General features: G+C 46.4%; 3 protein-coding genes across 11 annotated transcripts; 2 read left to right on the forward strand and 1 right to left on the reverse strand.

Moving 5' to 3' along the window:
* Nucleotides 1–33267: 33267 nt before the first annotated feature.
* CRYAA (crystallin alpha A) lies at nucleotides 33268–35855 on the reverse strand. The gene is made up of 3 exons (XM_050911676.1): nucleotides 35649–35855; nucleotides 34567–34689; nucleotides 33268–33477 (listed from the first exon to the last, which is right to left on the reverse strand). The coding sequence occupies exons 1-3, from the start codon at nucleotides 35835–35837 to the stop codon at nucleotides 33268–33270; spliced, it is 522 nt and encodes a 173-aa protein (XP_050767633.1). The 5' UTR covers nucleotides 35838–35855.
* Nucleotides 35856–60116: 24261 nt separating this feature from the next.
* Nucleotides 60117–75062, forward strand: U2AF1 (U2 small nuclear RNA auxiliary factor 1). Of its 5 annotated transcripts, XM_050892272.1 has the most exons (10): nucleotides 60125–60168; nucleotides 62682–62769; nucleotides 62981–63037; nucleotides 64959–64989; nucleotides 65575–65641; nucleotides 69881–69930; nucleotides 70534–70632; nucleotides 71744–71877; nucleotides 72218–72310; nucleotides 74814–75062. In XM_050892272.1, exons 2-10 carry the CDS (start codon nucleotides 62723–62725, stop codon nucleotides 74950–74952), a joined length of 717 nt encoding a protein of 238 aa, XP_050748229.1. In that variant the 5' UTR covers nucleotides 60125–60168; nucleotides 62682–62722; the 3' UTR covers nucleotides 74953–75062. The 5 variants fall into 5 exon arrangements, with proteins under 5 accessions (XP_050748220.1, XP_050748212.1, XP_050748237.1 ...); XM_050892263.1 differs by lacking the exons at nucleotides 62981–63037; nucleotides 64959–64989 and having other exon boundaries at nucleotides 60117–60168; XM_050892255.1 differs by lacking the exons at nucleotides 62981–63037; nucleotides 64959–64989; nucleotides 65575–65641 and adding an exon at nucleotides 66455–66521 and having other exon boundaries at nucleotides 60117–60168.
* A 12001-nt stretch (nucleotides 75063–87063) lies between these two features.
* Nucleotides 87064–115084, forward strand: LOC127014702 (cystathionine beta-synthase-like protein). Of its 5 annotated transcripts, none has more exons than XR_007766213.1 (18): nucleotides 87064–87099; nucleotides 93547–93677; nucleotides 94755–94966; nucleotides 95894–96000; nucleotides 96954–97088; nucleotides 99709–99788; nucleotides 101102–101236; nucleotides 101789–101858; nucleotides 104258–104349; nucleotides 105225–105350; nucleotides 106066–106150; nucleotides 106350–106455; nucleotides 107305–107379; nucleotides 108093–108227; nucleotides 109187–109295; nucleotides 109861–109944; nucleotides 110067–110096; nucleotides 112709–112731. XR_007766213.1 is itself a non-coding variant. In XM_050894217.1 (18 exons), the coding sequence occupies exons 2-18, from the start codon at nucleotides 93636–93638 to the stop codon at nucleotides 114583–114585; spliced, it is 1734 nt and encodes a 577-aa protein (XP_050750174.1). In that variant the 5' UTR covers nucleotides 87064–87099; nucleotides 93547–93635; the 3' UTR covers nucleotides 114586–115084. The 5 variants fall into 5 exon arrangements, 4 of the variants coding, with proteins under 4 accessions (XP_050750174.1, XP_050750189.1, XP_050750199.1 ...); XM_050894217.1 differs by lacking the exon at nucleotides 109861–109944 and adding an exon at nucleotides 114476–115084 and having other exon boundaries at nucleotides 112709–112793; XM_050894232.1 differs by lacking the exon at nucleotides 109861–109944 and adding an exon at nucleotides 114476–115084 and having other exon boundaries at nucleotides 94782–94966; nucleotides 112709–112793.
* Nucleotides 115085–121896: the final 6812 nt, after the last annotated feature.

Genomic DNA, 121896 nt, shown 5'->3' on the forward strand with positions numbered 1-121896 from the left:
CTTCTGCCAAACAAAAGAAAATCAAACCCCTTGATCCTCGCTCAGGAAATGAGAGCGGTTCTGAATAAACTCTACATGTTAACAGGCTCTGGCCCCGCTAAACCCGGCTAGAGGAAGCAATAACTTCCTCAGTAGCCAGCTCCTCTCTTCCCATGGCAGAAGGACTTGCACAGCATGGGGTAGGCGGGCTTGGGGAATGGGTCAGGGTCACCTCCGGCTGAGCTGGAGAGGGGTAAAGCAAGGTACTCTGCTTTCCCAGAGGCGGCTGGGTTGCGGATCTCGGAGCTGGCCTCTTGCTCACGCCAGGGGAAGCTGGAAATTGTAAGATCGCATGCAGCAAATGCCAGCTAGCCAGATCTGCAGCTTTCTGGTGAAGGGTAATTACTGATTTTGACTATACTGGATTTTTTAGTGCAGATAGGCTTTGGCCATCTCTCAGAAAGGCTCATGGTCCCCTGCTGAGATCCTCTGCCTGGCGTGTGAGACAATGAAATCTGGGCCTGCATCTGAGCAGGGACACAAAGTTTGTTCACCCACGTTCTGAGCAAGGGAAAGCTGCCAAGGGAGAGAGGCTGACCCAGGGTCCGGCTCTTCCCAGCCCAGCACACTCCGTTTTGTTCATCCCAAGCTCTGGTCAGCGAGGTGGGGAGGAGCTGGGTGGCAGTAACGGGGTGGTCCAAAAACTCAGGCAGTGCATTGTGCCCCGGGGGAGCTGCGGGGGGGGGGCAGGCGGGAGGCAAGATATGTGGGAGATCCAGCCCCCCGCCAGCCAAAACACAGACTACGCAGATGCTCCTGCAAAGCTGTCAGGTGTCAGCACATGAAACAGCTCCCCAGGATGATGAGATGATGTGCCTGAGTCCATCCAGACTTGCCAGGGACAGGGGAGTGTGCCGTGCCCCAGCCTGTGTTGCCTGGAGGAGGCCTTGGGTTTCACTGATAATCTGCACAGAGCGGGGGTCAGACCCTCCCCAGGCTGCGAGCCCCCGCCTCCGGGGCAGGACCCCCATCCCTTCGGCAAGGGTGGGAGTCACTTAACTCATGCAGTCATCAGAGAGGCTTTAACCTCTTTCATGTGTTTTATTTGGGAAAGAGCGACCTGCCAGAGGGTCTCTTTTCCTTTGCATGTTCACTCTCTGTCCTCCCAGCTGTGATTTTCAGAAACACTGCTCTCTGCTCTTCCTGCTTGGACCAGAAATTTAACCAGAGGGGATGTTTCTCTTCCGTCCGTGGGGAGGGCCTTCAACCCGCAGGTAATTGGAGGTGGGCTTGGGCACCCACCTGAGAGCACGGGTGCTGGTGCAAGGTGACTGGCAAAGCTCTCGATCCCTCTTCCACTTTACATGTGACGTCCTGATGCAAGAGACACACTGCATGGAAAAAAAATCCATGTAGCTGCATTACGCCTCTCAGAAGTGAGCTGATCAATCAGTCCAAAGAAATTCAATTTGTTCAGCTTGCCGGAGGGAAAGTCGGGAGGTGACTTGACCACAGCTGACAACCCCCTCGGGAAGAGCTGTGTGCCCGGTGGATCCGCCGCTCTGGCGAGAAGAGGCACGACGCAATGCCGCAGCCGAGTGTGTGCCCCAGCACCCAGGCAGGCCAGCTCGGATCACGCCACGAGGATAATTAACCACTTCAACAGCTTACCCAGGGACACAGCGCAATGGCTTGCAGCCTTTAAATCAGGAGTGACTGCCTTTCCCAAAGATTTATTAGATCTCCAAAGAAAGTCCTGGGCTTGACGCACAAATCATGCTCTGTGTTATATCAGGGGTCACGCTAGCCGACCGTAATGGCTCCTTCTGGCCTTGAAATTTATGGCTGGTGACAGAGGGACAAATAACTCCTCCAGCAGGCCCTGCTAGAGGAGAGAGAGCTCCCGGGGCATGGCCATCTTCAAGGAGAGCGTGGCAGAAACGCTGCCCAGGTGGCCCCATCCGTCCTGCGTGGCTGTGTGGCAGAGGCACGGCAGCCGCCAACGCTGTGCTGGGGAGCAGCGTGGGGACACGGCCCCCATCCTTCTCCGGGCTTACCACAGAGGGGGAGAGTCCTACACGACCTAAAGCCCTCACTGAAACCTGGAGCGTGAGTTGTCAGAAGGAAAGGGATGATAAATGTTCTGCTTATCTTTTAGGCATATTTTGGTTTGCAAATGAGGTTTTTAAAAAAAAAAAAGTCTTCTGCCAATCCTGTTTTAATACTTTCGCAGCACAAGGATCTGCGGTGTCTCAGCAAACATCATATGCCTTGGGATGGCACAGTGACACTGGAGGGGGAAAGTCAGGCTTCTCCCTCCCCACGCTGCCTGTCCCTCCATAACACTTGCCTAATGCAAATTTCCATTTCCTAAGTGAGTTGCTCGTTCCTCTTGTGCAGAGACTTCCAATTTTCTCTCCACGCAACGATTGCGGCAAAGGCTCTGCGAGGGGGAGGGGGAAATCTCTGTAAAATGATGACCCCAGGGGTAAATCTTCAACAGGATCTGCATAGTTTTAGCTGTGCAACTGTCATTTACATTGATGGGAGTCACGCAGCTAAATAAGCATACTGGAAATACCCTGGTCCCCAGCTGCCCAGTCTAAATAATAATAATACAAAAAAATCAAACCAGAGAGGAAGGAACAAAAAGGTTCTGTTCTCCCACCGCAGGAGGTCAAGAGAAGACCTGTGGCAGAAGCAGAGATGTCACTCACTCCTCACCCGTCACAGTGCAGGGCAGCAGGGAATAAGCATTCGTGATGCTGGGAGAAGGCCGGCAGCTCTCTGCGCATATGTTACTGTAAATTTGAAATTAGAGCCACCGAGGGGATGCAAAATGACAAACCCAGCTGCTGGTGGGGGTGCTGGCTGCCAGCAGAGTAAAGTGTCAATTATTTACCATTTGCTAAAGGACACTGCTTTCTGCAGTCACGCTGAAATATGTGTGAAGCGCATCTTAATCCCTGCAGCATGTGGGCCGGCGGAGGCAGCCCCAGCCCTTCCCTCCGCTGGAGCAGGGCTTGGGGCTGGGGCATCCCAGTGTGACTCCTGGCCGTGCCGGGATCCAGCACTGCAGGAACAGCCAGAGCCGCCTGGAAGCATTGCCTGCCTGTGCTGGCTCCCCCCGGGTCAACCCCGATGGCCGGGGCAGAGAGCAGGGCTGCGAACCCCCTCAGAGGTCAGGGCAGGGATGGAGGGCGTGCAGCCGGCACCGCCTCGCACCCTGGCTCATGAAACTGTGGTTTCCCCAGCGAGAGCAGAGAGCAGGCGGCACCCCAGCACCCGCCACAGCACGGGCACGGCACACCTGCGGTCGGATCTGGGCCGGGACCCGTGCTTGGGACAGCCTTGGCTCCGGTTGCTCTGCTTCTCTCATTGCGGTGGGATGTGCAGCTTGCAAAAGCAACAGGGGAGAATTGGCATTTTATAAACTGAGAGTGTGTGTGTGTGTGTGTGCAAATAAAACAGATGGTGAGGGTGTTTACATTAGCACTCATGCTGGAAGTGCTTAGATTATCTTCCTTCTTAGCTAGATTAGGGCCCAATTTGGGCTGGGAGCATCACTTTAAAAAATCACTGTTCTTCCTGCTGTTGGCGAGCGTGGGCTTCCATGGAAATCTTTATTCATCAAAACTTTCCCCCAGTCGGACCAAAACCTTCTATATTTGGGGCCCTGACAAGTCAGGGCACTTCACAGGCGCTGGTGGCTGCTTAATCACAGGGTCCTCATGAGGTTCAGTCATCCTAAATAAGTCATCAAGGCCATGAGTCATGTCACAGGTGGGCTCCACAGTGATTCAAGGATGAGATGCTCCATCCTGATTTATTTCATGATATCATTACCCAGAAGAAAACTCATTTAAAAGAAGTATTTCCAAGCCTCGCATCCCACCTCTTCCACTTGAGCTAGCAGTCTCTCCTTGCTGGCTCCTTGGACAGCCGGCTGGAGAAACGAGAGACGCTACTCCACCACCCGGGCTTGAAGGGAACGGTTTTAGTGGCGGTCTCACTTGACCTCCACTCACTTGCTGCCTACCCAGGCTTTCCTCCAAGGGCTGGGCATGTGGCAAGGCTTTTCCCTGGCTGGCTGGGACAGCATTATCCTCTAGGGACTTGCAGCAGTCAGGCACAAAACGAGTGCTGCTTCTTTGATGATAAGCCAAGGGGGAGGTATGAAGCCCATATAAAACTATCATCTGTTGAAACGCCTTGGCTGCAGCGTTAATACCCCCGGTCCTGTGTCACCGCAAGGACAGCCACACATGATTGATGCTTGGCTGTTGGAATTGGTGGATCGTTACTGCTGGCTGCAAGCAGCTGTTTGAGAGCTGTTTGCGCGCTCTCGGTATGCTCTGTGCACAGTGGCCGAGGGTCGGGAGGAGTTTTATGGCCAAACTTTCCATACTTGTGAGTACTCAGGCAAGGGACTGGGTGCCTTGTGCCCGTCTGCAGTGCTGGGGTCTCACAGGCAGGAGCCCAGAAATGCGGGCAAGCCGTGGCCACTGACACCCTGCTCACCATGTGCACACCTCCAATTTTTTGAGAGCCATGTCCAAGGTGAACTAAGTGAAGACATGAGCTTTCTGCATGCCCCAGTGAAGCAAAAATGCCCAGCTGTTCATTTTCTGGTCATGGGCACGCAGTTTCTCCCTCCTTATTTATCAGACTGAGAGTAAAGGAAACGTTTCAGCCTGTAATCTGTTATCAGAAATATTAGTGATAACTACTGTGTCAGCATTTCTGGTGAAAGGTAAGGAATGCCACACTCCAGCAAAACTAGCTGAGAACTTGAAAATAAAGGATTCTTGATCTGGAGTCAGCCTCTTTTGTTATAAAATAAACAGGCATTAAAATAACTCTATTTTATGCTGTGTGTGTCCATATCTGGATGTGTGCATATGCATATGCAAAAGGACGAGACCCATAAGATAAACAATAGGGATAAATGAAACTCCTGGGTATAATCTAGGTCTGCACCACGATCTGTGAGAATTTTATCACTGACTTCAGCATGGCTTTACCCCATGTTGTAGCAGCAGTTGTGACCTGGGAAATTTGTACTGCTGGAAAGGGAAAAATCTCAGCATAAGGACCTGGCACTCACTTCTGGCCTCGGGAGGACCAAAGATGTCAGAGGCTGCTGTAGAGTATAATTCATTTTATAGCACTTGTACGACAACTGTCATCTCCCAGTGAGCCCTGCACATTTGGAGCCCAGGATGACTAAGTCAGCTGGCTTTGCAGGAGGTGGGACAGGAAAAATTGTTCCATTAAAAAAAAATTAAAACAGTAAAACTTCCCTGCAGATAGTTTTCACTGCACTGCAGGTGGCCTCCAGAGAATCATGGGGAGCTGCTCTCAAAAGCAGGGGCAAGGAGCTCTCATGCTCCTCATGAGCAGGGCAGAGAGGAGCTGCACAACGCCACATGAGAGCCGGGTGACCTGGGTGAGGGGCGTGGGGGGCACCTGCGTCCTCACGGTGCCCCGAAATACAGTTTTGCAGTAGCCTGGCAGCGATGGAGCCCATAGCCCAATGTTTAGGGCCTTGGGGGTAGCATGGCAGGAAGGACAAAATGCCATGCTGAGGAAATCCAATCCATGCATGACATCTCCCCACCCGACTGGCTCTAGCCTTTCTCTCCAGAGCAGTGTCCTGCCCCTGGAGGGCTGCTGTCAGGGACCCCAGCAGGACAAGCACCAGGTCCTGGAGGAGAGCAGGAACCAAAGCACTTCTCCCCCTGCTCCCCTACGTACTGTTTGTTTCTGTCAGGGTAGCCACATACTGTGCTTTGAACTACATCGATTTTATTTGTAGAGACTTCCAACCAGTGGAGGTTGGAAAACACAGAAAATTTCCTCCAAAAATTGGTATTTTGACAGCAACCTGAAGCAAGACAACTCAAGAGCTAAGGCAGTTCCCAGAGAACAAATGAACATCAGCACCACCAGAATAAGAAGTTTAATGGATCAGGTGCAGCTGAGGCCTCTCAGGGTTTATACCTGTTCCTTACACACCTCCAACATGATATCCCATGTGGGCTGTGCCCACTTGCCAGTGACACTACCACAGTCTTGTTCGTTCCCCTTGTTCCCTTGCCAGCTAGGAAGATCACTGAGTCTGTGAAGTAAGGAACAGGTCTCCTGTTTGAGACTTGTTTGTGCAAAAAGGTGGATGAAAACACCCATGTTTTGATAAACCAACTTGGCCAGTGCAACACGGGAACCATGCAGAAGAGGGTGATCAGTGGGAATAACCAGCACCTAATGTACCCCAGGCGTGCTGGTGAAAGCTGCTGCTACCCTCACTGCCGGTCTGGCTTCCCAGATAGAGCAGGGACACTCCTGAAGGGTTGATTCAGATGAGGCCAAGGTCCTTCTGGGCTTTCACAAGAGGCTCTTTGCTCATGGAAACTCTTCGGGAGCTGGGGAGGAGGCCATGGGGTGGCCCTTGGCAACGTCTCTGCAAGAAGGGAGATGATCACCTGATCACCCCCATGAAAGCTCCAGGTACTGCTTTTGGGGCTTATGGCACCATTGGCAGAAGGGTGGAGAGGGCTGTGCCACGTACCACAAAGTTTAAGGGAGCTCTAGCCTCTTTGCTGCTCCCCTCCACACTTTAACCAGCCAAGGGCAGCAAGTTAGCCACAAGTTAGCAAGTCAGGCTAGTTAGCCACAATTTTCTGGACCATCCCATGAATTTTCTTGGGGTTTGATTCATCTTATTTCAGTAGCAGACTCTTTCTCGCATAATCTCCTTATTTTGTAGATGACAATGTTCCTTTTATATAATAATTCATGGGAGTGGTGGGCTCAGTAGAGTGTGAGGTGGCTCCCTCCCCTGCCTCCTTGCTCCCCTCCTGCCCCCTTGCCAAACCCAAGTCTTGGCACCCATCAGATCTGACTCACGCCTGGGCTCAGAGCGGGCAGGCAGGCAGCATCCAAACAGCTACTGCCTCAGGTGAAATATCAAAGGTGAAAGGTTTGGCTATTGACTGAGAAACACACAGGCAATCTCGCAACATTTGACTTTCCCCTGCTTTGTATTGACTTTCGTTTTCTCGTTATGATAACAGGTAAGAAATCACTGCCTGTGTTTTCACTGAGACAGCTCTTCTGTCAATAGACCCCAGTTCTCCTGGTCTCCTCCTCCCTCCCTTTTCACAGATTAGCTTCTCACCGAAATGGAAAATTATCTTCAGGCGATGTTGGCAGAGGCAAGGCTGACAGGAAGACAAATCAGACAGTGGGCATGAACCATAAATATTGTTAAACACTTATTTCAACTTGTGTTGCCTGACTTCTGGGAAATTATATATAGCCTTAAAAAACCACAGCTGCTGGTGAGTGTGTGTGTTAACGATGGCATGTCAAAAGCACAGTGTCGTGTTTGCCTCTTTATATCGAAGTAACACATAGGCACCCCGGCAAAGAAGAACTGAAACCCACCAGGCAAGGGGTGCTCTTCATCAAAGACCAGCATCATATGGTTGGAGAATAGCTTGTATAGTAAAGACAGGGACAAGAACGGGGAAATTACAGGTGCATTAAACTGGTCTCAGTCACACATGGGCTCAGAGTAATTGTTTCAGGAAAAAATAATTACAAATGTGGAAGTAAAGGAGGAAGATACATGGGTCAGCTGAAAGTCATCCACAGGATCAAGCTAACCTGTATCTTTCACCGAATTAACTGATCTTAAAATATTTTTAGGCCTATCCTAAAATGACGTTTCCGTTAGAGGAAGGTGAAACAGTCAATGTTGTTGTACCAGTCACTTCTGAGAGTTCAACAGGAACATACAGGGCACGCTGCCAGTCTTCCAGTGAAGTGACTTGACTCTGGCACCGGCACACAAGAGAGTTTTACAGCGACCTCCTTACAACAGAAGACTGAAAGACCTGAGCTTGTGCCTTTTTCTACATCTTCACACTGAATACAAGGGAAGAAGAGATCTTCTCCCTGTGTCGGCCTTATTTTCTGAAGTGAATGAGTTAAGATAATCAGAAAAACATATAGGCTACAAGTTAGTTTTGAAGACTGGGGAGGTCCTAGAACATTTTCCAAAGTGCAAGAGAGGCAGCAAGACCCACCCCGCACCCCAGCATCCGTAGGCTGCAATCTGGTAAGTTTATGTATAGGCTTGTGCAACTTGGCTGTCTGCCACAGCAGGGACCCGAATTCAGTGACCCAGGAGTTCCTTTCACCTCTGTGCTTTGTATTTGCCTCTGACACGCAAAATCGTGATGGCCCTCAAAGCTTGTAACAATACTTCGGTTAATCCATTAATAAATTCTGCTTAGTGCCCACAATGCGGGGTCTTAAAAGCTCTGCACTGCTGAGGTTTTCAGGAGGATGTTGTGTGCTGGGCTCAGTCAACAGAAGGCAGCGAAACCTGTAGGAGTCAAAGGTCATTCATTTTTGCAGGAACTCAGCATTTCTGGATTGACTATCATCAGGGAAGAGCTTCCTTGATTCATAGATATTTTTACGAACTGAAACAACCCTGCTGAGTGGTCGTATTTTGTCTAAGAACTGGGTTTGCTCTCTTTGTAAGAGATAACCAGACTCTAGCAAGTGCCATAAAGGTGTAGAGGGGAAAGAGGTACCAGGAAAACTACATTTTTTTAAAGAGAGCATGTAAATGGGAAAGATGGAAATCAGACACCTTGTCATTGCTTAAAATGCCTGCCTTTGAAACAAGAGAGCAACAAGAAAACTAGAGGTCAGTACTACCAAGCCAAGAATAGCCTCTTAGGAAAGACACTCAAACTCAAACCCATTGCTGTCATAAGCAAAGCAAGGTAATGAATCATATTTTGCTAGGGAGACTCTGTATTAGAGAACTTTATTTTTCTAGGAAAGCCATGTAGGAATTAAAAACCAGACAAATAAACAATGCTTTCAAGTGCACATTTTGATATGAAAGACAACAAACTCCAAACATAAGTCTTTCACCTTTACTTAAAGGTAGAGCCTTTTTTGTCTTTGTAGTGGCCTTTACATGTATGCTCTTCTCTACCAACCTTCATTCACGCCTGGCAGACTAATCCGTCTGCTGCCTTTGTTTCTTTCTGCAAAGATAATACATATTCTTGATCCCTATTTTTGAAGAGCCCTTAGGAAAACATGACTTGAAGGAGGAATAAAAAGCTATAGCAAAGGACTCCATTTCTAGGTAATTTCTTCTAAATCCTGCTTTCAGTTTATTACCCTGACAAAGAGTCTCTCAGTTGCAGAGCAGAGCCCTACCTCCCGCAGGGGATATACTAAGGATTATCTACCCTGAAATGAAAGTCTGTTGACCTAGGGAAAACATTTCACTAAATAACAGCAGTTGTGAATTGAAGGGACCTGTGGGGTATTAGACACGGCGTAAAAGCAATTTGAACAGAGTAAGGAAAATTTGTGGAAATAGTCTTGGGCAGGAAAGCTAGATAAAGTATGTAAATGAATACGTTTGTGGGATGGGTAGAAGTTATGCGAAAGGAAAACACGCTCGTTTTTCCACTGCTGCCCTCTGAAATGGCAACTGCAGAGGTACTCCAACCTGCACAGAGTCCCACAGCCCCCGAAGGGAGCCGTCACCCAGCGAGAGGTGACCTGGCCCAGTGAGAGGTGACCTGGCCCCGCCACACTTCCCGCCCTCCGGCAGGGCTCACCGATTCCCCACGGATCCCAGGATGCTCCCTGCACCACCACAGGCATCTCCCTGCCTGCAGTGTCCTGCAGGCATCACTCTGCATTTCCGACTCTCCATGGTTGTGCCTACAGTCCCTGTCACATACCCCCAGATAACCTTGCCTTGGCCAGGAGACTCTGTGTTTTCAAGGAAATTATGAAGCCACCAATGCTTGAGCTATACCAAATTAAAATTAGAGGAAGGGAAAAAACATGAAAACTACTAGTCTTGAGCCTGTCTTCCCAGCCCGGGAGAAATTCGGACCCGCTGGCAACCTTGGCTAAAGCGACTTTAATGTTAGCGAACCAAAGAGAGAGCGTCACGGCACTGGGACGGTGCCGTGACGCTCTCTCTTTTGGTTCGCTAACATTAAGCGCAGAGGCACGTAATTGCTGGCATCCCCCATGGCCCCTGGACCACAGGAATGAAAGCATTTTTGCTGTTCTGAGGAGAGTTATGTAGATCCTGTTGCTGTTTTGCCCCGCGCTACAGTGATAATCTGGCAGTTTTTATTAAACTCCCCCCCCAGGATAAAGTGGTTACTCTCAGGGTAAAGGAGAGTTTCTGAAGGGTGGCATCACAGAGAGAAAAATGGCAGGGGACCTGTTAGGCTCGGTCTCCATGCTCATAAAGCTTTTTTTTTTTTTTTTTTAATCCTGCATGAAACAAAAGGTGATGTGAAATATGTTATTGGATTGGGAAATATCTCTGGCAGGGAAATTTTTCAGTTGTTGAATAACCGTATGAGGCAGAGATGGAATTGCTACAGCCTAAGTCATACAAAATGAGGGTGGAGAAAAAGACCTTGACTCTATTTTTATAGAGTTTCTACGAATCCAGATCTCACCAGGGACTCCACTGTACCAGGCAATGTAAGTTACAATAGTGGCAAAAGCTTTCGAAAGTGACCAGGGATGTTCACACCCCTCAGATTTTGGGGAGCTTCCTTCCAAGAGCCCTTTTTTTTTTGAAGCCTGATTTGATTTTCCCAAACAATACTGAGAAGCACCTGTGCGAAACAACCCCCTCTGTGCACTAGATGTTGGTTGAACCAAAGGTTCAACAACTAATTGCCGAGCCTTGACCAGAGCTTTTGTTAAAAAAAAATAGATATATATTTTTAAAAAAGCCATTTGAGAAAAGGATGAGGCTGCAGTGCTGGTTACACCACCTCCCTGGCAAGGCTGGTGTAAGAGATACCGTTGTGCCCCACTTGTCCAGACCAAGGACATATTATTGACCTCTCAGCTGCCCCAGTGCAACAGTTTGCATGCCCATTGAATGCCCTCGGTTAAAAGGAACATATATAAATGTCCCTTGGAGAATTTTGTATTTTGGGTTTCGGTGATGCAGCGTGACGCCTGCCCCACGAGTCCCTGCTGTGGCCAAGCCCCGGGGTGCTCAGCGGTGGGGCAGGAAGGGCTTGGGAGGCGCAGGGCTCTGCCCAGGGGGGGCGGCCACCCAAGGAGGGTGCAGATCCCTGGGTGCTCCTCCAGCCCTGCCTTCGCTGAGCTGCTTGTTGCTGTCCTTGCTGCACGTCCTCCCATTTGGGATGATTTGCATGACTCAGCCAGGGATGAGTAGGAAAATGAATGCCATCATTTTGATCCAGTTAAAAATATTCTTTCTGGTGCTTTCTCTCTATCCTGCCCGCCACCCCCCACCCCCCACCCCCCACCCCGCTTTTTTTTTCTTTTTTTCTTGAAGAGAACTATTAGCGCATATTTAGGAAGGTAAATTGTCCCCTGAGTTAAATTAGCACCTGATCAAATGTGCACAAAGTGCTAATTGCACTTTGCAAGCAAAAACAACTGAAAACAAGCTTTTAAGGCTGCAGCAAGCAGGCACGAAAATTGAGGCCATCCCAAAGAAAGGGGAGCCTTTTCAGACATCTGATTGCAATATTACTCCGTGATAAAAGTCAGACCATTTCATCCTGAACAAAGGGAGCAGAGGGGTAGTCATTTCTAAATAAGTGTATCAGGCAGCTCTTTTGGCCCCCGGTCTCCACTTCCAGATAGGACAAAATCCTGCTTGAAGGGAGAAGGAGGTCCATATGTTTGGCCCCAGGCATTAGGCACGTGTATTTCTCACGGCCCACATAATCTCAGGGAGGACTTCCTCAAGGAACGACTCCGGTTGCTTCTTGCATGCTCACTCTCCCGTTTCTGGTGGTCTCGCTGGGTTTCGCTGAGACGTCAACTGCTCAAAAGTTACTGTTTCTTTTCTCCCCCTCATGCTCCTTGTAACAAACTGTAACTCCACCTTAAGGAAAAAAAGAGCAACAGAAACCTTGGGAATTTTCAATCAAATAACAATGAAAAAAATGTTGTTTAGACTGCAAAGCCAAACACTCTGAAGGTAGGCAGGGTGAAGGCTGCCTGCACAGCCGCCTCCTATGTACACTTTATGAAACAGACTTATTTCTATGAATACCTACGATTTTTTTCCCATCTTTAAATGTTTAGGATACACTCTCAAAGGGCTAATTTTTGTGGTCAATCAGGCAAGCGTAGATGTGGCATGTCCCGCTATTAGCATTCCTGATGCTGCCATCTTTCTCTTAACATCATTTTTGTGCATATCACTGGAGTCTCACACCTCCCTTTCCACCAGGAACAGCCAAAGCTTCCCTTTTGTTTATTAAAGCAGAATACTAAAATGGTCTTGTTAGCCAGCTGGGACATAAGCAGCCTCCTCACTGATACCAGTGGCCATACAGAAGAGCTGCTCTTTGTGCCATCCTTACGGCAGTTAGTCCATACAACTGCATTGATACTTATGCTTTTTTTTTTAGTCATCCTTTCCCCTAATTTGCTTGCTTCAATAATTAGCCAAACGACTTTAGTACTTCTCCCCCTCCAAGTAATCTTCCCCTTTGTGCAGGAAGCATGCTAATTTACCAGAAAGCTACATGGCATTTGCATGTTTTTCCATCTAATTTGGCAGCATTGGCGCTTAAAGCAGGTGCGATGCTAATAAGGCAACTTGAGCAATCAGCCCAGGTAGAGATTTGTGGATTGCACACGAATTTGTCTGCAGTATCTTTCCGTGTCTGTGCTCAGCGCTAATTATAGTTGGGAGAGGGGGAAAGGAGGGAACCTGAGCGAGTAAAATGGGCTAGTGGAAGGCCATGGCATGGTTTTTCTGAAAGCCTTTGAACAGAGGGTAGCTGCGCCTCAACTCAGCCTGGACATCTCCTCCAGGGCCGTGCTCAGGAGCAGAGATGTTTCCAGGGGGAATGGAGGGTGCGTGGGTCCTTGCTGCCTCCTGCTTTGGTGCTGGGCAGAGCACGCAGATAAAGAGGGCCGGTGACAGAAAAGCAGGGAAAGCTACCGCTGGGAGTTCTGGCATCCGCAGTCCTGTAGACCCGTGTTTTTTCTGGCCCCCACAGACACCGCTATTTACCTCGTTAAAACCCTAAACTGCTCCACGTTTCTGGCACGTGAAGGCGGTGAAGCCAGCAGCAGGTCCTGCTCTGCTCTGGCGGTTGGTGTGATGAGGTTGAACCAGGCTCAGCCCTCACAGGTCACCTTGGCACCGTGCTGTTCCTCAGTTTCCTCCAGCCTGGGAGCACCCGGTCCCTCCTTGCCCACCCCCCACTGTTCACCCCGCTGAGCTGTTCGGCCCTGCAGACGCGTGACCCACACGCTGGGGTGGACGTGGGGTTTCTCCCAGGGGAGGGACGTGTGCGGCTTCCCTGGGCTGAGAGCCCGGGTTCAGGACCTGCTGCAGCATGCCACCCAACCCACTAGTAACAGCGTTCTTTGGGCTGGGAGGGATGTCAGGGCTGTCTAGGTAAATTAAAATCCGTTCAGTTTTTGCTGTCACATCTGCTCCTGCTCTGCCTTGCTCGCCTGCTTGCTTTTCTCACTCGGTCCCTGTTGGCATTGGAGCACTTTTAAACTAACAGATACCTTGCAGAAGGTTTCCATAAGCAAGACTTCAGATTGCTCTAGGCAGAAACTGCATTTCTTAAGTTAGACACTGATTTTCCCCCTGAACTCTATTATTATTGTTGTTATTGTTGTTGTTGCCATTTATATCATTACTTATACTATTACTATAACTATTACTATTATTACTATTATTTTCTTCCATCTGTGCTGGGCCATGAGTTGAGGAAGCATTTGAGGATAACTCCTGCCTGCGTTTTGTCACCCCAGGCACTACAGAGCTAGTATTCTGGGTTTTGTGACAGAGCAATCTGTCTCAGGACATGGAAACGAGTTTTGAAGATGGTCCCGTTGCGTGGACCTGAATATCCCTAACTATTGACGATGGTGGTGGCATCTGACTCAGGCCTGAGTTACTCAAACGACCTCTGTCATTATAATACTGATGAGGTGGATCAAAACCCCAGACTCCGATCCTACCTCGCACAGCAGTATTTGCCGTCTGGATCTACGAGCACCATATATCAGATATTAGTAGAGAAAATCTGAGGAATCAGTTGCTTTCAGACACCCACTGGGGAAACACAGCTCATGTCAAAACCCTTTTGCAAATCAGAAAATGCTCCCACCCTGTAAAAAAGTGTGGAGCAGAGGGACGCTCTCACTCTTGTCTCCCTGTTCTCTTTTGGACCGGAGCAATGACCCCAAATCAGCTAGAAAGGGACCTTTTCCATGGGATTTCTGACTTGATGGTGAGCAGGGATAACTGGGTATTTCACAGACAGCTCCCTCCCCTCCTGCCGCCTCCTGGGGCATGCTGGACCTGGGTGAAGCTCACCCCAGAGGCAGGGGAAGGTGTCACAGCCATTGTGTTCCGCACCGCCAGCCCTGCAGATGCTCCCACTGCTCCCAGCACTACTCCAAGATTAAATCTTACTTGACTTAAATTTCCTTCCACTGCAAAAATTTCCTCCAATTAATAGTTTCTCAGCAATAGATAATCAAAACACTTGCCTGTATTTTATTTTTAAATAAACCAGGTGAGGGTCAAAAGCATAGAGAAAACAGACTGATTAATGAAAAGGGGTGCTGGGGTTTTTTTAATTTTCAACAGATGGAAAAGCAATTAATTTTCAGTCCGATTCTGTTGTTTTGATTTATTCTTCATGGGAATCCTTATAAAGGCTTCCAGCGAGTTGTGGCCCCAGTTAAAAGCACGGCTGGGAAGGAGGCCACAACCCAGCTCACTGCAGGAGGGCCAGCATGGTTCCCTGGGGAGGATGAGAGAGGATGAGATTTGTCAGCTATTTGAAGCAAAGCAGGAACCCTCATTTGTTTCAAATATCTTCTTTAAACGAGTAAGAGGATCCTGGGTAGGAACACAATTAAAAGGATTCTCTCTCAAGGAAGCCAAATTCTGAGGACTTTTACCTCTATCTGGGCAAAACCTCTTCCCCATGTTACCTTGAAAGGTTTGCCTTAGCAAAGGGTAGGCAGAAGCCGTGGCAGAGTGCTGGGGCTTGGGGCTCTGGCCCCATTCCAGCAGCGTGCCAGCACCCAGCCTGCACAGCGACTCCGGAGCCACGTGGCAGATGCCCGCAGCAGAGGGTGGCCCGTCCTTGGCTTTATACTGGGAGCTGGGTTTTGACTGGGAGGTACCAGCCTCCACTTGCAATTGTACACATGCTTAGGGTGGGGCGAGGTTCCCAACATTTCACTTGGGAAGCCCCAAATGCATATATTTTGCCTGCTTTGATTTTGGTGGGGAATAAGGAGCCTGAATATTTCTGAGCACAGGTGTTTTTAAACTGGAAATATTTTTCCCAGCTGCTTCAGTCAGATGTACTGTGACCCAGCTCAACAGGAGCAACAGAGCATGGCGAGCAGGGTCTGCCTCACTTCTCTGAAAATTGTCTTGCTGTGACTTCTGCCCTTCTTCAGAGAAAAGACAAGCCCTGCTTTTAGTGTACTTAAACTCACTGACCTTAACTGAGCTGACCTTGCCCATGACCTTGAGCCAGAGGAATCTCCGGGCTCTCCCACGTGATATTTGTGCCCATAAACACCTGGATTAAGTGACTCGTGTCGAACACGAAATGACAGCAATGTGGTTTGCTCAGCACTCACCCGTGGCCACGTACTGCAGCCCTTCCTGAGCAAGAAGGAGGTGGTATTCAACAGGCAACCATCCGTGGCCACGCTGTCAGAGCTCAGCAGTGCCAAGCCTGGATCACTAGGGGCAGAAACAGCTGGTTGGGGGGGTCCCCGGGGACCCAGGTCCTCCCTGCATGGGCGGCTCAAGAAGCATTAGCTGCTCCCAGCTTTCAACGGCTGGTGACAGGAGCTGGGCTCATGCTCCCGAGCCAGGGTCAGTGCTGTTTTTCTTTACCAAAGAGCACGCACTCGCTGGTGAGTTGTCACAAATTTGCAGTACCAGGAATTAGGGGCATTTTTTTAATGCGAACACAATGTTATCTCATTACGTGTGCTCTCAGGGCACTGCAGCGTGAGGAAAGCAATGAAAACATCTCTCCCCTTAGGGCAAGGCGATTTTCTAACTGGGACAAGAAAAGAGTTGTCCTGGGCCAAAGCCAGGCAGAAGGGATTTCTGGCCAAGGGAGAAGCTTTAGTCCTCTAAAGTCTCTCCAAAATCCCATTGGCAAATCTGAGTTACACCATTGAGAAGTAAACATCCTTATTTTAAGATGAACTGCAGTGACCAAAGCTGTACAAAACACAGGCAATGGGCATTGTGACTTGGCACGCATCCCTCACATTTCACTTTGTCTCAGTCAGAAACAGTTATGGACCTTTTGCCTGGCTTGACCCAAGGTAATATTGCTTTCCTGAGAACCAGAGAGTTTTCTTAAACTTGGCCCAGACTCATGTGATTCTCACCTCAGGCTTACTTAACCTTTATGTGCCAACCCTTTGGTAAGGCTAAGGGATTCCAAGGTTAGTAACTAGACTTGAAACCTGGGGGCTCTTGCAGAGCATGGCTCAAAACCGAAACGAAAGCTTCAGCCTGTCCCCTGGAAGACTCCCATAAAGACCTAAGGCTGCGCTGTGGAAACACACTAAATAAAATCTTGCCTATGCTAAAGCCATAATGCAGATAAATGACCTGTGCTGCTTTGAAAAATGAATATATTTTATCCCTTTAGATTACAACACAGGAATATATCTTTTCCTATCAGTGAAAAGCATCCTACTGTTTATTTTAGTTGGCAGACTTGCTGCCAGAAAGGAAATGAGAATATTATCTCTAATGAGTCTTCTCATAATGGCAATTTTCTAAAAGAGGTACCAATTCTAGGTTTGTGTCAATAGTCCCTCATCTGCAAGCCACGGAATAAACCTCCCAAGCCTATTACAGTATGCAGCCTCACTTCTCCAGAGCCAATGTGATAATGTCTTGATAGAGCAGCAATTCCTATTTTAACAGCGATACAGATTATTCCCATGTGTGTGCAAACACATTTAAGTCCAGATTGTGCCTCTGGTCTCCTCTAAAACAGTCTAACCCACATTTCTCTTCCCCACCTATCTGTTGATTCTTTGCCACATTCGGGCTGCCCACCATTTAAAATGCAGCCCTGCAGGGATGGCACCCTGCCTCATTTCTTTGGAGGCGCCTCATTTTAAGTCATTTGACCCATGTCTGCCAAAGCCATTTGAAGGAATTAAGGCAACGTCTCAAGAGGTCTCTCTGGCCTCTGTGGGAGGCACAAAGCCACAATGTTCCTCACCACATCTCCAAGTGGGCCAAAGAGTCCATCTGCCTCTTTCCAGATCTTGGCAGCGGTTGGGTGAATAAAGCCCTGATCAAACAGCCCTCTGGTATTCAGGCTTTACAGAACCAAGATTCATCTCCTTTTAAGCCTGTTTCCAGGTGTGACTGAGATGTGTCAAAAGCCTTTGATCCTTGCACCATGTGGCAGGTGAGGTGAACAAGCAAGAACAAAGTCTGCAAACTAATCCCGCTGCTTTGAGTTCGTGTTTGGTAAGATTTTTGCAAAACCATCTTTGTGCCTGGCCTTTGCACAAAAAGGTTGTGTTGAACTGAATGCCTAATTGGTTCAGCTGCTCTAGGTTTGATCACTCTGGGCCACTTCTCTCCATTTCTCCATACACAAGTGTACGTGTGTTAAAAAATTAAGAAACGCTTGGGGGCTACTCAGAAACTTGGAGGTCCTATATAACCCCATATGGAGAATGCTGTTTAAAATATGGCAACACTGTTAATGATAAAGGTGTGCAGCTGAATAGGGCAGGATTTTAACAGACCACTGAGACAGAAGCTTCAGCCATGGAGTACATACTGAGCATACATTACACTGGCTTGTTTATCCCAGCGTGCAAAGACCCCAGCAATCTATCAGGAAGCTAAGAGCATCTGAAACCTTTGCAGAATGCCCTTCAGCAGGACTTTGCAAATGAGCACTCCTGGTCAAGAACATGCTGGTTAAGTATACCCCCAGGGAGCAATTAATTCCTGTGCCCTGGCATTGACTGCAAACCCAGGAGATACTTTGAGTCATCCTGTGGTGGCAGGATCCAGAGCTCCCTTCAAGCTCACAAATGTTTCCCATCCTACCCTGGACAAAACTCTCCATGGACATGGGGTCCCAGTCGTGTGTTCAGCTGCCTCGCCCTCAGCTTCCAATCTGCTGTTTGCTTCCTTGAAGAGGACAGTGGTCAGTCTAATCCAGTTTCTCACAGTTCCCCCCTCTTCTCTACCTTGGGAAACTGTGGGTTTGTATCCAGGTCGTCACTCAGAAAATGTTGAGCCAGCCTTAGAGCAAAGAAGGAAGGCACCTTTCCCATGGAAATCTGTGCTTTAAACCTTCAAGGAAAAAGAGATTCAAGTAAAAACTGGAAACCCAGAGCCAGGCTCTCCACAGTGATGGGAATCACAGACAAAGGGGCTGCACAATACTTCCACAATGGCCCAAGCGTTCAAGATCCACGCTTGCAAATGTTGCGCTGGCATACATGACCATGCACATCAATGCAGCAGTGAATTTCCTGTACTTCATCAAGAGCCTGTAAAATGAGTGAGCCAAAACTGAAGGTTTGTAGTGTTTCACAGATCTTTCAGTCAAGCCAAGGCCAAGTCTCAAGCAAACCTGAGCCAATGCCTTTCACTTGGAAAGTACGGAGTAACCTTAGACTCTAACAGAGCTAACAGCATAGAGGGCTTATAAGTCCAAATCCACGAGGTTGCTTTGAGACACTTTCAAGACCAGAATAATGTGTCCAACCCTATTTCCAAGTCCCGAGTTGCTTCTCTGCTGTAGGAAATAATGCTGCAATATGAATAAAAATGCAACGAAGTTCAATGCCAGACCTAATAAGAGGAGAAGAGTGATTTATTGTAAAACAAAATGGATGTCACTCCCTCATACTGTCATACCCACATAATCCTAAGCACTGAAAAGTGTGTACCCTCGTGATGTGGCCAGGGTTCCTTGTGCTGGCACACAGGACCAGGAACACTGGCTACCCAGTCCTCACCAAGTCTCCTGAGTGACACTGTCCAGGTTCAGGTATGCTATTTTTTACTCATCGAGAGCTGACAATGATTGAGTCTCTCCATCCTGCCACACCTCTCAGTGAGTCATCAGGATTTTGTCTCCTGAGTCTGTTCTTTCCCGACCTGGGTGTTCTGAGAAGCTGTCCCTAGAGGTACTTCTCAAAGACCTGCTAGCCCAGGTGCCACCAGCAGCTGCCATCCCTCCTGTACCCCTCCTGCCAGTTACTCCTTTTGGAGTTTTGCATACCAATATTCCCACTCATTCTCCTTTCATACCAATCTTCACATTTCTGTCACAACTTTCTCTACCGCCACATGGGCTCCACATGAGACTGTGCTTGGGCACACCTTTCAGCTGAGCTCCAGGACGCTACGAAAAGGGAGACCCCAGCTCTCACTCAATCCACAGGAAAGGTTCAAGGGGCACAGATGAGAAGCAAAGTATGCTCCAGCCCAGTCCTCCAGCAGGTCTTCTGAACCCAGTTCTTCCTGAGCACAAGGTGGGTGCTTTGGATAAGATTCATCTGCTCAGATGTAGACACTTACAATTAAATATCTTCTTCTGAGCTTGCTCCCAAGCCATGGACATAGCCCATTCTGGGAGCAATACCTCTCTTTCTGATGGAGACGGCTACGACGGGTTAGATGGAGTGTGCTATTTCTTTCCATTGTCTACCCAGGGAGAAAAGGACAGTGAGCTCAAACTGAGATGTCTACTCTGTAGAACTCTGAAGTTAGGTGAGCTGAATCCTATCTCTGCAGCCCAGAGAAGAGCAAGCAATGGGGGTGGGAAATGCATGGGTGGTGGGGCTTGCCATTCACAACCTGATCCTAACCCTTTCTCAGCTGCGCATTGCACATGCAGTTTGAGCTTCCTCACACTTCCTACAAACTTCCTAAAAGTGTGAGCTGCCTGAAAGCAGGTTTCCCAGGATTCTTCCTCTGCAGAATTCTCCCTGCATTTTCATCTCACAAGCATCCTTCTCCTGCCAAGCTGCTGGGATGTTGGCAAGGCCCTTGAGCTCACCTGCCGTCTCCCTCTAGTGCAGCAGAGTTTGTGGCTTTTGATCTTTTGCCCTATCAATCTAAGTTGGCTCAAGGACGGTCAGGAAGTGCTTTGTGTTCTAGGGTGCACTGAGGCATGGGAAGAAAATGTTCTGCGAATCGTGCTGGGCAGGACAGGCTTTTATGCGGTTGCTCTTAACAGCAGGGGACTGGATGGGGTGACCCAGGCGGTCACTTCCCCACCGATGTTCCTAAATGTGCTGGTAGGACAGGTCAGCAGCTTGTCAGCCTCCAGTTTACCTGCCCTATTGACGTGCAACTACCTTCTGATTTTTGCCCATGGCTTTGATTCTTAAAGGACAAGCAAGGGAAATCTCACATTACTGCTGGCCTCCTCTAAGCATGGGGGAGTTTTGTTGCCAAACAAGAACCGACTGCAAGCAGAGTAAATGTACAACCAGGGTCCAAGGGGAGCACTGAACGCCAGCCAGGGTGTCGGTGGCAGCCAGTAAGTTTGCGGGCTCAGGAAGAATGTTGCTTGGAAGTGTTACAGAAGACCTTGATGACTCCAGACATCTCTGGTGCGTGTGTGCGCAATGGTTACCTCAGTAACAGGTGTTAAAAAGTCTCAGCTTGCTCAGGAGTAGGCTTTGTTGCCCTCCCTCTCCCCGTAAAATCCTATTCTCGGCATGCTGGCAATAAATAACCCCCTTGTCATGCACCATGGGCACACCAAGTACTCAAACAGGGCCATCCTTTGGAAGGGAGGGTTATTTTCAGCAGCGGATTTTAGCTGAAAAGGGGAAGCTCTGAACAGAGGCTCTGGCATTTTGCAAGGCTTAGCTGAATTGTTCATGCCTGCTGGTTCCCACAGTCCTCCCGGCGTGGTGGTGTCCCTGTGTCCACACAAACGAGGGTAAAGTGATAGTTTGATTAATGTCAGCAGCCCGGCACTTGGTGAAGGTGCAGTCTTTGCTCTTTCCTCAGCTGAAAAACAATACGTCTTTGTCACTCTTCAGCAGTCGGCAGGGATGCATCCTGAGAACCAGCTGAGCCCAGCGACTTGGTGAGGGGAGAGAAACGGGGGGGAACACTGCTTATTGTTTTGACAGAGAGATGCTGTCTCTAAGATGCAAGGAAAAGGAAGAGCCAGATGCCTTGTATGGTTAATGGTCAACAGCAAGTATGATTTCAATCTGACAGGCATATCAAAAAGGCCCTCTAAAACATCACTGGATCAGTCTCTTCTTCCTAGGGGGGACGTGTTTCTTGGTTTCCAGTTGCAACCTGAACATATTTCTTCTATATTAGAGGCTTTAATAAACCACATTGTCTGCAGGGCTATTTTCTTGCCTTGATTCAGTTGGGATTAACATGAGGCCAGTTGCTATTCACCATCCTCCTATTTTCCATGGCTCCCATACACCTCCACCCCATACATTTCCGGAGGGAAGGCTTCCCGCTTTCCAAATGCTGTCCTACAGTCTGGTCTGCATTGCCATGCCTCTGTCCTGGCAGGTACGGTCCCACCACAGGTACAGCCTTAACCCCACGCGCAGACAGCTGGAGCCCTGGCTGCGCTTGCAGGCAGGCTTTTTGTGTGAGCTTCGGTCTGACAGAGGTGCTCTGGGGACCTGCAGAGGCATTGCAAGGAAAGGCCAGAGAAACTGGGGCTGGGCAGGGCTCTGCACAAGGGCAGATACGTGGCTAAAGCTAGCCTTGCCTCCTGAACCTGGCAGCGTTTTATGAGTGATCTGCTGCATAGGCACAAAGCGGTCATGGTTGGGGAGAATCTGAGTCCTTCGCGGGCAAGAGGGCGGCAAGACCGTGGGTTTCCCCTGGAGATGCAGCCCTGGTTGCCGCCAATGCAGAGTGGAAATGCATTGCATATACTTGTAGGTACATTCATGCTCTCTCTATTACTTCTTTGGCATTCCCACTGCATGTGTACAACATACAGATCAGTGCCTTCTATTATGCATGCCAGATGCGTCCGTTCATTGCTTGCCGTCTTTCCTTCCCAGCCCAGAAGGAAAGGCTCTAGTCTTTGGAAAGCACTGCTGCCAAATTCATCCTGCAGATAAGTTGCCCCAGGGGTGCAACATCAGGAATTAATACCACCAGGTGAGCAGGAGCAAGCTGCTGGAGGGCAGCTGGGAGCTGGCTGCAGAAGGGAGGTGATGCGGAGGCAGAGTGAGAGCTGGAGTCAGAAAGGCTGCGCCAGTTTGGATGCGGGACAGTACCAGGGACTGGTGGGTGGATCAAAAGGCAGTGGCCTTTAGGGGGAAGACACTGGCCAAAAGGAAGGTTCAAAGGGAACCCTGTGAAAAAAAAACCCAAGCTTCTCTGGAGCAGGGAAAGTTGGTGCTTTGCTGTGGAGCACATAGCATGTAATAATAAAAAAAGTGGCTGTTGTTCCCTCTCTTCGTGCTCTCTACAGGAGCCCAGCTAATACCCCAGAGATGCCCCAGGTAGCATCACCGTATCCTCACCTACAAACCCAGCCCAAAGTTAGGCCCTGGGCCCTTCCCTTGGGGTGAGTAGCGGGGTTTCCACCTATGCACAACTTTGTCTTCTCCCTTGAGGCCTCTTCTCCACCGCCTCATGCTGACGATATTTTGGGGCTTTCCCAGAGAGTCTCTGAATTACTAGCTACAGGGACTTTCCCCAGGAGCTTTTTCTCCCCACCTGGACATGTCTGAAGTTTTGTCCACCCCGTGTAAGCAGATGCTGCCCAACAGCTGACTATAACGAGAGTAACAGCACCCACACTTTTTCCCAGGGCACCCACCCACCAGGTCTAAAATCCCACGAAAGCCATCCTCCAGGCACAAGATGTGCCTGGCTCATGTGGGCACAGCAAACCCCCGTGAGCATCGCCGGCTGGCGTTGGTGCTGGTGCCCCGTTGGCGCTAATGAAGCTAATGGAAGAACTTCAGCTCAGTTGGTCTTTTTCCTTACTATCCTCTTGGGTGCTGGTAACCAAATAGCTGTTCCCCATCTCTGGTACCTTCCTGGGCACTGGGTGCCCTTAGCAAGAGCTAACTCACAGACTGGTCCTGTAAAAGAAAACGCAGCTGCCAGGAGCCCCCTTCCTGCCCATGCACTTGTTCATGCAACTCCTCTTCTGCCCCTCCACTGGCTTCTTAAATCTTGTCACACTTAAGCTTTGGTCCCTACTGCCAAGGGGTCAATAATTCCCTCTCCCCGGCTCGACCCTGCCCGTGCAGGGCTCCTGCAGCCACCTGAGCTCCTGTGATCTCTCTGCACGGAGCCACCTGAGCAGAAGCGCTTCATGCAATTTCTGTACCCAGAGCATCCAGGCTTAAAGCAACCCCATGTACAAGAAGAGTTTTCTCTCCAGCACCCGTATACTGTACATCCACAGAGCACTTTTTAATATAAAAAATTATGCCTAATTTTCATGCTTATCTTATAATAAGAAGTAATGCAGTTTAACTGTATCATACTGGTCTTTTTCCCCCTCTGTATTCTCCAGACTTTCATCTTCTCTTTCCTTAAGATTTATCAGAGAAGTGAGCTTATCAGAGAAGAGATTAAACCAGATTTTTGCTGCAGTTGCACAGTGTCCTAATTCTGCTCCCATTTACTGGCAGATACCTTGTGTTACCTGAGTGCTGACAGCGCCCGTGAACCCATGGAAGGGCTGCAGCATAGGCATTGCACAGGATTTGGCTGATAGTCTGGCAAATCTTGCTGCCGCCGCTGGCCCCCCGTGTGCCACCCTGCCCTCTGCAGAGGTGAGCGTTGCAGACCGGAGGGTACAGCAGTGGAAGCGGGTAATGTCTAACCCACTGTAACAACCACGGTCAAGGCTCATCTCTCAAAGCCCTCACTGACTTGTAGATTGGCTTTGGTGCCCAAAACCTCCTCTAATTTTCCCAGCTCTGCTAGCAGTTATAATGAAAAATATTCCCTCTGTCTACAACCCTTTGACCTGGCTGTGTCCTGAGACATTGCAGCTACAGCAAAATATGCTGGAGATCTCGGTGTCTGGTTCTCTTCCAAGGTAAAGAGAGCATTTCACCTCAGATGCTTGAGAAACGTGAGTTCACATCTGATTTACTGGGGGACTTTATTCTGTGGTGCAAACATGTGGTGAGTAACTCCTCTGTGCCCCAAGCGCTGTGGGGGTCACAGGGAGAGGGGGTTTTTGCCACAGTAACTGCTCACCTCAGACTGACTCCCTCTTGCCAAAGCATCCCTGCATACAACCCCCTCCTGCAACGGCTGGTGATGAAAGGCCCATGCAACAGAAACCACAAATGCTATGGATATGCGTTTTTCCTTCCATTCATGCTGTCTTACTCCAAAATTTACAGGTAAAATGCTGTCAGGCTCTGCTGTCTTGGTTTTTTGTTTTGGTTTTTTTTAACCTCTCGGTTAAATGAATGCATTTTCAGCTGCTTGTTTAACGACCTAAATATGCAAGTCACACGGTAAGGCTACCTTCTGCAATTTGCCAGGTACAAATTTGAATGAGAGGCTTAAATGACAGTTAAGCCCCCATCAGCAGCAGGCTCCGAGCATCAGCTGCAGGGAGGGACAGCAGTACAGTCCAACTGCACAACGATCACACACTGATTTCTGCTATACTCTGCTAGAGAACATTTACAAGTATTTCAGACGCTAGGGTGGCTCCTGCATTTTATCTTATCAAAGGAGGAACCAGTTGAAAAATGCATATAGCCTCTTTTGTGGTTTTTTTTTAAGTTTGTGTTACTGAACCATAAATGAGTTGATCTATACTTACTACTTTAGCCGGATACTTTGTCTCTGAGTTATCTGTCTGCTCCCCAGGGGAGAAGGTGGAGTGTGGCTGGTCTGCTTTTTCCGAGGAAGAAGGAAATCTTCATTATAGCCAACTTCACCGGTTCACCCATCGGTACCATTTCTTGTTTGGGTCTTCCGTGCATCCCAGTCTATACCTCTCTTACTCCATGCTCCCTTTCTTAATAAGCTAAAATGATAGGGCATTAGTAGTGCCTGGAAGAGAAAAGCCAGCCTGGTAGGCTTACAAGTCACCTCTGGTGTGTACCGCTAGAGAAACTACTGCCTAGCAAAAAATTGTGAACGATCGCTTTTCTTTACAAAATCCTTTCCCAGACTCCACTGAATCACCCTGCCATTGCTAATTAAGTTCATCGTATTCCATTTTCTCTGTGTTGATGTGACAGGGTATTTGTTTGGCATTAAATTCAGGTGAGACTTTGAGCTGACATGTTGAAAATCAATGATGAGAAGCAGAAATCATAAGGGGAAGCCAAAATGCTACAGAGGCTGAGTGAGCCTGTTGGGCTTCCTGGTTTCAGTCCCATGGACAGAGTCATATATTCTGGAGTCGTGAACCTCACAAGGGAAATAATGACATAGCCAGAGACTGAAACAAAGCTATGTATAGCTTTTTTTACCCCTATGGCCTGCTGAAGCACATAAATAAGTCAGGCATTTTGCATTACTGTTTTGTGGACTGTTTGGAAGTAGTTCATAAATTATTGGAGAAGAAAGGTCAGGCTCTTAATGAATGCTTTGGAAAATCAGCATCTTTGGGAAGGATTTGACATGCTTTGTTTACAGCGCAAGAGAGTTCAACATACAAATCCTCTGAAACGCCCAAGGAGCCTTCCAGCAAAACCAGCGGAGACAAGGCTAGACATCCCAAATATTTCTCCTTAAGTAAAAACAAACAACAACAAAAAAAGCAGGAAATTAAACCCCAGACCTTCCTTAGTCAGCACTGAAAACTATGAAGCAGGCTTCTTTCGAAGGTCTTTATAGCTCACCTCTGAGCTCTGGCGACAGATGCCTGGTGAGTTATCTCAATACAAACACCATAGGAGCCAAATGCCGCTCTGGTGTGAGACCTCAGCCGGGTGTCCCAGGCTCATGCAAGGGACGAGGGAGGATGAAAGGGACCCCTTTGACCAGAGCCTCCTGCATGGCAATGGCCTGCATGTGGGCAAAGCAAAACAGTTTGGGGGGCATTTCCCCCCTCAGCTTCCCCTTGTTTCCACCCCGGCGGCTCGGTGGCAGGGTGACCCTGCACGCCCCATCCTGCAGGCACCGGCACAGCTCAGCACGGGGAGGGCTTAATAGGGAGGAAAAGCGCTGTCAAAGATGGGAATGAGGCTTCGGCTCTAAGAGACTTCTCCAGCGGAAAAAACCCCAAAACCCGGCGTTGCAATTAGCAATTTGGAGGGGAGACAGCAGTGCATTAAGTCCTGCGGCGAGGGGCTGACATCAGCCTGAGTGGGTGGAAAACTGAGACAGCGCGGACAATGGTGCTGCTCTGCTTCCTTCTGAGCACATTGTCAAAGAAAAAAGGAAAAAGAAAACTGAAATAATTACTGCTGGGGGGGAGGGGGGAGAAAAAGAAAAAAAAAAAAACAAACCAGTCTCTGGAGGAACATGCAGGAGACGCTCAGCAAAATACCGAGCGTGACCTTTCAGCTGGGTGTTTTCCTTCAGCGCAGGGAGGCCGCTCAGTCCCAAAGACGAGGGGCTGCTGCCACCTCTCGGCGCTCCCGGCCGCAGGGGCTCCCGCAGCCGCCGCGGAGCGGAGCGGAGCCCGGTACCGGCCTCCCCGCCGGGACCTGCCGCGGAGCGGCCCCGTTGGTGCCGGGCGGAGAGGGAAGGGAAGCGTCAGCCCGCCGAGAAAGGACCGAGACGCAAGGCCAGCGCCGGTTTTTCTGGAAGAAAGCAGGAATGATTGGATGAGTCTGTAAAAATCCTTTGGTACGGCATCTCTGAGCACAGCATTTAAGGCATCAAGGAAATAAAACTGTATGCATGCAAATATTATGTTAGATATGCAAAGTTTTGTGTACGCTGAAATACATATGTGTTCAGATCTTTACTACACTGATGTCCTTAAAGGCAGAGCAGAGACTCCAAATTAAGCTGCGTGCCTTTTCCCCTGATCAGAGGCTAATGAAATGATCGACCAACTATGAAATCTTCACAGAGAAAGCACTGCAAGCAAAGCATGGAAATTCCCTTTTTCCCAACAGGGACCCGACTGCCAGCTGGGTTGTTGGTTCCCCTGGGACATACCAGTCCACCCTACGCAATGGCACGCTGTCCGTGAGCCCCTCGAGAGGTCGCGTGCTGAACCTACCCCACGCAGGGCCTCCCTACCTCTGGACCCTTACACAGTCCGAGTGACCATCCCAAAATAGCTCCAGCAAGATACGGCAGTGCACTCTGGAAGCAATGAGTGCTTTAAGGAGGAGAGTCCCTGCACTGGTCCCCAGGGCCTTGCAGATCAGTCTCTGCCTATACCCCAGGGGTAGCTGTGTCTCTCCCATGACCCCAAAGCAGCCAATGATTGACATGTACTGGCCCATGGGTCTTGGACCTCCTCATTACTGTCACTGCAGTTCAGGTAGATCACCTCTTCGCATGCTGTGGTTTGAGAGCGGGGAATGGGCACAGTAGGAAGCACTGCTCCTTTGCATCAGGATCTCAAAGAGCTCCTGTGCTAAAGCCCTCATCATCTTCTGTGCCTGCCCGGCCAAGGAGATACATCTCCTATAGCTGCGTGCTCCGCAGCATGCTGGAGGTGGCAGCCACCCTGCTGGGTGTGCCAGACATCTGTAGGCAGTGGCTGATGGCTCTCCCAGCGGCCCTGAGTTGGTGGGCGGTGTGTCCCCCCACCCTGCTCCCTCCCGCAGTGGCACCCCCCTGATTTACAGCTCCCCCAGCACGGCGGTGGTGGCAGCACCCACTGGTGCCCCATCCCCACAGCGGTCTGGGCAAACGGGGGCTGTGAATGGGCAAGCCGGGCAGAACATCAGGCAGTGCCACCGGGCAATGTGTGGCGGCTGGCAGGGATTTCCCCAGCAGCACCGGGTTTTGCCGAGCCCCTGCCTAGCTGCCAGTGCCTCTGCTGAGGCAGGGCAACTTCTCCAGGCTGGGCTGAGCTCACCCTTCCCAAGCAGAAGGACGATTTTCTGAAGAGTTCAGGGCCCTCATCGTGCGTGGTAGCTCTCTGCAAGACAGCTGGAGGATGGCCTTTGAGGCGGGGACGAGTCTCCTGAGTTTTAGTCAACTTACATCACTCTATCATCTTGCCTCAGCCTCTCTGACGGAGATTTCATTTTTACCCTGCTTGTGCTGCACTCTAAGATATGCCACAAACATCTGTGCCATGTCCCGACCTCACGTTTTTCCTTAAAAGTGCCAGTTAATTGCAAGCTGAGCACCAGCCACGTAACCCGGCTCCAGCCCTGCTGTGTGGGCTGTGTACGGACCCGACTGCGCTTCCCCTGGGAAAATCCCCGCAGCCGGATCAGGAGCTGGGCAACAAGGGACGCGACAGCTACCTGCTCTTCTCACGCGAGCTGGTGGTTTTCCAAGCCAGACCTGACAAGAGGTCACACCGGAGGGACAAAGTCCGGGTTAGGGCAGGCAGAGCCCACGTCATCGCAGTCTCCTCTGGCTGTATCTCCCAAACCTACATGCCCGACGCAGCAGCAATAAACTGCAGAGGTGTGCCCGGTGTGTCAGTGTTACGCACTTTTGAGAGTATACTGGGGTGTTTTGGATGTGTTTGGAGCCCTTTCTGTTGCCAACGGAGGCAGTTACTGCTTTTGTAACCTCAGATGGTAGAGACCTGTCTGGCAGAGCGCAAATCTTGATGATGATGCCAAGGAGATGAGGGGTTATAGTGGTTGCATGCAACAGAATTTGCTTCAAAGAAAAAAAAGGGAAAAATGCTGGTAAACTTTCAGACTACTCCCGATCTTTATGTAATGCTGGCTAACTTGCAAATCAATCAGAAACCAAGAAATGCCAGAGTTGTGCAACCCTCATTTGGTCCATGTGCCTGCTAGCCTTTTGCCCTGGATTTCTGTCTCCCTCAGGAAATGCTGAAACACGGGGGTGGAGTGGGGCAAAGGGAGCCCTTCGGTGTGCCAGAGCGCAGGAAAGGCTGACACCCTGTGGGGACATGGCTTTGCCGGAAAATCCTGCTCTCTCTCGGGCTGTCCTTCTACCAGAAGCCAGGGGACGAAAGTCCAAAACTAATGGATAAGCCGGGGGCAAGATGGGGGGAATGCGGCATCTGCTGATTGCCCGAGCCCTTGCAGAGAGGGCTGTGTGAACTCTGTGTGCCTTCTCGCAAAAAGGATGAGGACCCTCCTGCCAAGAGGGGTGACAAGGGGAGAGCCCTGGCCCAGGATGCTCAGGGACAGCTTCCCAGCTGGTGGCCTGCAGGTCGGATCCTGCCAGCCCTTGCTCCCAGCATTTTTTTGGAGGAAACGGGATCCTGGCAGAGGTGATGTACTCTGCCCCAGCAGTGCAATGCCGAGGAGGGGAGGGGGCAGGTACAGCACCACGAGCTGCTGCTGTGCCTGAGCTGCTGCTGTCCCCAACGTCACTGCCACCACCACCACTGGGTCACTGGGGCCTGTGGGAGGAGGGGGAATTGCTTGGAGGAGGATGCATGCCCCTGGACCGCTGTCTGATGCATCCCCCTAGGGACCCTTTATCAATTTCTCTGGACGGGAAGCTGAAGTCATTTCTGCTTTGCTGTAGGCAAGCGAGGTTAGCAGTCTGAGTGGAAATGGACAGCAGGTAATAAAAACACAGTGCAGTAAGGCTGAATAGTCACCCTGAGCAGAAACCCCTGGTTACAGGCCACCCTACACCAAACTGCCTGGATGCTGGAAGGTGCCGTCAGTGCCCTGTGGGCAGGGTCCTCCGCTGCCTTTCTCTCCATCATAAAATCATGGAATGAGTTTCTAACCAAACAATTTCCAAGAATTTTTGTTAATCCTTGAAGAGTGTTAGCAACACCTTATTAACAGGTGAATTTGTGTAGAAAGCTGTGGTGAAGAGCTCCTTCTTGAAACCATGATCATAGGCTGTGAATGACAAGACTTTCTTTAAAAGAAAATTAATTTCAGCAAAGGGAAACAATAAATTTTGCAGAGCCAAGTGCACAGAAGAGAAGGAAGAGGAGTATTCTGGAGCGATGTGACTAGGAAGACTTTGGGGTGAAAAATGTGAAATATTTTGAGTGACACATAGACACTAGTAAGCAGGGAGGCGTTATTGCCCATGCTCAAGCTCTTCTGCAGGCGGACGAACCCCTCGGGGCCACGGGGGTCTCTGGGCCTGGAGAGCCTTCGGCGACACGTTCCCCCTCCTACACAAAACACCACCAGCCACCCAGCATGTCCTCACACAGAGGCTTTAACAGCTGCTCATGTTTTTAATTAGCTGGTGGATTGCAAAGGGCTTTAAAATCAGCCCTTCTCAGAGCAGCGAGACAGTCAAGGTCTGGTGTCCCCGGGATTTGCCCCAAAAGTGAGGGGCTGCACGGGTCCTTCAGCACCCTCTGCATTGCAGCACCGGAGCCGCTGCAAGAGCCGCTGCCCCCTCTGCACGGCTCCTGGCTTGCCCCAAACCTGATTCCCTATCATCAAAACTTTCACTTTCTGCCATCCAGACAGAAAAAGGGGCCCAAAAAGGGTTCAAATGCCATTTCATGGGACAGACAGGCACACACGCTGCTCAGACACCTGCAGGTAATGTCTGCACACAGATCACGCTCAAAATATGTTTCCCTATTTTCACGTCTCTGAGAGGTTTGAATGGGGGCTAAATGTTTGGGGCTGGGTTTGGGTTTTTTTCCCTCCTGGCTTTGCTGAGTTTGTGCCGGGAAGGAGAAAGATGTCAGCACACAGCGGGGACGTGCCGAGGCTCTGGCGGGGAGATGTCTCTGAGGGGAAAGGAACAGAGGCCAGGGGGCTGTTAGCGCCAGGCAAAGCAGCGAGAGGCAGCTGATATTAAAATGCCCTTTCCTTGCCGGGAGTAACAGCTCTCTCCTGGTACGAAATTGCCCTTTCCCCAAACGCGCACATTCACGCCTTTCCCCTGGAGATGAAAATGCAACAGGCTGCACATTTTTTGGTAGAAAGCTTTGGGATTGCTCAGTAATTAATCTCAGTAAAAAATAGGTTTAAAATAGTGTCAGACGCCGAGGGGATTCCTTGCTTTCTAATTACCAGACAGTAATCTCCCTCCTTTCCCTCTCGCCCCTGCTGCTGCAGCATTTCCCCCCTTCTGCAGCCTTGCCCCTCTCCCTGGCTCTCCCCCAGCCGCCCTGTTCCCGGCGGGCTCTGCCACAGATGCTGTGATGTTGGTCCCAGTAACGCTCCCAGCACCCCTGGCCTCAGGGGGTTCAGGCAGGGGACAGGGCTGAGCCCTGGGGCACACTCACTTTCGACGGAGAAGGGGCAATGTCCTTGCTCCTGACTCCCAGCCCTCCCTGGGTTTTGGCCTAGATGTGGGAGAAGAACGTGCTTTTTAATTTTAAATAAGCCCAGAGCTTCTATGTTTATGGCTCATATTAATATTTAAACCCACTCCATGAGAAAAAACCTGCATATGTTTTCTCTTTTCCACAGCTGATCAGCAGCAATGGGGAGGAGGTTGGCAGGCTCATCTTTGTGGCAGAGCAAACACTCTTTCTCCAGCTGTCCTCACCTCCCAATGACGGCATGGACCTGTGCTCTTTCCTGGGAAGGATGTGCTTGTCTTGTTGTTGCCCTGCCTTGTTTTGTAGGTGTGATCTGGGAGCACCCAGAGACACGTTGATTGAGACAAACTTGTGTCTGCTCCCAGGGAAGCAGTGACCTTCTCTACTCAGGAGCCAAGGTGGACCTCAGAAGCTCCACCTCACATTGCAGGTCTTGGATGTGAAGATCTCTACCAAGAGGAAAAGCACTCACTGTCCAAGTTGATTTTACCTGTGGGGTTAATTATGGGGATGTGGGGTTATCAGTGATGCTATGCTTTTCCTAAACACCCCGGATTTGCATCTGCGTGGAGAGCTATTTGAGTGAAGCATGAGTGCTGAAACCTTTAGTCTTGAGTGCTCACATCTATGCAGGCTTGGGAGCCATGGATTTCATGCGTGGCAATTGCAGGGAGAGCTAGTACCTATGCCTGACCCGCCCTGCCATCAAACAGCTTTAATCATTCATTTCAGATTAAATTCTTCACATCGTATCACACAAATGGGGTCTGCATTGCCGTCTTTACTGACGCAATGAACTTAAGAAATGGCATGGCTGTTGGGCTGTTGAATTTTGTTCTTTTTTTGATCCTTTTGTTTTGCTTGCATGAAGGATAACAGGAACATGAAAGAAAGGGCAAGTCATCATCACAAAATGTACTCCCAGTAGTGGAAAGCGCGTCCTCCAAGAGGTGTTAGGCACCACACTAACCTTTCAACTTCAAAAGCCTTAGAAAGGAACAAATGAAACCCCCAAAGCCAATTGCATGTTTCCTATATCTCTTTATTGACCACCACTGACCGCGTTCTCAGGTTGAGTGCCAGATACCAGTGGAAGAGGTGGAGCTACCCTAGAATTACAGGGAGAGTAAAAGGGAGATGGTGTGTTACGCACAGGCTGGGGAGAGCTGGCTGGGGATGTGAAGCCTCTGCACAGCGGTGAGCCCCCCTCTCTCCCCTGAGGGCCTACTAAGACAGTGGAAAGACGTGCTTGTCCTCGTGTCAGTTGTCCCTAAGGGAAACGACAGGGTAGTGGTGTGAACAGATACACTTAAACACTTTGCTGAAAAAAAATATACGTTGCAACCCCCGAAGGTAAGATGTTATTATTTCTCCTGTGGTTGCAAGGAACTCGTGGCATGTTCATCGCATGTACGCAGGATCTCAGGTGTGGGGCTTGGCTCTGTTGCATTTTTTTTAAGAGTAACCAGTTTAAGTCTGCGTAGGGTAGAGCAAGTCTTCAGGGCTTCTCCCCTGCTCCAAGCCTCGCCTCAAGACTTGGTGCGCCAGGAGCCAGCGTTACTTGTGCACTCCCTCCTACCTGATGGTGGTTATGGACTACAGCACTGGACGAAGACCCTTTCAGCAAGTACAACAGCGTGGCAGCACACGCCATCCATGTCATCCCCACAGCACAGCTCACAGGTTTAAGCTTCAAAGTCCACCAGCCGCTCACCCAGCCCCCCATCCCATCCAAGGGAAAGGGAAAAAAAAAAAGAAACAAAAGGGGGAGGGAGGAACCAATAAAATAAACCCCTCTAGATATTCACTGATATCTATGCAATGGCTCTGGGAATGAGACCTGCAGATGGTGGCAGCCTGCATACTGCAGCGGCAGGCAGGCTTAGGAGGAAGGCGCGGAGGTGGGCTTCTCCTCCCGGGACACGGGGATGGGCCTCTCGCTGTGGCTGGCGTCCATGTTGGAGGGGACCTTGGGGCCCGTGAAGGTCAGCATGCCATCGTTGGACAGGGAGCAGGTGATGGCAGCCTGGTCCACGTTGGCGGGCAGGCGGTACCGGCGGTGAAATTCGCGGGAGATGTAGCCGTGGTCGTCCTGAGAGGCAGTGGGGAAAGGGGGGAAGGCCCGTCAGAAACCCCCCCGGCACCGCGCCGTGCCTCCCTCTGCCTGACCCCACAGCTCCATCAGAGGGGGGCCCACATTCGCCCTGGCTTCTCATGACACTGTACTGCCGGTACCACCGGGCACATCTCTGCTTTTTATGCTATTTTACAGGTTTGTAGGGGCAGGTGTCCCCCCATGATGTCCCTGAAGCTGCAAGAGCTGAGCAGAACAGCAGGGTGTGATTTTGGCCATATTATAGGTTGGGATCTGATTTGGATGGGGGGCCTGCCAAGGCCTCTGATTTCAAAGGATGCTTGGAAAGAAAGTTTGGGGTTCTGCGAAGGTAAAAGCAATGTGCGCTTGTGCGCCCATGTATTTCCTTACTAGGCAGCAACTCTGTGTCAGCCAAAGTACACAATCCTGGCCCCCTTTTTTTTTTGGCTAAAAGAATGAGAAATGCAAATTTTTTTTTGAGTCAGCCGTGAAAACGGCTGCTCTCTTCCTCTGGAAAAAATAACTATATTAAAACATACATACTGTTTCCAGGCTAGAGCTTTGTCTGGCCAAAAAAGTGTATGAGAAGAATTAAACCCCTGCTGGTATAATTCACTTTTCGACCCCCACAGATATTTCCATGACATACGTGTTAAAAGTTTCCAAGCCTGAGGCATTCAGTTATTTTTCTTTTGTTTTGTTTGCTCTTGCTTTTCTCTCCTAGATCAGCACATGAAAACTCTGTTTTCACTAACGATTCTGCCTTATGAAAACTCAGCCATGCTTCGGCAGTGCCAGATGATGTTCTTTGTCTGGCCCAGTGTTATTAGTGAACAATGGACATCGTCATCTGACGGTTATGGAAGATGATGATTGAAAATAAACAAAAGAGGAGTGGATTAGCTCATTATTGTTAGATATCAGGTTGGGGCTCTATGGGAACAGGCAATGCCAATAATGACAATCGATAAATAACTCCTTCTTCTGATATATTCTATTTTTTTCCGTCAGCTGAGGACCGTTGGAAAGAAAGAAAACAGAGCTCGACTCCCCAGTTCCTCCACCATCACCATCACTTCCACTTACCTGTCTTTCACTGTGCTTGCCATGGATTTCCACAAAGTCATCGATAATCTTCACACTCAGGTCTTCAGGAGAGAAGTGTTTTACATCCAGCATGATTGTAAACTTGTCCCGGTCAGACCTCACCTGAAACGAACATTGTTAGACAGTAAGACCCAAGTTCTAAGCGCAGAGGCAGAGCCAGCGTTGCGGCAGCTTAAAAGCCGGAGAAGGGGTGGTCTGGCGGTGGCACAGTTTCTCCTTCTGTGACTACGGGCCTCAGTGGGGGTCTCCTTCCCATCGCAAGGACCAGGGACACTGGGAGGCTGCAGTAGGCATCTGTGCCATTGCTACTGCTCTGGGGAGAGGTGTCATTTCTCGCTGCTATTCTTGTGCCGGGGACCCCTTTGCATTCAGCGATCTGCCAGATGCACCGGGCATTTGTACTCAGCAGTGAGAGGGGACGGAAACCAGCGTAATATTCTCTGGTAGCACGCGTTTCATCCTTTCAGCAATTTATAGTTTCTTTGTGGTCTTAGCTCTGGGAGGAAACCAGTAAGAGAGGGCTAGAGAAAGCACTGGTCCCTGAGCTTCGGACCACAGTCCCCACGGCTACGCGCTCCTCTTACACGCTGCCTTCGGAGAATTGCTCCTGGGTCCTCCAGTGTGGGCTTGCAAAAACCACCAAGCTCCTGAGGTGGAGGAGGGGGCCGGAGGAAGCCCCCGCTCACCGGGGTCCTCTCCCATGCTGAGCTGCCCTCATGCGTGCTTACTCTGGGAGCAGCCTAGCTCTTCCCTTGCCATACGGCCGGTGGGCGCAAGGGCAGCCAAGGCAGCCTTTCACGTGTCGGAAACAACCATCAGGAGGCAAAACAGTTTCCACTTCTCGAAGGGAAGCCTTCTCCCCAGCAAGGGTTTCCCTCCATGCCCAAGAAGGGGCAGGCGGGCTGTGCTTGGTGGTGGGCCAGAGGTCCTCCTTGCCCCCTCGCACCCCGGTGCGGGGCTACAGCCACCGGCCCCTGCCGGCGAGCCACGGGTGGGGAGGAGCAGGCAGACGCGTAAGGAGGGAGAGGAAGGAAAAGGAGAGGAAGCCAAAGGGCCCTTACCTCTGAAATGCCCGACTCCAGCACACTGCGGAAGAGGGACTGCCTGTAGTAGGGGCTGATAGTGGAAGAGAACAAAGGCAGGAGATCATACTCAAGGAGACCCTCTCCGAAAAACTGGTCGAACAAACGGCTTGGAATGAGGGGTCCCAGAGCACGCTTGAACCAGGGGTGCTGGATGGTAATGTCCATGCTTGCTGCTGCTGCGACCTGTGGCTGCAAGGGGAGAGCGGTGGGGGCAGTGCAGCCGCTGGGGAGACAGCGATGCCTTGGCTGGACTGCGCAGTGAAGCCCCAGGGAAGCTCCCCCTATATATACCGGTCTCGCAGAATGAAGGCATTAGCGGGATTTCTCTGGAAAGACATGATCTCATGATGGAGGCAACGTGGTCAGCAGAAATGCAGAGACTGACCTGGAAATGACAGTCTGGTTGGAATCGGCGCCAGATCTCCCAGTGGGACGATGCCAGGCAGCAGGCTGTGAGACACGCGGTGCCCAGGGGTACTGGCAGGTCCTCTATGGGATCAAGCAGGCTAAACAGGACACCCCGATGGGCATCTCAAGGATGCTTGTGAAGGAGGTCTGCTCTGTGGGTCTTTGTAACCCACCCTTGGCTTTTCATTCATTTGCTTCTCTTTCTGCCCCTCCTTGAAACAGAGACACAAAGTCTCTTCCAAATAAATGAAACCGCTTTCTTCCAAGCAAGGAAGAAGGGTTTGATTCAGGTTGAAGAAAGGGAAACTTTTTTTGTGACATGCTATAAAGTGTTTACGCCACTTGAGAGGGGCCTGATACCCCCGGTGCGGGGATCCTGGCAGGACTAACGCATGATGCAGAGCATGAACACGGCTTTGACAAAACAGAAACTTTTAACAAACAAATACTTTGCCAAAAGAAAGAAGGAAAAATAAGTTTGGTCACCGACCGTAACAGCAGTCTCAAAGCTGCTCTTGAGAGTGTCCTTGTTTTGATTTAGGAGTGTTGTGGGAGATTCATTTATCTCCCGGTGTCATGACACAGATCCTGCTTAACATGCGTTTCTGGTTACGGCTGTTTGGCATTTCTGTTTCACTTAAAGCCACCTTTAAGGGGTCATCTGCCATCCTGGACAGACCGGGGAAGGGGCACGTGGACAGCCCACTGTGGGAGCAGCAAGGTCTGCCAGAGAGCTGAGGCGGCTGGGCAGCGACAGGGTGGCAAGGCTGCCCGGCTCCACAGCAAGGCTTGGCATGAGGCCATGGCGACAGCCAAAACCTGATTTCCACTGGAGCCAGTGATGTAAGGACTGCATCCTAGGGGCCTTCTGGACAGCAGAAGCACCTATGTCAGGAGTCTTGTGCATCTCAGCACGTTTTGCAGTCAGCAGAGAGCGAGGGAGAGAGAGGAGAGGGCATCTCCAAAAGGCACTTCAGAGCTGAGGGGCTGAATCATCCTTTCATGGTGCCAGGGACTAAAGAAATCAAGGGTGGCTGAGATCCTGGCATCAATGCTTTGGGAGAAATGGGATCAATCCAGGCCAGAGGAGCTAAATTCAGAAAAGCACTGAGGCAAAGTGACATTCAGCTGGGCATCGCCTGGCATTTGGCACCATGTGGTCTTGGAAAGTCCTTGGCCTTGACTCCCACACATGACCCCTCCCCACACAGTGCACGGAGGCAGGGAAGGAAAAGTGGGAACCAGAAGATCCTGTTACAGAGGCTTTCCTTCATGGAAAGCAAAAAGTTGAGTAGAAAACCACCCAAAAAGGCAGTAGAGACCACTAAGAAGACAGATGAGAGTTTAGGTTCAACCTCACCTAGTTCCAGCAAGAAACGGCCCTCTGGTCTGGCCATGGCTCTCAGGCATGAAGGCTTTTCTAAAATCAGGTGCTAAAATGAGATCAATCCCTCCTCAAGACATGGAGGAAAAAACCACAACAGACAGACCTAATCCCCCATTCGGTCCCATTGTCTCAAATCTGTCATTTTGCTTGAGAAAATGAAGGGAAAGCAAACAAAAGTCATAAAGCACTACCAAGATTTTTCTTCAAGAGCTCTATGAGATTTGGGTCTTTGCCCCAGGAGAGAAGAAAATCTCTCCTCAGCCACCCAGTACCAGAGACCTGCTAACCTGTATTTAACCAAATGGCAGCAGTGACCTGATATACGCAGAATGAAAGGAGAGAGAGAGGAACAGGTTCAAATCCCAAGCCACTCACTGGAGCACACAAAGCAAATTATTTATTTGGCTGGTAGAAGAGCAGGTGGGAACTGTGCCCTGACACAGAAAGTGAGACAGATTTGGGGGTCTGACATACCATCTGGGCCCCAGCCATGCATGAGGGGTGGATGCAATCCCTGCAGTGTGTTGGGAACATCCCCTTTGTGTTTCCCAAACCAGGGGTTATACCAGGAGCACAGGGAGCAACGCACACAATGCCAGGCTCCTCTCTGGGCATCTTTCAGTCCTTAAGAAACTGCCAAACCCTTGAGCTCTCACCTCCAGCGTGTTCCCCATGCAGGAACGGGGTCGGATTATTGCGGCGGGGAGGAAGAAGGGAGCCCAGGCAGGCTGTACCTCTCTCAGCAACACCGACCAGCAGCACATTGGTGCTCTTAGTTAGGCACCAGGAAAGCAGCCGCTTGCCTACACACCACCACTTATCTCACAGGGAAGCCCAACAAAATCCATCACCTACCCACGGCCTGAAGCTTGCTCCAGGAGCGGAGCATGTGTGTGTTCAACATGTGATCGGAGCGCCCCATATGTTCAGCAGGATGATGGGAATGCGCTGTTGACAGGAAAATGACAAATATGTCTTCACCTAAATTTCATCTAAAATTATGTATATTACCACACATTCAAATACTTGAAAAGTGGCAGCCAACTTTATGGTTTTATGTCTCTAGTTTCTTCTGGACCCACGTTTTCATGGCTCTCCCTAGAACTAATCATATCCATTTTGTCTTTGATGGACATTTTTGTCTTTTATGGGCAAAATATTTCACTGAAATGTAAATTTCATTTACAGAAGTTTTTTCTGATACAGACTTCGCACTGCCTGTATGCCTCCAGGCAACAAGCAATCTCCTGAGACTCATCACATCAAACTTCCAATGGTCTAAAACTTAGGTGTCCAGTCCAAATGAGTTCTCCAGGCTCCCTGTCCAGTCAGTGGAGAGAGACAGATGCCTCCAGATGGCTCACATTATAATGTAGGTGGGTAGGAAAGGTGAAATGAGACACCTTTCAGCAGTGCCCACATCTCAACTGACTAAGGAGGGAGCCTGGACAGCTGCCTTCGGGGAGGCAATTCTAATTCTAACCTCCTTCTGGACAAGCAGAGCTGGTGAGATGAATCCCATCCAGTGGGAATTTGGTATGAGAGGAGAAAGCAATCATTTTGCACCAGTTCAGGGGACCAGACTTCTCACAGGATGCACATTTGTGCATCATTATCACCTACTGAGCAAAAGCAGTGAGATTTGTTGGTGTTCCTATAAAAGGAAGAAAAATGAGTGCATGCACTCATGAGCACACCCAAAAGCAATGCATCAAAGGCAGGTTTTCCCAAAACCTCATTGCAAATTTAGAATGCGAGTCCAACTCAAAAGGTCTTCCAGTAGGATCTGCTGTCTAGTTTACCTTTGAAAGAATTCCTTCCTAAACTATCATGCATAATTGCCACCACATGAGACATTTTGTAAAGGATGTTGCCCAGGACAAGCTGCAGAAATCCTAGATCGTGTTTCTGAGTAAAGCAGGCATCAGTGATCAAGCACAGCCCTTGCTTGTATTTAGCTGCTACTAGTTTGTCCGCATGACTGACTCTCACCTGCCAATTTCTAGGTGAGTTCAGCACTGTTTCCAACCCCCATGCCAAGTTCTGCACAAGCCCAATGTGAAGAGAAAAGCAAGTATTTAAGTGGAGCAGTGACTGGTCAGGTGTAACTGTGGAGGGTTTTTATGCCATTCTGAAGTGCTAATATAACTGGGATTACTGTTTCCAAGCGGTGTGTTGCAGCCCCAGGAGAGCCAAGAAAGGCAACGTCTCTGCTCTGATCTGCTTGTCCTGTCAAGTCAAGTGGTCTCTGTTAACTGCAGAGGATGCAACTCTTCAGATATGTCTTACAGAAAACAGGAATGAGTTCCAGTGCTTTTTCTTTTGAATAGACCTGTCAACCCAAAAAAGTACGACTGTACTCATTTAGATGGTCCTCTCCACTTAGATGTAAGCTGTTTAGTGACAATATAAGGGAGTCAATAATCTCTGCCAATATTTAATGATAAAATTGTTCGAGCATGCTAATCAAACTAAGTTTTCCCTTTGGAGGAACATTTCTGTGAGGTACAAAAAGGAGTTCATGACAGCCGCACAGAGCTAGGGCAGGTAATAATGTGATTTTGTTGCAAGTTTTCTTGCTACCAGTCTTGCTGTGGTGGAAAACACTACATAACGTGTGTGAGTGAGCTGGTGAGCGGGAAAAAACAACCATGCTTTTCTTGATCTTACACAGACCTAGCTTTGGAAAGGATGCAAGAAGTCGATAGAAGTCAGTATGCAAGCAGTCAAGCTAAAAGGGCAGGCTCACTAGGGAGCCAGCATTATCAGTTTTGGCTCATGAGCTGATAAGCACTTACTAAAAGCTCTCCCTAGAAATGAACACAGAGCATTTATTTCTTTCTTTTTAATGGAAGAGTCCTTTCTTCAGAAGACTTATTTCCTGTTCCTCAAACATATGCATGCCACCCAGGACAGTGCCATGGTCAGGAGCTCCAAATCTTTCTACTGTGTCTGACCTGGGATGCTGATGGAGGAGGGAGCAACTGATTATAACTGCAGCTAGACTCAATTTTCCTCTGCACTCAACCCCCACCAAATACCATGGAAAGCACTAAAGTAGTGATTGCTGCCGAGTTTTGAATGCTGTTGATATTTCACTAAAGTTTATAACGGATGGGAGGAGGTGAGGCCATGTTATCAGTGCAATTTGCACACCATGCTTAACTGCGGTTGGGGCTGCAGGGCTAACGCAATGGGAGGGCTGACATGAGAGAAGGCAGATGTTATGTTCTTTTTTTATTAGATGAATAAGTGTTTCTTGTTAAAAGCAAAGAGAACACTTGAAAACCCCTCTTTGAGGACAGTTCATAGCAAGAAAGAAGCCAGTTAGTGGGAGGGTTGCTGCACAGTGAGCACCTTTGAAAATCAGGCCATGTATTAAGAAGTTTAAATATAGATCTAGGAGCCTAACTTTCAGCAAGTATATTAAAAAAAAAAAAACAACAAAACAACAAAAAACCAAAAACCCCCAAACTTGGCTTGCTTTTCTTTTAAAGAGAGATCAGCATGTCCCTAGAGAACTCTGCAAATTCCCATGCCTCCCAAACAGCCATCAGCTGCCCACTTGGGAGCAGGTGAGCAACCCCCTGCACTCCAGCAGCTTGGCTTAAAGAGTGAGGGGCTAAGGCTGTCCTGGCGTAAGTCATCACAGCTCTCCCTTCCCCTGCCTCTGCAGCTCTTGCTTAATGAACGGTCAACCCCTGTACCACAAGTTTTGTCCCACGTGGTCCCCACTCTGCTATGCTCACAATAGGTTTTGTCCCACAGGGACTGTGGTTGCAAAGTTGCTGAACAGAGCCAGGGAGAGCGCGATCACAGAGGGGACAACTTGTGGAGGTGACTTTTCTAGTGTTCTACCTAAAAAGAAATCTTTGATCCACTGTTTTTAAGGCACAACCCTCTGTTTTATTGCTGGCCTTTGGGATTCTTTTTCCACTCCAACATCTCCTTCCTCCCTATTTTAGAGGGATGGGGTGATTTTTATTTTCTGGCTCATAGCGATCCACAGCCAGATTTACTATTCAGCTGTATACTGGAAAAGTTAAATATCCACTCTCCTCATACAAAGACTGATATTTATTTTATGTAAAGAATTTATATAATACCAACAGTCTGCCTTGGTGCAGCCAAAGAGGCTTAAAAAATTACTAGCAATCCCTTTTTTCCACCTCAGAGCCCATATCCTAAACACTGAACAAATCCCATCAGTGTTTAGGGCACATAACATCATTGTTGTCAAATCAATGGTGAATTTACGTGCTGTTAAGCCTTGGCATTTATTCAGACAAGCTCAGCAAGTTTTAGCAGCACAATGCATTTTATGTTTTCATCAATGGATTTGCATAGGGAATGAGAGATGCTCTTTGCTTCCCAGTCTGCAGCAGCACGCCCAGAGAGTGGGAGATGCGAAGAGAGCGTCTAGCACGCCCAGAGAGCGGGAGAACTGGAACAGGAGCAGGTTTGGAAATGTACAGCTGCTAAGCAATGATGCTTCTCCCCATCTGTAGATCTCAGAGCACTTTCCAGAGGAGGTAAGTATCATCATGGTGACTGGGAACAACAAGTAAAATGACTTCTCACCCAGAAAGGCAGAGGTACAATTTGAGCCCTTTTCACTCCCCTAGTCTTTTCCGTGAATAAAACCACCTCTCTTGCAACTCCACAGAGCTTGCTGCTGAGAGTCCCTCTGCCTTGCAACCAGATCTCACCTCCGTGAGCTTTCCATGGCCCCTCTTCCTGCAGTATAAAATATTCCCTTTGCTCTAGAAATTACATCCATTTTTTTCAGACCAGAGAATTTGAGAGTGTAGGGTTGTTTTGTGACACAATGTTTACCCATCTAAAGCAAATAATTATGCTAAGTGATATAACAGTTTGAGGAATTAAAACTTCGACTTTTTTCAGAGGAAAGGAGAAATCATGTCCATTGTTTTTTTGGTATGAAGCTCTACCAAATAAATACATAAATAAATAAATAAGATATATCTTCAGCTTGAGACCTCTTTAAAAAAAAAAAAAAGAAAATCAGAACTTGCTATATGGTTCTTTGATTTTATAAAATAAATTTTTTTCTTCCAGTGCTCTTGACAGTTTAAGTGTGAGTTATTTCTGCATGGTCAACACGAGCATTCCTGCATTGAGCAGATCATCCTACAGAGCCTATAGCAGAGCGATCCTATAGATTTTTTTTCCCAAAGGGTCGGTATTCAGCCTCTGCACTGGGAAGGTATGGCATACAGGGAGGAGCAGGGATATCACAGGGAATGCTCTACCACGGGTATTCATTCGGCAAATACGCAATGTGGAAGGCTTGGGAAACAGATGAGACGAGGGGCAGTGCCTGGAGAGGGGGAAAAGAGATTGCAGGAGGGGTTAGCCAGGACGAAAAGTGGCTTTATCTGCTGGTCCAGGGAAAGAGGGAAATTGAACAAGTGGTGCTGATGTAGTGGGGAAGGAGAGGCAGGAGGAGGAGGTCTGTAGGAGCACTGAAGAAAACCGGAAGAGAAGAGATGATATCATGGAAGGAGAGTGGTCTGACCAGGACAAGCAGCTCCGTAAAGGGCATTCTGCAAACCCTGCAGCCACTTGGTAATCCTGCAGTGAACCACACAGACCTGGTTTGAGTCTGCCTCTCACCGTCTGAGCGGGGCTTGGAGGGAAAACACTGGACACCGAAGGTAGATGTCATCATTGCGTGAATTCTTAAACCACCCAGGAAAGCTCCAAAAATTGCCTAGTCACAGGTGATGCTGCATTAGTTGTTTAGTGCTCAGGTGTAATCTGGCACTGGGAATTGAGCTGTCTGTCGATGCTAAACGGACCGTGGAGATTGGCTAACAGAGAAGGCAGGAGGTGGACAGGGCAAGAAGGCAGTATCAGATCTAAAAGGGACGCTGATGAAAGAGTGTTTGGGCAGGCAAGCCATACTATTGATTCAGGTTAGAGTGATTGGCATCGAGAGACCTGTTGGTACTACAGAGGCTGAAACCAACATGATTCGCCACCAGGTACTGTGTGTACGCAGGCTACCTGTATAATTAGGTTTTTTAAAGTTAACCTAGATAACCTACCGCGATTGCACAATACAAACAGCATCCAGATACTACTGCAGGGAGCACGTCCTTTAACAGGCAACCATGGGGGTGAACCTCTCTGAATCTCCACCAGGTTCAGAAGTACCTGTGCAGCGCCATAGGATCTGCAAATCTCCCTCTGCTGAGGAGAAACACAAAATAATCACAGCTTTCATCTGGCTCAAAGGGATCCACTCTGTTCATCCAGCAGCCTAACTGAGAGCAAAAAAGCTAGCTCTTGATGGGATAACGATCCCCATCCCTTACGCCTGGATGCCAGACGAGTCTGTTATGGTGGCAGCTGTCTGGTGACTTGGAGAATTTATTTTTACAGTAGCTCGGTGATGGGAACCTTAGAAAAAAACATCACTTGGCAGAGAAAGACCCTAATGAACCATTTATCTAAGCTGCTCCCAAATCCTCTTGCTGGGTTTATGTGCACTCATGTGAGGATGAGCATTAGTATGAGGGTGGTGGAGGTTAGCGGCAAAAAGATTAGCGCGATAGGCTGGCGAACAAAATGCTGAGACCGGCTCTGCGTGCGTCACTGTGTGCACGCACTAACAACGCCAAGGCCTGCTCTCAGCAGTTCTTCTCAGCTGTTACGCACTGCAGGTTTATGGCTGCTTTGCATCACTGGACGAGGGGAAGGAGTCAGTATAAGCCAGCAATCCCCTTGATGTCTCTTATGATCTTGCAAGGTAAACAGAGCACACAGGCCGGGGACTGGAGCACACTCCTGGGGAGAAGACCGCAAACTAAGGGATAATCAAGCTGAAGAGCATCACATTTCCCAGACTTTAACCCATAGGAAAGTGTTACGCTCAGGCACAGCAGATGGGACAAGACTCCAGATAGTTGATGCAACACCAACGACCACGGCTCTGCTGTGTATAATTAAGGTTAAATGATAAAGATCGTCACAGTATCTCCAGTCTAAAACAACCCCTTTTTTCCCTTTCTTTTTTTTTCTCCCCAGATGCTTTATGCATTTTGCAAAAGGTCATAGCCAGGGGACCAAATACGGTGAGGGAAAAGAAGCAAACAGAAAAATCCCCACTGCAGCTGTTGAGTAAAAGAAATAAAGCAATTTTGTATGTTACAGCTGGGAAGAGCAGTGCAGAGGAGGGGAGTTGCAGCTGTGGGTGAAATAATAGGAGGGAAATTTAGAGCAATCATTTTTAAATGCAGGGCCCCAAATCTAAACAGACAGCATGCAAACACAAAAGTCCTTGCATAACATTTCTCACTTACAAGGGTGACACAATGACCTGTAGATCACAGAGGAGCTGTTCAGTGACCCAGTGAGGATGCTCTCAGTTATAAAGGTTTAAGTAATGCACTTTATGAGCAGCTGTGGATGTAGGAGAGCAGTTCTGGAGGCTTCTGATAGCATTTGGGCAGATGAGCAAATAAAAATTTGCACTAAGTAATGTTGCCCAACGCTTGGTGTTCTTTCTCCACCTACTGCATGACAAGAGGAATGCTCTACAGCCTCACTGAGCTACCTGAGAAGTGACTCTCTTCTAGTGCTACGCACTGTTTTGCCACTGTGTCCAATGTTGCTTTCTCACTCCGAAGTCTTGCCCAGCTCTCCCCTCTGACTCCCCAATTTTATTCAGTGGGAGTGTATTTCTGTGCTGCTGAGTGATTAAAACCTTCTGTCAACGCTGTTCAGTCTTCCTCTGGGCCTGTGTTGCTTTACAGTCCTGTTCCAGGGTGCCTAAAAAAGTTGTTACTCCCAAATTGCTGCTTGCTCTTCACAACACCCCAGCAAAAAGGAGGACATCATCCTCTGAGGGGCATGAAGATTTGGCTGCTTTTATGGCCCTGTTGCAGCCATCCGCTGTCAGTGTCCCAGCCTATGTTGGAAGCTGGCTCCCGCCCCAGGGATGACCTGAGAGTAAGAGGGATAAGAGAAAGAGGGCAGACACTAAATCTTTCCCGTGGTAAAAAAATACGGTCCTGGTGGCTCCATCAGCTCTGCTCCTCTCTAGGATGGGCAGTACTTCCCAGCTGGGAAGGTCTTACCTGCAAGGAAACATTCAGACATTGGTACTAATTACCCTGGAAAGCGAAAAAGGGGAACCAGGCACAACCACGTTGGCTATAGTACCGGACCTGCTTACTGCCCACTGTGGTCCCCCCAGAAGGGGTGTAAAGAAAGCATCCACAGAGGGCAAAGGGATGTTTCCTGATGGGAAAAGTATTCCCAAAAGCCTCACAACTCAGTCTGGTACACAGCACCCTTCCCCCTGCTCTTCCAACCCACACCACTCTTCCAACCCACACCACTAACACCAGCCATCACTCCAGACCCTGTGCACTCTGCTCCTCCTCTCTTGCACTACCTTCTTCTGGAATTTGGGGGTTTCTTTTTTCTGAAGACAAGAGTTTCAAGAGGCTGCAACTGTGAACAGGCCAGTCCTTCAGCCGCTGTGCACTGCTGCAGCTGTGCCACTTCATTTCAACCCCCTGTCCTGATCCAGGGGGCCAGGTTATCTTGACCTGCAAGGATCCAGCCTGGCTGAAGAACTAAACAATCAGCAAAGAGAATACCTGCTGTAATCGAAAAAAAGCATGAAAAAAGATTGGCATATATCTTTGAGAAAATGAGGACAGCCTTCCTGAAAACTGCTCCCCTCCCTTTGGGATTCCCAGAGCCTGAGAATTTCAGGCCATGTAAGTAAAAGTGCAGCCCTTGTAACGGGATGTAATAAATGTCTTCATACAAAGCGGAAGAGACGTTGCCCTGAAAAAATCTGCCCTTCTTCAGTGAATGTTATTGCAAGGGTTTTGACATGGCCACTCCATGGCTTACCACAGTTGGCAAGTGCTTTTTATCTCCATAAAGTGTAGCGCAGGCAATTTTTCCAGTGTGTTCACAGCATATCAGAAGCAATGTGCAGTCTTTGGTTGAGATCACAATATGCTCTACATCCATTTAGCATCTATTCCCATAGGTTGCCACACTGCAGAGCTGGCTTTTCCTTTACAAAGCACTCAGGCAAAACATGCTCTAGGGTCTGAAAATATGCGCAACTCTGGAAGGGGTTGAGCAGGGTCCTTGTTACTGTTCCCAGTCACATGTAAAAGACTTTTTTGAACCTCTGAAAACTGCCTACAAGATGACCTGAGTTAGTGAGGAATCGCATCCATCCCATCAGCTTGCTCTATCAACATTATTCTCTACATAAGGGACAGACATAGGTGCTCATTTTCAAATTAGCTTAGCTTTCATTTTCACCCTTAAACCAGGATCTGATTTTCAAAGTGTTCATCTTCCAGCTCATTCTGGGCCACAGACAACTAGATTTTCCCAAGCAGCCCCCAGACAACGTGCCATATTCTTCTAATACCTGGCCTATGGCACAGGTAGGCAAGAGGAGGAAAGCAGTGTTATCAGCCACACAAAAGAAGGTGCAAAGGAAAGAGCTGAGGTTTCACAGGTGCTGCTGCCTAGTTGCACACCTCTTTAGGTTACTATCTTTCAGACAACAGTAGTCTTTGGGAGGTAAGCACTGGTTTTAACTTGCCCCTGCATGCTTACTTCTCAAGCTGAGCACATTTCCCTGGCCCAAACAGCCAAAGCTAAACCCTTCCAACTGTGAAGGAAAGCTTGACTCCAGAGCAAAGCCATGTTATGTGACCTTCAGTCTAAAGGCCCTACATTGTACAAAATCCAGAGCTGAAATCTGTAGCTTGAGCCCTCCTCAGCTCTCTCAGCATGGCTGCTGCATCCACGGCCAAGGAGGCTCCTGTTCTCCCACATGTGGCATCTCCTGACTTTTGCACTAAGTCCTCCGCTAGCCCAGAAGTGGCAACCCACCCCCCCCGTGCTACATCCAGCATCATGCCTTTGCGTGAAGGGGGCAGAGATGGGAGGGGACCTCACTGCAGCCCATCAGCTCTTCGTTGCTGCATGGACTTCTACTGTCTGCAGGCAAGGAGTGCGCTTTCGGGCAATGCCCCAGGGACTCGGTGCTGGAAGAGGGACTGGCACACCATCAGCCTCCTAATCAGAGAGCCATATTTGCAAGCCTGCTCCACCCCCACCCAGTGATACGTGCTGGAGACGGCACTCTGTGCTCGACTGGTCGCAGTTAGCAATAGACTAAGGATGGGGAATCACCAGGAAAGATGAACTGAGCAGCAATTTATTTTTCTTCCCCAACCTTTAGCTGGACTGTAGGAGTGCTCAGGACCAGACACACAGTATCTACAACATCAAAACAGAGTGAAGAATGACAGCTGTATGATTTGACCTTGTTAATCCAGCTATTTAGTAGAATGTGTAAGTCAACAGCAGCTGTTAATGAGCCTGCATCAATATACCTGCTCAATAACCAAGCACTGCTAACAGGACATTTTTTGCAGCTGTGACTTTAAAACCACTTCTGGTCTAGAAACACAGTACAGCAAAATTCCCATGACATTCCAGTGAAGACAATTGCTTAGGAAAGCAGTTTATATGGGGAAAAAAACAAGCAAGCTCTTTTGTAGGCATTGGCATATTGATTGAAGTGCCACGTATCTTGCCTTAGGGTGCTCATTGTAGCTGCCGATTTGTTGAGACAGACAAAGGGCAGAGAGAGCATGCGTGGAAAAGTGCACAGAAACGGGCTTGCATGGGTATCCGCTGCCGTTCAGCCATTGCAAAGATGGAAGTGGTCCGTTTTAATGACTGTTACAAAGGTAGACCAGCAATCCCTCTTCATCTCATGAAGATGCCTCCCTCAACATCCACTTCAAGATGGTGAACACCGATTACACACCACAAACGCCACTTGCTTCGAAAGAACTTTTTTCACACTGTTCTTTCAAAAACTGTAGCACGTGCGTGCACTTCTTGGGCCAACAATTCAGCCATTTTCAAATAATTTCAAATGTCCCATGCCAGGTCGGGTTACAGCCAGACACTTTCAACCTCTGGATAATCACCTCTTCCCTAGAGGCGTGTCAGGCCCACAGAAGGGTCCCAGGCAGAGCCAAGGAGTCAGGTGGAGCCTGGGAGCCCCTTGCTGCAGGCTCCTTCCAATCTAAGTGCATCTTCAAGTGTGAGCAGTAATTTTATCTTGTTTTGTTAAGGAGAGTAAAGGAATACAATTCAGGCCTTTTTTGTCGTAGATGAGACCTGGAAAATCACTGGGACCTGTGAGACCAGCTCATTGAGACTGCAACACCATGGCTGCAAAGTCTCCTGACCACTGCAGTGTGCTCCCGGCCCATCTTTGCAGTCTCTCTGAGATCAGGCTGGAGGGTGTCTGCAGACTGGGAGCTGGAGGGGAGCAAGGCATGGGCGGCTGAGGTGAGGGACCCCCAGGTCCCTTTGCAGCTGCCAGCCCACTGCCGGCAGCTTCCCTGGGCTCCTCTGCTGGGTCCACAGGGAGGCTTTTAGCTGTTCAATACAACGAGAGGCAATACGGGCTAGAGAACTGAAATCAGCAGTGTACATTTAAGCCTAATGAGTGCCAGGGGCTACAGGAAAGCTGTTCCAGGTGACAGGAGGTGCAATAGTAAAAAACCTTTCGGCAGCATCAGTGAAGGGACAGGGGAGCCTCTTTAATTTAGGATCAGCTAAATGCCAGTAGCCTCATGCCAGTTGCCGAGCTACTGAGCTATGCTGTGGCTTCAGCTGCCCTGTCCTAGCAGAGCTCAGGTTCCCTCTTCATGACACTGTCACCTTCCAGCTCTCTCACTACCTTGTACCAACAAAGTTAGCAGAAACTAATGCTCTTGCTGTGGTTGTTTTAAATAGATTTTAATCTTGTGGGAAAATAGTTGTCTAATATTACTCCAGCATTCAGTATTGCTCAGCTCTGAAAACTAACTCTAAAACTGGGCTCCTGGGAAACTCCCTTTGTCTTTTGCTAACCCAGACGAGGAAGATAAGTCCTTTCCAGGACCCTGGTTGTGCTACACCCAAAGGACAGCTTCCTTCAACAGCTATCCAGTGCTGCGTAGGTTTCCTGCAGCAGATTTACACCCCTAGGGTTACTTACTGAGCTGGTGTTATTTCAGCTAGAGCTACTTTACAGTGCTACAACTAGCACAGTAAATACTATCGATCTTGGCCCCTGCTCTGAAAAAAACAGTTCTGCTGGATGTTGTGAACATTTACTTCTTGCTAAGCTCCAGGGAAATGCTTTAAGAGCATATTGCTTAGCATTAACAATACTGACCTTTTTTTCTAAGCCCTATGGGTTCCTTAGTCAGGTGGTAGCAGAGACGTCTGTTGTTGCAGATACTGCCCTGAAATTAAGGGCTAAAACAACGATGAGAAGAATTCACATGAGGCAACACAGCTCTTCAGCTGCGTCAAAGCCAGCAGATTTGATGCTTGTGCTTTCACAGGACTGACTAAACAGATCGATTAGATCTGCATCAGCCATTCTGCAAGTCATAATTGGAAAATAATATTTTCACAGGATTAGAGCTTCTTGCTTTGAAAATAAGCAGCTTGGCTTTGGGTAAAATTTTCCAAGGCACCTATGGGAGAGTAGAGCCCGATTTCAGCATGGGTCATCAGACCTGTGGCAGCTTACCTGGCCTATGAAGGGCGATGGTGACAGTGGAGAAATCATAGCTTGGGCTTGGGCTTCACCTCACGCTGCCCCTCTGAACCTGCTTGCTGGCAGGTTTCTACTGCAATTGCTTTTGCAGGGTGTATCTCCTCCTCTGCCTCTTTACCGACGGTAACTAAGGCTCTCTGACAAAGGCCACAAACAGCCTCACATGCAGGCTTGTCTGCTGTCCACGTTATGTACCTGTGCATTCACATCAGACAGGGACAGCCTGACCAGGACTGGACCCCACCTCTTGCTCACGTCGGGGAACAATTTGTGTGAGGGCAGGATGAGCACACCACAGTGCGGATACCTGGACAGTGCAGCTGTGTAGGGCAGAGAGAACACCTGGGAGCTGAGCAAAACCCCATGGCAAAACCGCAGCCTCCCTTGCCCAGCTCTAGCCCCCTGGGGAAGTGAGAGGGGTTGCAAGCAGGCTCTACTGCAGCCTACTGGCCTCCGGAGGGGCTGCCTGCTGCCGCAGGACTCTGCAGGGAGCCAGGAAAGCAGAGCTCACATGCCACAGCCTCTTTAGGCCAGGCGCACCACACAAGGCAAGGGGCTCCTGTTCTCCTCCCATGAGCTCTTGAGGTGTCACATTCCCATCCCCTCTCAGGGCCTCCCTGCAACCATCCTGCTCCTCTCTCTGCACCAGGAGTTTCCCCAGAGATGTCACCTCACAACTCGAGCTCGTCTGGTAACACTTTCCTACGTGCTCCCATTCTGGTATAGGGTCAGGCAGCCTTTCCCAAGTTATCCCTCCCTCCCCCAAAGTGGATCCCACATTCGAGTCCCCTCACAGGTATCTTCTATCCCCCCAAGATCTCCACGCCTCCCAAATGATACATCAGGCTCCCCCTGCATCACCCAGCATCTATGGACTCAGGTGAATGCAGGCAGCACAACCCTTGGTGCCTTGTTTCACATGCCAGCAGAGAGCCTGGAGCGTAAGCTCCGCCGTGTGCCATGCATTGCCGGGGGCTCCCTGCTGCTCAGAGAGGGTCCCAGGTGGGGATAGGGCAGCAGCACCCACGTTGCAGCTGCATCAGGGAGAGGCCACGCTGCAGAAGATGGAGAGGCAGACTCCAAAGGAGCAAATTGCTTAACGTGCAAATACTGGGGCAGCCCGGGTCTCCTGCCCAGGCTTCTGGGGCTCACAGGAGGGGAGCCTGGGCCCACCACCTCACTGAAGCATCTCTCCTGCTTCTGGAGCACAGGGGTCACTTGCTACCCTGCGCCGGGCCGTGCGATGTGCTCTGTGCTGCCCTCGACAGCCATCCCGAGCACCTCATGCCGTCAGCAGGGTCATCGTGGGAAACGCTGCCCTGGGTTACGTCCAGCTCAATTTCTGCCAAAGATCTGTAGCACTGCGTTGGGCGAGCCCTTCTAGCTGAAGGCCACCGGAGGGAGCCCCAGCAAAGCAAATGAAGGCTCACGGGAGCTTCTGCATCCATCATTTAGAGCAGTGGCTTTCACCGGGTCATCCCTAGGCCCTTCGGAGTTAGGGGATTATTTCATGGGGGGGTCATGGAAAGCAAACCGAGAACAGCACGTCTGCTGTCAGGACGTGTCCATCACTGCACGTGTGTCTGCTTCTTTACTAGACCATAAGGCATGGTGATGCAGAAAAGCTCTAGAGCATCCATTGAGCCCATGTGCCACAGGGTAATGGGAACAGCCTGTTCACCTGCGCTTCTTACCCACGTCTGGCCCAGGAGAACTCCTGCCGGATTTGGTGGGAGGTTTGTCTGACAGAGGGAAGCAGCAAGAAGCTTGTTGTAGGTGTATTGTGCCTTGCCTTTCTGCAGGCTGGCAGAATGACTGGGCTCTTTTCCTAAACAAAACATCTTCCGTAAACGTATTTCAGGATAAATCTGGCATGCTCCTTTTTTTGTGAACGTGGAGCTGTGAGCGGAGTTCAACTGCAGACAGCAAAGGGAATGTGCAGGAGGTTCCGCCCCACCTACAACGGCTTGCTCTGATATCCCTGCTCTAGTTCACTGGCAGAAATACCCGCTATTTTTAGGTCTAATATTTGCTGATAAAAAAGCTCCACTGTGAGGGTACAGTCCCATGATGGGCTTGAGCTGAACAACTTTGCTGCTACAGAAAGGGAGAAGCCTTACTCTGTCTCCCTCCTTCTACCCCATCCTTCCTGCTTTCCCTCCCTCCTCCCGCCTTGTGCTCCCATCTGTGCAGTGCAGCCTCATTTCCCCTTGCAAATTCTGATTGCAAGATAAAATGATTCAGCTTATTAACCCAACCATTTGAGCAAGCCCAATCCACTTACAATGCAGTCAGGCAAGTATGAGAGAGAGATGGAACAAAATAAGCACTGGGAGGGGTGGCGGGAAATGTGCCCCTTACACCGTGGCTGAGCTAATGTTAGCTAAGCTCCTGCTGTATCAAGAAACCATAACCAAATGAAGCCAGCTGGAGCCAGGCTGAAAACAAACAAAATGATGCAACGGGGATAGCAGATCTGCAAGCTGCTTTCCAGAGGACAGCATATGCAAGGAACTTGCATGGGCTCAAGGAGCACTAGACAAGTCCTTGGAGGAGAGATATAATAAGGGGTACTAAACTGATGAACCACTGAAGGCTCAGGAGGTCCCCTGACCTGAAAAAAGTTGGAGGCTGGGAGCGTACCTGGGGAGACAGGGCAGCTCATGTATGCATACCCTGCTCTTCCTCCCTCTCGGGGATATGCCTTTTCTTTTGCCAGGCACACACACCCACTAGCGATCTGCTGCCTCCTGCCAGAAGGCAGCGCGTCCTCCTCCAGACAGGGAGGGGATTCTCTGCATTTTCAATGCAGACTGACCCATCCCTCCCGATAACCACGCAGCCACGGAAGAGCCTGCACCAGCCTGTGCTCCACCACCACGCTGCAACAGCTGTTGGCAGGAGGACCTGCAGACATTTCACTGCTGCTGCTGGCACCTCCGTGCACACTGTCACCCACACTGAGCCGGAAGCAGCCTCTGAACATGTGTGAATCAGTTCTTGTAGCCTTATCGGCAAGCTCCTGCTGCACACCCAGCGCCTCACCTCGGGGGACTGCTTCCAACAGCCAGGCAGCTGGGAGGGCCCCCAGTGCCCCAGCCAAGGCCAGATCAGACAACTACTGTGATGGGTTCCCCACCACAGAACACAGCAGTGTGACTGGCAGGGCTCCCTCCAAATTTGCCAAGGTTTCCACCAAACTCTGCTTTTGCTGCCTTGCTGTCCTCTCAGTCCTCTGACTGCCGCAAAGTACCTGGGGACAGCAAGCAAGCAATACCTGGTGAAGTTTTCCAAGAGTACTCAGAAGGGTCCAAAGAGATCAGCGTCTCCCACAAAATGCTCCATCCAAACTGCCCAGGACAGCACAGAGAGGAATTTCCCTCAAAGAAGCAGCTGGATTTGCTTGTCAGATGGACTTTGATTACTTTCCAGTCAATCCTTTTGGCCCCTGAGGTGTGCCACAGGGGTGAGGTGGATCAGGGACAGCCCTGGGGCAGCACTTCACAAGGCTGGGAAAGGAGGTCTGACACAGGAGAGCCAGGATTACACTCACAGGGGCAGGCACTGAAAGTGGAAGAAAAAAGGTTTTTCTCCTTCTTTTTCTGGGGAACAACAGGGATGCCATCCCCCCACGGCCACAGCACAGTCATGCCGCTGAGTTGCCCACATTTGAGGAAAGAGTAGGGGCTGGCACAGCCAGAGGGCAAGGGATGAGGCTCACCTTGGAAAAACCACCTTCCTGGTTCTAGAACTCTCCTGCCAGGTTGGTATCGCTACTGTCTCTACTGACTTCTCTTCAGGGTCAGGCTAGCACACGTCCTGAACAAAACCTGAATCCCTGCCTAGCAAGGGGGCTAGAGGGCTACAGGGAAATAAAACAGGGAGAAACCGAGTGATCTGCACCTGAATAAGGAGAGTGTAAATGATGGGGTGCAAAAATCGAGCCTCAAAAAGTGGTTCTGGAGAAGCCAGAAGCGAGGCTGCAGCCTCGGGCACTGGATATACTTGTGCGCTGAGGTCTCCCTCTTGGCATGAATGAGGGGAGGCCACAAACACACCAGTGCTCACTGCTGTGTGCAGAATGTTCCCCTTTCTGCCCCCCTGCCTGTGGGACCAGGTCTGCGCCCCTTGCCGGGGTGCTTCACCCTTGCTGCCAGCTAAGAGGTCCTCCTGCTTCGTGTGTGAGCAGGGAGACAGAGCAAGTGCAGCCTGAGTGTGGAGAGGTGCCTTCACAGTGCCGTTTGGAGGTGGAGGGGCTGGATGTAAGGCCTCCCTCCCTGTGAGCCTAGGCTTGGTGAACCCTCCGTCTGAACTGCCAAGGCTGTTCCTAAATTCTTATCCTGACCCCAAACATCTTCTGTCCATCTTGCTGTTGGAAAAATCATCTGATTTCTATGCCTCCTCTGTAAAGGGAGGAGGATGGCATTTTCGTCTAGCTTGTAAGCTCCCCTGGGCAGGGAGAGAGGCCCCTTTATATAAAGGAATCAGCATAATGAGGGTCTCGAACCCAGACTGCACAGCAGCTTGCTGGACCAAAGTGCTAAACATAACATCAAACAATGTGTTGAACTTAAAAGTCCTGCAGCTTTATTAATTTTCCTGTTTTTCAATTGTAAGGCACTCTGTAATAGCAACAGTTAACACATCAGCAGTGCTCCTAATCACAGGTTGGATCTCAAAACCTATCCAAGGAAAAGTTTCCATAAGACACCCAAATCTCTCAACCATGCTCTGCAGTCTCTGCGCCATTGCTTCTCTAATACTGTTCTTTGACTCAGCATTTCCTCTCCTCTTCCTTGCCATTCATCCTACCCCACTGACTGCCCCTCATACCACACTAGTTAAATTTACCTTCACCCGCAGCATCAAAGCAGCGCCCTCATACCACTGGTGGTGATTAGCACTCAACCGTGAGTGACCTGGAGGCCTCATAGAGGGTCCGTCCCTATGCGCTCAGTGGCACGGTCCTTCATGCCTGTGTATGTCACCCCAACAGATGAAACAAAGTGACAGCCAGTTGGCACCAGACACACTCCTCCCCCAGACCCATATGGAGAATATGGCTACGAAGACCTCACCCTTCTCTCTGCTGTGCTGTGTAGCATTTACTGGGGTTGCTATAATTAAGGATCTTTGATAAGATCTGCTTATATAACCATGGTGATCAGTGAAGTATAGGCATGGAAGCAGACTAGATACGATTACTAGCTACAGCTCTGTTCTAATGTACACGAGTTGCCTTATCTGATTAATTTTTTGGTGTTACATCTTAAATTGGTTCTCTTTCCTCACGGTTGTGTCTTGTTCCAAGAGGTGTCAAGCAGAGAGCTGGTAAAGTTGTTCAAAGGGCTTGCTGGCTGTGGGTTACTAATTATCCCTACACAGGCACTGTTAGCAAAATCCCTTTAACCTGAGAAACCAAGTCCTGTGCACTGGTCTGGAACTCCAGGTAGTTCTTTAATTAACACAGAATTCTGGGCACCAGCAACAAGAAAGTGGTATTTTCCAGTCAAGGCATTAAGTACTTTACGTACTGACCCCCAGGACGTGTTTCTGTGTTTGTTTTAATCTCTTTTTTCTATATCCAAGCATTGCTGTCTTTTGTTTCACAACCATTTTTTCTTCCCCTTTCCTCCTTGCTCTGCATCTCTTAAAACTGCCTGCTTCCCTACCACCTTATTTTTTCTCTCACCTCTTTATCTCCAAACCAAATCTGGGTGGCACCATTTTCTCCTCACCATGTGTTAGTTGGTATCTAGTGATGATACTGGGCTTAAGAAGGCAGACCAAAACAGAGGAGGGTTTGTGGCAGCATTTGACCCAATAGATCTAAGCAAGTTGGGGTCGGGGAGTAACCTGCAGTAAGTCACTAACCTGAACAACCCTGTAGCAGTGGAAAGTCTGTGTAAAGCCCAGGAACACATCCAAGCTGTGTTTCTCTCTCCGGAGTCCTGCAAATATCCTCATTTACAGTTGGGCAAAATAAAATATGCAGTAATGAGTAGTTACATGGAATTCTGCCTTTGATTTCTGCTTTTCTCTGGAGACCCTTTCCTTTGTGTTTCCTTTACTTTGCTGGCTCCTGTCTTCCCTCCCTCCTTTCTAGCTGTGCGGTCAACATTAACTTCAAAGGGTCTTCTTCCCTCTCCCTCTCTTCTCACACTCCCTAGTTTCTGTCCCAGGTCCCCTTCTTTCTTCTAAGCTTAGTCCTGTACGCAAGGTGAAGTCACTCAAGGAAGCTGAGAAGGAGCCTTTTATCCTCCCTGTGACATGTCCATGCAATGTTGCCTCCAGTGTCCGTAGGCTCTGTCCACACCGCTGCCCTTCTGTTAGGCAGATGCACTGCAACATCTCTTTCTTCCAACAATGGTTCAGCTACACTGACACAAGGGGAAGATATCCCACTTCTCACGTGATCAGTCACAAGACTGCTAACACCTCTTTGACACTGGATTAATTACAAGTTCATTGACATCTCATGAACTCACACACAAAAAGACATTTTGTTTCATTTCTTGATTCATTCTTAGATACCTACAGAAGGAAGAAACATGTGAAAAGACTGGCTGCTTTTACTATGCAAAGCACAAAGATCCCTCCCCCTGACACACCACAGGTACCGTGCAGGTGCAGCACCCTCCTGCTCTGGTGTGTCACGGTGATGGTCTTGTTGTCGGCATGCGCACGGCCAGGCTGAGCACAGGAGGGAAAGGGGACGCAGAAAGAGGCAGAGGGTTATAAAGCTGTGGTGGGGATGAACTCCGCTGTCCCCAGTGTAAGGGGCACCCCTGGTACAGAGAACCGCTGAGAAAATGAAGAACAAAATACAAATGGGTTTATTTTTCAATAGTTCCATGACCCGTAAGATGTAGTCCTGGTCCTAGAACTACTGTCTCACAAAACTGAGAAAAGATATTATTAGTCAAGCACCCTCTACCCAGCCAACGATTACCAGCGCCATACCGATTCCACAAGCCACAAAGCAGAACTCCGTGCAATTTTCTCTTTGAGCTTGTACTCCTAATGAATTATTTTAGGCATCTACTTTCACTGGAGGCATCATAAGATTTCTGCTTGTCACGTACAAAGGCGTATTTCCAACATGGGAGCAGCTGTTTTGGTTTGTTTTCTAGTAGCATCTCCAGGTCAAGTTACTTGTCTGTGAAACATGGGTCCCAGGGTCTGCAGACTTCAGCACAACAACTGACTTACAGAGTGTCTAAGTTAAAGACATGCTCTGGAAAATGTTTCTTGCTCTCAGCAGTACACCACGTAAGCTAGAGCAAAGGGAAATCTAAATTCAATGGGGTCTTTACAAGATAAGGAGTGAGAACCCAGTGCATTTCAAATAGTGAAAACAGATTTTAATTCCTCAGGAAAAACATATTTCAACATATTTTAGCTGAAGGCTTTAACAAAAACATTAAAGCAAAAACCAGTGCAAGTTTGTTCCGCTTATTATGTAAAGCATATACTCTGTGAACACACATTACAGGCTGCTTTCAGTGATGAATGAAAATAACCAGGAACTTCTACTTTGTCAGAGCTCATTGCAGGCCACTGCAGTTGTAGTTCCCTTGACGACTTGCACTAGGTCAAGACTCACAGCAGGTTCACAGCAGGTTCCCACCAGGTGACTGAGCTGATCTAGCAGCACACTGCTATTGAAAGGGGCTGTCCCACTCCTTCATCACCCTTGCTCCAAGCTACAGCTGCAGCAGTCCTGATCTTCCCTCGTGCTAGCTCTGGCACTCATTGAACTGCTTGGCGAGCCACTTCAGTTCACTACATGAGCAGGAAATCACTCTTTTATTTGCAGGGTTTGGCTTCTGCTGGTTTAGTGAGTTTAAACTGCAGTGGTAAGCCTAGGTGGGAGGCAGACCAACAGCGAGCAACTGAGGCAAAGAAAGTGCATCCTCTAACACACAAACCTTATCAGGCACATACACTGCAAGGCAAAGCTAAGCAGCAGTACCTGTTCTCTGGTAACAAGATCTTCTGACTTTGCCAGGAATTTCTGCTTCTAACACCTGGATCACAATTGTGAATTTGAAGGGAAGTCAGGGAGTGCAGGAGGAAGGAGCGAAGGGAAGTTAATCTGTCTGTACGTGGCAGAAGTTCTAGCAGAAAGCTTTTGTCATGTCAGTAAGGAGCAGTGAAGAGCAGGTGAGCTTCACATCTCAAAGGAGTACGTACAGAAAGAACATGACAGGACGTACAGTGGTGCTAAGAGGACTGTCTTTGTCCTGTGATGGGTCACGAGGCCTTTGAATCAGCTCAAACCAACTGAGGAATTCCAGGGGGTGTCATAGAAAGCAACTAGACTCCCTTCATTGGGTGTAACTTGTTAAAGTAGTGAAACGTTACTAAAACTGCCGTTCCATTTTTAAAGCAGATGCATTTTAAAAATCTTTTGGAGTCAGAAAAATAAACATTCAGCTTACTTCCCTCAGAACGGGACTTGCTGTTAAGTTTCAATTGTATTGTGTTAGGGCACAACACAGCGAGCACTTGTGCTTGCGAATAGTCCTATGGACTACAACTGGGGCTGTGAACACTATGTGAAATAAAGCATATTTGTAAATGTTTCAGGGAATTCCAAAATATCCAAGAGATGAATTTTACTTGTACTACACTGAGTGCTCAGTCTTGTTTTTTGCATCAACAAAATGAGTAAGTTTGCTTTCCTGCCGCCATTTGCAGACTGGAACACCACTTTTGTTGCAAATGCTGATCAGGCTGTATAGTATCAGAGTCTTCCGCATGCATTACTATTCCATTTCAAAAATTTCAATTCGCTTAGTTCAAGTTTGCAGCTTTTGGCCTGTAATTCCATGAAGCTTCCCAAAATGATCAGAAAAATTTGGTCCTACCCTCCACTCTGCTTTTAATTAAAATGCATGTTTTCTTTGCAGCTTATCCAACTTTCATTTAAACTCCTTCAGAACCTGCACCTTCCTGCCTTTGAGCAATTACTTTATTCCAGCACTTGAAGTCACGCTAACAAAGGTCTAATTTGGATTTCTTGTCAGTGTCCTTTGTACTGATGACTAATTGCAGGAAGACCCTTTAGCTTCTAAGCAGGATCCTTATCTTCTCCACAATCATATAAACGTCTCTTAATGCTGTGCCCCAGCAAGCCCTTGTCTCATGTCTGCCTTCAGTCATTTTTTTTCAGACTGCCATCTTTTGAGTTGTCATGCTCTTTAGCCATGTGCTTTAATATCCATCAGAGGCTTCTCAATTGCCTTGAACCACTGGCTAAGCTATCTTTCTTCTGCTCTGAGCTTACTCTGGCAACATCCAGATTGCTTCAGAAGTTTGGGTACAACACCCCGATGGCCACACCACACTACAGAACAGGAGGAGGGTGTAATTAGGAAATCCGGGCACACATCCGGACATGGCGGCACAGTACACCTCAGTAATTCCCCCAGCTGAACCACTGGGAGAGCATAACGTGCGTTACGACCGATGCAACACTCCCGACGAGATACACGCCGGTCTTTGCGGGCACAAGAGAGGCCTCCAGTTTCCACAGGGCAGTCTCCATTCCGCCACAGGCCACTCAGTCCCTCGCGGGCAGCTGGCGCCCCTCCCCACAGCACCACCTCCCGGACTCCTGCGGTGAACGGCACCGCTTTTCCCTCTGCTCTGGCGAAAGCAGGGCTCCAGCCCCGGCGGCAGCCAGACACCGCCCGGGACCTCCCGACGCCGCCGGGTCCCCTCCGCTACAGCGCAGCGGCTCCGCCGCACTCCCTGCGCATGCGCGGCAACAGTACCGCGTGGCGCGAGCAGGACCCGCGCGCGCTGCCCGCCCCGCCGGAGGGGGGAGAAGAGCAGAGGCCCACGCCGCGCCCCCAATGAGGGGGCCGGCGGCCCCGCGCGCATGCGCAAAGAGCCGTGCCCTCCCCATCCCCCCGCCCGCAGGGCTCGGTAGAAGTGTTTCCGGCGCGGCGGCTGTGACGTGCGCGATCGGCGCCGGGCTGTCCGGCGGGCGGGCGGTGGGAGATGGCGGAGTATCTGGCCTCCATCTTCGGAACAGAGAAGGACAAGTGAGTGGCCCATCCCCCATTCCCGCGCCGCTCCCGCGGCTTCGGCGCCCCGGGGGGGGAGCTCGAGGGAGGCCGGAGGCTGGTGGCGGGTTCCGCGGGGCGCGAGGACGCGCAGCGCCCGCCTGGGCGGCCTGTTCCGATCGTGGCGGTCAGCCCTCCCTCCCCCTCCTCCGCGGGCGGACCCGGCCCGTTGCTTCCACTCCCGCCTCAGGGGCCTGCGGCACCCCCGGGACCGGGGCGCGCGCCCGGGAGTTCCCCCCTCCCCGGCCACCACCACGGGCTGGAACGTGGCGGCGCGCGGCCGCGGAGGGAAGAGGAAGCGAGGCGGGCGCGCTCACACCCCCCCCGCCCCCCACCCCCCCGCCTTCCCTAGGCCCGCGGCGGCGGCCCTCTTCCCCTCCCCCTCCCTCGCTGGAGCGCGCGTGCGCGCGCCGCCAGGAACGGGGGGCGGGGAGGGAGGGAGGGGGCGCGCGCGCGTCTCGCCGCGTGGGGCCTGCGCGTGCCCGCGCCGCCGGCCCCGCCCATGCGCTTCCCTCTCCCCTCCCGGGCCGGGCTGGGTCTGTTCTCCTCGGGGACTTCCTCCTCCTCCTCCCCCTCTCCCCTCCCCCCGCCCCCCCCCCCCCCCGCGGCCGCCATGCGGGTGTGCCCGCGCCTCGTGGCGCGTTGCCGTCCTCCCTCCCCCCGGCGGCTGCGCTTTTCTGGCGGCGGGCGGGAGCGGTCGGGGCGGCTGGGTGCCGGGCTTCCCGCCGCCACCGCCTCCTGCCAGAAAAGGGCCGCCTCTTCCCCTTTTGTTCGTGTCTCTGCGCCTCGCAGCAGCCCGAGAGCTTCCGCTCTGCTGCAAGGACAGCGACTGGTTATTTCTCCCCCCTCCCCAGGGTGCGGAGGATTTCCCCGACTGCTGCATCCTGATCCTCAGGCTTCTGCCTGCAGCCTTCCACGCGTCGGGAACGCCTCTAGTTTCTCTGGTTGTTGGAAGCGTACTTACAAAACCCTCCTAACGAAAATTTGGTCACCGTCGGCCTGACCAAACCAACGTGTTTTTCCGCTCGTAAAAATGAAAGGGGGCATCGGTGTGCTACTGGACTAAATTACTGTTGTCAGCCCCTGGCCGTGAGGCTTCTGTTTTCCTTCTACTTTGTAGTGCTACACGCCAGTTCCAATTCGCTCGTCTGTCAGAAAAGCAGTATCAGCAGCCTCTCTTGAGCTCTGTTACTGTAGCATCCTTTCTGATATAATGCATTACAATTTAACAAAATATTGTATATGCCAATACAGCAGGCATGAAATTCCTGTACTGGTCTTATTTTCTATTCAAAAAGCAAGCAGAACTCTCCAGAAAGTGTTGAAGTTGGAGGCACTATTGGAAATTTTATAGTTAGATTTTTTTTGTTTGTTTCAGGATAGAGTTCAGAAAAGACAGTAAGTATATTGTAATGCTAAGTATATATTTTCAAAAACGTAATGAAGAGTAAGCATGTTACAATTTTAAGGTAGAATGTGTTGCTAGAGATGAGATATGCTTTGGTACTTTAATATTTCTCCCCTCCATGAGTCGATGTTGGTCACACAGGATTGTGGGAAGAATTGGTGTTAACTATGAGCATGGGAATAATAATCTTTCTTCCAGGAGAATTCTTATATTTCACTTACCCATATATAGCCCATAATAGTTTTCTTGCCCTTCAGAATTTTGCATTCAGTTTTCCCAGTCAAGGTAACTAAACTCCTTATGATTTTCTGTCATCGTTCCATGTGAATTACACTTATCTGTGAGAGTGTTACTGGCATTCCTAAACCAGCATAGTTTTGAAGGTGTCATGAGATGATAGTTAATTCAAGAAAAGCTTGTGGTTTAAAAAAAAAATAAATTAAATGCTTCCTTTTAAAATTATTAATGATGTTCATGGAAATGGCTTAATTAAATGAATTTATTTTGCTTATGTGTAGTCTCTCTGTAACATCATTTTTCTCTCATCTGAATTATTTCAAATACTGTGTTGGCAGCAGTCTGAGTTACCCTTAGAGTATAACTTTAAACAGGTGGTTTATAAAACATTAGGTAGGTGCAACTGTATCAGCCTTAAAGCAGGTTATATTGCCTGGACTAGAGGGTTGCATGAACTAAGACACAACCATATAGCTCATAGTGTAACTTTTCAGACTGTTTTTCACATTATTTCCCATCCCATCACCCAGTGAAACCGATATAAAGACAAGAATGGAGAACTGGAAGGGTAAAACAGTCGTGATCGCTTCTGTCCGTGGTGGTGTCATGAATGCACTTTGGGTTTGAGTAGTGGGTGAAATTGATAAGATAACTCGCTGTAAATTAGGGGTAAAGAGGAATGAATATGAACAGGTTTGCTGTAATGCTTTCCTATACTGTTTTGATTTTTTTTTTTCTATTTTACTTCACACCAAGATAAAGGCATTTAGGGCATATGTTCTGTAGGAATTGCATATTAATGTTTTCTATTCCAATATATAACTACTTTTGGTTTTTTTACTTGCAGAGTCAACTGTTCATTTTATTTCAAAATTGGAGCTTGTCGTCATGGAGACAGATGTTCTCGGTTGCACAACAAACCAACATTTAGCCAGGTTTGTTTTCTTTTTTTTTTCTCTTTCTTATGGAAGTATATTCTTGCTTCTTTAAAACGTAGATTCTCAGATACAAGTGAATAATTACCGAGCTCCAGATTAACTAGTTCACTTTTGGCCCCAGTTTATATGGGTTTTTGCTTTTTTGGGGGTATTCCATTTACTTCTCCCAGCATTTCTAATTATCTCCTGTCACCCTTAATGGCTGCAGGAAGCGATGCTGTTGTAAGCTTGCCTGTAGTAGAGACCAACCAGTGCTAACTTTCAGGTGAGTGTGCCTTCTCAGTGGTGTTTAGGCACTTAAACCATCCCAGATTTTTTTAATCACAAAAAATGGCAGCATGTTCCGCCTATCTCAAAGGTGTGAACTTAAGTCTTTTATGCATATAATAGAAGAAAACTAATTAATAATTAAAAGCGAGTCATCTGTTGCAACATTTGCTCTCTGACCCAGGCTCTTAAGTTTCGAGAGTAACTTACATACTTCCTTTGAACGGGAAATAATTGTTTCTTGAAAACAACTTGCCTGGTTGCTGAGGGTGTATATGTCAGTTGACTTGACAGATAATATTCACATAGCCAAAGATTAAATAGTTAGAGACATGATGTGTGACTGCATGTCTGCCAGAAAGAAAAAAAAAAAAAAAAGAAGGTGCAGTGGGTGATAGGGTTTTTATTATTACAAGCTGTATAGTTTTCAGAAATTACCTTCCTGGAGAACTGTGTGCTTTGCCTCTTTCTATCACTGCTGATTGTCAAGGTATACAGGTAAATAGATTTCTTTGGGAATATTGTATATGATAAGTAGTGCCTATGAAAGTTTTTGCATTATCAGCAGTTTTACCTACAAAGGTAAAGTTTACATAGCGGTGGAGTCCTCCGCAAGTTCATTTTAGCTGACTTGGAGCAGAACTGATGAGAATAGTGGGCTGGTGTTGGTTTGGGGAGAATTAGGGAGGCAAGTATTATCCACGTGACTGGAGTTCAGAGCGATGGCGCTCATGAAGTTAAACTTTGTGAGTGCGTGAGTGGGCAGGGGGAGTTCTAGGGGGGACTTGTCTAGGTTACTGATTGATAGGGACCACTGCTGGTACTTCATCTGCAAAAACAGTTTTCCGCTTCTTGGAATTTAGTAATTTTTAATGTAAATATTGTATTGCAAAAAGAATGTTGTCCATTTTCAGAACTACTCTATGTTGCTGACCTACATGGAGAGCATGCTGAAATGTGACTGGTTATTTAGAGACCTGAATTTAGGTCATTGGCTACTAGAAAATATTTCTGAATTAGACAACTTCCACAGTAGTTGTCTTTAAGTTAAAAAAGCAACAACAAAAACCCAACAAACAAAAAAAACCAACCTACATCTTCTTTTACAAAAAAACTTGATGTGCAACAACGGTCTCCTCTGTCAGTGCAGCCTTTAGCTTTGCTTTAGAAAGTGCGGTTAGCAATGCCAGCTGAAGTGGGTCAGCAGGGCATGTCAGATTCATCCAGTGATGTCTGGGACTGCTACAGCATCATGCCTGGCAGACGTGCTGTATGGTAACGTCTCTAACGTACCTGGCAGATGTGTAGGGTTCACTACAGAAATCTTTATTTGTATGCAGATTGATAATCAGCTGTGATAGAAAATAGAAGAACAGATATCTTACCAATGGGAAGTTACCAGCACAGTATTTTTATCGTGTGTTGCTATTGCTGGTGTAGCTACTTTATAGAAGAGCTGTGTTAGGAAAGGTCGTGCAATCCAGGGTGATCAAATTACCACCAATCAGCAGAAACACTGTAACTATATGCATGTTTCTGGCTCTCTCCAATTGTAGGCTAAAACATAGTTATTTTAAACGTGGGCCACAGAAACACAAAGCTTTGGTTGGTATGACCATACCCATTATAAAACAAGTGTGTGATTTTAAATGTGATCTTACAGATTTTTTTATGTGTTAAGTGGGTAGCATATGTAGGTATGACATTTCTGGTCCTGTGACTTCTTTAAACTCTGAATTCTTACTGTGACTAATAATAATGTATAAGCTAAAATTATTTGGGGATTGCGATTCATACTAACATTGAGCTTGTATTTTAAGTAATCAAATTTCAATTTTTGAGCTGCTTACAGTGATATGGACATTTGGAATTTTTTTGTAATATTAGTTTACTAACTTAAACATGGTTTGTTTTTTCAGACAACTTGATTTTAAGAAGAACGGTACAAATGTAAGGTTTCAAGTCTGCCTGGGCTAATTCTTCAACTAAAAAGCAGAAGGGCTAAAAGGATATTGTCCTTGTTTCCGATCCTTCAAATATGTGAACCTATGATGCTATTATATTATTTAAACAGAAATTCCACCAAGAAATTCCTGATGCACAAAATGAGACGTAGCTCTTGCCTAAAAACCTTACTGTCTGGTGTAACATTTTAGACTCTGTGGCATTATGTATTATATGCTGTGCACATAACACTATTTTTTTCCCCTAGACTTACAATGATGAATCTGGTCTTGAAAGCTAGGCATCTCCATAATATCATGTAGTTTGACGTTTTAGGTTACTGTGCCTTACAACTCCCATTTTGAGGATAGCTGTTGAGACAAATGCAGCTCTTTCTTGGTGGTTAATTAAAACTGTTTTCATAATATGATGGTCTGGATGCAATTTTGGAAGATATTCTGCAAATACAAAAGGAAGTCTTAAGAATAAAATATTACTTTTAGCTGTTTGCAAACAAGTTGTCTCTTTGCAATTGTCTATTATATGCACAGCAGCCAGTAGAATTCCCCTTTTTATTTTTTTTCCCCGCAGACCATCTTGATTCAAAACATCTATCGTAACCCCCAAAACAGTGCACAGACGGCTGACGGCTCACACTGTAAGTCCCACAGTTGGAGAAATTTTTTTAAAGAATGGTGTTAAAGAGCCCACTCCTAATTATGAGAAAATAATGTTGGCTTCTGAGCTGCTGACATAAAGCTGTTGCAAACAGGACAAGTGACGGAACTCTTCTTGCGCATAGATCAAGAACTTGTCAAATGTGTGCAATTCAGAATGCAAAATTGACTGCATAAATTGGACTTGATGCAGATTCTCTTTTGCACTGCAAAGTGAAACTTGATTGCTTAGTAACACTGTGTTCTTTATAAAGTGTTAAACTGCAGACATTTCTCAAATTCTTGATTTAACCACAAAAAAAAATAAAAATAGGTATATATGTGATGTACGGTAAGTTTCCCAAAACTGTGGGTTTTCTTTCATTTTAACTTTTTTAGGAAAATGGAGATTTCATGTTATGCTGTAATTATTGTATTACTTCATTTCCTGGGATTTTGCTACTAAGAAACCATTCAGTAAAACCAAATTCAAATGAATTATTATGCTTGTAATTTGAATACTGTGTTTGAATGCCATCTATTATATATCTGCCTGAAATCATGCAAAACCCCTCTATAGTAATATTGGTGAATAACATAAAAAAAAATACAATAATGGAGTATCATGAGATCTCTATTACTTTACAGTGTTAGGTTGATTCAGAAAGGTCACCAGCTAAGTGAAAGTTCTCCTTCTTGGGAGAGAATAACCACCTCTCTTTCAGCACAGACTCGGCTAAAGCGACCCTAAAGGAAACCGGTTTCTTGTTAAAATTATTTTCCATAATATAAAGTTGTTGCGTTTTGTATTTCAGACCATTGCCCTCTTGAACATTTACCGTAACCCTCAAAACTCTTCCCAGTCTGCTGACGGTTTGCGCTGTAAGTTCATACAAGTTCCTTCACTGGTTCCCTGGGCTTGATTGTCAGAGCTCAGTGTCGACTTAAGCTGGTCTACCATTTTAGTTTAACAGATCAAACTGACCACGTTTCATTAAATGTGTCCAAACCAAACACACACACAAAAAAAAACCCCAAGAAAACTTTTTTGTCCCACTCACCTCCCTCCCTACTCCCAAAACTATGAGGGGAATCTGAAAACCATCTATTAAATCAAAAAGGGTTGAAATTGTACTTCCCCTGTAAAGCAGTCCTGGTTGCACTGCTTTCTTCCCTCCGCCTTTCTCCCTGCCAGTTGCCTGTGTCCTAGGAATGCTTTTCTGTATGTTTTGTGCTGTCCATTAGGTTCCACTGTCTAAAAGAGCAGGACAATGACACGTTGACTTCATCCAGAACAGATTTCCTGCTCTGTAAATGTTAAGAGAACTTGAATTTGAAACTTTTCAGACTGCATGCAGAAATTTGTCCTAGGTTAATGCAGCTTCCATTTAGAGTCTACTTTGGAAGAATACACTTTGACTGACAAACGCTTCCCTTCTGGCAGCTGTCCTTTTTGGATAGGTGCATGCTTAAAATTCCTTCCATGCTTTGAAAATTCAAATTCCAAAACCAAGTTGCATATTTACCTAGGAAAATATATCTTTAAAAGTACTTTTGAGGAGGGGAAGGCATTTGGGTATGGTCATGAACTAATTTAATGACTCCTCATGAGGTAGGAATGGGCATAAGAAAACACACCTACTGTGAGACTGGCAGAAGTTAAATGACCAGGATTGTTGATCGGCGATTACTGATATATTGTTGTGATTGAATCATCAATATTAGAATAAGATTTAAAAAAAAAAAAAAAAAAAGTTTTAGGACCAAAAAGGATCGGTGTTATTTTCTAACTAATATTTCTTGTTGAAGTGAATATTGACTGTGTGGTAATAAAGCTTTGTTTGGCTATTCCTTTTTTTGACTGTTGGATTATAGACTAGTTCAGATTAGTTACCAGCATTTGATTAGACATGCTTTGTGAAATCAGCCACTAACTTAAAAGTCAACACTGTCTCTCCTGCTTCTAAAAGTAATAATGGCCCAATTAAGTAATTTGAGTTTTGTCACACAATCAAGCTAGATATGTAATGAGCTATGTAAGTTTGTCTAGATGGTTAAACAGTTCTATTGGTTTGTAGGCTTTCTTGTCACAGATGCTTAGTAGTTAATGCTGTTTCAGTAAACCAAAAAATGTACAGTTGGGTATTTCTACTGTGTCCCTAAATTCTCAATGCGCTGGTAACTAATTTGCACAGAGTTACAGCAGTTTGGTCTGTGGAGCTGTTTAGATTGTACAGCTGCCAGAGTCTTGAACAGATTCTCTAGCGTTCTAAATGCTGGTATCCAACTCTAGATTGTCTTGACAAGTGGGTAGCTATTTAACAGAGCCTAACTGTACCTTCTGTGGTAGAGCTGGAGCTCTGTTATCAGGAGGTTTGCTGAAACTCCTGGCTCCCTGGTTTTTTCGATATTTGTCCCTACTTAAGTACTGCATGTATTTTAAATGGATAACTTGGGTAGCTATTTAATGCTTTTGTTGTTGTTGCTTAACTGTCTTCCTTTCTATTGCCGTCGTAGAGGATTAACCTTAGTTTTGAACAGCAGTAGTTTTCCTGAGTATTTTAATTAGTAATTGGGCTTCTCAAGGTTCAGATACCGGTAGCCCTGGAATATGAATGTTTGTAAAGCCTGTGCATATGTATGCTTCCCACTTTAGAAGGACATTCAAGTAGCCATTAACTAACTGTTGCTTATGATCTCCTAATTTGACAATGGAATCTCCTTATAAGTTTTTAGCAGTTGTCCATCTGGTAAAAAGTAGTTATTCCCAGTGTGGCTCACAGAGCCCGTCTGCTATATTTAAAAAAAAAAAAAAAAAAAGAAATCCTTAGGTATTAGTAAGCTGTTATCAGTGGTGTTGGCAGAACCTTGGGAATATAGTTAAGTATTAAACTGTCTAGAAATACTGGTTTAATGTTTGATATTCCTTAATTTGGTATATAACCATGGGGAAGCGGTGGGGAAGAAGAAAGTTCTTAAAAGCAAACATGTTTCAAATGTAGAAACATTGTTAGCCTAAACTATATAACAAATGCCCCTTAGCCTTCTTCAGGAGGTGAGCTGGGTGGAAGCAAAGTAATTACAGTTCCAGAGAGTGTGGCTGGTTAATATTAGAGCCTTTGAAGAAAAATGTAAAGTTCGTCCAGATGGTAATATTAGCCAAAAACAACTGAGCCCAAAGCATCTCTTTTTTTTTATAGCAGCCTGAAGTGAATAAACTCAGCTTTGTTGGCTCAGTTTCTTGTCTTTCACGTTCTGTGAACTAAAACAGTAGTGTTTGTAATTTAAAGGCTAGAATATTTTTCTAGTATAAAATGCAGGGTTCATTTCAAAACTGCTCTGCTTGATCTTAATAAACCACTTAACTGCTGAAGAGCTAATACATTAGGCTTTAATGTATACAGCTTAATGTAGTTTAAAATGCTGTAGACTGGAAGAAATAAATGAAATTCATTTTTATATTCTTAATGCTTTGAAAAATCAGCCAAACTTATGTTGTTTTTTATAGCAGCAGGCAAGCAGCGCTCATTTGTAAAGTCCAGCTTGGAGCATGAAAATAATCTAACCTGAATATATGGCTGGCTTGTCTTGCACTAAAAGGTGTTCTGCAGGACTACAGAAAAATTAAGTGGTATTCAAAATTAAACTAGAAAATTGCTCTCTATTGCAAAGCATTATGGTACCCTTCTTTGAGGGCACTGAGAAAAGTGTGTCATTTTAATAACTATTTTGAGCAAATTTAAAAAAAAAATTCTGGGCTATGTTACTTTGTGAACTCTCAAATTCTAGTGTATATGCTGGAGAGGTGGACATGTTAAAATGAAATTCTGCCTTTAGGAAGAGGAACACTAAATTGTAATCATGCTTTAAAATATGCAAATGTAACAAAGCACTTGCCTTCTGTTTAGGTAAAATTGTTAGTAGATAGAGAGTGGGACTGTACATTAAATTTAAAGTGATATTTCAGAGTAATTCCTTTCCCCTTTAAATTTGTGGCATACAAGTTTGGCTCTGCTTAAAACTTGTTTTGACTTGATCATGTCAATGTAATGTTTTGACATATACTTTGGGGACTCAAAGCTCTTCACACATACTTATTTTTAATATTCCTATTAGTTAGCTCCATGCTATATGGTGTCTTTTATGCTCCAGACGGCCTCTCTAGATTGTTTTGTAGTATGATCAAAATCTCTTCTTCCTTATTTATAGGCTCTAATCAATATGACTCTTGATTTTTACAGGTGCTGTGAGCGATGTTGAGATGCAGGAACATTATGATGAATTCTTTGAGGTATGTAAAAATGTAAAGTGTGGATTTGTCAACACAAATGAGTTAGATGAATTCAGCGTATAGCACAATTAGATGGCTTCAGAGAAAAGCGCTTGTTTCCTCAGGTGTTTGTGTAAAACTTACAACTTTCAGTGCTAAATATTTCCTGGTATAACCTTTGGTTAGTTTGGCTTAACTTTACTGTTTACAATAGACTTTGTTTAAAAATTAGCAACTTAAGCGATGTAGCATTTTGATTCCATAATCCCCTTCTTTCCTGTACATTTAAAATATACTTAATTATTTGTATAGAAGCAAAGTAAGTAAAACTATGGCATCAAGGCTTACATGTATTGTTTTCAGTGCATCTTATGTATTCTGTAAATACTGTATGCATAATATTTTCCGTAGCTTTTTATTGTATCCTGTTAGTGCTGTACTTACAGATCGACACAGTACACGCCAAGCAAGTACTAATTTTAAAATCAGAAATGTAAAAAAAGGGGTTTTGTTTTGCTTTTTTTTAAGGAAGGCCTTCTTTTGTACTTACTAACAGCTAAATGCAATACTTCTGTACTTATAACTAATGTGCTGCAAACTTTTGATTGGTTGCTTTGTGCTTAGGAGGTCTTCACAGAAATGGAAGAAAAATATGGTGAAGTTGAGGAGATGAACGTTTGTGATAACCTTGGAGATCATCTAGTTGGAAATGTATATGTAAAGGTAGGATAAAGAGACATGTTTATATAATTAATAGGGGTGGTATTTATTGATTTATAATTTTAAAAGCTACTGTATGCTTGTAGATTTTGCGAGAGTAGCTCTTTAGGATATAAGCTCCTCTCCAACTTCACAATATAAAGTAGAAAGAGTGAAAATGTGAATGGGATCTGAAAGAAATTTTAAGAGATGATGAGAACCTTTCTTGATAGTCAAAATCTGTGTCATTTTCATAAAGATTAACACTTTTTTTTTTTTTACATTGTTATAAACACAGTCACCACTGCTGGACTGTTTAGTTTGCCAGGATTAATTTGGGGTCTGTCTTCCCATCGCACTGCCTTTTAAGCACTTCGTTATGAGCAGAGGTTTATTCGCAACAGGTCTGTTTATTTTCAACAGCTGCATTTATTTTCTAACTTCCCAGTTAAACAAAATCTCTTGTAACCAAGTTACATTTGGCAGTAGCTGGGTGGTTTAAAGTGCAAACTGGAGCACTTAGGTTTAGCTCTTAAGTCATTGATATCTCTTGAATAATGAGTACAAAGTTGTCACCTGCAGAAATTTTATTGTGTGTACACAGTGTTGGGGAGGTGTGAGAGAGAATGTTTGAATATTTTTACTGTACATGCCCTGAACTGGAAAGTATTCACGCCTAAAATTCTCAGCTGTGTAGGTCATAATCAGAAATAAAAGTTGTTTTTAAAAATTTGCAAGTGTTTAGCTGTGAAAAGGAGTTTCAAATTTAAGTTTTACATTGATCGTAAAACAGGATCAGAATTTTGTAAATTCTAATTTAAATGAATGAGAGCTTCGGTTCTCATGCAGATTTCTCTTAAATGTCATATCTTTTAATACAAGCCACAAAACTTGAAAGACCAAATAGAACATAATTAAGAGAAAATATCAATGTTTTGATTAGCTCTGAGTCCTGATTAATGAAAAGCTAGCATTTTTACCGTTGATTTGATGGACTGTCCCAGGAACTCTGAAGTAGCTTCTAGTTTGATTACTAGCCCTAAGCCTCAGATATTGCACAACTGATTTGATAGGAATCTTTGATCTACTCCTGTTGCTTCTCTATAACATGAGAAAATGTTAATTTTGCTTTTAGTTTCGCCGTGAAGAAGATGCGGAAAAGGCTGTGATTGACCTGAACAATCGCTGGTTTAATGGACAGCCCATTCATGCTGAGCTTTCACCTGTGACTGACTTCAGAGAGGCCTGTTGCCGTCAATATGAAATGGGGTAAAAAGTGACTTCCTCTTTGCCTATGACAGTGTCTTTGAAATGCTTGCACATACATGGTGATTGCTTGGATGTGGCTTTTATGTGTAGCTTAGTGAAGGAAGAAGACCACTTCAGGTAGTGTTAATATGGAGGACCTGCAGTGAACCTCTTGACTTTCGCCATCTTTTTAGGATTTTGATCTAGGAGTGAGTCAGTGTCAGTAAATGATGCTTGCGGTTTACTGGTTTTAATGTTAGAGGTGATTAACTTCTAGATAGCTAGGGGTCCGCTAGGGCTTAGGGCAAACAGATACAGTGTAGAGCTGGGAATTTTAACTGTCTCTTGAATTCTCTTTCAGAGAGTGTACACGAGGAGGTTTCTGCAACTTCATGCATTTGAAGCCCATTTCTCGAGAGCTAAGACGCGAGTTGTATGGGCGGCGTCGTAAAAAGTAAGTTTGCTTTTAAACACGATTAAAGCAGGTAAATTAAGGATCAGTTGCTGAAAATTCCGAAGGCAAATCTTACTTAAGTCTTCTCTCGTTTTTTCTAATGCAGTTCTGACACGTGCCAATGAAAGGGCATCAAGTAAAGCTAGCAAGTGGCCAGTTTAGAACAAAGGAATAGGTCTTTGTTTAAAAAAAAAAAAGTTATGGTACTTCTTGCAGTGTACTTGCAGCCTGCCTTCACTGCAGGCACAGCTGCAGTGTTGTGGATGCTGAAGATTGATGTGGCTTTAAGAGAAGGCAGGGTTCAAGGAGAAGAATATTCACCGAGTTACTAAGTACATAGGACCTACCTGTGGTTCAGATCCCCAAACTGCGAACTGTTACAGGCAGGCGCTATTTGGGAGAAGTACTGCTTTATGCCTCTTTTCTATTTTATTCTCTTCTAAATGTATTTGCTCGTGGCCTCTGTTAGAAGCAGGCTACTTGGCTAATGGGCATTTTGGCAGGATCAAATTGGCCACTTTCAGCATTATGCACAATCAAGCATATCCATAGATTATATTCAGGACTCAACCTTATTTGTTTTTAACAGTTAACGGCTAACTTTTCTAGCCTGTATTCATTCCTTAGTGTTAGCAACAGGCAGTCACTGTATTGAGCTCACTTTTTATTAACACTAGCCTCACAATGTGACCCTTGTTAATAGGAGTTCTCAGTAGGGCAAAAGAATAGTAATTTGGCTTAATGGCAGAAAAAGATTGTGGTAAATACATTTTGATATATTTATATTAAATTATTTCTTTATTAAGGTACCTTGTAGAAAGCCTTATACCACTGCTGTTACCATGATACCTGTCTTGTGGATGGTTCACTTTGAGCTGGATTCAATCTGCTTGCTTTCAGGACCTTGCTATTTAGGATAGGCCTATAAAATTGTTGAGCTTCCTTTTATACAGAGCACAATTTTGTAGGTCTCCTTCAATCACAGAAGGAGCCTGGGATTATGAACGTGTTTTTCCTATAAATGTCTCTAATTGGCAGTGTCTTAGAATTTGTGAGGATGAATTTAACTTTGGAAAATGTAGATTGTGTTGCTTAGGCACGTGTATTTGTGCCTAAATACTTGCCTAAAATACCCCAATTAATATTAATTTAAATTTAAATGTAAACTTTTAAGATGTTTGATTTATGAAAAAGATGAAGTATGCTCTTGTATGAGCCTTTTGGTCATTTTTATGAATCTGAATCTGGATCTCTCGGATGCCAGTTAAAAGGTATCACCTTTTATTGCAAGAAATATCAGGCTTGTGTGTTTGGCTTTGGAATATGATTGTTTTACCCATAGCCCAATTTCAGTCTGTGGTAAAACAACTAGAGTAGCTGAATCCTCCATCCAGTTTTGTCTTTATTGGCCCTATTGAAATTCTTTGTGCAGCTAAAGCTGTCAGAGGTTAGCATAAGGCTTGATACAAAAAAAATCAGTTCTTGTGTCAGTGGGGTTTCACAGGTAGCTTGTATAAACTAGACTGACCTGAAAGTAGGTCTACACAGAATGAAATATATCAAAGTTTTTTGAGTAGAAAAAAGGAGGGTAAACCAGAACTTTTGAATGATAGGTTAATTTAGTGATTCTGGACAGCTCAGTGGTATGCAAGAGTTATGTATGTGTCTCTGTCATAGTAAAATTGGTCACGACGCACACTCCCACCCCAAAACATCTCGCCATGGAACAATATTCTGCAAACTTAAGACTTGTAGCATTCGTTTCCCTGAGCTTTTTAGTTCTGCTGTAATTTCTACACATATTTAAAACTGTACTCTTTACCTATTTTATAAAATCGAGTTTTCTAAAATGCTTAAAAACATTCAAACCACTCTGTTGCTTGACAAGTGCCTTATAAGCTATAAATCCATACTACCTGCATTAGCAATACATTCTGGGTGGTTTAGGTTTCTTCCTGAATTTGAGTCATCGACCTCGGAGGCAGGGAAGATTATTTGCAAATGCTGATGGCTTCTGGAAGGGGAGAGGGGAGGAGAAGAGGAAAAAACCAACAAAAAAAAAGAGAACTGAGTTGTAATTGCTAATTAATGCAGTTGATTTAATAGAAGTGGACTTAGAAACAGCTGTAGGCTTTTGCTGTGTGGTGTTAAGAGCTATTTGTAACTGCAAAAGCAGGTGTCCCCTTCCCTTGCTTCTTTAACAGCTGTGTAACAGTGCATTTGGTTCCTCTACATGCCTTTCCTTAAGTTTTGCACATCCATTGTAATGGATGAGTGGCAGTGAACAGTTGAGTCTTTCAACAGTATGTGTTGACTCCTCAGTATTTTGTTCAGTTTGTAAATACATGGTTTCGCAGCCCGAGTGCCCATTTACCAATCCTTCTAATGCCACATTGTCTTTCTTCTCCCTCATTACTTACATCCTTAAGCATTGTACTGTGCAGTACTGCAAGTAAATTGCTGAATGTGATGAAACAATAAAATGTTTAAACTTTCTTTGAAGGCATAGATCCAGGTCGAGGTCCCGTGAACGTCGGTCTAGATCCAGAGATCGTGGTCGTGGAGGTGGTGGTGGAGGCGGAGGAGGACGTGAACGTGATAGGAGGCGGTCAAGAGATCGTGAAAGATCTGGTCGATTCTGAGCCATGCCATTTTTACTGTATGTCTGCTAGAAAGTGTTGTAGTTTGACCAAACAAGTTCATAATGAGATTTTTTTTAAAGATGGGCTTCTGAATAAAAAATTTGTAGTGATACAGTATTCTTTGTGTAACTTGTTTCTTGTGGGGGGAGTCTTTTTAACTGTCATTCCTCTATCTTGACAAATACCTGGATTAACGATGCCTGAGGGGAAAGGTGGTAAATGTATTGGAGGAGCGCCAGTTTTGTTTTTGTTTTTGTTTTTTTTATTCGGGTATAATTTGAACTGTTCATGAAAATGTGTGTGTATATAATATAAAATATTATATACATAGTAAAAATAATATACTGCTTAAGAAACAGTTACTCACATAAGTTTCCCTTTTCTGCTATGCTGTCTGCTTATTTAGGTTAGTTTAGGCACATTTAAAAGGAAGGCTGTGCAAAATGCATTTATTTACCAAGTAGAAACGCTTAGTTACAAAAATGTATGTTTGTTTGTTACCAGAAGTCTGTGCTCTGTCTATCAATGTGACTGTGGCATTTACAATAAATCCAATTTCTTGGTGTAAAATCTAAAGCCTATTTTCTAAGCACGCTGGAGTAGTTGAGTTGCTACTCCTGGCTGTGCCAGAGTTCATAGTTCAAGTTTTTTATGATTCTTGACTAAATTCCTTGTCTTTGGCTGGAAAGAAAGTTGCCTAGTGCAGTGTGAAAAAAAAAAAAAAGTAATATTTTTATTGCAATGATTCATAATAGGCAGGTGAGGTTTTTAAAATTATGCTCCATACAACATGATACATAGGATCTATTGAAGGAAATGCAAGGTCCTAAATACAAGGACCAAATTTCTTAACAGACTGATTTTTTTTTTTTTCCACTCTGTATTCTCTTAGCTGTCGTTTAATGAAAAGCATTTCGTTAGCATTCAAGGTCATAGGAAACTAATTGGATGCTAGTGGAAAATACTTTTTTTTCCACCTTTACTCGCTTTCTGATAGTCTGAAGTGCAACAAAAGCTAATGGATAGATGACAGTTTCTTCACAAACAAGACATCTTTCTTTTTCTGTCTGAGTTTTAATTGAATTGCACAATAGCTATATATTGTAGGTTGTGTATCTCTTAAGGAGTTAAAGCTCTAATTGAAATGTTGCTGGAACATCTTGAGAGACAATTTGTACAATGGCTGACTTGCAGTTTAACTTCACTCATGTCTGCTTTTATTCCAAGTGTAACAGTAAGAAATTTTTGTCAGTGGTCATATTTCTGCAAGATACAACTTTATGTACATGAAGCTACATAATACAATATAGCTTTCCGACGGGGGAGAGAATGTAGTAGTGCTTTTTTAGTTCTGAATCAGATAACTTGCTAAATGATAAATCTGCTCCTTGATTATTTAAAAAAAAAAAAAAAGGAAAGACATAGAAAGGATATGGAAGCATTATGTAGCCAGATTAACAAACCAGCTTCTCTCTGCCTCCAAAATAAGTATAAAGCCATTTTGCTCAGTGGAACTTGGAGTTGGCAAACAAAATATTGAAAAAAGAGCTTTTCTAAATGAATCTGCTTTGCCTCTTACAACTAAATCTTGCACCAATTCGATTTGAATTTATTTTGTTCACACTGGATGGTTTGGCCAACCAGATTGTGGAACTTACTTTGCCAGTAACCTTTTTAAAGAAATGTATCACTCTATGTGAAGATGGCTTCACTGCTTATGTTTTGTTGCAAGTACATAAATCAAATTATGCTTTCTTTTCACTGAAAGAAATTGAGCAGTGCATGGCAATAAATGGCTGGACTGAAACCTGTGGTATTTCTGCTAGGCTTTAGGAATTTAACATTGTGATAATTTAGTTCTTGCAGTTTACAGGATATTAATCCAGTTCCATTTCCTCTTCAGTGAGATTTAGGATAATTAGTAAGCTAATTTAAATCTCAAGCTCAAAAAGGGTGAGGATAGTCTTTCTGGTTTTTAAAACAGTATCTAGTATAATGTGGATACTATTTAAAAAGGTTTAAGATCATTTTTACACAGATTAATGACACAAGCTGATTTGCTCTATAAACAAGTTAGTTTTAAACTAGTATAAATGTGTCCCTGTAACGGCTTTCATCTATTTATCTAAACCCCGTTAAACTGCAGGTATATTTTTGTGTGAACAGATAGCAGAAGGTCAATTTCTCCCTCTCCCCCCAATACAATTTTTCTTAAAGCACTCTTGAATTCCACCAAATGCATCATTTTATGGTCTGATTGCACAGCTACCCAAAAATTAACCATGTAACTGGAATATGTCATAACATGCACCAAAAGCAATGGATTTTACTGGATACTCAAAGGAAAAAACTCGTGCATTGATCATTACCTGATTGTGTAATGATTACCTAGTGACAGCATTCAGCATATAAACTAAGCTCATGACATATCTTCAGTTAGGTTCACCTTTTAAGACTGTATACTACCAGTACAATTGATCAAATTTGAAATTTAAACTGCACAAATTTGGTTAAACACTTAGACATGGTAGTCCAAACTGTATTGGTTTACCAATACAAACCAAGTGGAAATCCTACCTTCCCCTTCTATTGTTGCTCACAATGTCTTAGAGTAAGATTTCCCCCCCCTTCTCCCCAAGGTACCTACTTCTCACAAATATTTCAGTGTTGACTCTTCTGTTAAACAGTGGATATTAATTTATGGAATTCCTTTACCTCAAATAAGTGACAGCATACAGTATTTTCTGAAGTCTGAGTCAATTAGTTTGAAACTGTTAATCCCAAGTGGCTTCCTCTTCTTTGTATTTGGCTCTTATTCTGTGAAAATGCTGCTTGTCCATGAATATGATGTATGTTGAGACTGTAAAACCAAATGGAGAAAACTTGTTCAAAATAAAGCCTTTTTTTATAAGAATCTGACAAAAATTATCCCTTTCCTTTAGATGGGATGCTGCTCTTTAAATGACTAATGAGGACATAGACTACAAGTTTCAAATTCTTAGCTCTTGTCTTGAGCTATTTTTTGAGTGATTCTTTGCCTTCTGTTTTTTAGAGCTGGTGGAGCATGTCTTCAACTAAAAAAAAAAACACAAACAAAAATCAACTTCTCCATATTTGCTTGATAAAGTTGAAGTATCAAAAGAGTGCAACTTGGGGTTAGGAGTTGGGGTTTTGGTTTGGGTGTTTTTTTAAATTGGTAAGGGTTCTGCTTGAGAGATCCTGCAAGTTTCTGTTGTGGTGGTCTGTAGAGAATGAAGGCTCATTTTTGACAGAAGGAGCGTATTTGATTGAAGAAATTAGTAACTGAAAGGGGTCATGGCTTTTTAAAGATGATTCTTCCTAGTGTTGCATTGCTCAAGCTGCAAACCTTTGGGTGTTAACAACTGTGTCTGTTGCCACTGTTGTACAATGGCACCTTAAACTGCATCTACTGTCTTTAATACGTTAGAAACGAAACCGCTTTCATAGCAGTTGCAGGGGGGATGTTAATCACTCCGTTCTCCAGACACTTGTAACTGCTGATGCTGCTGCCCCAAAAAACAGACCTGTTCAGGAAAAGTCAGAGCTAAAAAATGGAACCGAGTTAGTGTGCACTCACTTCAGCTGGTAAGGAAGTAATGCCTAATTGCTACGGCTGTCATAGAAGAGAATATTAATAGCTGTAATTGCCATTTATTGCAAGGATAAGGCTGAGCTGTATTACTGTAGAGCACAATTTTACCCTGGAGTGCATGAAGTTCGATTTTGGAAAAAAAAGTTACAGCCAAATGTCTGTAGAATAAATCAATATATCTTCATGTTGAATCGATACGTGATGCATTCTAAAACTATGCACAAGTATTTCTGAATTCATCTGATTAGTCAACGCTAATTTTTTTACAAATGTCTCCAAATTATTTTTTTTTTTTTTTGCAGTATTCATTTTGTTAAATCCACATGTATGGAAAATGGAGCATGTCTCCTGAAATATGTGGACAATCCTTCCTTGTCAGCAACGTGCTCATCAGTCATAAACATCTAATCCCCTGTTAATGCATGTCATGTTTTACTTATAAAATTGTAACCTTCAGCAAGAACGGCTAGTGAAAGGACACTGCTATCCTATACCGCAGTCCCGTAGTACTTCAGCAGTGGCAGAACCACTTTAGAAGGTCCCTGTTTTCCTGCTGGAGGATACTGCCAAAAAAGGTGTTAATTCAATTGATCTAAAGTTTCAACTGTGAATGGGATTTGTGGAATCGCGTTGAGCGGTGGAAGCTAACAAACCAGATTTGCTGCCAACAGAGGAGCTCTGGTAGCCAGGGGCTTCATTTCAACATATGCAAAGTGAGAGGGGGAAGGGTGTGCTTATCTCATCTCTAACTGTTAAGACGCAAATACCTACTTCTTAGTAGTGCTCCGATAATCATCAGGTTCAGTACTTTTTCATAATTTCAGTTTTGGTGTTTGCTTTCTAACTAGATTGTTTTGACAGGACCAAAGGCAAGTTAACATGCATTCATACATCAGCAGAGCAGAAAGGTGCTGACTTCTGAGGAAATGGTGGGATGCAAGTGAGGCTGGGGGCAACTTCTCGGGTGAGCTGGAGCCCTGTAGCAGCTTGTGTGAGTATGGTTGCCCCTTTGATCCAAGTACTGTAAAAATATTCAGAGCTCTGCAAGCTGTTCCCACTAGGGAGAGAAAATATGATTCAGGTATTCCTTTGGGAAAAACCCATGCATTTTTGACAAAGGTATGCAGAGTGCTGTTTTCCTGTGCACTGTGAAATCGATACGCTGTAGGCCACTTCCAGCTCTCAGTTTCCAAAACTGCATGTTTAATTAGATCTGGAGGAAAAAAAAAATAGTTTCTGCTCTGGTTTCGGTGAGCCGTAAGGCAAAGTGGGGAGAAAGGCAGCAGATAGCAATCAAGTTGGTCTCCCTGCCTCTTCATTTTTCACAGAAAAGCCTTTAGTCTACCAGGCTTAGGCCTGCTGTGCTTTTGCCAGCACCTGGCTTGATTTCAAGTCTTGCTACCTATGCGGCTGAATATTGGACGTGTTTCAGATAGTTCTCAATTTCTTCCTGGAGCTGTCTGGGATCCTGGCCAGGTGGAGGGAGGGGGGGGAGGGAGCGAGGAAGCTGCTCGCACTGCAGCCTGTGTACCAGCCTGCCTCCCGGGCCCGAGAGCTGTGGGAAGAGCCACAGGGAGCGACCACTCCTCCCTTTTCTACCCACCCCTGTTTCCCTTGAGAGCTAATACTGCTCATGTCTAAAAGAAAGATGAGAGAGGGCTTCATGGATCAAAACAGTCCTCCATCTTCCACAATTTCCTCTTCCTTCCTCCTTCCTCTCGAGTGAACACGGAGAGTGCTTCCTCTGCTTCCTCCTGTGTTGGTGGATAACGTCCTGGAGCTGCAGGAGGAAGAGACTTGCTAAAGGGAGGGAGGACATGAAGAACTGATTTCTGGACAAAGCCCAAGTGGAAAGTGAGCAGCCAGCCTTACTGACTTTGGGATTGCATGCAACATTAATTGTTGCATTGCTAGACTCGGGATGGGCAAGGGAAATTCCAAAGTCTAAGACAGGCCAAAATCTGACCAAGTAATAGTCTCATTAATGTCTGGGCCGGTCTTTTCATTCTGGAGGGGTTTGACTCATGATTTTTGACCCTTTCATGTGACTCTGTTAACCACAACAAAGAAACATTTAATTGCCCTTCTTGCTCTGCCTCCAAGGAGACAAGCCTTTGGTCTTCTGGACAACTCTGTGATTCTCAAACACACGTGGTGGCAGCTGTAACACTTTACAGAAAGACCATCTTCAGCAAAGGTAATAGATCTGTAGATAAAGAGAGAGCAGCAGATTATGTCCTCCTTGTAGATGATTTGAGCAAGGTTTCTGTTGTGGTTTAGGCCCAGCCAGCAGCAAAGCACCACGCGGCCGCTCACACACTCCTCCCCCCCAGTGGGATGTGGAGGAGAAAACATAAGGAAAGGCTCGTGAGTTGAGACAAGGACAGGGAGGGATCACTCACCACTTATGGTCACAGGCAAAACGGACTCAACTTGGGGAAAAAAGAAATCCATTTAATTTGTTACCAATCGAATCAGAGTAGGATAATGAGAAATAGAACCATATCTTAAAAACACACCTTTCCCCCTACCCCTCCCTTCTTCCCGGGCTCAGTTTTGCTCCCAATTTTCTCCACCTCCTCCACCCCCAGCAGCGCAGGGCGACAGGAATGGGGGTTGGGGTCAGTTCATCCCACATTGTCTCTGCCGCTCCTTCCTCCTCGGGGGGAGGACCCCTCACACTCTTCCCCTGCTCCAGCGTGGGGTACCTCTCATGGGGGTCAGCCCTCCACGAGCTTCTCCAACGCGAGTCCCTCCCATGGGCTGCAGTCCTCTGCAAACTGCTCCAGCGTGGGCTTTCCCACAGAGTCACGGCCTTCTCCGGGCCCAGCCACCTGTTCCGGCGTGGGGTCCTCCACGGGCTGCAGGGGAATCTCTGCTCCACCGTTAACGTCCATGGGCTGCCAGGGGACAGCCTGCCGTCTCACCACGGGCTGCAGGGGAATCTCTGCTCCGGCACACCTCCTCCTTCTCCTTCTTCACTGACCTCGGGGTCTGCATGGTTGTTTCTCTCACATCCCACTCCTCTCTTCACTGCCGCTCTTTTTTTTAGCAGTCTTTCCCCTTCTTAAATACGCTGTCCCAGAGGCACTACCACTGTTGCTGATGGGCTCGCCCTTGGCCAGAGGTGGGTCCAACTTGGAGCTGGGAAAGCTTCTAGCAGCTTCTCACAGGAGCCACCCCTGTAGCCCCTCCCCTGCTACACAAACCCCCACCACACAAATCCAGTTTCTGACAGAGTCTCTCACTCCACCTTGGTGTCCAAGCTAGGTTATTACAGTCTGCATAGGTGGCTTGCCAAATGAGAGAAAAACCGGCCAGATCATTGGGCTTAGAGGGCAGTGATTAATAGTTCATACCTTCCCTGGAGACCAGTTACAAGTACCATATGGGTCTGTGCTGGCATCTGTCCTGTTTTAATATTTTTATCAGTGACTTAGAGGAGAAAATGAGTGCATGCTCATCGGGTTTGTGGATGACACCGAATCGGGGTGGTGCACCTGGCACACGAGAGGGCAAGGCAGTCATCCACAAGGACCTGGACAGGCTGGAGGGATGGGCCAGCAGGAACCTCATGAAATTCGGTAAGGACAAAGACAAAGTCCTATGCCTTGGGTGGACCAAACCCTGGCAGGGCACAGGCTGGGGACTGCTTGGCAGAGGAACCACTCTGCAGGTAAGGCCCTGGGGGCCACGGTGGGCAGCAAGCTGGACGTGAGGACACAGTGTGTCCTGGGAGACGGCCAACTGCATCGTTGGTGGGATGAACGGGGACACCCAGCAGACTGAGGGAAGTGATTATCCCCCTCTACTCGGCACCCATTAGACCACATCCAATACTGTCTATCATTTTTGGTCCCCAGCATGGAAAAGACATCAGTAAGTTGAAGTGAGTTTGGGGCCAGGGAAAGGGCCTTCAAAACAGTCAGGGGCTGGAGTGGTGGCCCTGTGAGGACAGGCCAGGTGAGCAGGGCTTGCTTAGCCTGGGGGAGGGATGACTGTGGAGGAACCTAACAGCCACCTCCCTGTGCCTACAGGGAGGTCAGCAAGAGGAAAAGTCAGGGTCTTTACTGAAGTCATAAATTGAAAGAGGGGAGGTTCCAGCTGGGTGTAGGGAAAACGTTTTCCCTACGAGGATAGTCAGGCACTGGATTGGCTGTGCAGTCTCTGTCCAGGGAGGCCTTCAAGACCTGACTGGACAAGGCCTGAGCAACCTGGGTTCATCTCTAGACAGACCCTGCTTTGAGCAGGAGGCTGGACTGCAGATGTCCCGAGGTCCCTTCCAGCCTGAGCAATGCTGTGGTTCTGATGTTCAGCCTAAATCCTCGTTGCTGTAACTTTGACCTTTTCCACTTTCTCCTAATCTGAAGGAACATGAAAAATGGTTTATTCCCTTCCTTGCTGCCCTTTAGCTAAATGAAGGCAGTTCTACCTTTTTTGAGTTTTCTCTTCTCTGAACAACTCCACTTATTTCAGTCTTTACTCCTGCGCCATGTCTCTCTCTACACCTTCTTCTTGTGCTCCTCAGGCCATGTCCCACACGGGCTATATTTTTTTTTGAAATGCAGCATTCCAGATGGGACATGGTACCTCAACAAAGCGCACCAGTGCTGAGAGTGCCATGTGTCCTGCAGACTATATTCCTGTTTGCATAACCCTGTATGACGTTTGCTTTTTTCACAACAGCAGGGCCTTGTTGATTCACATTGAGTTTGCATGGCTCTATAGTCATACCTTCCACTCTACACAATTGCTGCCCAGATAGCGGCTACTTGAAATGTTGATTGCTCCTGCCTGGCTGTAAAATTTTGCATTTCTCCTTATCGGCCAACTTCCTGTTTTGCTTTCTCATCTCATTTCTCCAGTCTGTCAAAGATAATTTTGAACTATGATTCTGCCCTCCAAATTGTTTGTGGCCTCTCCCATGCAGGAGATAAATGGAGTGCCTTAGGAGGAGTTAAAATATGGAGTGGCTCTTCTTGGGCTGCTTTTTCCTCCCTTTCTATAAAAACATTTCCATGAACTTATGCGATAGCCTTGTGCTCTCCCTTCCTAAAAGGGCTCTGGGTACCACCAAAGCACCATTGGTTCATTGGGTGACTTCGTTAGTCGCTCACAAAAAGCTTCCTCCACCTGATCTTCCTGCTTCAGTCACCCTACCACAACAGCATTTACCTTTTTTCCCCTTCCCTTTGATCACTGATTGCACTTGTCCAAGGGATCTCTCTCCTCGACCTTTCAGTCTTCAGCATGCCTACTCATCACTGATATCAGAAACAACATTCTCTGCTTGCCGTTCCTAAACAAGCTGTTTCTTTCTGTGTTAATGTTCCAGTCGGTGTCACATCGCCGCTACGCTGATCAAATCCTAATTTTGATTATATACCAACCCTTACCGCAACTCCTCTTGTTTCTTGGCAGAAAAATAATCCTGAGCATTGTCAGATCTCAGGAAATGGCGTAAGCGGCTCCGCTTGTGAAATTGGTAGTGACCTGCTGATTTATGGGAGTTATTCACAAGGCTGGGTTGAAGAGTAATCTAAGTGTCCCACTGATTGGGCTCAGCCATAATGGGTCTAATTAGCAGGCAGCAGGGTGGAGAAAAGCTTTGTGTATTCATTCCCAGCCACCATGACTGATTTTAATGCCACTAACACCAATGGCACAGTGTGGGTTGGTGTTGCTGTGGATATCTTTCAAGTCAGGGTTTTTTTAAGTCAAAACTCCCATTTTCTTTTAAGTGTTGCCAGTTTACCTTCACCTGGCTGCTGCCACGGTGAAGGAGATTGAATTTTGAGTGCAGAGCTGTGGTGCAATTACAAATCCCTCTCATTAGCCTCACACATTATGTTCAGTTAGTTTCCAACATGCCTAGCACTGTCGCTTGGTCTTACAAGTCTCCTCTGAGGTATGTGTTTTACATTTTACAGAATCTGGCAAACCCATCTGTGCTGCCGATTTCGTATCTCGACGCCCATCTGCCTGATGTTGCAGTGGTTGCTGCGAGGCTGGCACTTTTTCAGACAGAACAGCTGACTCAGTGCCTCTTCTCTCAGTCCCTCCTGAAAGGCATAAAAGGTATGGTTATCCTTCCTTGGCTACCCTCTGTGGGTACGACTGCAGTTTTCAAACACTGGCACCCATTCCGTTCCAAATATTCATGGATTTTTGCTTCGCTGTGCTTTGCGGCTGGGCCTTACGTGTGCCCTGGTGTCTCGCGTTTTTTCTGATACCCATTTCAAGGGCCAGGCGTTCTTAATGTCACCGTTTTCACACTCTGCATTCCTCTTGTGCCATTTTGTAATTTAGCTGCACCAAATGCAAGCTAGAATCTGATTCCACATGCTTTTCCAATCGATGTTTTTCCAGTAGGGCTAATGGTTACTTGTGCAAACCTCACTTTACATGCATATTTCAGACATAATTAGCCAGGCAAACTGCGATTTAGAGTAAATAATTGTCCTGTTTAACAACAGTATTTTCTAGTAAATCTTTCTTTAGGAAAATGAGAATAACAACGTGGAATTCAAAGTAGGTTTACATCTACTTTGATCCAGAAAGGGGCAGGGAAAAAGCAACGTAATTTGTCATCAACATGGGTTTTGGTCTGTAATTTGTGTGGATTTTTAGCACATGTAATGAAACAGCTGCCTCAGTGTCGCTGTTTATTTAAGGCCAATATAAAATACCTGGCTCTTCTCTTGATTGTTTTTAATTGCTCAGTGTTTTTCCTGTGTTTTTTCATAAATTTCACCCCACATTCTCATCATGGTCCATTTCCTTATCAGAGAGACCCTCAACTTTGTAACCCTAAGACTGGTCATTCAGCTTCAGACCAGTCACATCCAGTTGTAAAGTCTCTTCTGTCATTTTTACTACTTGATTAAAACATCCTGTTCCTTACTTTTTATTTTTATACAGCATGCAATACTCTTCAAATTGCTATACTACGTAGTATCTGTATGTACAGATGGAGACATACAGTTGTCTCCACTCCTTCGATTACCTGAAACACATGGAACACTTCAGGGTGAATCATGTTCTAAAATAAAGCTACCTTGATTTACTTTTCTCTTTGTTGGTATTTTTTATAGATATGGAAGAAATTGCTGCTTGGACTTTCTACAGCAACAAGCTACGTTCTCGAGACGTTTCACTCTGGTAAGCCTTTTTGGTATCTCATGCTTTCATGCAAGGATTTCTGTTTTGTTTTTGAATTTTCTGCATAACCTGGAGCACCTTGTGGTTGTCAAGAATTACTCTGAGACAATTTGCATTAACTGTATTAAATTCCCTTTGTGACACTGAGCGACTTCCCAGGCAAATACCTCATTATCACATTCTCAGACACCATCAGAAGTGTAATAATTACATCAGAGCATAATAACTATCCATTGCATTGGTGCCATAAGGACTCATGGAGATGAAGCCAGTTCAGCTAGGACACGGCCCCCCATGAGGCTCAAGATAGCTGTTCCTTCTTCCCAAGCGGGGCGCAGCCTGCCTCTGTGCCACCAAACGCACCGGCAGACGAGTACCAAATTGTAGGCAACACGTAAGCTTCAAACAGAGGAAGTGTTTAGGTATTTTCCAGAGTCATGCTTAGGGCTTAGCACCTTTTGGGATAAACCCATTTCCTGATCTGTGGCACAACCACCGCTAGCGAAATGACCGGTGTGGGTTTATTTCAGCGAGACACTCGTGCTTACTTTCTGTAGCACCATTTCCAGCCTGCAGCTCCCAGCTGCGGGATTCACCAGTTCCGGGCTGGGTATTTCCAGGCTTTGACGTGAGACTTGAGAGATGCCTGGGCCCTCTCTCTCCCCTGATGCGGATCCGGGCCAGCGGAGACGGGGCCCGCAATGCGGGCGGCACAAGGCCTGGTGCCCTGACACGGCACAATCCCGTGGCCTTTTCAGGGGGTTCAGGTGCCAGGGGGAGCGTCTGGCTGCAGACCCAACCGTGAAACACCCCTCACAGCAGGCCCCTCTGATGCGGTGGGTATTTTTTTTCCCCCAGACTAGACAGGTAGCCAGTAACGCTTGCAGCGCTCGGGAAGTTACAAGCAGTCCGTGCGCCCAGCCCTCCCTACGGCCCGTGCCTACAGGCGCACGATTAAATACCGCCTTCGAAGGCCGGGGTCTGGGCATGCCCAGAGACCTCGCCCCGGGCTCCCCGAAGGCCATTTGGAGAAAACCGGGCCTTTTGCCCCCAGTTTCCCCTCAGAGCTCCGTCCGGGCACCGCCGCGCACCCCTCACCCCGCGGAGCAGCCTGGCCCAGCCCGGCCGCCACACGGCTGCAGGCGGCAGTGTCCCGTCGCCGCGCGCCGCCTCCTTATTGGCTGTCTCCGACTCGCCGACGCCCCCATGGCGGCCAATCGCCGCGGGCGCTCCCGCTCCCTCCCCTCGGAGGGCGGTGGGCTGGGCGGCGGGGGCGGGGCCAGGGGACTCGCGGGCACTTCTTAACCGCCGCGCACGGCGGCGCCTCTCCCTCGCCTTCCACCTCCTCGCCGTTGTGCCGCGCCGCAGCGCAGGTGGGCGGTGGCGGCGGCGTCCTGGGGAGCGCCCGGCTCGCGTGGATGAGGTGGCGGCCGTAGTGGGGGGGCGGGGGCGGCTGCATCCCCCTCGCCGCCTGTTGCATCATCCGCGGGCGTGGGGTGGGGGAGGAGAGCTGGGGGTGGCCGTACCGTTCTTCCCCACCTCCCCTTCCCAGCCGGGCGGGTCGCGTGGGGTGGGCTGCGCCGCGCTTCGCCTCAGCGGGGGTGGCCGTTAAACGGTCAGTGTGGCGGGGGGGGGGGGGGGGGGGGGGGAGGCTGCTTCGGGAGTGCTCCCTTCGCTGCGGCCTCGGGCGGTGGGAAGGATGGAGGGCTGCGGGCTGGTGGGTGAATGAATGTGGTTGTACTACACGGCTGGGCTTTTGTTTTCCTTTTGTAACTAAAAAAAGGGATCGGAACGGACAGCTTCGGAGCTGTTCTGGACAAGTGGAGCCCTGGAGCCAGCCCTGGCACTGGCCGTGCCTGTGAGGAGGACGGGAGCGCAGGCCTCGGGCGGGTTCTGGCTGCTGGGGATGCTCTGGGCAGGCCAGAGGGTGCCTGCGGAATGCTCCCTCCAAGCAGGGAGCAGAAGGAGGAAAGATTGGTTTTCTGCCTCTTATACAGGCTTGCAAGATGATATTGTGCCTTTTGGTTTTCTCTCTGGGTTTGGCACCAGCTCTTCAGCCATTCTTGGCCTATCATCCATTGTTCTTATGAGTACTGTGAGGGTCTCTTGCCAATGTTTTTTGGCAAGTCTGGCTAACGCAGTGGACCAAGAAGCTTCTTTTCTTACATTTTATTTCATACATTGCCCTTCCCCTGTTGGGAAGAGTCTGAACTTGACTAAAACCTGAGAGAGCTGCTTCAATAGCAGCATTAGTAATGCTGCTGGCATATTATTGAACCAGCCACTCAAACAAGTGATTCTTCTCCTATTCCTGTTTGAGTATCTCATCTTCTGTGTATCTCTAATCCTAAAGCCTTTGACCATGGAGGTTTTGGAGTGCTGGGCTCTGTTCCAGCAAAGTTGCTCAGAGTGTTTACCCTTTCAATGAGTCTGTTTGCTGATTTGAGGCATGAGAGCTCCGTGTTCTGCAAAACTTGTGCTGCAGAAAGGAGGGAAAACTCAGAGTATGGAGGTAGGTGAACTCTGGGGATTTTATGTTAGAGAGGAAAGGTATTTCCTGGGAAACTGAAACCTGCTCAGAACCTGGTATTTCTCAGCAGGAGAATGGCTGTAGTGAGATCGCTACTGATGAAGCACAGTTTAGGTGCTAGGTTAGGTCCAGTACTTGAGGCATTTGGACAGTTCATCCTTTTTGATACTACACGGTGGTTCTTTTGTATCCTGTCGTGACCCTCTGCATGTGTGTTAACCAGCCTGCTTTCCTGAAGCCAGAGCAGTACTTCTAAAAATTGTGGTTGGTAGCCAGGGTCATGGGGGGCCCGTGTCCTGGAGCGTGCATGCTGGCTCAGGTACGTCACTAATCTGGCGCTGGCAGCATAGCAGGCTGCCAGGACAGTTGGGTTGGGCTGACCTCTGGCTATTTGCAGGTGCCTGCTGGCTGCATGTGAGATCCATAGGAACTAGGCAGACAGCAGGGTGTACTGTGCTCGTGGTTCCACTGTGGATGCTGGCCAAAAGCTCTACAGATGTAGCCAGAGTGGGTCTTTCCCACAAAACATGCATCAGCCAAAAAGCTGGCTTCATGCCTAGGTGGTGGTGACCAGCAGTTCTCTGTCAGCCTTTATCAGAGGTCCCTGGGCTAACAAAAGATTTGATGCCTTGTCAGGGACACCATAATGCAGGGGAAGGGGAGCTGTGCTTCTACCTGTTTTATAGACGTGGTCAGAAATTGAGAGCAGAGCTCCAACTCCCTCTTTGTCTCACTGGGCAACTTGCTTAATCTCTGAGCCTCTGTTACCCTACCTGTAATGCTTCTTGCCCTGTACTTGGTGAGCTTGGCAGATCAAGAGCACCGTTCAGGCTGCAGTGTTGGTCCATCTTTGTGTGCTGACTAAGGAGAGGGAGCCAGAAGCAGGGAAAGAAATAATGAAAGCTGCTGACTGCAGCAGGTAAAAATGCAGATAAAGCATTCTCCGGTCTTTTCTCTAATGCTGTTGTGCTCCTTAAAGACATCCGTCTTCACTCAGAAGACTTATCAGGTGAGTCCAGACAGGGTTGGAGTGAACTCAGGAAATGGAGATGTCAGAAGACACCTGCGTTAGGGCTGCGTGCACAGCTTCCCTTCTGTGAGGGGAAGGCAGACTGAACGCTTTCGTGTTTTCACTGGCTGATCTCTAGCATAACAATTGCCATAGCGGTGGAAGTTGCTTTGCTGCTGAATTTTTAATATCTTTGCAATGTTACGGAGGTGGCGGCATTAAAGAACTACCCACTTCCTATCAGGAAGGTTATGAGTATGCCAGTCTGGCCTTGAAAGGAGTGATTGTTGAGAGGACATGCATGTGCTCATCTGCTCTGTAGAAGAAACCGGAAATAAGACTTTCGATTCTTGAAGGATCTCTTCCTAGAGCCACAGTGTTGTTAATTTGTACCCCAGTCACTTCAGGTCACTTCATGTCTCATGACACAGGAGCGATGGCTGCCTGGTGCTGAGGAAGTAGCAAGGGGACACACACTAAAAACCAACAACAACAAAAAAAACCCCAAATGGCTGACTGTCTCATGAATCGCTTACAGCTGTGGTGTTTCCAAACTGCTTCCAAAGGCTGGATGGGTACTGCTGCATCTGGTAACCTGTAAAGATCGTAAAGCTCTCTAAGACCCTGTGATACTCAGAGTGAGCAGAACAACTGGTTTGTAGTGGTTTACTTTTTCACAGAGTAAAGTACCTGCTTAACATCAAAGTTTCCCATTCTTGGGCCACAACATAATGGAATCCTGTATCTCATCTCTTACTGAGCAGTTAGCCCTCAGGCCATCTCTCTCTGATCCAACTCTTACACCTGCATTTTAGACAGCTTCATTTCTGCTTCAGACAAGACTCAAGTTAACTAGGTTCTTGCATACATGATACTCTTTAAATATCTGCATTAGTGCTGACATCATATACTGTAAACAGCCTTAGAAACTGTAGCTCCTAACATATCTATGGAGTGAGTTCAGCTCAGGCTGTTTGGGGATTAATTTCACTCACTGGCCTTCAGTCCTGTTCTGTAGGAGTTGAGAAATAGTTCAGGTCTTGGGTTCCCTGTGGAGATGGATCTAGAGATGTGAGCCTTGCCCATGAGGCTTTCTGGATCTCATATCTCTGTCTGTGTCCCAGTCTTCTCTTTGTGACTTAAGTTTAAGTGACTTTGTAAATTGTCTTTCTGATTTTTCTGCCTCGTGCTCTGCAGATATAATGGCAGAAGTTAGTCAGGCTTTTCTAGTTAGACTCTGCCCACACTCCCGGCTAGTTATGAGAGTGTTCCCTTTTACAGCAAACTTAAATTCAGGCTGACAGAATTTCTTTCCTGAAGATGGGCAACTCTTCCTGCAGCTTATGTCCCTCAGACTCTTCTGAGCGGCATTCAATTGCAGTTAGAGAAGCAGAGTTGCCGTTTTCTTGTCCTGTCTCCCCAGTCTGCATTCCCAGAAGAAAGACTGAGAAGAGGGTCAGGCTAGCGAAGAAGTTGCTGTCATCCTCTGTTTTTGTGATTTCTGCTCACCCCCTTTCCTTTGTTCCCCAAAGATCTCCCCAGTAGAAAGATGCACCAGCTTCCTACGGCCTGATTTGTGCCTGTAGGCAGGATCATGGGGGGAATTTGGATGTCCTAGAGTGACCACCTCTGCTCCCTATTTTGCTGAAGTTGCATCATCTAGGGCTGTAAGCACCAGTTGGATGTTCTGGGTGGTGTGTCAGGAAGCTCATCAGTAGCACTGAAGGAGCTTGAAGATCTGAGGTCTTGCTGTTGGTTCTGAACATGACAAGTCACTCTTGGGCTCTTGACGTGTTTCTTAGGTGTAACTGTAAGCCATTGCAGGTGCTTTTATGTCTCCATTGAGTGCTGTAGTAAGAATTCCCCTTGGAGAACAACCAAGTCTGTCCAAGGATTTTGTCCTTCTTTAAAACCCTAAGATATTAGGTTGACCATAGCTGGGACTGATTCTCTACTAGCATGATTAGAATTTGACTTTATGAATGTATATATTCGTACCTATTTACTTTAGGCTGGGTGGGTGTGGGGTTATTTAAAATAATGCCTAATAAAATGATTTTAAGGGATTTATTGAACAGGAGCTTGTGTTCCTTCCAATGAATGATGTTGCTAAAGGTTAGTATTTGGTGACAGGATTTTTGTTGGCAATGCTTGTTGTTAGCTTTTTCTCTCTCTCCTTGTTTTTGTTCAGAGTTCTAGCCCCATTATTGAAGCTTTGATCAAACATCAGAGTATTGCCATTCTAAACATATGAGAGAATCTCCCAGCTTAGTTGAAGGCAATAAATATAGCTTTTCCTCCGTTTCTGCTCTTTCTAGTTCAAGAGGTGATGGGTGTTGCTGTTAGTGGATTGTGGATTTTTTTGCCTTACAGTAGAGGAAATGAGATGGTATTATCTTGCCCAATTTGGAGGGAATCCTCCAAAAGGCAGCTTTTGAAGAGAGCCACAGTCATTTCTTTTCTGCTGTCAATACAAAGAACAAGTACTTATTTTTTTTGAAACCTCTGAAACTTTTACTGCAACCAGTTTCTCTCCCTTTCTTCTCAATTTTTGGACCCTCTTGAAGGACACTGAGGGTTGGTGATTTAAAGCTTTTAAAGGTTTTGCACTCCTATTTTATGAGAAACAAGAAGATGAACAAAATCTGCTGTTTCCTGTCTATAACCCCTTGCTGCTTTCTTCCTGCATGTTGAAATGGTTTGATCCTTTGGCAGCAAGGTACCCTTATTAGATGGACTTTGTGAATATTGTCAGGGTTACCTGTGAGCAGAGGCAGTCGGTGTCTATGTCCAGTATTGCATGCCACCTGTCTGAAGGAGCATGTGGATGTGGCTCATAGGAAGCCTTGAAACCTCTTCAGTATTTTTTCTTTACTAAAAAAAGTGCTGATATTCTGAAGTGTGAACCAGGCACCTTCTAGAAAGAGAAATGAAGGCTGGGTTTCACTCTGGAACTGGAAGTAAGCTAATTTCTGGTAACAAAGACTGGTTGGTGTTAGATTATGTATATTTATGGGATATTAGCTGTCTTGGACTAGTGTCTCAGTCTAGTCCTGGTCAGTAGTCTAGGACAGGATGTAGTCCATCTTGGCTCTTAGGCATGTATTAACCTAAATAAAGTAGAATTGTGTCATTTTGGTGGCATGGAAGTCTTTATATCCAGAAGGAGAATTATTTCAAGCCTTAGTCTGGAAAATTGGCACTTTCAGAGGCTTTTTTTCCTAAAGGAGAGCAGTTTAAATGCCTTGGGCATTTTCTTCAAATCAGCATGCAAGAAAAGAATTGGTGTGCATAAGGCAGTAGTGGTTAGTGGTGCATGTTAACTTGCAAGATCAAATGCTAAAATCCACTGATCCCGTGATTCAGATTTTTTTCCAGTGTGGCACCAGACCATCAACTCTGCCTGATCTAAGCTGCATCTGTTTTGCGTGCATTTGTCAGAAGAAGGAGGATGAGGCCAGGGACCCTTTCCAGACCTAGCACAATTCAGTAATGGAACGAGCTGAATCTTGGTGCAAAATGGTGATGAGAAAAACAAATATTAGGAAAAAACCCCCACACTTTTTCCAAGACTTCAGCCAGATTTTTGTCTTCAGTGGAGAGGAAGCAGGCAGGCTCTGAACAACTGGCTGGAGTAGGAGAAACGAACTTACTGCTGCCATTTTATATTTACTAATTTCTGAAACAGCCTGCTAGAAGGCTTCCTTGCTTCCTTGTGGTTGAAGTGTTTGTTGTGTGTGTTATATCCAGCATCACTATAGTTGTGTGTGCAACACTAATTCAGTTTGGGTAGGAACTTGTGAGATTTTGGTTTCCTCAAGGGTAGAGAGGCCTCTGCAAGTGTTTGTGTATAAAGCCTTTTCCTAAGTTGTGTACAGGGTCTTTTGGTGATGGCACCATGAAGCCCTTTCACCCTTGGTGTCTCTAGAAATATATATCCTGTGAACTGGAGTATTTTATATTATTTTGTGTGGCTTTCAAGCTTATGAAATTGCAGACAGTCCAATAGAGATGTTTCCTGCTTACTTTACTGGATCTGAGCTGTGGAGGGCAGGGCAGAGGGAAGATTAGGTAATGGGGGAAGAACAGGGTCAGGAGACCCTCCATTGGTCTTGTGCAATACCTCTGCTGCATGATTTTTTTTTTTAATCCTGTTTGTACAAGTCATCTTCACTTTGTTTTGCAGCTTCTTTTTTTTTCCCTGTGAAAGTGCGACATGTGTCTTGCCCCTACGAGAGACTGTTTCCTGACAGTTTTTTTTCTAACTTGCATGATCTGCAGCTTTGAAGAGGATTCCAGTCTCGTGACCCACAGTACTCGGTCTCCTGAAGAAAGTCCAGTCTACTGTGCTGTCACCTTCACCAAAGAACATGGAGAAGTTGATATCAGAAAGGCCTGTTTCTGTGTCTAAGGTACTCATTGGTCTTTAGGGAATACTGTTTGCCTGTCTTCGTCACCAGAATTTGGGAAAGCCCTATCTGTTTTCAGAGGGATTTCTAGGTGTTTTTGCTGGAATGCTGTGGAGGTAGGTGCTATTGAAACCAGTGGCCTTTCTAGAAGGGTTCTTTCTCCTTCATGATCACAGGTAGCAATGCAGAGTCTTTTGGCACCATTTTCTAATTAGTCACCAAGTAGTCTTACTCTGTTCCTCTCTGCTTGGAACGGGGAAGTTTTATTTCAGAGAGCTGTTTTTTGGTGTGGGAAGAGTGTCTCCCATGAGATTAGTCCTGTTTTCTTCATATGTGTGGAGGCTAGTTACAGTAAGCACATGCTTCAGTGTGTTTAAGTTATCTTCATGTACAGCACTGTATTGAGCTTTTGCACTCAGTGTTGCAGTGCAAGATTCTCGTTTTGGTCATAAGGATTTGGCAAATGAAAATTATGCTGAAATGCTTTCCCAACTTTACAGTACTATGGAAACATCAACTGACCATTAAAATACCCATTTGTTGTGACCTTTTTCATGTAAGGGAAAAACAAGAGTGGGACACTTGAGAATGGGATTTGTCTAACTGAGACATACTATGCTCTCTCCCCTAATACCTGGGTCTTAGGTATAGTGACAGGATCTCTTGTAGTCAGTGGCAGAAACTGTTCGTGGTTGTTAAAAGCTACTTGTTGCCATTGCCCCTTTTGGCTTATAGGCAATACTGCTGTCTTGAAAATTGCTACCAGGGTAGTTTCTGTTCAGGTTTCCTTCTGAAGAACTGCATGCTGAAACACTAGACTGGAAATAGATATGTTGGTGAAGGGACAGAGACAAGAATAAGGACTTATTAGTAACATGATTTTTAGCTATTGTAGGGGGTGCAGTGATGTGAATGGGTGGTTTCCCATGGTGCAGAATCTGAATAACTTTGATAGTCTCAAAAGATACTCTGACCTTGTTACAGCAGGGCATACGAATCACACTCTCTCATTTGGTGTCGCCCCCCACTTTCTCTTTTTTTCTTTTTTTTTTTTTTTTTTCTCCTTCCCTCTCCCCCAAGAATGAAGTGCCTACACTTCCTTCCCAGGAGAAGCCAGATATGAACTCATGCCCTCATACACCTGGCAAGTATTTTCTCCCTGGTGGGATGGACAATGAGAACTGCAAAGCTAATGAGAAGGAAAGGGAATGGATCCGCCCTGATACACCTAGCAAATGCACATGGAAGCTTGGGAAACCCCTCTCTGCCTCCCCCCATCGTCATGCCGCTCTGTAAGTATTACTTTTATTTGCTGATTTTCAGTACAGCACTAATCCAGGTCCCCTCAGAGCCATGTGGATTTAACAAAAGATAACTGATTTAAATTAATGCTGTTTAGCATGTAGATATGCTGGTGCTTCTTAATTTCCATGTATAAGCAAAGCTAAGAACCCACATTAAGCATACAAGGGGCTTTGCACCAAAGATGTGAAACTACATGGACTGGAACTAACTTATTTTATTATAAGATCTTAATGAACTGTTCTGTTGTAATTTTTAATTGTACCATCTAATGAACTGCTAATAAATTGATTCCTTTATTTTCTATCCTGTTATCATCTAGGGTAGAATTAACTTGTTTCACAACGATATAGGGTGAGAGCCAAACCCCTGGGGTGATTAGTAGAAGGGTATTTGAGTATGAAAGATAGTATGTAGGGACAATAAGGGACTCAGAATCATGACATGTCATCTATCCTGATATGACATAAATTACCAATTTTGACATAGGTGGACAGGCAACCTTTACTTAACCTGGAAAAGAAACATGTATAAATTATATATATGTTTGATAAATAACCTGACAAGCAGTTCGCTGACTAGGTGAAAGATTGCACTGTTAATGCCTTTTGCTTGTAAAATAGCTGACTCTGAGCAGTGCTAAGCTACTTCGTGCCAGGAGGAACTGCAGAGCACTTATTCTTGCCTCAGCACGTGGCTTGATGTCTGTTTAATCCTTGTTTTGGATTAAGGACTTGACATTTTGTGAATTTGTATCCAATGGTTTTTTAAACCAAAATATCTGAAATAACTAGCCTGATGAAGGCGGGAGAGAAAGTTGGTTGAAATAAAAAGTATCGGAAATGCTGCGTTGCTTTTGTGTGACCTGCCTGTGGCCCCTTCTGTGAATGTACTGACTTGTCTTGTATATGTACCAGGCCAGAGCCTCTGAAAATCCTACCAAGCATCCTGAATAAAGTTGGCAATACACCCTTGGTGCGAATCAACAAGATTGGGAAGCAGTATGGGCTCAAGTGTGAACTCTGTGAGTACTGCTGCAGGCAGAAAATCAAAATAAGAAACACTGTTTCAGAAACCTGGATAGTCCTGGTTAGTAGTGTCATGTAACCTGGGCATAGGAAAAGTGCAGGTACCCTGCAGAAAATGGTGAGAAAAATTCCTCTTTTTCTCTAGCAGATTTTCAGGTTTTTAGGATTTGGTCATCTAAAACATCTTTCAATTTGTACTTCATGAGGACATTTCCTGCAGCTTTTCCATTTTTGTAGAAAAAGTAAAACTTTTTTCATAGAAAATAATTTTTTAATTTTAAGAAAGTTGTATGAAGTTTTTGACTGCTTCTCATATTTGGAATATTCATCAGTGTCTGTAAAGTGCAGATCTGCAGTTACCACTAAAGATCACTGAAAATGATGAAAAGGATGATACTGTCGGTGAATGTAGTTTGTTTGTTTGTTTTTTAAACCCAACCATACTGGAGATATCTGGAGGCTCTGATCAGAGTCCTGAAAGGTGGTGTTTCACACCACTGAAGGGATTAATGCTGGGAGTACTGAAGTGAAAGTGTAGGCTGAACAAGGGAAGAAACTTCCAGTTTGATGAGAAACTCTTTGGCTGAAGAATGTAGCAGGGAAAAGGCAAGGCATGTTGATAGAGTTCTCTTCCCCTGTGCTATTGCACTGGAAAAGCTGTGGGGCTTTTTATTCTAATGACTGGGCTGTAATAAAGAGGAAAGATGAAAGGAGAGATCATATTTTGAGACAGAGACTGGCCAGCATCAAGTACCAAACTTGCTGTGGTGTTGTGACCCATAACAGTGGAGATGCTGTGAACTGAATCCCCGTCTCTGGTGTTGTAAAGTAGGGAGGTGAATTGGGCAGATATGTTAACAGAGTTGCTCTTTCAGATATGTTAGGGATCAGCAGCCTGTTTAGCAAATGTCTGCTGTTTAAGAACTCTCCTTGGTTTCTTTGTTTCCAGTGGCAAAATGTGAGTTCTTCAATGCTGGGGGCAGTGTGAAGGACCGCATCAGCCTGAGGATGGTAGAGGATGCTGAGAAGGCTGGGATCTTGAAGCCTGGGGACACGATCATAGAGCCAACGTCTGGAAACACAGGTAAGGGATGGAGAGACCCTAGCAAGGTGGGGGGGGAAATGCTGTGGTGGTTTTCCTGGAACAGGCAGACTTGAGATTGGAGCATGGAGGCTGCGTGTGCAAGGAAGAAAGGGGATCCCTTCCCACCTGCATGGTGTAGGGAGCAGTGCCTCTTCTATCTCGCACAAGGAATAATTCTACAGTGTCCTGTGCTGACCAGAACAGCTGGGAAGGAGGTCTGCTAAATTTGCACAGGCTCTTTGCTTTAAAAGAAAAGAAGTGTGAAGCCGGATCCACTAGGGTCTTTAGGTCCTATTCAGGAATTAAAGTCTGACTGAAATTATTGGAAATCAAGCACCAAAAGACTGGTGTGAATCTGGATCTTCCCCTTCTGTTTGGGAAGTCCCACGGTCCTCGTTCCTACACTCTGTCAGGTGGGGTGGGCCTGGTTTGAGAAACAGCCTTTCCCGTGTGGTGCAGCTGAGATGGGAGATAAACTGCATCCCTACAGCACTATCTGCTAACACAGCACTTGCACACCTAGATTTTTAACAGATTCCACTCGGGTCAACATCTCTTCCTTGGAGGGCTGGAGGAAGGAATAGTCCTGCTAGTCAGGGGCCAGGGCAGAGCATGTGATGATCTGAGCAGACTGGAGTTAACTCTGGGCTCCCGTGTCACAGCTGTTGTACTTCTGTTAAGCTGCTCTACTCATGGGGAGTAAACATACCTGGATTGTTCCCCCTTGAGCTAGTTAAATATAAAATATACTGCCTCCCTGGGGAGGTTCCTGAGCTACAAGTAGCTACAAGCTACTTCCTTGCCTGAAGTGTTCTGGAGAGGTGTCTTGTCCTGTTCTTAAACTCCTTCCTCGGCATCTGTCCACTGTTGCCTTCTGATAGACACAGGCCAGGCAGATCTTTCTGTTGTTCTTTTGATCCAGTCCAGGCTTTGTTAATGGAGGGACTGGCATGATGAGCTGATCTGTGACCAGTTCCCCTGCCTTCAGCAGAAAACTGGGAAGTTGTGTCTGTTGCCGTTGGCTCAGCAGGTGCTCTGTGGAGGGAGCAGTGCAACTGAAGCCCTTGTGACCGTGGCTGTATCTCTTGCCTGAACAATGGCATGTAGTGGAAAATATCCATATGTTGCATTCCTCCAGTATCTGAGGTCATACTATGACATCCTCCTTTCTGGGTCAGTACCTGATAAATGGTTCTCCTTGCCACAGGATTCAAAAGATAGAAAGAAGGCAGAACTGAAGGAGGTACAGGACAATTAGTTCAGAAAGCTGTCTTTTTTCTTTTAAAAGCAAAGACCAGGGCAGACAGTAATCTGAGAGAATTGGCTTTTGCTCTAGGCTACTGCTCAGAGCTCCTGAGTATGTTAAATGTAAGAGCTAATGTGTTACATTTTTTGTCCTCTCTGCATCCCACTTCTCCCTCAGTCAGTCCTGTTTTGATGTTTGCTGCATTTCCAGGTCAGTAGCAGAAAGTACAACGTGTTAGAGTTCAGGTCTCAAAATGCTTTCTTCATCACAGACCATAAGGGAGAATGCTGGATGGCTTCTCTTCAGTCTGTGGCCCTAGTGAGGCCTTTGCTGTCTTATTTATTTTGGCATCCATATTTATCTGTAATATACTGGGAAAAGTCCCCATCCCCCTCATCCCCCAAATATTTAAACATTACTTGAATTACTTGAGGTGTGAGTTATGCTTCTCTTACAGGAACAGTTAAAGATTCTTTTTTTTCCACCCCTACACAATCCAGTACCATGTAGAAACAGAGCCAGCTTTGAACAAGCAAGTCTCTGTGTAGGGTAAACTGCCTGTGAGGCATTGTCATATGCATGTGTTGGTATTTTGCCTGGTACCCAAAACAGCAGGGGAGGTGCCATGCAGCCTGACCTCAGACACATATCAGCTAACTTGATCTGTTTAGCTTATCCGGCAGAGGGGTGATTTGATAACAGGTGTAAGCTTCTCCTATGGGGAAGGCACTTCTGAGCTTAGCTCTTCAGGTAGGCAGACAGTGACAAGCTGGAAGGCAGAAATCAGGCTGGAGGTGCAGATTTTTAAAGTAGAAATGAGGTGTCTGTCTCTAACAGTCAAGGTACTTCACTGTGGTAGCAAGTTGACATAGTCCGCTAGAACCTCAGTCACACACAGCATATAAATCATGTCTTCTTAGAAAGGACTTAGTTTTGGTACATTGCAAACTAGGGATTTAATGCAGAAGTGAGTCAATAGAGGCTCTAATACTCTTCTGACAGTATCAAAATGATTGCTTTAGTCATCTTTAGCTTAAAGCTCAATCCTTTCCCAAATTACTTCTGTAAAAATGAAATGGGTGAGAGAGGAGGAAGGTGATGTGCATGTGGTAAAGCTAGCAGTTTGCACACGTCAAGTTTCCCCACCCTTGGCTAAACTTTCTGTTCGCTGTGATCCTCAAAGAACTAGCAGCATCTGTAAATCCAGTTCTCAGTAGCCAGAAACGTTCCCTTTGCCACCACCCCTCTAGAGACAGTGTACTCAAGCCTCTGGTGAAAGTCTGATTAAAGCCAGGGCATGCCAAAGCTGGCATTGTGGGTTTTGTTCTTTGTTGCTCCTCACTGTATGCTCTACGTGTCTTTGCTTGCTTCCAGGAATTGGGCTGGCCTTGGCTGCAGCAGTGAAGGGTTACCGCTGTATCATTGTGATGCCAGAGAAAATGAGTATGGAGAAGGTCAGATCTGCTTTTATTTTCAAGAATTAAAAAATAAGCGTGTTTGCACTTGCAGAGTTCCTGGTGCAGATGAGTGCTGTGGCTTTAGCAACGAAGGTGTAGGCTCTTGGCCTCCCAGTCATTGGCCAAGCAGAATTCTGTTGAGGGCCTATTGCCAGTGCTCAGAGAAATCCAGGCAGGCTAGCTGTGGACAGAAATGTGTTTAAGACCCCTCCCTACAGCATTGTCACTTGGAAAACTGTCATAACTGTTTTAAATACAAATGTCAACGCAACTTGAGATTTACCTAGCACATTGAAATAACTACCTGCCCCTGGATTAGCTGTTCCTCACTGAGCAAAGGAGGACGAAGGAAGGCAATGCCGAAGCTTTGAATATTCTTCTGTTCTGCACTGGGCTGAGCAAGGCCATGATGGAGCCTGCTGAGCTCCTCAGGTTACACTGGCAGGTACTGGCAAGCATCTGAGTTGTGTCACCACAGCAACAAAGGGGAAGGAAAAGCCACCTGGGTGATGTCCACTTGCCTTCACTGTAGAAAGCACAAAATATCCAGCTCTAGAGCAAGCCCTGTTGTGCCTTCCACTAGAGTGGTGCTGCACCTGCAGCCAAAAGAAGAGAAGAGATCCCCTGTGTTTCACAGTTGAGGCAGCAAATTGCTGTCAGCAAAGTTCAAACACTTCCAGTGTTCCAGCTGAAAGGCAGCGGCACAAACGGGAACGTCCCCTGAAGGCCTATACCCATTACTTGCTCTTACCTGCTCTGGAAGGAGAGGTACCACGTGGCCGTTGCCATGTGCCACGCAACACCAAAGGCCTCCCCTCTGAAGACTTGCATTAGCTCAGTGTCATAAACCTTCTTGCCTTCATAGCAGTTGAGTGGTGCGTAGGGCCCTGGAGGATCTCCTTTGCTGCCTGTGTCCAAAGGAGCAGGTAAATATACATAATTTGCACTCCAACAGTGCTATAGCCCAGTAATTTATGTTTAAGTGCAGAGCATATGTGACCGGCATGAAAGGAGATGGTGTTTTGCCTGGATGAGGCTTCTCAATGTGTAGTAATAGTCCCTACAGGCCTGAAGGCCTAGAATAGAAACAGGAATTTGACATCTAGCTGCCAAGTAGAGCTTAATTAAGATCAAATGACATTAAGGATTTGGACCCATGGCTCAGTGATGTGAGGTTGGGGTTTAGGAGAACTGCTAAGGAGGCTATTGCAGACCAGGTAAAAGGGAAGATGTTTTCTTTCCCTGGCATCCCAAGGAAGTCTCTGTGCTGGGAGAGTGTTTTGGCGTTTGGTGACCTTTGTTTGCTACAGGTGGATGTCCTCAGAGCTCTGGGTGCTGAGATTGTGAGGACCCCAACTACTGCCAGATTTGATTCTCCTGAATCTCACGTGGGAGTAGCATGGAGACTGAAAAACGAAATCCCCAATGCACACATACTAGACCAGGTAAGAGCCAAGGTGTCAGAGGTGCAGGCGTAGCGTGGGAAGAGGTATTGCAGCCTTGTTCATAAGTGTTCTTGGTTGACTGTTCAACAGCCTAGGTGTGTCTCTGGAAGAAAAGATGTCCCAGGTCCGGAGCTGTAGTTGAGCCATCACCATGCTGTACGATAGCAAGCATTTGTAGTCACTAGAGGGCAGCAACGAGCCTATGTTTGCAGAAACTGCAAAACATGGGTGGCTTGCCACTGAATTGGCAGTCCTGCTTGGAAGAATAGGTACAAGGGTCATGTTCTTAAAAGAAACTGTCTCACAGACAGGAAAGATCTTGGCATTGGAGGGTGCTGGCACCTTAGAACTACTCTTAAATTAGGTCACTTAGGAAGGTTGTACCTCCCTTTGGGCATTCTGCCTAGGTCCAGATAACAAGGAAACAGTCTGGAAAGAGTATGTAGCTGTTGTGGGGCATGGAGAATGTTTGTCATGTTCTTGAAATGCCTCACAGTGTGACTTTTGTTGTCTTTCTAGTCTACTCAATGGCTCTTCTATCTTTCAATATAGTACCGTAATGCCAGCAACCCCGTGGCACACTATGACACCACAGCTGAAGAGATCCTGCAGCAGTGTGAAGGTATGTTTGCTCTACTACTACCCCCCTCTTCACTGAGTCCCTAGTATTCTCTTATTGTTAGGTACTTGGCGAATGGGACCTGAGGGGGTTGAGAAATGCATGGATTTTGATATAGCAAATATGGATTTTGATATAGCAAATCCCATATGCTGTGTGTCATTAGAGAATCACTTTATTTCAATAATCATAGTAATGATTTCCCCTCCCCCCCATTAAAGAGGAGTGCTTTGGTTTTTAGATTTCTCTGCTTGTGAACAGGTGGAGAAAGCAGTGATGCTTAAGTTATCTTTAAAAAAAAAAAGCCAGAACTAGAGTTGCATGAAAGAACAGCACCACTTTCTCTGATCACAAATACAGAATCAGAGAATCATAGAATCATTTAGGTTGGAAAAGACCTTTAAGATCATCAAGTCCAACCGTAAACCTAACACTGCCAAGTCCACCACTAAACCATGTACCTAAGCGCCACGTCTACATGTCTTTTAAATACCTTCAGGGATGGTGACTCAACCACTTCCCTGGGCAGCCTGTTCCAATGCTTGATAACACTTTCAGTGAAGAAGTATTTCCCAGTATTGAATCTAAATCCTGGCACAACTTGAGGCCGTTTCCTCTTGTCCTGTCACTTGATACTTGGGAAAAGAGACCGACACCCACCTTGCTACAACCTCCTTTCAGGTAGTTGTAGAGACCGATAAGGTCTCCCCTCAGCCTCCTTTTCTCCAGGCCAAACAACCCCAGTTCCCTCAGCTGCTTCTCATGAGACTTGTGCTCTAGACCCTTCACCAGCTTTGCTGCTCTTCTTTGGACACGCTCCAGCACCTCAATGTCTTTCTTGTAGTGAGGGGCCCAAAATGGAACACAGTATTCGAGGTGTGGCCTCACCAGTGCCGAGTACAGGGGGACGATCACTTCCCCAGTCCTGCTGGCCACACTGTTTCTGATACAAGCCAGGATGCTATTGGCCTTCTTGGCCACCTGGGCACACTGTTGGCTCATATTCAGCCGGCTGTTGACCAACACCCCTGGGTACTTTTCTGCTGGGCGGCTTTCCAGCCACTCTTCCCCAAGCCTGTAGCGTTGCATGGGGTTGTTGTGACCCAAGTGCAGGACCCGGCACTTAGGTATTTTTACATTCTCAGACCAAATACTCCATTACGCTGGAAGCTTCTTCACTTAGGAGTCCTCAGGAGTACAAACTGCTCTGTGTTGCAGTTGTCACCAGTAAGACCTGTTTACTCTGCAGGGGCTGATTTCATGTTAGCTCTAGGCAGCCAGGTTGGAGTATGAGAAGTGATTGAGCTGTGGCAGCAGAGAGCTTTAGCTGGGCTAACTCACCCAGCAGAGGAATTGGTTTGAGAGCTATTGGAGGCATTCAGTGTGATGCTGCAGCCTACCATGTAGGCATTTGCCATAGGTGGTAGAAGGAAGTCTTATAGGAGGCTACTGACCTGCCTTATAAAACAGTACAGTTTCTGATGGGACACTCTAATAAGAAAATTGGCTATTAAATTCCTTCTCATTAAGGTGAGGACCATGCGAAGGGTTCTCCTCCTCATCCCCCACCACCACCCCCAAAGTAACTCTAGCTGTTCAGAGGATTTGGCTTGTTTTTCTGTGGCAAACTTTCTTTAAGTTTGAGTTAACATGAGTATACTTTAACAAACTGCCATCCCACAAACTGAAAGTCTAGATGAGTTCTAGCTTTAGGCTTCTTGTTTGTATTTACTTTTCCTCATAGGCCAGTCATTATTCAGTTATTACTGAGCTTATACCCCTGCTTGGCAGGGTGTTATTCTTTTGACTGGTAGGCATTTGGTTTTGTGTGTGAATTGGTGTGTGTATTTTTTTATTAACAAAGCTATCATGTGGATGCACCATGGAAACTGTAGGGGGTGGCAGAAGAATGAACTATCATACCTGCACTCACTCTGAGTGCTCATGACCAAAATAGTATTCTTCACATGAAAATGAGAGTGTAGTTGTGTTAATAGTTCTCTCAATGGGTGCTTATCCCATGCTCTTGGCACTCATTCAGTAAATTAACTAATATAATGGGCTACTCTTTCTAAGTTAAAGAATGAATTATCTATATCAGCAAATACAGTAACAGGAAAACTACAGGTGTCAGCTGTATGGGCCACCTCCAGCTCTGTCCAAAGTACCACAAGCTGGTGCCTTGCCAGGCCACTGGGTGGTCATTTCAAAACCATTGTTGAAGTAAATGGGGATTGAGCAAGGTGGCCTCAAGGTAGGTCTCAACACAGCTCTTGGGAAGCAAAGAGCCTTATCTTGCCCATTTTTGTTAAAGAAAGTCCATACTTAGGTTTAAGTGGGTTTTTAATCCATCATTCTGGGGGAGATTTCATAACTGCCTTCCATCCCTCACCTTTAAACAGGAAAAATAGATATGCTGGTGGCTACGGCTGGCACAGGAGGCACTATCACTGGTATCTCCAGAAAGCTAAAGGAGAAGTGTCCAGGTTGCAAAGTAAGTGGCAAGCCTAAAGCATTTCTCTTTAGCGACGTGAACCTCAAACTGCTCCACTTGGCATGTCCCGTTGCTTGCAAGCCTGCCCTGGGTCTCTACAGGAAGTTCTTGGATGTTCTCAGTTAGAAGGTAGTTCTGAGCAGCAAAGAAAGGTTTTCAGACTGTCTGAAATCATCATGCTCTGGTCTCAATGGTGACCAGAGTTCAGGTTTGGCTCGGCAGATGAAAACTGGCCCTCAGATCCCTTCATGGGGTGGGGTGTCTGAGAAACTTCCTTCTCTGGTGTGTACTGCAGCCTTCTGTTTCTTCTCTGACTGTGCCTTCACTAACTTGTCTGGAGCTGCTGAGGTTTTACCAAGTGAAATTTTCTCTGCACATGCCAACCTGTGTGTCTACCTGTGTACTGTGTTAGATTTCTTCAGAGAGGTTGGTATCGTGTTTCAATCGTGAATATTTTCCTACATAGGCAGGGAGCAGTAAACAAAATAAAACTATCTGCTTACACTTGGCACAAAATGTATTGGCTGTAATGGTGCCTGACATGTGAATGAGGGCAATCTTGTCTCGGGGAAACCCTGTCTTCTGTTTAAACCAAGCAAAACCCATGTAGAACAAGTGGTGCCCCTCACTTAGTGTCCACAGCCTGAGGAGACGGGATCAGTTGTCAAGGGGCCAGAAGCAGCAAAGCATTTTGCTCACAGGGGAGGTGAATGTTGCCAGGAAGAAATGAATAGGAGACTAGGTTGCTGTTAGCTTGGCTGTGTGTGGAGCCAGTGAGACACCAACAGCTGTAATGAGGCCAGCGCTCATGAGTAAATAGCTGTGTTCTTAAAAGCAGTGTGTCATGGTAGCCAAAGTGGAAACTGCTTCTCCAGATTATAGGTGTTGATCCTGAAGGCTCCATCCTTGCTACACCAGAAGAACTGAACAAGACTGACAAGACAATGTATGAAGTGGAAGGAATTGGATATGATTTTGTCCCCACAGTGTTGGATAGATCCGTAAGTCACGCTTCTTGGTTTACTGCCTTTTGCCCTCTATTGGGATGCAGAAGTGAGGTGAAAGGTGGAGGAAAAACTTGGGGAAGTATTTCTTTGAGCTGAAAGGGGAGGGCTAGCAGACAGAACTATTCCTGTTCTTTCCATCAGCAAAAGCACTCCTCGAAGGCTTCTGCACTGGCCACATGTGTTTTACAATGCTAGGTCAAAATGCTGTGAGCAGATAACATTTTCCTAGAACACAGTACTTTAAAAAAAAAAAAAAAAACACCACACCAAAAAAAACCCCAAACAAACAAAACCCCCAAAAACCCACCCCTAACAACAACCAATTGAAAAAAAACCCCAACGAAGCACCCCAACGCTTCCTGGCCAAAAGTGGTATGACTATGTTCTGAGCAGAGCCTGTGCCCCTGGGAAGCCCTCCAAGAGGGGAGGACACTGATGCTCTCTGTGACTGTCTCACAACAGCCTGTTCTCACAGCAAGGTTTCAATAAGGAGCCTGTTGTGCTAATGTGATCGTCTTACCTTGGCAAAAAAACCCCACTTGGCATTTGGAGGATGGAAACCCAGGCGCATGGCTCAGTAGGGCAGCTGTTACCTCAAAGAGCATGGGTTGAATTCACAGTAGTTGTGTAGCTCCACAGTAGTTGTGTAGCTCCCCTAGCGCTCCTCATTTAAATAGACCCTTGTTTCTGTCGTCTTGCCCCTTTCCAGACAGTGGACCAGTGGTACAAGAGCAATGATGAGGAGTCGTTTGCTTTAGCACGCATGCTGATCCGAGAGGAAGGACTGCTGTGTGGTAAGAGCAGATGCAAATCCTTTGGGTTTCTCTGAACAGTATGTGGGAGGCTGCAGCCTTGTGCAGGTCAGGGAGACCTCCTTCCACTTCAGAAGCTGTCTTCCTCACCCTGGGGCCCTCTACTGTCTCTCCTCCTCTCTCATTCTTTCTCATTTCACTTATGGTTTGACAGTTTTGCCTCTGATCTGCATTTTGGCAGGTGGCAGCTCAGGCAGTGCCATGTCTGTAGCTGTGAAGGCAGCCAAAGAGCTGAAGGAAGGTCAGCGCTGTGTTGTTATCCTCCCTGACTCTATCAGGAACTACATGTAAGAACCTGCTTGTTTTCTCTCTGGGAAAAGGGTGAGGCAGTCCCTCAGACCTCCTTACAGCAGTGGCGAGTTGAATACATATTTCTTATAGCACCCAGTTACCAAAGCAAGGAATGTGTTTGGGGCACAACTTCTGGAGTAGAAAGGAGCTTAGCCTAGCTGAAGCTAAGCTCCTTTTCTTAGCCTAGCCCTCGGAAAGCTGAGCTCCTCCTTGTGTCTGACTTCAGTATATAACCATCACTGGTTAGCATCTTTCACAGGAAAAGATTTGCTTTTTTTTATTTATTGGGGACCACTGGTATTATCCCATTCCTGGAAGGGTCCCTGTAAGGCTGTCTGCTCTCTCTGCCCATGTCAACAGCAGAACACAGCACTACTGTAGCAGCAGCCAGTGTTGGGGTGAATTTATAGGTGGAAGCGTGAAGGCTTTGAGCTGTGCTGAGAAGTTTCTCTCCTACCGCATTGAAACATATCCCAAAACATGATGTTTTTAGCTGTGTGTCCTGACTTCTGTTGCATCCAACACAGTACTAGACGACTAGAAACTGCAGATAGACCTTGCCTGAGTACAGGCTGGCACTTCTCCATTCCAGGCCGTGTCTCTATCCTATTGCAAGGGACTGATGTAGTTGAAACTTTGTTTCCTATAGGATTCCTTTTTCTTCCTATGAGTATTTCTTCTCAGTGTCCCAGGCTGGTAAGCTTGGATGGCAAATGGCAGTATATTTTCAATTATGCTTTAGTTGTTAGTGGTAGTGAGCTGTAAACAGTTGCCTCTGTGTGCTATTAGGTTTGCTGTCAGATGTTCAGCCTGCTAATGAGCTTTTCACTTCTGATGCTTTCCAGGTCCAAGTTCTTGAGCGACAAATGGATGATTCAGAAAGGGTTCATGAAAGAAGACGACCTTGTCAAAAAACCTTGGTAAGCATGTCAGATCCATTTGGATTTTCATGAATCTATTCAATCGACTTTATGGCAGTTGCTAATTTAAAGCTCATTTCAATTTACACTACTTCCTTTGACTTAGCTAATCTTTCATGCTATTGTGTTGATTTATAATTGCAGCTATTAAGCAAGTCTGCTTAAATTAGTTGATTTCCTTCTTTGAGTTGCATGGCAGCAGAAGAAAACTTGGTACTTGATTTTTTTTTTTTTTTTTTTATGAAAAGGGTTGTATCTGAAATGAAAAAGTAGTATACATAGAACCCTTCCGAGATCAGAGTTATTGAGTGCAAAGCACTGCAAGTCTACATAGGTAGAGGGGAATCTTCTCTAAATTGCTACCTATAATGACTGTAAATATGGCTAACTCTTTGAGTAGGAGCACAAAACTTTCTGTGTAAGATAAGAATGAAACTAGGGAGATTAGTACTCTCCACTAACTATCTGTAATTCTAGAAAGTAGATGAAATGAGGAAAAGAGTTTCAGTCTTAAAGCCTTCTCACACGTCAGTGACTTTCTGATATTGGGGAGAAAACTTGAAAGCCTTGAAGCTTTACTGACTCTGGCTGAATCCTGACTCTTCCTTGCAGCCTGTTGTCATTCCTGTAGTGTTGAAGGCCACTGTACATGAACAACTGGTTCTGCTCTCTCCATAAGACTTGCATGGGTTTGTTTTTTATTTCATCCCCAGGTGGTGGAACATCAGTGTTCAGGAACTAAGCCTCTCTGCTCCCCTGACTGTGCTTCCAACTGTTACCTGTGCAAAAACTGTTGAAATTCTCCGGGAGAAGGGATTCGACCAGGTACCAGTTGTTGATGAATCTGGGTATGTCCACATATATCACTATTCATCCGTATGTATCACTTCCCTAAGGGATGTCTTTTAAATGCTTCCTAGAAGTATAATATCCTCTCACTCATCTTTCTTCAGTTATACTAACACAAGTCAGAAATGTTACCTTAAACACACCAATGCTGGACTTCATATGTTGTCATGCCAGGAGTGTCCTGCCCTTCACATAATAAGCTTCTAATGATTATTATGATATACTTACTCAGTGTGTCTCTGCAGGATAACTTCCTTGTTTTTTATAATAGCTGTTTAACTTAACAAAGCAAAAATTCATATTTAAAACAAGCAACCCCAAACCTACCCATCTCCGCCACAGCTTTTACCCAGTTTCTTCAGAACACTGCATTATAGTGCAATGTTGTAGTGACCCCTATAAACCAGAGTGTCCCCAGCAAGCTGGTATGCCTTATTGCCCTGTAGGTCTCCTGTAGGACAGGCTGAATAATGAAGAGTTGCTCAGCTACTCTCCAGTTACAGTGCTAACTCAAGGGATTACTTGTTGCAGGTCCTTGCAACATCCTTGCAGGGAGAAGGGGACTGAGCAAAATTGAGGCGAGCATGTCTCTGGCCCTGTCACACCTTTCAAAAGGAGAGATGAAGGTGTAAAACAATGAAGCTGTGCTTTTCAAAAGCTCTCTCGGGTTGCAAGAAGCTCTCCAGTTGCAAGAACTAGAGATACAAAGAGCCTGATGCTCAGAAGGGCCAGGCACCTGCAGCACCTGTTGACTTCTGTGTGAGTCTGCAGAACTTCTGAAAACTGGACTCTGTCTCCTGCAGACACAGAATCCAAGTATACCACCAATAATGTTGCTTTATACCATGAAGCAGTTGAACTGACTTCTCCAGGCTGGCTGAGAGTGGATGCTTTTATCTACAGGAACACCTGAGGCTTTTGTGTTGTTTAGCCCTATCTTCCCTCTCTCCTTCCCCAGGGTGATTTTAGGCATGGTTACCCTGGGTAACATGCTTTCTTCACTGCTTGCTGGAAAAGTTCAGCCTTCCGATGAAGTTCGCAAAGTAATCTACAAGCAATTTAAACAGGTAAGCAGGTGTATTCTACGATTCCTAGTTCTCTGGTTTGAAGTACTACTATAGGCATCCTAACACTACAGCAGCATCAGGTTGGGTAAGGTTTACCTGGGACCATACAGAGCAGCTGTTACTGAGCACAGACGTGCTCTAAACTCTGTCCTCGGTCACTCAATAGCTCCCAGGTTTGTGCTGTGGCTCTATGTTGTGCTGTTCCATTACTTCAACAGGCTTTCTTCTAGCATGCTTGTCCTTTCCTCCTTCCCCCAAAACCCTGGCACAAATCTGGGCAATGTAACTATCCAGGGGAAGAGACAGGGAGATGTTGAAACAGCTCTTCTAAATAATTTCTGTATTGGCTAAAAACAAGCAACTGTTTGCCTTTTGTATCAGATGCTTTGCTGAAACAGGGGGATGGCTGCTGAAAGCTGATGTTGTCAAGATATGTGAATTTTGATGTTAGCCAGTTTCACCTGTCCATCCAATGTGGTGTGCCAAGATACCACAACTTCCCAGCTGTATGGGTGCTCTTCTGAAATATATAAGTATTGTTGCTGTTGCTTTGTTTCTCTTGCAGGAAGAGGATTTTGTTTTTAATATGGAATGCTTGACCTAGTTTTCACCAGGCTTTTAGTTTCAACACTGTCTCATAGTAGATGAGGTACTGTATTCTGGAAGTATGTGTAATGCTTCTGTTCAGTCTACAAACTACCAAGTCCCTGAGGCTGAGAAAGGATGCTAGTTCTTTATGGACAAATGTAAATGTATTTTTTTCCTTCCCAGACAGATAATCAAGCATCAGGTGGAAATGTGGTGCGTAACAAAACTGCTTAGTTCATGTTCTCCCCCACTTGGACACCTTAAGAGTTTCTGGGGCTGGTGGTGTGCAATCATTTCTGTAGCTACACTGGTGTTAGCTGTAGTAGCCAATTCTCTGCGCTTCTGAGGTTGTAGCTTTTTTCCATGGCAGCTTGAAGTTTCTCACGCTTCTTCGGTAAAGAACAGCTTAACCGTTTCTTTTCTCTTTAGCTCTGACTTTTTTTCTTGGTGGAGGATGGAAGGGGAGCGACACAAAAGTGGTAGTGTTGCTAACATGCTAACTAAAAGCATCATTCATTGGTTATTTTCCACTTGAGTTGATGATTTAATGGAGAAACATGTTAAATGCACATAACCTCAGAAGTATTGTGGATTTTGCTTTTCTTACCACTTTAGTCAAGCTTATTTGGCTTATTTACTGGTGAAATTGGGAAAAAGGATCATCTGTGTCACTGAAGTGACTTAGGATATCCTACAGTTAGGATCTGTACGACAGCGTGCATCAATAAGAGGTCAGCTTAGCCTGTGACTAGCAAGGCAAAGCTATCTTTTGGCAACACAGGAAGCTTTCTTTGATATGAAAGAGTCTCTTAGAATGGAGGAGTAATGGTTATAGCTTTTTTTAAAGTCTCCAGTAGGATAGTACTCTAGGGCTTTGAAACACTAGTCACAGGATAATTTGCCAATCCAAGCAAGTACGGTGTGTTAGTGGAGAGGAGGGCTGTTCTTGTGGAGTCAGATGTTAGTTCCAGTGGTTTGGGGCCTCTTTACACCTTCTTCCGCAAGGGATCTTTGCATCAACTACTAACATTTGTTAGGTGTGGTGCAGCCATAGCCTTAGCAGACTTCTTGTCTGCCTTTACCAGAAAATAGGGCTGTGGCATGGTCTCTGAGACTTTCTTGTTACTATACCTAGTGTTTAATTGTTAGCCTGTTCCCTGGTGTGATTTTGGTTAGTGTCTGGTTAGTGTTTGGTTAGTTTAGCACTCTGCTAAACAACGCAAGGCCTGGTGTCCCCAGAATCCCTGGTGGACCAGAGCCTACTTCTGGGGAAGGAGAGAATTTAGTTGTAGGGCCATGAGCAGTGCCATGTCACTTGCCTTTAGAGCCAAACAAGCGGTCCCAGTCATGTGTAGTGTAGTAGCATGTGCATAGGCTAATTGTCTTAAAGACTTAGTAGGTTTAAAAAAAATGCCTAAATATGCGAAAACTCATGGGCAAAATTTTTAGGGAACTGGAATCAGCAGTAGTGAGACAGGTGAAAACTCCATGGGAGTTCTGTTAAATTTCCATGAAGCATTTCAAAACGTGTTTATGTCTTCATAGTTGTCCCAGTGCTGCCTATGGGCTGCTCGTCCTGGTTATCTTTAGCCTACCCAGTCCCTGAAAACGGGTCTATTGATTATACACAATCGGATGGCAAGGGGCTCTACCCCTTCAGTGAGCTTTGAACTTAGGTTCAAAAGTTAGGCTTTGCACGTACGTTTGCACAAAACTGCTTGTCAGAGGTGGTGACTGATAGTTGACTTGATGTGGCAGTAGGTCCAGATTTGCCCCCACCCCTTGCCTGGCCCAGAAGCTTAAGGATTGATGCTTCAGTATGCACTATAGCCTGCTGGTCACTTAAACACAAGCTGCTGGGAATCCTTTTGATCTCTTCTAGCTCACAGTATGGAGACAAGAGCTCTGTGTTCCAGTGCAGCCCAACTGTGCTGTGGCATTTATTCCTCAGTCACAAGCTGAGCTCACTGCAGGATAAAGGCTTTTTTAATCTGCAGTGCAAGACTTTTCTTTGCTGTAAATTCCTTTAATTGCCTTTAATCAAAGTATGTCAGATGGTGGGTGCTACTGTTACCTGGGGAGAGTCTCCTGGGTAATAGACCTGTTGCTGCTGCTTAATATGTTAAAGCATGTAGGCAGAACAGTTTTATCCATTCTTTCAAATGGTTCCAGCAGGTGGTTAGCTAAGTGTTTCAGAAGGATCTGTATTCTTTCTGCGAGTCAACACAGGGTGCTTTCTTGTTTGGTCTTAGCAAAGTTGAACTTCACTAAAAATTAATTCTTAATTCTCCGTTCCTTGATTTGCACCTGAATACAGTGTTAGCTGAGCAATCTTCACCCTTGGTTTTGTTTTTGGCTTGTTTGGGCTTTTGTCTTCCCCTTCTGCCTTTGCAGATCCTATTCACTTCCACAGTGATTTGTAGCCTGATTCATTGACTTTTTCCCAGTCTTGCTAGAGTAAAATCACCAAGTATAATGACTTGTATGGTAACTTCTTTTGTTAGACACATGGAACGCTTGACCTTCTTCCATCATTAACATTTTTCAGATATTGAGTATGTTCAGTATATTCATTATGTTTACAGAATCAGAATGAATACCTTAATATAGTGCTTCATTTTTTTGTTCTGTTTTCTTGAAAATTAGAAACAAAGAAAACTGATCTTTTAAGTTGGCCTTGATTTGTTAGTGTTTTACAATACTTCAGATGGGAGCAGTATATAAATGCTGATGTATTACTTCTAATATGGCACGAAGTATATGGGGATTATTGACTACTAAACATATATAGGACTTTTATTTAAGTTTTGTAACTCTCTCCTCAGATTAACCTGAAAGACAACTTGGGGAAACTCTCTCATATCCTGGAAATAGACCACTTTGCTCTAGTGGTTCATGAACAAATTCAATGTGAGTATGACGTACTGTGCCTTGTTAAGAGGTAATCTTTGAGTGGTAACAAGAAGCAAGTACAAGTGTGAGTGTGTAAACAAGTTCTGAAGAAGCCAAATCCTCTTTCTGTGTATGTAAATATGTGGTACTAACACTTAATAAGACACTAGCACTTTAATTCTTGTGGAGTAAGTGTTAAATCCATTAATAACATCACATACTGTAATGTACCTGCTTTTGGAGCAAGGTACTGCTCAGAACTGACTGCCTGAGTCTAGTCCACTGTACAGTGGCTTTGTTAGTAGCAGCAAGCCAATGAATAAGCTCCTGCAGTACAACTGATCTTTCCCTCTTCCTACTACTGTCATACAACTTCCAGCAGTTCCATCACAGTGAGCGTCCCAGGTTAACTACACTTCAATTTTTTGCCTTTCTAAAGCAAAATCTGTATTAAAACTTCATAAAGTTTAGTAAGATCTAGATGTCAGCACTGACATCACTGTCTCAAGACAGCTTAATATTTTTTTCCTGTTTATTTCATTTAAACTAACTTATTTCCCTTCACTTGATGTTTTTTGTCCAAACTCTACTTTTCTTTGTCCTTCTCAAAACTCTACGCTGCTGCCTTTATGAACTGGAAATGACTAAATAAATCTTCAAAGCTAGGGTATATGACTGTTATATATGAATAATATTTTTTCCTGTTTTATCTTCCTTATAGCAGGCAACTTGCAAAATTACAAACACTGAGAAACTAGACTAAAAACAATATTAAGACTCACCAGATAAATTTGTCTGACAGCTATCTCAATTATAACTGTAAATGAAGAACAGTCATCAAATTTGGGCTTGTTCCTGATAATCTCCATAAGGATGTGCTCTTGACTCTGTGCTGACTATTTATAAACCTAGAATCTCACTGGCAGCTTGCAGTGGAACAAAGATTGAGTAAATGAAAAGTCCAGGACAATCCAGCTGGCTGAACAAACTGAGTGTATAAGTAGGCTAAACGTCTCAATACAGCCAGACTTTAGGAACAGGGAACTTAGACAATAAATAAAGGGCCAGAAGTCACTTGGCCACTTGGTTCCCAGGTCAAAGGCTTATGCTCACAATGAAAAATCACTTGAACCTGTGCTGTCAATGCAGCAATGATTAGATGGTTAATAAGTTTTTTGGATACAAATGGGAAAATGCTGTATTGTGATTTTTATACTTATTCTGTATTTGACAGTGGTGTAGGAAGATGGTAGTGTCACATGTCCTCCTCTAGTGGCCCCTAGTTCAAACGGGATAATATCGGTTTGCAGCTGCTTCAAGTAGAGCCACAGAAGCTAATGTATGAGGAAAATATGCTTTATAACAGAGGATTTGGCTTGAATTTTCATGTCAAGAAAAATAAATCTGATGGACCCTAATCCTTCCTTCCATAACGTTTCAGTTTCTATATCCTTTTTGTTGGGAGCCTTTCTGAAATTAAAATCCTTGCCACATCCTGTGTGACTGTTGGTCAAGGTGCCATTTGGGTTCCCCCTCAGTGTACAAGGGTCATCAGTGATAACCAACTCCACCAACAGGCCCTGACATGTGGAGCTGGGATGGCTTGGCACCTGCCTTTACAAACAGTGCCATTAAAACCAAGTGGGATGGTGTGGTTTTGTGCCTCCTAAAGCCAGAATCCCCTCTTTGTTTCTGCATAGATCACACTGATGGTTCCTCCAGTAAGCGGCAAATGGTGTTTGGCATCGTTACAGCCATCGACCTGCTTAACTTTGTGACTGCACGAGAACGGGAAAGAAAGTCCGACTAAAGTCAAGTAGCAGCATGGAGCCTCTTCAACAACATTTTGCAATCTCCAACAAAGAATCAGGTTTATTTCTTAGGCAGAATGGTCTGTCCTTAGGGTGTTCTTTTTTTTAAATTCTGAAAATAAGCAGTTAGCTATCCTGGTGTCAGCTATATAGCCAGTGCGTTTTGCTGTATTGCACAGCTTCTGGGGACTTGTTTCTTAATCAGGTTACACAATATTTCTTATCAAGACAGTTTATTTTTTTACCTATATATATGTGTAAAAATACTGCCTAAATTAACTGGTATGTTCCTTAGTTGTTTTGTCTAAAGTCTGGCTTTACAAAAGATTGTTTCAGATTCATAAAACATGTCGAAATAAAGAGTTACTGAAGCAGAGGCCCAAAAGAGCTCTGGGAAGTTTTGGATTTTTTTTTGTGCAAGGGTGTTCAGTTAGATAATACCTGTGTGGAGACAAAAATGGGACTGGGGCGTGGAGAGAAGAAAGGGGGGGTTCCCCTTTGGTGACATCAGTGTAAAACAGGAGGAAATCCTGAGGACTGGAGTTGAGGCTCGTTTCAACCAGCTGCTCTGAGGAAAAACTGACTTGAGTGGAAGCCTGACAGTGAAGTGACAAATGTAAACTAGTGACTTTGTTCTATGCGGTGCACCAGCTTTCACTGCGAAGACAGACTTTTCTTTTTTTCCAGCTGTACACTGATAAGTAAGCACAAGTGAAAAGATTAAAAGGTAAGATCGAGCCTCTTGCCTGAAGGTTTTTGAAAATCACGCTGTTTTGTCTACTACCTTCCCCTTACCTCCCCACCCTCTTATTTATCTCAAAGTGCTTCTTTTTATGCCTGTTTTAGAAGAGCCAAAGGTAATCTGTCAAGAGCTGTAAACTCTTTCAAGTCTTGTTCAAGTGCTCCTGCACTGTAGTGCCTTATTCCAGGAGAAAAACCCTACCACTAATTGAATTCACTGTAGACAAGCTTGGAAGGAATTGGCAAACACGGTGTGGAATGGTCCTGTCAAGATTATGCAAGAGTAATGTGCAGTAGGTGTGTGCAGCTACAACTTTTCACCACTTCTGTAACTCTGGATTCTTCAGTAATGTTTGACTTGCGTAGCCGTGGCACAGTTTGGCACTAGCAGCCCCATCCATACACTGCTGTGCTCAGGCTACCAACTGCTGTTAGTGGTAATGGTGAGTGAAATCACCCTGTGGTGACAGGAGAAAAGTAGCTGTTCTTCATAAAGACTGCTCTAATCATCTTCTGACTGGCCTTTTGCCAAGAATAAAGTTTTTGGTCAGCAAGAGTGACACTTCTCTGAGCTTGTCTCTCTTTCCACTGAAGTAGAAAAGTACTATTTAGGCTGGGGCTATTGCTGGTAGGATAGCAAAGTTGTTGGTTTGTTGGTTTTCTTGTTTGGTTGGTTGTTTTTTTTTTTAAAAAAAAACAAGCTGAAGGGAGTTGTGAGTCAGCTGAGAGAAAATGAAGGGGTTATTTAAAAATCCCAGTTACTACCTCCTGTATATAGATTTCTTGCTACCTTGCTGGCCTCCCTGTGGCTGTGGAATTTGCTGTACATTTTGGAAGTGTGTGCTCAGAGGAGAGAGGTGGTGGAAGGCGCCCTGTCCCACATCAGTGCTGAGCCAAGAACATCAGGCAGAGCTTTTGCAGTTGTGCCTTGGGTGGTGCTGGCCTGGAGGAGGGAGGCAAGAGCTCAAAGCCAAAGAAGTGACACCAGCGATGGTGCCTGCCTGCCAGCAGTGTGACAGCCTGGTTTGTTTTCTAGCTGCTTCTCTCTCACCTTAGATCTGTGAATGTTAAGAACTTTGTTGTAATAACTGAACGCCTCGGACTGATTTCTGATAACTCTTTAGTGCTGTGCTGGTGAATGCTAAGTTTATTCTGCCCTTGTTCAGTTTATTTCCTTAGACATTGGCTGTTTATTTCCTTAGACATTGCCTTCAGATTAGGGCTAACTGAAGTAACATGACCCATACTTACCTTAAACTATGGTTTAACCATTAAATTCATATCGTTCTTTAAGATTTAAGACAGCTTTTCCCAAGGCTCTGGAATAAACTACTATAAAGTCTAAAAATGTGTAATTTCAATAATAATTGGTTCTAAAGGTTGGTTGATTTTTTCAATTTTCTTTTCTTTTTTTTTTTTTTTTTTTACCCCTATGCTGTGCAGTGATTTCTTTCTCACTGTTCCCCCCCACTGTAGTAGCAACCTCAGGTTGGGTGCTCTGGGTAGTGGAAAGCTGAACTAGTGTGAGTATCAGATGTGTGTACCTGTGCATTAAAGACACTGTTTTCAAATCTGGATTAGTTTTTCTAGGCTGAACAGCTCTGTCTTACCTCTGTTGCTGCTTGGCAGAGCCTAGTAACTCAGCTTTCAAACTGTATTTTTGAGCTACTTCCCGAGGGGTCATAAATAACTTAGCACAGTGAAGGGCATGGTCTTTGACCTTAGTGCTTTTAACATCCTTTATGTTCTCAGTGTAGAGAGAGTCTGTGAATGGTCAGTTGTATCCCTTGAGACATTAGTACTTCAGCCAAGCTTCTAAACTCCTTTCCCAATTATTTCAAATACTGTTGTCAGATATATTTTCATATCTATTCTTAATTTACAGGGAAGGCTGAGAGGGACTTATTTCATTGATTATCTGTATTTTCACTGTATCCTTTGATTCCCACACTGTTAAAAGAACCTGTGTACTTCGCTAGATGCTACTAACTGAAGGATTTGCTGCAATCGTAGCTGCCACTGCTGCTAAATTTTGGCATTACTGTTGCCCTTGAAAACTTACTTTACTGGCTTTTATCTGATTTTTCCTATTTTCCATCTGACTTTTGGTGGCAGTGGTGGGGAGGGGGGGTGCTTAAGTGTTTGGGGTTTTTTCCTTTTCGTTTTGTGCCTGCAAAAACTCCATGTCCCAGGCTAACTGAATTCAGCAAGAAATAGGAGGAGGGTAGAAGGAGATTCCCAAAGTTGCTCTTCAGAACAGCAGTACAGGTGAGAAGTTAGAGTTGGGGCAGCAGAAGATTAATGGGTAGCTGTGACACAGAGAAAAATGTAAACACTTTAATTTGCATTTTTAGTTTACGGTTCATAAATTAATCTCTGTAGCATCATGAAATCAGGTAGCATTGCTGATTAAGAAAGAAGGGGTGGTTAGAGCTGGTAGGGAAGAGGGGAAGTGAGTCTCAAGCAATCCAAATAAGCCAAAGTATCCAAGAAATCCACCTGTGCCGTTCTGCCTATGCCGTTTGGTAGGAGCAGGAGCTGTCTCCTGTTCTGCACTGGCACAAGGTGGAAACGGTGGCCACAAGCTGCTCTTATTCACAGTAGCAACCCTGTTTGACCAGAGGAATTGGGGAAATAGATGGAGCTGCTGAATGACTGAAAAACTTTCCAGAGTTCGCTCTTGTAGTAGGGATGAAGGCAGCAAAGAGAAGGGGACAGGGAATCCTGCAGAGTTGAAGTTTCGCTGAAACTTGCATAAGCCTGCAAAAGCTTACAAGCGTGATGCTTTTTTGTGTGTGTGAGAATGTTGTTACTAGCCTGGTCCTGGTTAGTAGTGGTAGGGCTGGATTAACGCTTGACTCGTCTCTCTCAAATACTGTGAGGACCAAGAAAGACATTGCAGTTTGTTTGTTTGGTCTTTAACCTGAAGTTCAAGTCCAGAGCTTGAACAGAACTGTGGGTTTTTTCTGAGGTGGGTGCCTGCATCTTCTGTTTACCTGTGCTGGTTATGCAAGTGCTGACTAAGCCTGAAAACTATTTTGCACATGGATATTTATATCAACAATTTATCCTGTATTTGTTTGTCACTGTAAGAGAATATCTGTCCTTTTGGTCTAATGTTGGCTCTGCAAAAATACTTTTATTTTCTCACCTGAAGACAATTATCTAGTAAAATCTGTATAATATTTTGCAAGCAGTTATCAGGCGATGACTTAAGGATCATTTTGAAGTCATTGCATCCAATATTACTTCCCACTTCTTCCACAAGCTGTGGCTGACTCCAGAACTCTGTCTAGCTGAGGCTCCTCTAAGCAGCCAGACCAGTCTCATCTGCCCACCAAGCTTGTCACTAGACGGCTTCTGAAAACATCTGCTTGCCATTACGAATTTCACACAACATACTCACTGTCAGGAGTTGCCTAGCGCTGCCACTGTCATCCAACAGCCTTTCTTACTGCATAGTATCAACATCCTACCACGACAAAGGGAAGACCTCTTATGCTTTAAGGAGCCGGGAAAAATCAATACTACACGTGGTATTTATTGCACAAATGTCCACAAATGTACAATATAAAGAGTTCAATAAAAGCTGTTTGATTGCAGAATGACTCTGGGTTTTTTAACGGCGGTTCAAGTTGGAAGTTAGACTGTAGACTGTGAGAGATTTCTATCAGCTGCAGAAGACCTCTCGCTTTCAGTACGTGGACTGCGATGCTCTGCAGTTCTTTTCTTCTGTCTCCAGAGAGCTGCCGGTATGGCAGGACTGTCGGTGAGCCAGCCCATGGTCTGCTGCTCATAGCTGGCTTTACTACAATCCTGGTGTTTCTGTACAGGGTAGGAAAGGAAGGATGTAGAGCTGGGGCTCAGATGCCACGGGTGAAGTTCCTAGAGCAACAGGTGCCTGTGTGGTCAATTGGATAGATATTTCTGAATAAATGCAAGGGGTAGGGGCCAGCCTGTGAGAAGGCAATGTCTTTTGGGAATTATGGTGAAGCTATAATGTTAAAAAGTGTGTGAATTCAAGTGAGATGCACGGGGGGTGTTCTGTGGATAAGGAGCAGCTGGGAGAAACTGACGGGGCTGGCTGTGTTATTTCAGAGCTATGTGTTTGTGCTGCCGCTCAGCGTCTTGGTCAGTTGTGCAAGTTAAACCAGGGTGAAGGTGGTTTATATCTGCCCTTGCTCAGCCCTGTCCAAATACCTTAAGACCCTGTCAGCCAATCTCAGTGGGACGTTGTTCCATCTTGCAGAGACGTGGGGAAAGGCCGGTGGGTGGAGAGGTGCAGGGGGGGCTTCCTCTGCCTGCCTTGGGTGCCGGGGCCAGTCCCCTGGGCGCACGGCACGAACTCCTTGCTGGCTTGCTTGCCTGCACACCAGGTTTTCTTATAGGGGCACAGTTCATCTGCCTCCTCACACACACAGAGTGCTCTGTCCTCAGCTTTATCTTCTCGCTCCTGATCTGATGTGCTCTCCAGCAGCATGGGGTGACCGACACAGCAGGCAAACGATACACTAAACTTTCTTTACCTTACACATCCTTTTCATGTGATCAGTTGAAGTGCTGTCACTGCCGGCAGCAATTGCAGATCGTTGCCTCACCTTTACCTTTTGGCAGTCTACTCGGAGGCGAAAAGGATCCTGATCTCGCAGTCTGATACGCAGAAGGCCGACGTTGCTCCCCGGCTCACCCGTGCAAGGAAAGAGTGGTTCAGCAGAAAGGCCAAAGGCTAACCAGGCACAGAGAGCAGCAGGCAGCACGCGCGATCAAGTTCCACCTGCCAGCAGGCTAGAGGCATGCCTGCCCCTGCCGCGGCCCCTGCCCTGTGCTGCTGCTCCTGCCGCTGGGCCGCGGCCGCGGTCACGAACAGGGAGCTGAACCAGTTAAATAATACCCTAGCCAGGTAGATCAGGGGCGGTTTTAGCCAGTGCAGGCACTGAGAGAAACGTCCAGGGCTCCTCGGCGTGCCCCAAGGGCGTCCTGTTAGCAGCAGCCCCCAGGTTTGAGTGTTGCATGCAGGGGACTGCGCACACCCCATTTTTGCAGGAGGAGGCAAGACCTTTCCTGACTGCTGAGGCATTGCCTAATGGCACTGCTAGGACAGAACTGGCCCCAGCTGCGGAGGTGCCCCTCCTCACTGATCACCGACGCAGGGAAAATTACTGGGTACAATCTGCTGTACCGGCTCTGGAGATAAACGGAGGACTTCAGTCCAGAAAGCTACCTTACAAAAGCAATAAATTCCCTTTGGGGGGAAAAAAAAAAAACCACCAACCCACACTTGTGTTGCTGATGGAAGTGCCACTGCAACGTAAAGGCAAACGTGTTTGAGCTTTGCTCATGACATATTCCTGAAGGTGTTCTTTATCTATACTAGCTTATCCGAAGCGGAGCTTTGGAGAGGGAAGTGTCTGTGTGCAGGTGTGCACAGGCACAGCCACTGCCAGGGCGCAAGGAGCCCGGCCTGCACCAGGGCGCTGGCCCTGCTTGCTGCGGGGTTAAACACATACAGTAGGGATGCTCTGTGTGCATGTGCGTCCCACAGAGTCCAGGTCCTCTCCCTTAGTCCCTGCCTAAGCTGTGCTGCAGCCATGCCTGTGCCCAGCCTTGCACCCAGCCACCCACGCTGCCGTCCTGCCTGCCAGGGCCCTGGCTTGGCCTCAAGGCTCCCCTAGCTCTGCACAGTGAACTGTGTTGCAGACCACATCCAGCTGGAATGCAGCTTCCCCCCCCACCACATTACCTCGTCAGTGAAATCAGTTTTCTGGTTTGTTTTTCTAGCTGTCCGTAATGGAGAGGGCAACATATGACAGGGATCACTGGAAGGAGGGTGGGAGGGAGGACTGCAGGCAAGGGTTGCTCAGCTGGGTATCCCTGCTGGATCAAACAGCAGCTCCTGCAAAGCAGGACCAGCCCCGTGCCTTCCTCAAGGTCAGGGGGAACGATGGAGGAGGGCCACGTGTCATGGCTACGTCCAGCCACTGCTTTGTTCAGTGCCAAATGCTGAGAGTCCCCCGGCAACTGTAGTGCTGGAGGACAGTGAGCAAGGGGAGAGCCTGCAGGACCTGACCTGTGGTGTGGCAGTAAGAAGAACAGCTAACTCACCTGCCACCACCTGTGCATACCTGCCTTAGTCTTAAGAAAAAATCTACCCCTGTGTAGGGGAAAAGCCAAGTGCTGTTTACACTGCAGGTTGCACTACTCTTCTGGTAGCTAAAAATATGCCATAGCTTCTTCAAACAAATGCACCTTCTTCTTTCACACCTGACAACTCTCAGGCTTTGAGAAGTCGGTCGCTGGCTCTTCTAGTGGTAACCAGCTGGAGTTGTATGCCCAAACAAACAGGGCAAGTGGCCTGCATGCACTGCCCGTCCCTATATTCCCTGCATAGTGTGGTATGTGACAGATGCTTCATGTCCATGGGGAGACTGGAGTGAAGGCGATGTGCTGATTCACAGTGAGACAGCTACCTGTTGGACCCATCAGGATACGGGGATGCGCTGATCAGCCCCATGGGGCAAGCACAGCGGGTCTGACCTGTGAAAGGTGGGAAACCCAGCGTGTTTGGGGCT

Source organism: Gymnogyps californianus, chromosome 1 (assembly GCF_018139145.2).
Source record: "Gymnogyps californianus isolate 813 chromosome 1, ASM1813914v2, whole genome shotgun sequence".
Lineage (NCBI taxonomy): Eukaryota > Metazoa > Chordata > Aves > Accipitriformes > Cathartidae > Gymnogyps > Gymnogyps californianus.

Excerpts from the sequence above, each read along its gene's own strand:
- U2AF1 (XM_050892272.1), top strand. The coding sequence starts at position 62,723 with ATGGAGACAGATGTTCTCGGTTGCACAACAAACCAACATTTAGCCAG. Across the intron at positions 70,633-71,743 it reads TTGGAAATGTATATGTAAAG|TTTCGCCGTGAAGAAGATGC; the intron begins GTAGGATAAAGA and ends TTTTGCTTTTAG. Across the intron at positions 72,311-74,813 it reads TATGGGCGGCGTCGTAAAAA|GCATAGATCCAGGTCGAGGT; the intron begins GTAAGTTTGCTT and ends CTTTCTTTGAAG.
- CRYAA (XM_050911676.1), bottom strand. The coding sequence starts at position 35,837 with ATGGACATTACCATCCAGCACCCCTGGTTCAAGCGTGCTCTGGGACCC. Across the intron at positions 34,690-35,648 it reads TGGAGTCGGGCATTTCAGAG|GTGAGGTCTGACCGGGACAA; the intron begins GTAAGGGCCCTT and ends TGTTCGTTTCAG. Across the intron at positions 33,478-34,566 it reads GCAAGCACAGTGAAAGACAG|GACGACCACGGCTACATCTC; the intron begins GTAAGTGGAAGT and ends ACTGCCTCTCAG.
- LOC127014702 (XM_050894217.1), top strand. The coding sequence starts at position 93,636 with ATGGAGAAGTTGATATCAGAAAGGCCTGTTTCTGTGTCTAAG. Across the intron at positions 104,350-105,224 it reads AGAAGTGTCCAGGTTGCAAA|ATTATAGGTGTTGATCCTGA; the intron begins GTAAGTGGCAAG and ends CTGCTTCTCCAG. Across the intron at positions 110,097-112,708 it reads AAGCATCAGGTGGAAATGTG|ATTAACCTGAAAGACAACTT; the intron begins GTGCGTAACAAA and ends CTCTCTCCTCAG.